The 121,896-nt window shown below is 45.0% G+C and overlaps 4 protein-coding genes across 10 annotated transcripts in view; 2 read left to right on the top strand and 2 right to left on the bottom strand.

Annotated features, from left to right (window-relative positions):
• Positions 1-9,029: 9,029 nt before the first annotated feature.
• Positions 9,030-15,486, bottom strand: POMK (protein O-mannose kinase). 2 transcript variants are annotated; one of them, XM_083709786.1, is made up of 3 exons: positions 15,388-15,486; positions 12,637-12,944; positions 9,030-9,811 (listed from the first exon to the last, which is right to left on the bottom strand). In XM_083709786.1, the coding sequence occupies exons 2-3, from the start codon at positions 12,916-12,918 to the stop codon at positions 9,041-9,043; spliced, it is 1,053 nt and encodes a 350-aa protein (XP_083565912.1). In that variant the 5' UTR covers positions 12,919-12,944; positions 15,388-15,486; the 3' UTR covers positions 9,030-9,040. The 2 variants fall into 2 exon arrangements, with proteins under 2 accessions (XP_083565912.1, XP_083565911.1); XM_083709785.1 differs by having other exon boundaries at positions 15,383-15,485.
• A 5,670-nt stretch (positions 15,487-21,156) lies between these two features.
• Positions 21,157-60,461, top strand: HGSNAT (heparan-alpha-glucosaminide N-acetyltransferase). Its single transcript, XM_083709405.1, has 18 exons — positions 21,157-21,557; positions 26,539-26,654; positions 28,810-28,940; positions 37,762-37,883; positions 39,050-39,119; positions 41,367-41,436; positions 42,477-42,586; positions 46,068-46,144; positions 47,729-47,759; positions 49,647-49,807; positions 50,766-50,881; positions 52,075-52,196; positions 52,976-53,102; positions 54,984-55,070; positions 55,856-55,933; positions 57,506-57,576; positions 57,661-57,773; positions 59,041-60,461. Exons 1-18 carry the CDS (start codon positions 21,446-21,448, stop codon positions 59,220-59,222), a joined length of 1,896 nt encoding a protein of 631 aa, XP_083565531.1. The 5' UTR covers positions 21,157-21,445; the 3' UTR covers positions 59,223-60,461.
• INTS10 (integrator complex subunit 10) lies at positions 59,563-85,268 on the bottom strand. Of its 3 annotated transcripts, none has more exons than XR_014557442.1 (18): positions 85,069-85,262; positions 82,730-82,797; positions 81,905-82,008; positions 81,286-81,425; positions 80,794-80,875; positions 78,718-78,858; positions 77,598-77,769; positions 76,960-77,129; positions 75,030-75,163; positions 73,241-73,394; positions 72,004-72,086; positions 71,180-71,332; positions 70,637-70,745; positions 70,170-70,249; positions 68,461-68,594; positions 67,804-67,897; positions 62,141-62,218; positions 59,563-60,401 (listed from the first exon to the last, which is right to left on the bottom strand). XR_014557442.1 is itself a non-coding variant. In XM_083709347.1 (18 exons), exons 1-18 carry the CDS (start codon positions 85,195-85,197, stop codon positions 60,245-60,247), a joined length of 2,211 nt encoding a protein of 736 aa, XP_083565473.1. In that variant the 5' UTR covers positions 85,198-85,258; the 3' UTR covers positions 59,563-60,244. The 3 variants fall into 3 exon arrangements, 2 of the variants coding, with proteins under 2 accessions (XP_083565473.1, XP_083565474.1); XM_083709347.1 differs by having other exon boundaries at positions 68,432-68,594; positions 85,069-85,258; XM_083709348.1 differs by lacking the exon at positions 62,141-62,218 and having other exon boundaries at positions 68,432-68,594; positions 85,069-85,268.
• Positions 85,269-90,052: 4,784 nt separating this feature from the next.
• Positions 90,053-121,896, top strand: part of CSGALNACT1 (chondroitin sulfate N-acetylgalactosaminyltransferase 1) — a 33,575-nt gene continuing 1,731 nt past the window's right edge. The window contains exons 1-7 of one of the 4 annotated variants that reach the window (XM_083709505.1): positions 90,053-90,964; positions 105,301-105,412; positions 105,849-106,757; positions 109,777-109,993; positions 112,744-112,845; positions 117,775-117,953; positions 119,017-119,111. In XM_083709505.1, the coding sequence (XP_083565631.1) occupies positions 106,127-106,757; positions 109,777-109,993; positions 112,744-112,845; positions 117,775-117,953; positions 119,017-119,111 (1,224 nt within the window). In that variant the 5' untranslated portion in view covers positions 90,053-90,964; positions 105,301-105,412; positions 105,849-106,126. The remainder of the gene's footprint in view (positions 90,965-105,300; positions 105,413-105,848; positions 106,758-109,776; positions 109,994-112,743; positions 112,846-117,774; positions 117,954-119,016; positions 119,112-121,896) is intronic. The other 3 variants (XM_083709506.1, XM_083709508.1, XM_083709507.1) reach the window with 3 other exon arrangements.

Here is a 121,896-nt window from a genome sequence, read left to right as displayed (position 1 = left end):
TTAAATCTTAACACAGTTCCACAATATATGTGCAAAGGTACCACTAGAGAAAAATAATTTTTCAAAAGCTGCTACATTTCTGGCCATATCCACCCTTCTCAACATTGTTTGTATATAATATTTTATTTGTAAAGTTGAAAGACTGAGTCATATTAGATCATGGGTAGGCAAACTAAGGCCCAGGGGCTGGATCCGGCCCATTCGCTTTCTAAATCCGGCCCGCAGACAGTCCAGAATCAGCATGTTTATACATGAGTAGAATGTGTGCTTTTATTTAAAATGCATCTCTGGGTTACTCTTTGGTATATCTGTACACCCAGATTACTATGGAATCCTCTATATGGCAATGGGACTCAGTACCAGATAAGTGTGTGCAGGTTTGCTGCCTGACATTTATGTTGTTATTACTGCTATATAGTATTTCCATTTAGATGGTAATAATAATAATAATAATAATAATAATAATAATAATAATAATAATAATAATTTATACCCCGCCCATCTGGCTGGGCTTCCCCAGCCACTCTGGGCAGCTTCCAACAAAATATTAAAATACAGTAATGCATCAAACATTAAAAGCTTCCCTAAACAGGGCTGCCTTCTGATGTCTTCTAAAGGTCTGGTAGTTGTTTTTCTCTTTGACATCTGGTGGGAGGGCGTTCCACAGGGCAGGTGCAACTACCGAGAAGGCCCTCTGCCTGGTTCCCTGTAACCTGGCTTCTCGCAGTGAGGGAACCGCCAGAAGGTCCTCGGCGCTGGACCTCAGTGTCTGAACAGAACGATGGGGGTGGAGACGCTCCTTCAGATATACTTTCCAATAGCTTCCAATTGTTGAAAAAATGTGAGGAAAACCTCTAATTCATACTTAAAAATAAGGACGCATCTGTCTTAGCTTTCCTTTCCCACTGTCTTCTCACTTTCCATCGGATGCCGAGTCTATAACCATAGGTTTTAATCAGAGCAGTAAATTCTGCTAAACAGTAATTGCAGCATCCTGAAGCAGCTGCTTCCACTGAATAAAGTGCGTGATAATAGTCTGCTTAATTTAAGATGCCAGAGGGAACCAGTTCCTAAGCTTTAACTATGTTATTTTTAATGGGGATGTTAACCCTTATAACTGCTGGTCCATTAGAGAACGAAACACAGGAACTCAACCCAATAAAATTATCTCACTTATGTCATTGAGAATGCAGTTCCCTGTTTCTGATTGAATTTGGGGGAAACAGGCTGTCTTCTGTTTGCTATAACTTCCATCTCCCAAGGATATAATGCCTGCTTCTGGCATTCATCCATAGCTTCATAAACCATGGTTTATGAAGCCACGGACAAGTGCTGTGGCTAATTATTCCCCTCTTTCATTTCATGCAGCAATAAGATAGGATGCAGTCGTGAGGCTTGGTGCTTCCACACACATCGTTCCTGTTACGTACTGAAGTTCTCATCCTGGGCCAGCAGGGGGATACTGTAGATAGTTATGCAAATGAAGGATCGAAAGTGACGTTCAGTGATTGGCTAGTTACAGAAAATGGTTACTGTTGCATTCTAGTGGAGCTCTATATAAGCAGGCTGACTGAGCTCCTCAGTTCAGTTCTGTTCCAGCTTACAAATAAAGAGCTGCTTTGGAAGAATCGCTGTGTCGTCTGATATGTTCGCCCACAACTTAACAGTTCCCCTTCTATACAGCCTGTTAAGTCTGCAATGCTGAATGGAGACCGCTCTGTACATTAACAATCAAATATTTGTTTTTCTCCCCACTGGATAATTACTAAAGAAGATGGTCAAAACAACCTGACCTAAAATGATGGAATACTTCCATGTTGCCGAACTAACAGGGAGGATAAGAGGAGATATGGTACCAAAGGTGAATAAGGAGTGGGCTATCTTTAAGGAATACATCAAAATTTATGTGGAAAAAGTAGAATTTCTGACAGATACTGAGTGAATCCAGAAAATGATTAGAGTGAAAGGAGAGTAAAGTTAAGAGAAAAGAAGAGATTAAAGAAATAATGAAATGTGTTTAAACTACAGTGGTACCTCAGGTTACATACGCTTCAGATTACAGACTCCGCTAAACCAGAAATAGTACCTTGGGTTAAGAACTTTGCTTCAGGATGAGAACAGAAATCGTGCTCCAGCGGCGCAGCAGCAGCAGCAGGCCCCATTAGCTAAAGCAGTGCTTCAGGTTAAGAACAGTTTCAAGTTAAGTACGGACCTCCGGAACGAATTAAGTACTTAACCTGAGGTACCACTGTAGTTGGAAAAATAAAGTAGCATAACAAGAACGGCTGGAAGTCAAGTCACTTGGTGGGTGTCCGTATGGAGTAGGTGTGTAGGTATGTATGTATAGTATAGGTAGGTATTATATAGAGTAATGTAGGTATGTTTTTCCTGCCAACCTAGCAGTTCGAAAGCACATCAAAGTGCAAGTAGATAAATAGGTACCGCTCCAGCGGGAAGGTAAACAGCGTTCCGTGTGCTGCTCTGGTTCGCCAGAAGCGGCTTAGTCATGCTGGCCACATGACCCGGAAGCTGTCTGCGGACAAACGCCAGCTCCCTCGGCCTATAGAGCGAGATGAGCACGCAACCCCAGAGTCGGTCACGACTGGACCTAATGGTCAGGGGTCCCTTTACCGTTACTAGGTATGATTTATGTTATGAAAATTAGGTAGTGTGTTGTGTACGTGTATTGTGTAAAAGTATATGTACTGGTATGTGTTTTATATGTTAATTAAAAAAACAACAACAACCTGACGGACGTGGTCTTCAGTTTTCCAACTAAACTCATGCCTTCTTGTTACTCATGATCCAGGAAAGTTCCACAGGCACCCTTTCAATTCAACCCAGCTCCCTTTATCCCTGAGGTTCTAGAAGCCTGGTGAAATTATTTGGCCATCCCCTTTACCCTTACACATCCTTAGGCAGGAGTGTGCAGCCATGGCACTAGACCATGGCTCCATAAACCATAGTTTATTAATATAAAGAGCATTAAGTCCTGTATCCCGTGGAATACGAGAGACGCGGGTGGCGCTGTGGTCTAAACCACTGAGCCTCTTGGGCTTGCCAATCAGAAGGTCGGCGGTTCGAATCCCCACGATGGGGTGAGCTCCTGTTGCAGTTCGAAAGCACGTCAAAGTGCAAGTAGATAAATAGGTACCGCTCTGGCGGGAAGGTAAATGGCGTTTCCATGCGCTGCTCTGGTTCGCCAGAAGCAGCTTAGTCATGCTGGCCACATGACCCAGAAGCTGTACATCGGCTCCCTCGGCCAATAAAGCGAGATGAGCACCGCAACCCCAGAGTCGGCCATGACTGGACCTAATGGTCAGGGGTCCCTTTACCTTTTCCTTATCCTGTGGAATAAGTTCACCCTGGGTAAGAAGAAAAAGCTAGACCTCAACACCCCACCTTAATAAAGCTGCATATGTCCTTATTGGCAGACAGAACCCCATGTTCTGAAATCTATGGGCAAAAGCAGTAGGAACCATTGGAGAGTTTCATGTGACGTATTCACTGTGGCCCTACAAAGGAACTTGCACCAAGACATGAGTTCCCCTTTTCAGATTCTGTGAAGTGAACCAACAGGTGGTTGGAAGGGTTTGTATGATTTGCTTTTTTCACCGTTTCACCTGGCTTTGAGGAATGGAAGTACAGTGGTACCTCAGGTTAAGTACTTAATTCATTCCGGAGGTCCATACTTAACCTGAAACTGTTCTTAACCTGAAGCACCACTTTAGCTAATGGGGCCTTCTGCTGCCACCGCGCCGCCAGAGCACGATTTCTGTTCTCATCCTGAAGCAAAGTTCTTAACCTGAAGCACTATTTCTGGGTTAGCGGAGTCTGTAACCTGAAGCGTATGTAACCTGAGGTACCACTGTATGGGGAAATGGTGTGTGTGTGTCCCTTTGAGTATCAGGGTTATGGCTGACGTTTTGTTTCCAAAACATACAGGGAGCCCCTATAGATACAAGATCTATCAATGACTATTCAAATAGCTAAAGTGAACTTCCTGAATGAGAGGCAGAAATCCTATGAAAACCAGTTGATGTGGGGCAAACAATGGGAAAGGGCCAGCATCTTCACACCATGCTTATTGGGTTTCCAGAGGCATCTAACTGGCCACTGCTGGAAGATGGTGGACTAGATAAAACCTTTGGGATGATCCAGAACTCTTCTCACTTTCTCTCCCTCTCTCAGCACACTGCTATTCTGTACACTGTGCCCCAGTGTCTGCAACACTAGGACCAAGCTACCGTTAAGGGATGCGGGTGGCGCTGTGGGTTAAACCACAGAGCCTAGGACTTGCCGATCAGAAAGTTGGCGGTTCAAATCCCCACGATGGGGTGAGCTCCCGTTGCTCCATAGCTGTCAACTTACAGATTTGAAAATAAGGGACCAGCAGCCTTGAAAATAAGGGACCTGCAGCCTCACCTGTTCCAGGCACTCCAGTCTTCCTGTCCTCCTGCAGTCTGGTCAGACTCATGCTGGTAGCTTCAAGAACACTGTCCAACCAACTTTGTAACCAGAGGTTCAACTGAATAGAATCTGAATCACATGCACCACAAGGCCTATGCAGCCTCAACTTAAGATGGCTCCCTGGCCTGGCTTTGCACTGCAAAGTTTGCAGCAGCACGTGCAACAAAATGGCGTCCAGTATTCAAAAGCCCCCTCAGCTTGCATTAACTAGCCACACACAAGGCATGCAAGCTCCACCCCCCAGTCGTTCTTAGACTTCTTTTTTTTTTCTTAGACTTCTTATTGGGTGAGCAACACAGCCAAGCAACACAGTTGGAGCCTCCCTCCTCCCTGGCCGGCAGGTAGGGAGGGAGAGGAACTGCTTCCTTTGAAATTTAAGGGACATCATTTAAGGGACATCCATCAATAAGGGACAGCAGCGGGACATGGCGCTGGAATAAGGGACTGTCCCTTCAAATAAGGGACACTTGACAGCTATGCATTGCTCAGCTCCTGCTCCTGCCCACCTAGCTGTTCAAAAGCACGTCAAAGTGCAAGTAGATAAATAGGTACCATTCCGGCGTGAAGGTAAACGGTGTTTCCGTACGTTACTCTGGTTCACCAGAAGCGGCTTAGTCATGCTGGCCACATGACCAGGAAGCTGTACACCAGCTCCCTCGGCCAATAAAGCGAGATGAGCACAGCAACCCCAGAGTCGTTTGCGACTGGGTCCCTTTACCTTTACCGTTAACAATATTTATCACTTACCCATGTGACCAGAGCCCTTCAATGACTTCTTTTTCCAGTAAGCCAACTTCACTGGTAACACTGGTGGGAAATGCTAGGTTTATTCTCTCAGCCACCAAACACATACAAACACACCTGCCTTTAAGCCATTGTTTGATAGTAAAGTCTATTTTGCAGTTTATGCTCTGTGACCACTGATGCCCTACTCATGTTCAGGTTTCGCTTCACCAAGAAATGGATAAAGTGATTTTGGAGCTAGAAACCACAGGAAGTTTGCATACGCTCTACTGTCTGCTGTCATCTAGTGTTCCTGCAGGGTATCTCAGGCAATTCTGTAAATCAGAACTAGGGCAACGTGTCTTCAGACAGCAAGTCATTTTGATAGGTTCATCTCATTGGGTTGCTGAAACATTAAGGTCCTCTGTGGGGCATACCAGGAGAGGCGGTCCCGTAAATACAAAGGCCCTAAACCAACAGCGGATGCCAAAAAGTTCAGTGTTTAAAAGCTGTAGTTTGGGACAGCTGTTCACAAGCTTTGAAGTTATTTAGGACTCAAAACTTTGCATTCCCATACCTAGAAACAATGGTCCCAGAAAAATGACATCTGACCTATTTTGTGTATGTCAAACTTCTAACATGTAGGTAACACCCCAGAGGGGGTCTAGGGGTTCAGCTGACAGTATGAAATAATGGAATTCTCGTGGCCTGTTGCTCCATCCAGATATTCCCATTTTGGGGGCCCAGACAGCTATAAAGGACCCTGCCTTTAGACCCAAAATTTGGCTCATTTCTTCCATTTGTATAAGGCGGAACTTTCTATCTTTCTGGCAAGCGTATGCATTTGTCTACAAGATGCCTCCAAACTTGCATTTGCTTCAAGGATGAAGAGGAAGTGCAGATATCTCTCAGATCAGCTGGTGGGGGGGTGCTTGCTTAACCTCGCTCACACCCACCAGTTCTCCCCCTGCAAATGGATTCCTCGCCCACGGCCCCCAGTGGGCTCATTTCAAGTTACAGAGCACAGTATGTACCGTATTTTTCGCCCTATAAGACGCACCTGACCATAAGACACACCTAGTTTTCAGAGGAGGAAGACAAGAAAAAAAATATTCTGAACGAAACAGTGGATGTATGATTTTTGTGGTTCATGCTGTAGCCAGAGACATGATATGTGATTTGATGGTGAGTTTGGGATAGCCCAATGCAAAAATGCTGAGAATCCATGTGGATCCATTCTTTGTAACGTTTTTGCGCCATTGTGGCATCACAAAACAGTGGATGCATGGTTTTTTTGGTGCAGGCTGTAGCCATGGACATGCTATGTGATCTGGTGGTGAATTTGGGGGTAGCCCAGTGCAAAAATCCTGAGGATCCATGTGCTTTTACCTCCCCCCTCCCAGGCAGCCTCCTTTATCACTAGGGTCCCTTATCTCCCTCCTGATCGCTTGCCAGTCAGCTGTTCAGCAGCTTCGTTTCAACACCCCCTTCCCTCGTTTGCCTTAGCGTCTTTTCCTTAGCTGGAGCAGTTTTTTGCTCCTCCTTTTCTTCTAGTTCCTCTCCTCATTGCTTGTTTTAGTATTCCTGTCTCCCTCCCAGGCAGCCTCCTTTATCACTAGCGTCCCCTATCTCCCTGTCGACCAGCTGCTCAGTGGCTTCGTTCCAACACCCCCTTCCCTCTTTCATTAAAAAGAAAGAAAGCACAACCTGCTTTTCACCCCTGGGCAATTTGGCTCCAGGGACCACGCAATCGCTCCATAAGACGCACAGACATTTCCCCTTACTTTTTAGGAGGAAAAAAGTACATCTTATGGAGTGGAAAATACGGTATTTGAAGGAGGGGGTCCTTTTCAAGAAAGCACAGCCAGAGAGGGAGCTGCATTTGTGCAGGATGGAACTGGTTTGCCTTTACAATTGCTTACTCCTACATTAGGGACTGGGAACCTGGTGTTTGCTTTGGAGCATCTAACATGCCTTCCCTGTGTGAACAGCACTGCTTGCTCGGGACACAGCAGTCATCTCTGAACCCATAATTTACTCCTGCACTAACCACAACTAGATACAAAAGTACAAGTTCGCCTCACTTCCTGATTCTGCTAGCTCTATATAATCTATTTGCCTATGTGTATTGATAACAAGAAACTGCAGAAGCTGTACTCAGGGCCACCTTAATGTTAGGTTGGATGGAATTAGGTTCCAAGGAGCAATTTTGTTATGATGGAGGTAAGGGTAAAGGTAAAGGTACCCCTGCCCGTACGGGCCAGTCGTGTCTGACTCTGGGGTTGCGTGCTCATCTCGCTCTAGAGGCCGTGAGCCGGCGCCGTCCGAAGACACTTCTGGGTCACGTGGCCAGCGTGACGAAGCTGCTCTGGCGAGCCAACACCAGCACAGCACACGGAAACGCCCTTTACCTTCCCGCTATAAAGTGGTCCCTATTTATCTACTTGCGCTTAAGAGTGCTTTCAAACTGCTAGGTGGGCAGGAGCTGGGACCGAAAGACGGGAGCTCACCCTGCCGTGGGGATTCGAACCGCCGACCATACGATTGGCAAGTCCTAGGCACTGAGGTTTTACCCACAGCGCCACCTGCGTCCCCTGTGGAGGAGATGGGGGTAAATAGGAGTTAAGAAATGCTGAAAGGGAGGGGAGAAGAAAAGCAAAGTAGGCAATAATTCGAAGAGAACAAGAACTGTTGGAAAATGCTCTGGGGTGCCCCTGCAGCCCCCGAATTCCTAGCGTCCTCCGATATGCGCAGCTCTGGAAAAGGCATTTCCCTTCTTCTCCAGTGTGCTTCAGTGACATATATCAAATGATATATGCACACTAATCTTCTAGCGTAACACAGCAAGAAGCGTGAGATCATAGAGCTAATCTATGTATTTATTTACACACTATGTACAGACAAAGGAGTCATGGCGACTTCTCTCTCCAGCTCCAAGAGAAGAACAGGAACAAATAAAAGCAAAAGTACAGAACAACAGTACATATAGCGGAAGAGATAAGACTGTCTTCCGTTCCCACACTCTTCCCAGACAGGCATGTGATTTATACAAATCTCATCTGGAGCATCGGAGGCGTGAAATACTAACACTTCTATTACATCTCCTGTCATATATACAGTGGTACCTCGGGTTAAGTACTTAATTCGTTCCGGAGGTCCGTTCTTAACCTGAAGCTGTTCTTAACCTGAAGCACCACTTTAGCTAATGGGGCCTCCTGCTGCCGCCGCACCACCAGAGCACGATTTCTATTCTCATCCTGAAGCAAAGTTCTTAACCCGAGGTACAATTTCTGGGTTAGCGGACTCTGTAACCTGAAGCGTATGTAACCTGAAGCGTATGTAACCCGAGGTATGTAACACTGCCTATGCCATCTTTATTTAGGAAGAAATACTCATTCAGATATTTACCACACACAACACATACTATCCCCCCCCCCCAATTTTCTCAACAATTTGTCACAGAAGGTGCAATCGGGAGTCATTTTTAAGAAGCCTTTTTGGATTTGATATCCCGCTTTATCACTACCTGAAGGAGTCTCAAAGCGGCTAACATTCTCCTTTCCCTTCCTCCCCCACAACAAACACTCTGTGAGGTGAGTGGGGCTGAGAGACTTCAGACTAGCCCAAGGTCACCCAGCAGCTGCATGTGGAGGAGCGGGGAAGCTAACCCGGTTCACCAGATTACGAATCCACCACTCTTAACCACTACACCACGCTGGCTCTTTTAGAGTTTTTCTAATTATCCTTATGTTTCCATGTACTTCTCAGATCAGGAAGAGTCAAATGTGCTAAATATGTACCAAGGCATGTCCATGAGGTGTTTTTTTTGTGTGTGTGTGTGTGTGTTTTATAACATGTCCCTTGTCCTTGGCATAACTGTTTCTCTGACAAGTGATGCTAGCACTTTCTTGTATGTGTCCAAAACTGTCTGAGCAGAGGGTCTTTCAGCTGGGCTCTTTTTGCATGCCCCGTGGATGTCAAAGAGGTGAAACCTGACCAGATCACTCCCATCGACATCCCCCAAGATAAAATTGGAAACATCGGGGATTTTCCATATATCTGTCATTTCATCATAAGGAGGCATGAGGCTGTCTTCAAAAGCCATTTCATTTCCACGAGGCCAGAGCTGTTCTGGAGCAACAAAGTCACCCTGAAGTTCCCGATGGCCACATTTGATCAGTTTGCCAGCATTCTTGTCTACAAGAGGCAAAGCATCCAAGTCATTCACAATAACATGGAAGCTGCTGGTCAGCAAGTACTGAGAAAGAACTTTATCCAAGTCGCTGGAGTCACACATCACAAGGGTGCCCAGGGGGCTGTTGTGCAAGTAATGGAGGATGCTCACATAATCGATGGCAAGCAGGAATCTGATGTGCCATGTGTTGAAACTCTTGTACTTTGGAAGGTTCAATATCTCGTTCAGATTCTTCAGAGAGCCGAATGGGTGGTACTCCGTAAGAACGGTGAACTCCTCCTCACAATATCCAATCAGCTTGACCACATGTCTGCTTTGTAGAGATTTCAGCATCTGTAAGCCATGAACGAAGTCCTCTTGAAGTTCCGGCACAGTTAACTGGGAAAGGGCCACTTTGTTTTCCTTCCACTCAGAAAGGAAGACCTAGAACAAGGAGAACAATGTTCAGACTTTGAGATCCAAACTCTGAAATGCAGTTTGTAAAAGCCAAGCTGTTTTTCAATATGGGGGACAACAGTTGAGTCTTGACAAATGCAAATTCAAACCTATGTGTTAAACACACACACAAGAACAAAACACATGAATAGATACAAGGTCTATGCCACAACAAAGCAAGTTATGTCACAGCAAATATCTGAAAATCGGTAATGTTTACAAATCCCAGAGTGTCTGGAAATAGAGAGGTGAATATGTACAGTCACTCAAACGTAACTGTGAGCATTCACTTGGTGTTGTGCTCCTACAACATGAGGAAATACAGTGGTACCTTGGTTTGCATACGTCTTACAAACACGTGAAACCCAGAAGTACGTGTCCCAGTTTGCAACCCTTTTTTGGATTACAACCCATTAACCTGATTTTAACCTTTAAAGCCCTATACGGCCTAGGACCCTCGTACCTACGGGACCGCCTCTCCTGGTATGCCCCACAGAGAAACCTACGGTCTGCAAATAATAACATCCTCAAGGTCCCAGGCCTCAGAGAGGTTAGGCTGGCCTCAACTAGAGCCAGGGCCTTCTCGGCTGCAGCTGCAATCTGGTGGAACGCTCTGTCACAAGAGACTAGGGCCCTGCGGGACCTGACATCTTTCCGCAGGGCCTGCAAGACAGAGTTGTTACACCAGGCCTTTGGTCAGGGCGCAGCCTGACTCCCTCCTCTGGCAACCTGCACAGAATTTTGCTTAATCGGTTGCCTTCAATTTGATTTTAATTAATTTTTATAATGAAATATTTTTATAATGTGTGTTTATTTGACTGTTTGATTATTTGATTGTTGTTAGCCGCCCTGAGCCCGGCTTCGGCTGGGGAGGGCGGGATATAAATAAAATTTATTATTATTATTATTATTATTATTATTATTATTATTATTATTTTGGATTATGAACAAAAAAATTTTGGAAGCACCATTGGCGGAAGCACGCCTTGGGTTACAACCTGTTTTGGTTTACAAACGGACCTCCGGAACAGATTATGGTTGTAAACCAAGGTACCACTGTAGATATATATTTCTAGATGTAGATTCATCTGGAATGTCAGCATCCACATATAAACAAGGACAAATTTAAGATTCACTGAAACATACATCAAAGCCACTCACATCCATCACCTTCCTTCCCTCAGTTGTTCATGGTAAGTTTCCCTTTTAAGACCCTCGTTACAGCTCTGAGTTAATTTGGTCAGGTGTCAAATTCTGGCAAGCAGGATATTTGACCAGTGACCATTCCCAAAGCTTGTCTTTCGTCAGAATCCACTGCAGGTAAGCAAGCGTCTCCTCTGGCCTCCTTCGGAAGATTTTGTTTGACATCTGAGGTGGCCCAGATCACGGGTGGAACGAACATACAGCATCCTCAGTTTAGAGGACTATACCCCCACTGGGTGTGTCAATGGAGTAGAGGAGACCTCTTAAATCATTTAAGTCCTCCCTCCCTTGTTACTCTGGAATTGTCCCCTCTTTGTGCCTTCCCCACCTTTCCAGTCCTTTCTCCCTTTGGACTCTCCTTTCCCTGTTATTCTGCTCTCTTTCTCTGTCCACCTTTCCTTCTCCGCCTCCTAGCCATTCTCATGGCATCAGCTGCAACGTGAACACCTTGCTCTTTCCCTACTTCTCAGCTGAGATGCAGTGTGCCTCTAAGCTACCGTATTTTTTGCTCTATAAGACACACTTTTCCCCCTTCAAAAATTAAGGGGAAATGTGTGTGCATCTTATGGAGCAAATGCAGGCTCCTTGGCTTCAGCGATAGCAACACGAAGCCTCTGAAGCACAGAGGGAGAGCTCCCCCCGCACTCCGGAGGCTTCGCGTTGCTTTCACTGAAGCTGCCTTAAGCCCCTGGAGCGCAGCACGAACTCCCGCTGCTCTCCAAGGGCTTTGGGCAGCTATCCGCAAGCCTTCAGAGAGCCAGTGTGGTGTAGTGGTTAAGAGCAGTGGACTCGTAATCTGGGGAACCGGGTTCAAGTCTCCGCTCCTCCACATGCAGCTGCTGGGTGATCTTGGGCCAGTCACACTTCTTTGAAGTCTCTCAGCCCTACTCACCTCACAGGGTGTTTGTTGTGGGGGAGGAAGGGAAAGGAGAATGTTAGCCGCTTTGAGACTCCTGAAGGGGAGTGAAAGGCGGGATATCAAATCCAAACTCTTCTTCTTCTTCTTCTTCTTCTTCTTCTTCTTCTTCTTCTTCTTCTTCAGAGTGCAGCAGGAGTTCCCGCTGCGCTCCGAAGGCTTGCGGATAGCCGCCTGAAGCCTGGAGAGCGAGAGGGGTTGGTGCACACCGATCCCTCTTGCTCTCCAGGCTTCACTTCACTGGAGAGGCGCTGCACAGTTTTCCCTCTCTGCGCAGCACCCCTTCAGCGAAGTGGGAGGAGAAATGGAAGGGGCTCTGTTTCTCCTGCCGCTTCGCTGAAGGGGCGCTGAGCAGAGAGGGGGAGAATTTTCCACTCCCTGTTCTCCCCCTTCTATGGTCCGGTGCGTCCAATGGTCCGGTGTGTCCTATAGAGCGAAAAATACGGTACTTTCTGCCTGGCATGCGAGCTCTGAACAGCTGCCTCCTCTTCAGGATCTCACAGCCAGCCAGAACCAGTCCGCTTGCCCCCACGGCTGGAGCCTGACAATCCTATCAGCCTTTCCCCCAGCTGACATTTAGAACTTTTTCTGAAGCGTATGTCAAGGCACCCCCCTCTGGTACGAAAAAAGGTGAATGGCAAATTTACAGAGCAACATTTTATATTATATTCAAGATTCATTATGATAAACCAACCCTTTTCACAGCTCCTTCACCAATGCGTTTCAGTTTGCGGACTTCTCTTTGCAGTGTTTCACAAGACAACCATGGTGAGCAGTTCTTCACTGTTCCTAATCTGAAGTAACCGTGCTGACAAGAGTCGTATTCAGTGTCGGCCTGTCCATAGGAAGGATATATGTAGCTGAAATATTGATAGAGCAGCAAGTTCACAAGCAGCACAGCCAAAATCAGATACAAGACGGGAGGGATCAGCTTTTGCGTAAGATCAGTTTTCGTATCACACGATTTTTTCTCCATGTTGTAACAGTCATCTTTCAGATTTTCTGCAAGACATTAGAGTTATAAATTGTTACTTTAATTTAGCAATTCTAGGGGAGGGACAGTTGAGATACACTTCTAGAGGGCGGGGGGAGATTCCAACACAGTCAAACTCTCCTAACTTTACATAGCAATACTAAAAACAGGCATTAAACATGAAACATGCTACTAGCAGATTCATAGCTCTGCTAACCATTGTGATGGCTTCCTACCATAGATTGAGATCCAGCAAACAGCTTAACAGACACAGAAAGAGAAAGCATGCAGTGGGCATCTCGCTTTATTGGCCGAGGGAGCTTCTGGGTCATGTGGCCAGCATGACTGAGCCACTTCTGGCAAACCAGAGCAGCGCACAGAAACACCATTTACCTTCCCGCTGGAGTGGTACCTATTTACCTACTTGCACTTTGATGTGCTTTCGAACTGCTAGGTTGGCAGGAGCAGGGACCAAGCAACAGGAGCTCACCCCGTCGCAGGGATTCAAACCGCTGACCTTCTGATCAGCAAGTCCTAGGCTCTGTGGTTTAACCCACAGCGCCACCTGCGTCCCATACTCATCATGGGTACCATTCATTAATTTCAGTGGGAGATCTCTATGGGGCAATCATATACCCGTAGGAATATGGAAGATCAATGGAGTTCAGCAGGCATTATTTCTAGTAAGTTTGTAGAGAACTGCAGCCTTAAGCCTGTAACTAACTCTCCCTCTGAAAATAAAGAGACTTAGAATTTTTTTAAATTGGTATACAGCAATTGTAGGGAAAACCTATAGGTGGAATGCAAAACATCTATAAAATGAACACCACATAGTATCTGTTTTTTACTATTATTATTATTAATTAATTTTTTATAACACCCTTCATCCAACATTCATAGGGCAATTCACAACTTAAAAATACAAAATGAGAACCCAAAATACATAATAAAAACAAAAAGAAACAAATAATTCTCATCCCACAAACACATTTAAAATTATACAGAATGTTACATCAGCCAACGACCTCGTTAAAGAGAAACATTTTCACCTGGCGCCTAAAGATATGTAATGAAGGCGCCAAGCGAGCCTCCCTGGGGAGAGAGCGTTCCACAAATGGGAAGCCCGTTCTCATGTTACTAGACTCTGGACCTCTTGTGGAGGTGGTACACGAAGAAGGACCTCAGATTATGATCACAGGGTCTGGGTTGGTTCATATAGAACTAAATGCCTCAGTTATGTTGAAGTATATTGTACTTTTTACTAACCAAGACCCCCCCAAAGATCTCTCTCACACACATAACTATATACACACACTAAAATTTTGCAATTAAAATGGGTGTATGGTTTTTCTTTATAGCTTTTACTTTAATCAACTTTTAAAAAGTCTAATACAGTATCTCATATTTAAACACAAGTAATGTATCATGTATGATAATCAATTTAATACAGAATAACTACTAAATAAGAAAGTATTTATAATATAATTTTAAAAATGAATATTAAAAAATTCCCCAGTACTCTTTTGATAAATTTCCTTTTTCCAAATCAAACTGTTTTGCTTTCTCCTTATTCTTCACTTATGTGTCATTCTTGATACTGAAATAACAAAATTAAAGGAGGCATAAATTAACTCCCACAATTATATCTTATGCTTTGTAATATTAGAAATAGCCTTGCACCTCAAAATGTGCGAGTGCATAAATCCTGAATTTATCCCAGAAGCCTAATAATTTGCCTGAGTGTTCTAGCTAGATTTTCAGCCATGTCACATGGCAAAAAGTCACAGCCTTAAACGAACAGAGACAGTAAAACACAAGGAATGTATTTTCAGATTTTCTAATTCAGTGTTTTAACAAGCTTTTGGGAACTGACACTTTTAATGAAAGAGCTTGTGCCATATTCGGTTTGTGTGTTTTTTTTGTAATTATCTGTATGCTTTTATATATAGTTTTTATTCTACCAGTGTTTAATTGTTTTTAATGATTCCCCCACTGCTTTTAACTGTTCTTAATTATATCTGTAAGCAGCCCTGAGTCCGTTAGGGGGAAAGGCGGGTTATAAATAAATGTATAACAACAACTGAACATTTGTTTAAAGTATTGCAGGCTTTTTTCATTCATGCCTTGATTATAGGAAGCCTGTCTTCTCGTAGATCGATAGGAAAACTCCAGCCCTCCAGATGTTTGAGACCACAATTCCCATCATCACTAGCTAACAGGACCAGTGGTCAGGGATAATGGGAATTGTAGTCCCAAAACATCTGGAGGGCCGGAGTTTGCCTATGCCTGGAATAAGGTTAAAATTTGGATACTTCCAAACAAAGAGGAAGCAGCAGATCCAGCCAGGAAAAAAAGACTGAAAATCGTTTCAAGATCTCAGCATCACCTCGCAATAATTTCTGCTATCCAGCAGCAATCTCGGTTGCGCCTAACTCTGCAGCTTGCTGCTCAAAGAAACGACGCTTACCTTACCCTGGGATATTGTGCATCACTCTCATCAGCTGGCAGCCGCCATGACAGTGCCAACACCACCTGACATGAGTCACGTGACGCGTTCCCTGTTTTGCACATAGAGATAATAGGGTAGAGTTGAATTTGGAATCGTCAGTTCACAGCCTCGGGAAAGGGCAAAGCTAAACAGATTGAGTTGAATGGGGAAGAAATTGTGCTTGCATTTAACAATTGCTGCTGGTGTTAGGGGGACAGTGAGGAAAATAACCAGGTTTACATTGGCTGCAACATGAGATGCGCTTTTAATTAAGCGTATTTTGCCTGATTTCTGAGGTGAGGAGGCTCCCGTTGCTCACTCCCTGCTCCTGCCAACCTAGCAGTTCGAAAGCACGTCAAAGTGCAAGTAGATAAATAGGTACCACTATGGCGGGAAGGTAAACGGCATTTCCGTGCGCTGCTCTGGTTCGCCAGAAGCGGCTTAGTCATGCTGGCCACATGACCCGGAAAAACTGTCTGCGGACAAACGTGAACTTCCTCGGCCAGTAAAGCTAGATGAGCGCCACAACCTCAGAGTCGTCTGCGACTGGACTTAACTGTCAGGGGCCCTTTACCTTTAGCTTTTTAAACATGTGAGCAGTGCAAGTGAAATGGATTTACTTGACATTCAACTGTGTTTTGTTTTATTGATAGTTTTCTGCAGGCTGCATAGTATTACAACCACAGAATCATACAACTTTAAAGTTGGAAGGGAAGAAGAAGAAGAGTTTGGATTTGATATCCTGCTTTATCACTACCCAAAGGAGTCTCAAATCTCCTTTCCCCTCCTCCCCCACAACAAACACTCCGTGAGGTGAGTGAGGCTGAGAGACTTCAGAGAAGTGTGACTGGCCCAAGGTCACCCAGCAGCTGCATATGGAGGAGCGGAAACACGAACCCGGTTCCCCAGATTACGAGACTACCGCTCTTAACCACTACACCACACTGGCTCTCAGGGACCCTGAGAGTCATCTAATCCAAACCTCTGCAATACAGGAATCCTGCCCACAGACATCCCTGGGTGTGATTGAACCATCAACCTTCTGGTTAGCAGCAAGGCATACTGATCCATTGCACCACAGTAGAAATGTGCATAAAGGTAAAGGTAAAGGGACCCCTGACCATTAGGTCCAGTCGTGGCCGACTCTGGGGTTGTGGCGCTCATCTCGCTTTATTGGCCGAGGGAGTCAGCGTACACCTTCTGGGTCATGTGGCCAGCATGACTAAGCCGCTTCTGGCGAACCAGAGCAGCGCACAGAAACGCCGTTTACCTTCCCGCTGGTAAAGGTAAAGGTAAAGGTACCCCTGCCCATACGGGCCAGTCTTGCCAGACTCTGGGGTTGTGCGCCCATCTCACTTAAGAGGCCAGGGGCCAGCGCTGTCCGAAGACACTTCCGGGTCACGTGGCCAGTGTGACATCGCTGCTCTGGCGAGCCAGAGCTGCACACGGAAACGCCGTTTACCTTCCCGCTAGAAAGCGGTCCCTATTTATCTACTTGCACCCGAGGGTGCTTTCGAACTGCTAGGTTGGCAGGCGCTGGGACCGAGCAACGGGAGCACACCCCGCCGCGGGGATTCGAACCGCCGACCTTTCGATCGGCAAGCCCTAGGCGCTGAGGCTTTTACCCACAGCGCCACCCGCGTCCCATCCTTCCCGCTGGAGTGGTACCTATTTATCTACTTGCACTTTGACGTGCTTTCGAACTGCTAGGTTGGCAGGATCTGGGACTGAGCAGCGGGAGCTCACCCCGTTGCGGGGATTCGAACCGCCGACCTTATGATCAGCAAGCCCTAGGCTCTGTGGTTTAGACCACAGCACCATCCGCGTCCCAGAAATGTGCATATGCAGCCCTTTATTTTGCCAATAAATATCAAATCAGTACACTTCCAGATACTAGCTTATTGAGAAATTGTTTCTGCTCATGCAAGTTTTTTGCAGCACTCACACGACAGCATCAAAATGCCTGTTCATACTTTTATAAATCTGCAGTCTCTGCTGCTGTGGAATCTTTTTGGTGCATTTCTTTATTTGGCAGGCAGTTTGTCATGTGTGGCGACATTCTGATAGATGTGGCTTCTTCCAGACTTCTACTTCAGCTTGCTCCTCACTTGAGCACAACTTTGGCATTTTGTTTCTGCCAGTGGCCCAGGTGATACAAGTGTCTATTTACACCAACTTTCAAAGGCATGTTGGAATCTCAGCAACTTGGAAATTCTAAATTCAGTACGTACATCTGACTCTGCGGGAAAAACAGAGACGTCTTATGCAAGACCTTTCTGTCAATCTTTCGCAAGCCTTACTCAGGCAAATATACAGTAACACTTGTGCAAGACCTCAGTATTTTTTTAAAAATGGAAATGAATAATGTCCCTGGACTTGCAAGAAGGAAGAAAGAATAAAAAACAAGCTTCTGTCTTGTCCGATGTAAACATGTACACTTCCTGGACATTTTTTTAAAAAGGAACACACAGAGAAATATCTGCATGCAATTTCCAGAAAAGCAAAAGACAGTGGAGAGTGTGGGAGTGTGAACAGCAAGCAGTGGATTAGCAATTCATAACCAGGACTAAAAAAAGGGGAATGTGTGGAAGCCAGTGTGCCAAACACACAAAGAGAGAAATAGGATCTGAATGGTTCATTCACAATATTATAATAACAACAACATCAACAATAATAAATTTGCTTTTTATACCTTGCCCATCTGCTTGGGTTTCTCCAGCCACTCTTGGCAGCTTACAGCACATATAAGGTCTCTGTCTGGAAGCATCCCATTGATTGTTCTTAAAAGACTTATATATTGCAAGTCTCAGACCCTGGCCACCCAAATATATAACACGGTGACAGTAACTTCAGTCTTACTGAAGTGAAACAGGGAATGGGGACAACACTGCCAAATTCACAGTGAATGATCCGGTCCTGATTTTCTTACATTTTGTCTTAAGCAGTCATCATTTTATCTTTCTAATACAAGTTATTCACACAGCATCCAACTGCCAAGTTTTCTAGTTTGCTTGAAGCAGGTTTGAGGGAAAAGGCATGAAACAGCGGTATTTGCCAAGGAAGTACAGGACTGACGCAAACATGTCAATGTGTCTACAAAAATTAGCAGAGGGTGAGCACTGGATGTAGACTAAGCAGTAATATGTGAATATAATCTCAATTCAAAAATGAGAGAGATTGCACGCTGGTTATGCCCCACCCAGGTGCTACAGGATTTCTTCACCTAAGAGTAAGGTGCAGCAATCGTTGTCTTGCAGGCTAAGGTACATTCCATGAGATTTCACTGACACCAATTACACTGCCAACAAAACTCTATGGAAAAAAGTACCGGTAAATCCAGTCCATTGAGTTGCTAAATGTACAGGCTTGATCAGTACAGATTTAGGATTTTTTGCAAATGTAGCATCTAGAGCACATTATCTGAAGCGAAATAAAAAAGAAAATGGCAAGTATTTAAACATTTTCCACGGTAAAAGATGAGCCACTGACTCAATACTGCCATCTCCACATGGACACAAGCCTTTTTCCAGCAGAATTTTTTGGAATCAAGTGCAGCCGAAGTCAGTATATTCCATCTTGCGAAAGCGCATTTGTACTTTGGAACTGTTACAATTTTGCAAACAGGGTGCCGATGTGTCAAAACGACTAGGTGGAAAATAACCACACCAGGGGCTAAATTTCCTTATTGCGACTAAATTATTCTGTCGCTCGATATCATAGAGGCGCCGTCCGATTAAATTATTTGCTTTACCGAAGCCCAGAGTTGATAACCGTTGTGGCGATAATAAACCAGGAAAAATAAAGCTTTTGGTCGACAATTTTAATTCGAGCGCTCTCGTGACAATCTTGCAATACTGTACTAAGGGCAATAGGGTTTAAAGTGAAGCCAGCAATTAAATGTCCTGTTCCAAATCTGTCATTCAACAGAGGGGAGGTTAGCCTTCAAGAGCAATGAAGAATTTGGAACACAGAATTTGGAATGGGGGAATTGCCTTAGGAACTTATAGATTGAACAGCTTCTGTCCAAATCTGAGCCCCATATAATGACCGTGCTGGGGGTTGAGCTTTAAACATTGATGGGATGTGGGTGCCACCCAGGGCCGGATTTAGGTTTGATGAGGCCCTAAACTATTTAAGGTAATGGGGCCATTTATATGTCCAGCTGTCCTTTGTCAACAACAAATTGCCGCTGTTTTTTGTGTTGAATATATGCTATATGGTAATTTATGGACCTAATAGGTATCTAAAGCCATTTGCACATGCAGAATATTAGCACCCTATATATAGAAATGAGCAAACCAGTTGATATTTTAGGGAGCAGGCTAGCAGGTGGGGCCCATTACTTACATCATAGGAGCCTACACAACACAAAACACTGTTGCTGTATGTAGGTTTAATCTTACTTGTTTTTTTGTCTTATATTTTGGAAATGTACACCCAGTTGTTTTTTTCCCTTTGGTTTTTTTGGAGGCCCCCAAGAGAGTTGGGGGACTGTTTTGGGACTAAAATTCCCATCATCCCAGACCACTGGTCCTGCTAGCCAGGGATAATGGGAGTTGTAGTCCCCAAACATCTGGAGGGCCAAGTTTGCCTGTGCCTGTCCTAAGCTATACCTCAGGCTTCCTCAATGGCCCTCCAGGTGTTTTTTTTTTGCCTACAACTCCCATGATCCCTAGCTAGCAGGACCAGTGGTCAGAGATGATGGGTATTGTAGTCTCAAAACAGCTGGAGGGCTGAGTTTGCCTGTGCCTGCCCTAAGCTATAGCTGAGGCTTCCTCAACAACCCTCCAGATGTTTTTGGCCTACAACTCCCATGATCCCTAGCTAGCAGCACCAGTGGTCAGGGATGATGGGAGTTGTAGTCCCAAAGCATCTGAAGGCCCAAGTCTGCCTGTGCCTGCCCTAAGCTATACCTCAGGCTTCCTCAATGGCCCTCCAGCTGTTTTCGGCCTACAACTCCCATGATCCCTAGCTAGCAGGACCAGTGGTCAGGGATGATGGGAATTGTAGTCTCAAAACAGCTGGAGGGCCGGGTTTGCCTATGCCTGCCCTAAGCTATACCTCAGGCTTCCTCAACCTTGGCCCTCCAGGTGTTTTTTTGGCCTACAACTCCCGTGATCCCTAGCTAGCAGGACCAGTGGTCAGGGATGATGGGAGTTGTAGTCCCAAAGCATCTGAAGGCCCAAGTCTGCCTGTGCCTGCCCTAAGCTATACCTCAGGCTTCCTCAATGGCCCTCCAGCTGTTTTCGGCCTACAACTCCCATGATCCCTAGCTAGCAGGACCAGTGGTCAGGGATGATGGGAATTGTAGTCTCAAAACAGCTGGAGGGCCGAGTTTGCCTATGCCTGCCCTAAGCTATACCTCAGGCTTCCTCAACCTTGGCCCTCCAGGTGTTTTTTTGGCCTACAACTCCCGTGATCCCTAGCTAACAGGACCAGCGGTCAGGGATGATGGGAGTTGTAGTCCCAAAGCATCTGAAGGCCCAAGTCTGCCTGTGCCTGCCCTAAGCTATACCTCAGGCTTCCTCAATGGCCCTCCAGCTGTTTTCGGCCTACAACTCCCATGATCCCTAGCTAGCAGGACCAGTGGTCAGGGATGATGGGAATTGTAGTCTCAAAACAGCTGGAGGGCCGAGTTTGCCTATGCCTGCCCTATAGCTCAGGCTTCCTCAACCTTGGCCCTCCAGGTGTTTTTTTTTTTGGCCTACAACTCCCATGATCCCTAGCCAGCAGGACCAGTGATCAGGGATGATGGGAGTTGTAGTCCCCAAACATCTGGAGGGCCGAGTTGGCCTACGCCTGCCCTAAACTATAATATCGCTTGTTTAGCTTATACTGTACTTTGCCTGGCTGAGGCAAACAGGACAGGCGGGGCGGCGATGGCCAACCGGCGGCGGCGGCCGTTTTCCTGAGGGGAAAAAGAGGAGGAGGAACCGGGAAGCCTCCGCCTCTCCTCCTGCTCCTCCTCCTCCTCCTCTAGGAGGGCGGCCGGCGCAGGGCCCGTCCCTCGTCGGCGGCCGTGCGGCTTCGACAGCGGCAGGGATGGCATCGCTGAGGCCGGGCGGCTGGGGCCAGCGGGCCTCGTCCCTCGGCGGGCCGCTCCTGGCGCTGCTCATGCTGGGCTTGGCGCAGCCCCACCACACGCAACACCACGGTAAGCGCCGCCGCCGCCGCCTTCCCTCAGTCCTCCGTCCCTCCAGCTCCTCTCTCGCTTCGGGTTTTTGTTTTCCTCAAACACCCCCCCCGTTTTTATTATGCATATTTCCATCTCGTATTTTTATTTTTATTATGCATGTTTCCATCTCGTATTTTTATTTTTATTATGCATGTTTCCATCTCGTATTTTTATCATGCATGTTTCCATCTCGTATTTTTATTTTTATTATGCATGTTTCCATCTCGTATTTTTATTTTTATTTGTTAATGCCACTGCTGAAGGGCTTGTTATGCAAAGTTAGTTAAAGGCACGGATTTTATTTGGGGGGGGTGAGGGAAGGAAAACGGGGTGGCGCCATTGAAAAGCTTTTCGCCTCCCCCGCTTTGCTCTCAGGGCGAAAGGTAGGTGGTCGGCGCTGCTTGTAGGTTTTTAAAATTGCATTTATATGCCACTTTTCCCCCTCCCAGGAGCTCAGGGGTGGTGTACGTGGTCCTGGGCGTGGCGGGGTGGTGGTTGAGGGGACAACTCAAGTAAATAAATAAAAATACTTCACTAAAAGTTAAGGAACTGGAGATTTTGGCAGGTTTTCCTGAGCCCTTGGGGTCAAAAGAGAGTGCTGTGTTTTCCCATGTATGAGACTATATTTTTTAACCAAAATTTTTAAGTTTGAAATTGAGGGTCGTCTTATACACGGAATGTTGAAAATATTTATTTCCTAATTTTGGGCTCAAAAAATAAGAGTCGTCTTATATATGGGGGCAGCTTATATAGTGATACCTCGAATTACGGTCACCTCCGGTTATGTATGCTTCGGGATACATACACGGCAAACCCAGAAGTATTTTCCCAGGTTTCGCCGCACGCGCAGAAGCGCTAAACCATGCGCAGAAGCGGCACCTCTGGTTGCAAATTCCTCAGGATCTGACCCAAGCACTGGAACGAATCCTGTGCCCAACTGGAGGTACCATTGTACAGTCATACCTCGGGTTGAATGTGCTTTGGGATGAGCGCGTTCAAGTTGCACTCCGTGGCAACCCGGAAGTAACGAAGCACGTTACTTGTGGGTTTCGCCGCTTGCGCATGCGCAGATGCTCAAAAATGACACCACGCGCATGCGCAGAAGCGGCTAAAAGCGATGTGCGCTTGCGCAGATGTGCCGCTGCTGCTTATGTTTGCTTCTAGATGCGAACAAGGCCCCGAACGGATCCCGTTCGCTTCTAGAGGTACCACTGTACACAGAAATATACGGTACGGTGGTACCTCAGTTTACGAACAGCCCTGCTTACGAACTATTCAGTTTATGAACACCACAAAATTGGAAGTAGTGTCCCGGTTTGCAAACTTTACCTCGGTCAACGAACAAATGGTGGAAGGGCACTGGCAGTGCGAGACCTCATTAGGGAAAGCGCGCCTCCGTTTAAGAAGGGTTTCGGTTTAAGAACGGACTTCCGGAACGGATTAAGTTCGTAAACCAAGGTACCACTGTAATTTAAAACAACGGTTGTTGAGACACATCCTTCCCAATCTGCTAGACAGAGCCAGGGGAACAGGTTGTTGGACTCAGCTGGCCTTTGCTGGAACGATTCAGCAAGGCTTAAAAAAAAGAAAATATTATTACAGTCTCATTTGTCTTCCATTTAACAACCACGGAAGTACAGCTCGCGAAAGACAAAACGGACCAGATTAAAATAAAAAGCTGCAAGCTCTAAGATATGCTTTAACCTAGCTTTTAAAACGGAAAGCTGCCACCGCCACCATCATCATCATTTTGTTCTGCCTGCCACCCTTTCCCACAGTTTCAAGGCGGCTCACAGATCTGCGTAACCACGAATGTGACAGAAGCCATAAATAATAAATAAAATTGCGTCAGCAAGAATGCAACCAAACGGAACAATTTGCACATGAATCATAGGAAGAGCGAAAAATAAAGATACCCAAAATTAATACTGTATCAGTGGTGGCAACAACATCGCCCCTCCCCTGACACAAACAAATCCCCAGCCCAAGACCCAGAACAATATTCCACCCAACCAAATAAGATACTTTGGGGTGTGTGAAGCTTTAAATATCATCATATTTAACCCACTTCCCCGTCCAATATTCCCACGCTACTTGGATTTCAAAAAGTTTTGCAATGTCTCCCTAGATTGACTCATCAGCCTTGCAGATGTTAAAAAATGATAATTTCTACCCTTTATTGAGCAAGGTGGTAGAGAGGGTGGTGGAAGAGCTACTGGATTATACGAATTGCCTGGATTGATTTCACGATCTGGATTCAGGCATGGTTCAGGGACTAAATCAGCCTTGGTCAACCTTATGGGTGACCTGTATCAGGAATAGGCCAGGGGATGTCACGGACCGTGGTATACACTTGTGGGATGGGTATTAGGGACAATCTTTCACAGTGCTTCCGCTCCTACCAAGAAGGTCATGTCTGGAAAGTAGCAATGGGAGACTGTTTCAACTGCATGGACTTTGTGCTGCAGTGTAAGGTAAAGGTAAAGGGACCCCTGACCATTAGGTCCAGTCGTGGCCGACTCTGGGGTTGCGGCGCTCATCTCGCTTTATTAGCCAAGGGAGCTGACGTACGTCTTCCGGGTCATGTGGCCAGCATGACTAAGCCGCTTCTGGCGAACCAGAGCAGCGCATGAAAATGCCGTTTACCTATGCGGTACCTATTTATCTACTTGCACTTTGACGTGCTTTCGAACTGCTAGGTTGGTAGGAGCAGGGACTGAGCAACGGGAGCTCACCCCGTTGCGGGGATTCAAACCGCTGACCTTCTGATCGGCAAGTCCTAGGCTCTGTGGTTTAACCCACAGCGCCACCTGCGTCCTCTGCTGCAGTGTACCACAAGGTAAAATTTCCTCCCCAGTCCTGGTTTTAAAAGCCTCTGGGTGCAGCCATTAGGAGTTTTGGGGCAGTTGCCTGTTCTGGATGGAGTTGCACTCCTTCCGAAATAACAAGTGCAGAGTTTAGGGGTGCTCCTGGATTCGTCTCTGTCTCTGGAAACCTCTGGTGGCCTCAGTGGCTTGGAGTGCCTTCTAACAGCTATGGCTGGTATGTCAGCTGCAGCTGTTCTTCAACAGTTATGGTCTAGTCCCAGTGATCCATGCATGGGTGACTTCAAGGCTCAAAGCCTTGCAGTGCTTATTGCAAAACTCTTCAACTAGACTGTTGATAGGAACATACTATCACTAGCACATAACTCCAGCGTCCAAAATTCTGTACTGACTGCACATGCGCTCCTAGGTTCAGGGGTCTTGTACTAATTTACAAGGCCCTTTACAGTTTGGGCCCAGGATACCTGAAAGACTGCCTAATCCTCTATAAACCTGCCTGATCACTGAGGTCATTTTCAGTGGTCTCCCATGGCTCGATACACAGCTCGTATCCCCCAAGAGTTATGCATTTAACATTGCAGGCTTAGTTCCTTTCTGAACTTCTGGCACATACTGAACACATTTTTATTCCAGCAGGCATTCTAATTGAAGTTTGGTTTTATAGTGATTTTCATTTTTCGTATTTTATCTTTGTAAACTGCTTAGAGGCTATTGCACTTAAGCGACATGGTTTAAAACCAACAAATCTGCCAGGGACCATCCCCACAAGTGTCTAGCTAGACAGGTTTCTCAATGGAAAAGCATTTTTTCACACTTTATTTATTCAAAAGGCTACACCCCATCCTTGTGCACATGCATTTCTCAAGGAAGCTTACAGCCATTAAAGGCTTTATAAAAAATACAAAATCGTAAAGGATTTGCTGAAATATATATATGAATTAGAATACAAAGAGGGGAGGTGTGAGGAGGTCAAGGAGACAAGTTAAGAAAGGGAGTTATATTAAGGCTTAACTTGTTCTTTGTTTTTCCTTTTTTTGTTTTTTGGATTGTGTCTTTTTATTTTTATTTTTTAGTTGTTTTTGCCTTTTCTATTTTTCTAGCTTTATCTTTCTCTTGGATATGTTTTGTTTTCATATATTGTGTTCGCTTTTGTAACCTTTTAAAACTTGAATAAATATTATTTAAAAATATATATATATAAAATATAAAATCGAAACAAGCTTAGCCAAATTCATTGTACAGAATAAAGGTATCTACCCAGCAAGACAAAAGTGTGCTGGAACAGAAACGTATTCACCAAACAGCAGAAGGCAACAAGGGATCATGGCCAATTGGCCATTAGTTTCTCTTTTAAAAAGATTAGCCCGTGCTTAGAGGCCCCTAGCTCAGAGGACATGACATAGCCCAGTGGTCAAGCATATGTTTTGCATTCATTAGCCTGTAGTCACAGTCCCTGGCATTGTGTTTGATTGTTGATGTAAAAATATATTTTTGGAGCATGATTATTTGAGTTTGTCATTTCTAAAGATTAGCCATTATAGTCTTCTACGATCAGCATTTTTACCTGTTTGGCAAATACATCAATTCCCAGAACAAAGGCAAGTCATGACCCACAGCCATGTTTGGGGGTGTCAGCGAGAAAGGCAAAAGCCAGTAGCAGTCCAATATCACACTCACTCCAGGATGTTCACAACAAAGCAACAAGACATACCAAAGAGCTGGAGTAAAGAAATTGTTCTAGTATCTCTGCAGTGACTGAATGCTTATGTGCAGCAGCCTTATAAGCCCCCCCGCTCCTAGGCACAGCTGTTGGACATATGAGCTAACCAAGGATTTGGGTCTACTTGTGAGGAAACTGCTGTGCTTGAGTAGCCCATTACTTCTGAGGACTAAGCCAGGCACTATGGTGTCTGGCCACAGCCTGGTACTGCACCTTCATGTGCTGACATCCTCTTGGGCTTGGAGGTGATTTGGCTTCTATTTCTGCCTCTGAGCCCATTTTGCAAAGGTGTTTGGGGTTTATATGATGCCTCCGAGTATGTAATCTGGAAGGGATCTGTCTTTGCAGAATTCCCAGTTCATCAGCAACACTGGCTAAACGGTGAAGCTTTCTCTCCATGCTTTATCTCTCACAGACATATCCAGAAGACAACCCTGGGATCTGAAAATTGACCAAGCTTTGCTACAAATTCATAATGAGTTGCTTGGTGAGAACTTAAACATCTCCTGGATCTCAGATTATTGCTACCAGGTAATTCATACTCATTGATGGGTAAGGGTAAAGGTACCCCTGCCCGTACGGGCCAGTCGTGTCCGACTCTAGGGTTGTGCGCCCATCTCACTTAAGAGGCTGGGGCCAGCGCTGTCCGCAGACACTTCCGGGTCACGTGGCCAGCATGACGAAGCTGCTCTGGCAAGCCGGCACCAGCTCAGCACACGGAAACGCCGTTTACCTTCCCGCTATAAAGCGGTACCTATTTATCTACTTGCACTTAGGGGTGCTTTCGAACTGCTAGGTGGGCAGGAGCTGGGACCGAAAGACGGGAGCTCACCCCGCCGTGGGGATTCGAACCGCCGACCATGCGATCGGCAAACCCTAGGCGCTGAGGTTTTACCCACAGTGCCACCCGCGTCCCTTCATTGATGGGTAGGTGGGAGTTATTGAATGCCACCCTAAAACTTTCACAGTTAGAAAAGCAATGATGCAGTATAGTTTAATACATCATTATTTTCCAGAATCTGACATTTCTCCCCTGGGAAAGGAGGACTGGGACTTAGGACCATGAAAATTAAGGGGGTCTGCCAGGACTCACGGGTGTGGAAGAGCACCCCTGTCATGTGCAATTTAACAAAATATCTTCACGGTAAAGGGAAGAAAGATACAGAAGAAGCCAGATTTTGGCATTATTGCCTATAGTTGGCTCATTATAGCCATTATAGTCATTATAGCCATGCAGAAGCCTAGTCTCAGCTCAGTAGTTAAAACCATGGAAGTATGGGTACTTTCCAGAATTTTTCTCCTGATTTGCAAAATAAAAACGGGGCATGGTTATAGGCTAGAATGGCATGGGAGGGTGCTTACTCAGGAAATTGACACCGAGAACTGAAATGGTTTAGTTTTCTATCCACTCCTGTGTCTGTGGCCTGCTAATGTGCTGGAGGTAGAGCGATGGGTAAAACCATGGTTTGTTGATTTAGAGGTTGTGACAAACCACAGTTAAGCTTTGTAAACCATGATCCATGTCTGAACTGAGCCTGCATGAATGCTGATATATTTTCAGTGGAGAAAATTAGTTCTAGACTCTAACCCCAAGATAATGTGCAAACAAACAAACAAGTGGTGCTAATGCACATTTTATTTCAGCTAGTATAACTCTTAACATAGGAAACAGATCATGTAGGAGTTTATCTGATAATCATTTCTTCTTTTTTCAGAACAAGCCACTACTTTCCTTTAGACCAGTGGTTCTCAACCTGTGGGTCCCCAGATGTTGTTGGACTTCAACTCCCATCATTCCTAGCCAGCATGATCAGTGGTCAGGGATGATGGGAGTTGTAGTCCAACAACCTCTGGGGACCCACAGGTTGAGAACAACTGCTTTAGACCCTTCTATTTGTGTTATACAGTGGTACCTCTAGTTGTGGACACGATCTGTTCCAGGGTGCCATTCACACCCCGAAAACTCTGCAACTAGAGTGGCGCTTCTGCGCAAGCGTGGAGGGCGATAGAGCGTTTCTGCGCATGTGCGAAGCACGCAGAATGCTAGAATGCTAGCCTCTAGTTGAGGCTGGACTCAACTAGAGCCAGAGCTTTTTCGGCTGTGGCTCCGATCTGGTGGAACGCTCTGTCACAAGAGACTAGGGCCCTGCGGGACTTGACATCTTTCCGCAGGGCCTGCAAGACAGAGCTGTTCCACCAGGCCATTGCCAGGACACAGCCTGACTCCCTCCTTCGGCAATCTTCGCGGAGCTCTGGCCCAATGGTTGCCATTGGTTTGATTTGAGTTAATTTTATAATGAATGATTTTAGAGTGTTGTGTTGTACTGTTTTATTGTTGTTACCCGCCCTGAGCCCGGCTTTGGCTGGGGAGGGCGGGATATAAATAATAATAATAATAATAATAATAATAATAATAATAATAATAATTATTATTATTATTATTATTATTATTATTATTATTATTATTTTGCACATGCACAAAGCGTGCAGAACGCTTCTGCATGTGCTTGCAGGGCAAAGCCCGGAAGTATATACTTCCAGGTTTGCCGCATTCGCAAGCTGAAAAGACGCAACATGAACCTAACGCAACATGAGGTATGACTGTACTTCAAAGACGGTCTTTTTATTGTGTCTAGTTTTGGTCACTTCTATATCTTATTTTTGTTCATTTTCTCTTATTTTCCAGTGCTTGCCTCAGGAACTGATTTCCATCAACAAAACATCTGAAGAGCCTAGTATAAGCATTGCTGCTGTGGATTCTCAGCATGCAGTCACCCTGCTGGTCAGTAACACGAAGGACAACAAAGAAATTTGCAGGTCAGAGCCTTATTTTAGTGTACTGCTCCTTGAAATAGTTCACAGTTGCCAGCGTCTGGAATGTCCCCATGACTCTGCTGTGGTTATTTATTTAGTGAAATGATAGGCTTTAATGAAAGTCCAGCAATATACTGTAATGTAAGCATAGTTCCATCAGTAACCATTATTGGAGAGTTTATGTAATTCTGCAGCAGCTGTAGCAGCAGAACTAGTATAAAGTAAGCAGCACATAAGCGGCACACAAAACACAAAAAAAACCATTCTACGTTCTAAATCTTAGGCTTAGTAAATGAATAAATGCTTAAGTCAAGAAAGAACTTAGCATATGAAGTTGAATGTATGTGTGATGGGATAGTGAGCTGCTTGTGCGTAAAAGCTTGATCCCTCTGGGGTTTGGCTGGTCATCCAAACCGAGGCACTAACGGAGCCCCCAAAGCATGACTCCGTCAGTCGCTGGTAGAATCTGACAGTGGGCGTCTACGGAATTTACGCCAACATAAAAGCTGTTTGACGGACATGCGCCTTCGTGACTCTCTGCGTGACAGTTTCCGGCGAAGGGTGGGAGTTCCTAACGGGGGTCTTGTTACCTCTTCACTATTCTCACTAGAAGTATCCCAGAGCCTCCCCTCCGCTGTGACTCCTGCACTCCCCCTGCTGGTTCCTTCCTCTGCTGCAGATTCTCTCCTATTCTCCTGGAGCCTGTCCACCACCTGTCCCTCCGATGGCAGTTCCCTGACATCCACCTCCCCCCCAGGGCCCCCTTCACCCCCTCCCGCCTCCTCTCCCACTGGCGGTGAGGGCGGAAAGCCCCTGAAGGAACTCTCCTCGTCGTCCGAGGATTCAAACACTTCTAGCCACGGCGTACCGTCTCTCTCCCCGTCTTCCTCTTCTTCGTCGGAGTCGGCTTCCTCACCCACCCCTGACTCTGGGAACCCTTCAAACTCTCCTTCCTCATCGGTGGTCCCAAAGTGTTCCCTTCTAAATCGTGCCACGGGTTGCGGTTTTCTTGGGAAACGCTGATGAAATGTTTCTATTAAGACCTCGTCATTGACTACCTCTGCTGGTACCCAAGTGTTTTCCGACTCTACTTCCCCCTCCCATTCTACCAGATATTCCACCTGATTCCCCTTCCACCTGGAATCAATGATTCCTGCCACGTTCATGTCGCGCTCTCTCTCTTCTATCACGGGCGTTTGGGTGGCCTCTCTCTCACGCTCCCCCCACTCACGTCCCTCTCGGTACGGCGACAGTAATGACCTGTGAAATACTGGGTGTAATTTCATGTGACTGGGCAGCCTGAGTTTGAATGCTACTGGGTTGACCTGCTGTATGACCTCAAAGGGTCCCAATCTTTTGGGTCTCAATTTCTTACTCCCGCCCTTGAACGGTAGTCCTTGGGTGGATAACCACACCCGGTCTCCCACCCTTATAGTTTCACCTTCCCTCCTATTTCTGTCTGCTTGCTTCTTATATTCTTCCTTGGCTTTCTCTAAGTTAAGTTGAAGCTGACGGTGGATCGCTTCCATCTCTTAAAAAAAAATATTCCGCCGCCGGCACGCTCCACCTCTCCCCTCCCTCTCCTGGGAATGCCCGGGGGTGACACCCATAATTTGCCAGAAAGGGACTCATCCCTGTGGACACGTTCTCCGCGTTGTTGTAGGCAAATTCTGCTAGAGGTAACTTATCCACCCAATCATTTTCTCTGTCTTTTACATAACACCTCAGGTATTGTTGTAAAATCCCGTTTGCCCTTTCCGCTTGCCCATTTGTTTCTGGGTGCCGGGCAGTTGAGAAATTGAGTTCTACGTGCAGTAAGCTCATAAGTTTCCTCCAGAACCTGGAAGTAAATTGTTTCCCTCTGTCGCTCAAAACCCTCAAGGGGGCGCCATGCAACCTAAAAATATGTTCTACAAACAACTTGGCGGTTTCCTCCGCTGTGACCACATGTGAACAAGCTATAAAATGACACATCTTGGTTAATAGATCTACCACCACCATGACAGCTGTTTTGCCTTTGGATTTTGGCAGGTCCGTCATAAAATCTATGGATACTGCCTCCCATGGCCTTTCTGGCGTGGGTAAGGGTTGTAATAGCCCCGCTGGCGCCACCCTCTCTCCTTTCGCTCGCTGGCACCTGTCGCAACCCCTGACATATTCCCGTACGTCCTCCCTCACCTTGGGCCACCAAAACTCCCTGGTAACCAACCACATGGTTTTGTGCTGTCCAAAATGTCCCGCTGTGGGGCTGTCATGCAACTGCTTGAGTACTCTGCCCCTCAGTTCCCCATCGGGTATGTACAGTGCCCCTTTGTAATACAACGCCCCGTTCTTTTCTTCAAACCCCCCTGTGTTCTCCTCTGTCCTCCTGAGCTCTCTGAGTTTCTCTTGGGCGTATTCATCGTTCTCAGTACCCTCTATCAGTTCCCTCTGCCCCACCAATGCCGCCCCACACACCCAGCGGTCTTCAGGGATTACATGCCTTGCCTCAGGCGCTCCCTCCCCCTCTAAGTACTCAGGTTTCCTGGAAAGAGCGTCCGCCCTCATGTTCTCGGAGCCGGGCACGTAACGAATCTCAAAGTGGAATTTGGAGAACTCCTGGGCCCATCGCACTTGTCTCTGGTTCAGCACTCGGGCTGTTCTCCAGTATTCCAGATTTTTGTGGTCAGTTCGGACTTGAACCTTGTGCTGCGCCCCAATCAGCAAGTGCCGCCATTTCCGGAATGCTTCATGAATGGCGAGCAGTTCTCGGTCGTATACTGTGTAGTTCCTCTCGGATTTGTTCAACTTCCGCGAGAAGAATGCACACGGTCTCCATTCAGACGTATCTTTTCCCGGCTGGAGAAGAACGGCCCCCACCGCTCGGTCTGACGCGTCAGTCTCCACTCTCATTGGTTGTTGTAGATCCACGTGCAAAAGTTGCTCTTCCGACGCAAACGCCTGCTTTAAACGTTCGAACGCCCGCTGCGCTTCTTCCGTCCAAACAAATTTCTTTTTGCTACTAAGACAATCCGTGATGGGCGCTGTTAAATGGGCAAAGTTTTTGATGAACTTCCTATAGAAGTTTCCGAATCCCAGGAACCTTTGCACGTCCTTCTTGGTCTTTGGTGTTTTCCATTCCAGTACCGCTTGAACCTTGCTGGGATCCATGGCCAATCCCTTGTCAGACAACCGGTACCCCAGGAATTCCACCTCCCTGGTATGAAACTGACACTTCTCCAGTTTCACCCACAGCCGGTTTTCTCGCAGCTTGCTCAGTACCTCTCTTACATCTCGCACATGCTGCTCCTCATTCTCTGAGTACACCAGGACGTCATCTAAGAACGCTACGCAGTTCTTGTAGAGCAGTGGCCCCAGGACGTGATTCATGAATGATTGAAAGCAGGCGGAGCCCGCTTGTAATCCGAAAGGCATAACCCGGTACTCAAAAGCCCCCAAGGGGGTGAACATAGTGGTCTTCCACTCATCCCCCTTTCTCACACGTATCAAGTTATATGCCCCCCTAAGGTCCAGCTTGGTAAAAATTTTCCCTTTTCTCACCCGTGTTAGAATGTCATCAATTCTAGGCATAGGGAAAGTCACTGGTTCTGACACTGCATTTAGGGCCCTGAAATCACATACAAGCCTGGGCTTGCCCGTGTTTTTTTTGTCCACAAAGAACACTGGGCTGCCCCCCACCGCTCGTGACTCTCTGATGAAACCTCGCTTGAGGTTCTTGTCAATGAACTCCCTTAACTCCTGCATCTCACTGTCTGACATTGCATACAGCTTGCCCACTGGCAATTGTGCTCCTGGGAGTAAGGTAATTTGACAGTCAAAGGGTCTGTGCGGGGGCAGTTTATCTGCTTCCTTTTCGCTAAAGACGTCAATCAAGTCAGCGTATTGTGGTGGCACCTTCCCCTTGTCCATCACTTCCATCCCTGCTAGAGTGGCCCTGGCCTCTGCCTGAGCCTCTCCCTCCTTGCAGTGTTCTAGGCAATGTGCTGATCCAAAGGAAACCACTCTCTGATGCCAGCCTACTAGCGGATCGTGTAGCGCCAGCCAGCTCATTCCCAAGATAATAGGAGCTCCTCCCAAGGTGGCTACGTTAAACGCTATCAGTTCTGTGTGTCTTGCCACCCTCATTATCATTGGTACAGTCTGTTGGCTCACTTCTCCTCCCAACAGCTCCCTCCCATCAATCGTGGTAACCTGCAAAGGCTTACTTAATGGGATAGTCTGTATCTGGTGTTCAGCTGCAAACTCCTTACTCATGAAATTACATGAGCTACCTGAATCCAATAGCGCTTTTATCTTCAGTGGGTGTCCGTTTGCCAATTCCAGCAACACCTCTATCACAAGCGCTGGTCTTGGAGGTTCTGGCGTGGGCACATTCACTACTCCCTGGCCTGGTTTCTGTGCCCTGATGTTGGCAACCAGGCGTTGGCTTTTACTTGCTCCGTGATTTCTTCTTCCTCCTTCCCCCCAACAGTTCCCGCCATCCCTTGCCATTCCTTCCTTTGCGGACAGACTCTGGCAAAGTGACCTGGCTGTTGGCAGAGATAGCATCTCTTGCCGCTCTTTCCCTCCTTCTTCCGCCCTTCACTGGTGTTTGAAACTGCGCGCGCGCGCGCTGTTCCAAGTTCCATCGGCTCTGCTGGCGGGAAAGGCTGCTCCGGAATCTCTGGAATGCGGAAGTCCTTCCAACGTTCCCCCTTTCCTTCCCGCTTTTCCATAGCTCTAGCCTCCTGGCGTGCTCCTATGGACAGCGCTGATTTAGTCAGCTGATCCATAGACTCCGCCCTAGGCGCCCGGGAAAGTTCATCTTTCACTGCCGGAGAGAGACCTTCTTCAAACAGCATTTGAATAGGTTCACTAGCAAGGTCCCACCCTAGTCTATGAATCAGCATGGTGAACTCAGTCCAGTACTCACGTACAGATCGGCTCCCCTGTTTACACGCCATTAACTGTCTGCGCACCACCCCCTGCTCGATCTCGCTGGAAAACATCAAGTCCATGGCGCGAAAAAACTTCATAGTGTCCTTTAAGATTTCATTATTGGCTGCCATCAGGGGCCGAACCCAGTCCTTCGCCCCTCCCTCTAGATGGCCAATCACGTACGCCACTCTAGAGTTCTCATCGGGGAAGTCATCAAATAGTAGATTGAGAGCATATTGCATCTCTGTCCTAAAGGCTTGATAGTTCCTGGGATCCCCCCCAAATTTCTGCACTAATCCAGGCACCCGTCTGGCAAGTGGGGTGGTTTTCCCTTTATCCGCATCTTGAGCCCTCCTCTCCTCGAGCCTCGCCGTTTGCAGCGCCAGCTGGACCTCCAACGCCCTGTACCTTTCTTCCAGGCTTGGACCTGCTCCAGCTCCAGCTCCTGCTCCTCCGGTTCCGGCTGGTTCGCTCATGATGCCCTCTGCTTGCACAAGCTGCTTTCAAAGACTGTCAGATTGCTGTGATGGGATAGTGAGCTGCTTGTGCGTAAAAGCTTGATCCCTCTGGGGTTTGGCTGGTCATCCAAACCGAGGCACTAACGGAGCCCCCAAAGCATGACTCCGTCAGTCGCTGGTAGAATCTGACAGTGGGCGTCTACGGAATTTACGCCAACATAAAAGCTGTTTGACGGACATGCGCCTTCGTGACTCTCTGCGTGACAGTTTCCGGCGAAGGGTGGGAGTTCCTAACGGGGGTCTTGTTACCTCTTCGCTATTCTCACTAGAAGTATCCCAGAGCCTCCCCTCCGCTGTGACTCCTGCACTCCCCCTGCTGGTTCCTTCCTCTGCTGCAGATTCTCTCCTATTCTCCTGGAGCCTGTCCACCACCTGTCCCTCCGATGGCAGTTCCCTGACAGTATGTAAATACACCAAAATCTTGAGGGAGAATTTCCTGAAGAAAGAAATTAAATATTATAGCTTAATCTAAGAAGAAATGTAACATATGGACTTGAATGTTTATAAATATATCAAAACCGTGAGAGAGAGTTTACTGAAGAAGCCTGAGACTCTTCATGGGCGAAACAGGTGACAAACGCCGACACCCTGTCTAACTCTTGTGCATAACATCACCAACACTTCGTTTGATCCAACTTACCTTTGTTGATATCTACAGGAGCCTGGCTAAAGGAACCTTTAAAGACTGAATCTTCCTTTTGGACATAATTTGAATGAGTTTTCTGTTTGTGGCTTCTGTAGTAGATCTAGTACATAGCTCTCTCGATTTTTGGATTATTAATATAAGATTTAGAACCTAGAATTTTTTTTAGTGTTTTGTGTGCTTCTTATGTGCTGCTTACTGTATACTAGTCTACTATGAGAATTGGCAGCATAAGAGTAAAACAAAAATAATAGGTAAAAATTTGGATCAGAAACTAACAGAAACAATTCAACAGCAAACGCAAATAGAAGTGGTTAAAAAAGTGAAATATCTTGGCATTTGGATAACACCTAGGAATATAGATCTGTTTAAGAATAACTATGAATCGACGTGGAGGGAAATAAGAAAAGATTTGGAAATTTGGGGAGGGCTGAAACTGTCGTTTTGGGGAAGGATTAACACAATTAAGATGAATGTGCTGCCGAGGTTGATTTTCTTATTTCAAACTATCCCTATAATTAAAGGAAGCCGAATCTTTAAAGAGTGGCAACGAGTGTTGTCGAGATACATATGGCAGGGAAAGAAACCTAGGATTCAGTTTAAACTATTAACAGACATAAAAGAAAGGGGGGGCTTCGCCTTGCCGGATGTGAAATTATATTATGAGGCGGTTTGCCTATGTTGGGTCAAAGATTGGGTAAGGCTAGAGAACAGGGAATTATTAGACTTGGAGGGTTACGATAACAACTTCGGCTGGCACGCCTACTTATGGCGGGATAAATGGAAGATACACAAGGGATTTGGGAATCATATTTTCAGAGGACCTTTAGTTGAAATATGGGATAAATATAAAAATCTGTTGGAATCAAAAACCCCACATTGGCTTTCACCTCTAGAAGTCATGTGTGCGAGGACTATTAATATGAGAAGTAAATGGGCAACATATAACCAGTTAATAATTAAAGAAGATGGGAAATGGATTGTACGACCATACGACCAGGTTAAAGAATATGTCCATGACTGGTTACACCATCTCCAGGTGAATCAAATGTTCAGGAAGGATCTTAAAGAAAGAGGCTATGCAGAGAAGGAATCTAAGTTTCAGACGGAGATTATAAACAAAGAAGAAAAAAATGTTTCGAAAATGTATAGGATACTGTTGGATTGGAGTTTAGGGGATGAGGAGGTTAAGTGTGTAATGATTCGCTGGGCAAAGGATGTAGGACATAATATACTATTTGAAGATTGGGAAAAACTCTGGAAGGAAGGACTAAATTTCACGGCGTGTGTAACGGTAAAGGAAAACATAATGAAGATGTTTTACAGATGGTATTTAACACCTATGAAATTATCGAAAATGTATAAGGTGGATAACAAGTGCTGGAAATGTAGGGTTAGTGAGGGTTCCTTCTATCACATGTGGTGGGAGTGTGGAAAAGTTAAACAGTTCTGGGAAAAAATCTATATAGAACTGAAGAAGATTTTAAAATATACGTTTCCAAAGAAAGCAGAATTTTTCCTACTAGGTATATTGGGTTATGAGATAAGAAAAGAAGATCATAGATTAGTATATTATGCAGTTACAGCAGCAAGAGTAATGCTGGCCCAGATGTGGAAAAAGCAGGAGACACCAACGGTGGAGGAATGGAGATTTAAGCTGTTGGATTATATGGAATTGGACAGACTTACAGGCAAAGTAAGATACATAAGAGACCAAAAGTTCACTGAGGATTGGGGAAAATATGTAGATTACTTGGAACTTATTAGTCAAGGGAAAATAACGCTAAAGGGATTTAGAGACGCACTGTGAAAGATTGTGAGTTATTGTTTAAAGAGAATAGGAGACTAAATAATATGTAAGGTCAATATACACTAAGAAACGTATATAAAAAGGTACAATGACAATATATACTAAGAAATGTGTAATTTAAAGTGTTACTTCGAATGATTTTCGGGAAAGCTAAAGGAAGTTTTGAAAATGAAGATTAAGAAATGTGACCAAAGTGAAAATTAAGTTTTTATATATTTCTCTTACTATTATCTCTTTCTTTATCTTTATTTGTCTGTGTAATACTTTTACTTTTGTATGTTTATATGTGTGTGTGTGTACGTATTCTTTACTTCCATGAAATAAAAATTTAATGAGGAAAAAAAGAATTGGCAGCATAGGTTCATTTCTTCAGAAGCAGCAGAACTAGCGAAGACAATCTGAATTCATAATGAGAGAAAAAGAAGTAGAAAATCAGCCTAGTGCTGAAGAACTTAGATGGGAGCATAGATAGAAGAGGCTGTAGAGGAGAAGAGTTGCATAATATCAGGAAAGTGAAGAGAGGTAAACAGAAAACAGAACTAAACCCAAAAGTTTTAGCAGATCCTCTAAGACTTTACCCTGCTGTCAGCTAAATGGGCACAGGTTCTAAACCGTTTGGTTTGTGTGTTCTGCAGGCCATGGGGTGGTGAGCACAGCAGGCATATTTAAAGCACTGTTTCTACACAACTTGTGATCATTGGATCAGCTGGCTTCAGGGTGTGGGGGGGTGCGTGCATCAAGTCATCACACAGCTACCTATAGCAGAGTGTTAGCACACCAGAAAACAGTGGGTCAGCTTTTAGGCCATGCTAACATGTAATTATTTAAATCCTGCTCTTCGAAGGTATCATACATACTGCATTGTGTCAGTGTGATTTCAGAGGTAGTTCTAATTTAAAAGTAACTTCCAGGATATTTTCCCTTTGCTGTTTGCAGGTTACATTATCATTTTGGAGAATTTGGAAACTATTCCCTAGTGGTTGGGAGTCTCCATGGCAGCATCCCGAAGATTTCATGCAATATAACTGTCAATCAGAGTCCTTCCAACAGCTACCTCCGTATGTTGCTTTATATGTTTATGCTTTTTTAAAAAAATTATTTAATCCCAAGTATCAAAACATACTAAAAAAATAAAAATTGTACATTCTAATTTATACAGTGGAACCTCATGTTACGGACGGGATCCGTTCCGGAGGCCCGTCCGTAACACGGAACTGATGCAAGCTGAAGCGCCACGTCTGCACATGCGCACGGTGCGATTTAGTGCTTCTGCACATGCGCAAAGCGCGATTTAGCAAGCGTGTGCGAGCGGCAAAACCCAGAAGTAACTCATTGCGGTACTTCCGGGTTGTTGCGGGATGCAACATGAAAACACGTAACCTGAAGCGGACGCAATATGAGGTATGACTGTATGGATGGATGCCTCTGGGCAAATTAAGGTTAAGGAAAGGGCCGTAGCACTCTGGTGGAACATCTAGTTTAAATGCAGAAGATTCTAGGTTCAATCCCTGGCGTCTCCAGGTAGGGCAGCGAACGTCTGCTGTCTGAAACACTTGAGAGCCCTTGCCAGTCAGTGTAGATCAGGGGTTCCAGAACCTTGGTCCACTGACAGTAGCTTCATTCAGGTAGTCCATGGCATGTCTGCAGAAACACAATTAAAAACCACACAGCATCTAGCACAGCACATTAAAATTGCTACAAGAGGCAGAAAAATCATTAAGTGGGCAATCCAGGACCCTGGATTAAAAAAACTAGGGCTCATCTAATATCAGTGCCCCTGTTTGTATGCATATTTTTTTTTTCCAATTCAGTTAATTCATTACAGCCTGGCTAACAAGTCACTCTCCCCTGCAATCTCTAACCAGGATCGTTTGCCCAGTTGTTGCTTTCCTGAGCAGATATTCCAGTCCCTGTTTGTGTTCCTGTGAGCTGTTTATTGCAGAAAACATCCTGAAAGAGGTGTAGCTGTAATATTGGATCATCACAGAGAGCTAGACAGTGTGAAAAAGAATCTAGCTGGAGATGCTTCTATGCTTGAGCATATCACACTTATCCTCCTCTGTGTTTTTATTATGTTTTGTTTACTGTCTTGAGATGTTAGCAAATGTTCCAATAAAAACTGGGCTGGGGGTGTTTTTAGTTTTCTGCAGATATGTGGAATTCTGGCCAAGGAATCTACTTTGCAATTTGGAGTAATTAAAACTCACTCTTTTCCTTTGTATAGCAATTTTTTTTGCGTTTCTCATCTACATGGGATTCTTCTCCATTCTGGCATTGGGGCAGGTTTGTGTGAAGTAAGTAAAATGTCTTAATAAGATATTCCTGTTGCTTCCTTTTGAATGTTTCTCCTGCTGGCTAATTGAGAACAGTTCATTTATGCAGTCTGGGAATGTGGCTTGTGGGGCGGTCCTCCGGTCTGTCTCAAAGAGCATTAGCTGAGAACCTGGTTCCCAAGTGCAAAATATATAATGAACAATCAAATTTCCCTGAAAAATAAAGAACAGAATATCTCTGTTTATTCCAAGCCTTCTTTGAACAATGTCGTGCTGCCATTGATGACTGTCTATGTGCAGCTTTCCCAACACTGCTTTTACTACTTGTCTGGTGGCAGCACTTACCGCAAGACCTTTCTTGATGTGTCCAGGCCTCCCTCTGCATCACTTGCTGGGACATTGTTACGAAAGTGTCCTGGGCGCTAGGGATCCGGGCACCTGGGATCCAGGGATTCCACTATGGAGAGCAAGATGACTGCCCTACATAATTAAAGGGTCCTCTCTGGTGTAATAATAATAATACTAATACTACTACTACTACTACTACTACTACTACTACTACTAATACTACTACTACTAATAATAATATAATATTTATACCCCCGCCCATCTGGCTGGGTTTCCCCAGCCACTCTGGGCGGCTTCCAACAGAACACTAAAATACAATAACCTATTAAACATTAAAAGCTTCCCTAAATAGGGCTGCCTTCAGATGTCTTCTAAAAGTTTGGTAGTTATTTTTCTCTTTGACATCTGGTGGGAGGACGTTCCACAGGGCGGGTGCCACTACCAAGAAGGCCCTCTGCCTGGTTCCCCTAACTTGGCTTCTCGTAGCGAGGGAACCGCCAGAAGGCCCTCGGCGCTGGATCACATTGCTCCCTCCAAAGAGTATGCATCATTGATCCTCATATCTTTTTGGACTGACATTCCAGAACAGGGATGGAGGGCACTGTAATCCAGTAGCTCTGTTTCTCTCTAGATGCAGGGATGTTGCCAGAAACTGCTTCTGGAAGACAAGTGCTCTACCCCATAGCACTTGAGCTCTGGTATTCCACAGTGCTTTCTTTTGGGGGGCTGGGGGAGTATGTGAAATGTACAAGTGGGGTTATTTGGAAATTTGGAGTGAGGTTGCCATCAGTAAGTTGGTGACACCCAGCTGGTGTCAACATTCTGAGGTGGCGCACTAGCTTTGACAACTTGCACAGAAATAACCTGATCACTGTTGCCAGTGCTCTGGTAACCTCCAGATTAGACTATAGTAATATGTGGCACATGGGTGATGCCTCTGAAGGCTGCTTAGGAGGTTCAGTTTGTCTAGAACACAGTGGTGGACAATAGACTGGGACTAGTCAAACAGATGGGATGCGGGTGGCACTGTGGGTTAAACCACATAGCCTAGGACTTGCCGATCAGAAGGCTGGCAGTTCGAATCCCCACAATGGGGTGAGCTCCCATTGCTCGGTCCCTGCTCCTGCCAACCTAGCAGTTCGAAAGCACGCCAAAGTGCAAATAGATAAATAGGTACCACTCCGGCGGGAAGGTAAACGGCATTTCCGTGCGCTACTCTGGTTCACCAGAAGCGGCTTAGTATGCTGGCCACATGACCCAGAAGCTGTATGCCGGCTCCCTTGGCCAATAAAGCAAGATGAGCGCCACAACCCCAGAGTCGGTCACAACTGGACCTAATGGTCAGGGTCCCTTTACCTTTAGTCAAACGGAACAATTGTCATAAGTGCTTAAATAACTTTGCTGACTGCTAGTCCACTTCAGAGCACAGTTCAAAGCTTTAGACCTCTATATTGCTTAAGACCCAATGACTTTCTAACCCTACATGAACTTGCCCAAACACAGAGGTTATATGCATATATTTTTCTATATATCTCCCCGCCTTCTGCTTTGAGGGTGGGTTGCAGGGAAAAGAACATTTTTGGTGGGGTGGGAGGGGTCCATCTTTTCCCAGAGATGCCTGACTTTTTTCCGGTTCAGTGTCTGGTGAAATCCTTTTTATTAATGAGACGTTTACATTTTTTTTCTTTACTTTTATTTTTCTCTTAAGCTTGCTAATACCACTGATACTTTTAGACTGTTTCTGTCTTGCATGATTTGTTTGGTTTTTACTCTTTTAGTCATCACTAAAATTTTCAGATTTTCATTGCAAAGTAAAGGACAGGTGATCAAATGCTTTAAGTGGCTAGCTAGCTAGATCAATCACTGAAGGTGTTCCTAGTAAAGGATAAAAGGGGACTTTTCTTTACTCTTAATTCACAGCATCGAACCAATCAGAAACTGGCTTTACAAGAAGATGAACCCTACAGAAACTGATCGACTAATTAATTCAGTAAGTTCTTGGAATAATTCAAATTGTCCATTAAAAAAAACACACACTATCAAGAATTTGCTGTGAAGTTTGAGGGGTACACACATAGGTCATGAAAACTTAATAACATTGTTTAATAATTTAGTTTTTTGCCTTGTAAATTTACTTAGTTAAGGCATGTTCACACATGTCTGTTGATTACTTGATGAGTGCAGCACCAAAGTTATTATTCCATGCTAGAAACCACTATCACAGATCAGCCATCACCCAGCATTACCTTAAATGCAGTCCTTTTTCAGGGTGGCAATGCAAGTTAAGTCAGACATCAAATGATTGTACATGTGTATGAATCAGGTCTCTTGGCTGAAAAAGAGTAGTGATTGCTTTTCTTTTCCTTTTTCTTTTTTTAAACATATTTTTTAATTAAAGATTTCTTGGTTTACAAAAGTATGTGCAATATCTCTTTTTTCAAGTTACATTTTCTACAGATCAGTTTCATTTCTTGAGACATTAGTGTTACATTAAGAGTACTGATTGCTTTTAAGGAGGTTTTTTGCCTGGTAAATGTATATATAGGATTGAAGCCTGAAACTATGCTGGCTACAAATCACTAATGTGACATTAATTTTGTTATAGCTTTGATAGGGGAGAGTATTTTACTGAAAGGCTATTTTTGTGTGTGTAAGGAATGGTTTTACCTTCCTCTAGTGTTTTTTTCTTTATACAGGAAGCAGGGTAAGACCCAACATCTGATCAATAGCCAGCCCAATGCGAATAATCATAGCATTAGTAGATTCATTGGAGTGCATGGCCCTGTTGTGTAGAGAAATGCTTTTGTAGGTGTGGTTCCTATCACCATGGAAGTAGCATGATGAGAAACTGCATTTTTGGGAAAGGCACTGGACCCATGTCTCATATCTGGAATTTGGTAACGCTAAAGAGGAACTCTCACAAAAGACGATAAATAAATAGATGCCGATAAACCTGTTCTAAGTGGCTTGGGCTTTATTCGAGACCATCCACCTCGTTGCTAATTTTCCCTTGTTTCCTTTCTATTCAAGGAGCTTGGATCCCCAAGCAGAGCAGATGCTGCTGGTGGCGATTTGCCGGCTGGGGTATGGAGTTCAGCTTCCTCCCTACAGAGGCTTCGGTCCCTGGACACGTTTAGAGGGTAACTTTCAGCTCTGAAGGATTTCATACCAGAAAGCTTCAAAGACGTTTCTGTAATGTGTTCGGGGAAATTAAAACCAGTTGCTTTCAGAGTTACCGTATTTTTTGCTCTATAGGAAGCACTTTCCCTCCTCCAAAAATTAAGGGGAAATATGTGCGCGTCCTATGGAGCGAATGCAGACTCCTTGGCTGCAGCGATAGCAACACGAAGCCTCCGAAGCGCAGAGGGAGCGCTCCCTCTGCACTCCGGAGGCTTCGCGTTGCTTTTGCTGAAGTCTGAGAAGAAAATTTCTAAATTATTATATATTTATTCAGTGCTTTTTTCTTAAAAAAATGTTTAGGGGTACTCTAATTTCGACTCAAGAAAATCGCCATTTTATAGTTCAAATCGGGGGAAAATAAATACAGTAAATGGACAAAAGTACAAAGATTCACAAAATGTTTAGGGGTATGCGTCCCCCCCCAGAAAACCCCCACTGTATTTATTTAATCCTACAAGGTATGATTCAGAGGCTTCTCTGATGTAACCTTATCTCCTTGTAAGGAGGCAAGTATCTAGTCCAACCCCATGTAATGGAGGAATTTATCACCCAGAGTGGGGCTCAAACCCCCAACCCTGAAATTAACAGTCTCACATGCTTCTGACTGAACTATATACTTTGTTAAGAGAAGACTATTTTGTTTCATTACTTCTACGGTGGTTGGTTTGCAGGTGATTGTAACTGACTTTAAGTTCTGAGACTCTAAATAAATCTATCACGGTTTTTTGGTCCCAGGTCTGTTACAAATGGGAGAATGGAACAAATCTGCATACGGAAGGCAGAAAGTGAGAGTTCCTACCTAATGCTCTTCTCCATCTGCCAAGAGAAGGTTATAATGCAGAGTTTGTGTTTTCCATTTTATTCCAGCATTTCCCTGGGCTTGCTATGTTTTGGGGGCTGCCCACAGTTAAGGGATGTGCGCACCGACCCCTCTTGCTCTCCCGGCTTCAGGGATAGCCGCCTGAAGCCTTTGGAGTGCAGCAGGAACTCGCGCTTCACTCCGAAGACTTCGGGTTCCTTTTGCTGAAGCCGGGAGAACAAGACTCTCCTGGCTTCAGCAGAGAGGGAGAGCTGTGCGGCGCCCCGTCAGCGAAACAGGAGGAGAAATGGAAGGGGCTCTGTTTCTCCTGCTGCTTCGTTGAAGGGGCGCTGAGCAGAGAGGGGGAGAATTATTTTTTTTCCTGTTCTCCCCTCTAAAACAAGGTGCGTCCTATGGTCGGGTGCGCCCTATAGAGCGAAAAATATGGTAATTCTCTTTTCTGTGGCAGTAGGGCTCATAGAGAGGAGAATCCATTTGTGCTAGATGCCATGAAAAATCCAGCAACCATACAAACAGAACACTGTCTGTTTCTTAAGGGATTCAACCCAGCCACAGATTACATGCTGCCCTTCCCCAGTTCCTCTCAGCTCCAGCACATGAAAGAAGGCATGATCTCTTGGTTCATTCTCTATCTCTTAACTGTAGGCAGTCCCCAAAATATAGCAGGCCCAGCGAAATGCTGGAATAAAATGGAAAGTACAAACTCTGCATTATAACATTCTCTTGGCAGATGGAGAAGAGCATTTGGTAGGAACTGTCACTTTCTGCCTTCCATATGCAGATTTGTTCCATTCTCCCATTTGCAACAGAACCGGGACCAATAAATAGATTAATTTAGAGTCTCAGAACGTAAAGTCAGTTACAGTCACCTGCAAACCAACCACTGTAGAAGTAATGAAATAAGGTAGCCTTCTCTTAACAAAGTACATAGTTCAGTTGGAAGCATGTGAGACTCTTAATCTCAAGGGTTGTGGGTTTGAGCCCCACTCTGGGTGACAAATTTCTCCATTACAGGGGGGTTGGACTAGATTTTTGCCTCCTCTCACAAGGAGATAAGGTTACATCAAGAGAGGCCTCTGAATCATACCTTGTAGGATTAAATACAGTGGGTTTTTTCTGGGGGGGACACATACCCCTAAACATTTTGTGAATCTTTGTACTTTTGTCCATTTGCTGTATTTTTCCCCATTTGAACCATAAAATGGTGTTTTTTCTTGAGTCAAAATTAGAGTACCGCAGGTGGCGCTGTGGGTTAAACCACAGAGCCTAGGACTTGCCAATCAGAAGGTTGGCGGATCAAATCCCCGTGACGGGGTGAGCTCCCATTGCTCAGTTCCTGCTCCTGCCCACCTAGCAGTTTGAAAGGGCATCAACGTGCAAGTAGATACAGTGGTGCCCCGCAAGACGAATGCCTCGCAAGACTGAAAACTCGCAAGACGAAAGGGTTTTCCATTTTTGAGTTGCTTCGCAAGACGATTTTCCCTATGGGCTTGCTTCGCAAGACGAAAATGTCTTGCAAGTTTGTTTCCCTTTTCTTAAAACTGTTAATACAGTTGTGACTTCGAGGAGCAACTCATAGCACGCGGTGTGCGTCTCCGTAGGGGCAAGAACGTGTGAAGGCGGGTTCTGAGGAAGAGGGAGCTTTGTTTCGGCGAAAAATAGCAAGGCGTGCACACTTCCCTCCCCACAACTCCCAGTTAGGGAGGCCAGGCTCCGGGGCTCTTCGGACAGGGCTCCTTCCTTCTCCCCCCCCAGTGCCCCAGCGGTGACAAGAGCGTCTGCCCGGGTCCTCCGGCGCTCGCCTTGCGAGGGGCGCCCCCTAACTGCATCTCCGCGCTTTCCAACCCCGCGACGTCAACGGCTGCGGCAAGTTTGCCTCTCGGTGTGTGTGTGTGCGCGCGAGTGTGTGTTCTCCTCGCCCCGCTCGAGTTAGTTCCGGCGCAGCGCAGGCAGCAGGTGAGTCTCCCTTTGGCAGCGCGGAAGGCGCCGGGCCAGGCAAGGTCAGCTTGGGAGCCACCGGGGACGCGCCCCCGCGCTTCTCTCCAACGGGCTGGATGCACCCCTCTCCGCTCGCGCGCTTTTGGCTGGCTGGCCGGCTGCAGCAGCAACAGGGGCAATAGGCATCCATCGTCGCTGACGCTCCCTCCCTCCCTCCTGCCCGCGGCAGGCAGACAACTTTTAAGCCGGTAGGAGTTTTGACTACCGACACCGTGCTTCGCAAGACGAAAAAAATCGCAAGACGAAAAAACTCGCAGAACGAATTCATTTCGTCTTGCGAGGCACCACTGTAAATAGGTACCGCTCCGGCGGGAAGGTAAATTGCGTTTCCATGCGCTGCTCTGGTTCACCAGAAGAAGCTTAGTCATGCTGGCCACATGACCCGGAAGCTGTACGCCGGCTCCCTCGGCCAGTAAAGCAAGATGAGCGCTGCAACCCCAGAGTCGGCCACGACTGGACCTAATGGTCAGGGGTCCTTTTACCTTTTAAACATTTTTTTTTAGAAAAAAGCACTGAATAAATATATAATAATTTAGAAATTTTCTTCTCAGACAGCGATAGTTAACCATTTTAATGGTGAAATATGTGAGGTATATAATCTTCCTTTGCTTTCCCCTTTGTAGGTTGGCCCTTGTAATTATGGTCTTCGTCAATTACGGTGGAGGAAAGTACTGGTTCTTCAAGCATCAGAGCTGGAATGGTAAATGTTGTTCTTGACTTTCACTTCATTCATAGAAATGGGTGTTGTTATTTAGTCGTTTAGTTGTGTCCAACTCTTCGTGACCCCATGGACCAGAGCACGCCAGGCACTCCTGTCTTCCACTGCCTCCCGCAGTTTGGTCAGACTCATGTTGGTAGCTTCGAAGACACTATCCAACCATTTCGTCCTCTGTCGTCCCCTTCTCCTTGTGCCCTCCATCTTTCCCAACATCAGGGTCTTTTCCAGGGAGTCTTCTCTTCTCATGAGGTGGCCAAAGTATTGGAGCCTCAGCTTCACGATCTGTCCTTCCCGTAAGCACTCAGGGCTGATTTCCTTCAGAATGGATAGAAATGGGTAGAGAGAGCCAAACATGCCTCATCTGCTTTCTGGGACCAGATACCAAATGCCTGCAAGAGAAGCTGAGTGTGTAGGTAACAAAGCCCACTCTAGGCCACACTTGCCGAGGCCTAACTATAGATTGCATGTAAATGCACATAGCTGAACCCCAACAACCTCCCTTTTCAGGAAAAGCTTCTTCAGGAGGGGGCAATTTGTAGTGGAAAAACAGTGGGAGGGGATATTTAAGTCGTTACCTATTTATGACTTAAGGTAAAGGGACCCCTGACCATTAGGTCCAGCCGTGACCGACTCTGGGTTTGCGGCGCTCATCTCGCTTAATTGGCCGAGGGAGCCGGCTTACATCTTCTGGGTCATTCTGGCGAACCAGAGCAGCGCACGGAAACGCCGTTTACCTTCCCGCCGGAGCGGTACCTATTTATCTACTTGCACTTTGACATGATTTCGAACTGCTAGGTTGGCAGGAGCAGGGACCAAGCAACGGGAGCTCACTCCATTGCGGGGATTAGAACCGCCGACCTTCTGATTGGCAAGGCCTAGCCTCTGTGGTTTAACCCACAGCGCCACCCGTGTCCCTATCACTTATTTGCTCTAAATTGCTCTTCTTGAAGTGTTTTTATCCTACGCTTGGAGGAAAACCACACATTCATAGCCCTGCGGGAAGAAAAGCAGTGGTGTGTGTGTGTGTGTGTGTGTGTGTGTGTGTGTGTGTGTGTGTGTTTGTGTGAATTAGAGCAGAGAATAAAAGGTTGGAATGAGTTAAGGCTCGCCTGCCCATACTACTTCTCCACTACAAAGTCCCTCTTCCTCTACTGGCTTGTCCTAAAAAGAAGAAAAGTGTTGTTTGAGCTTGGTTACACGCATTTTGCTTGTAACATTTAGTTAAACTCTCAGTTGCACATATTTTAGCAAGGGAAGAAAGTTGTTAATATGTTTTAGGTCTAAACATTTGGTGGACCCAGGGACAAAGAATTATGAAGCGTTAAAATCAAGATGTGGGAAATAATGGAAACGACGAGGAGAAGGAGGACTAAGATGTGGAGATATGCTTCAGAGATCCAGACCGTATTATGATTGGATATATTAATTGGATGTTTTTTTTATTGGAAAATCAATAAAAATGATTTAAATAAATAAATAAATAAACATTTGGTTTCTACCTAGAGACTAACTACTAGTTGACCCTTTATTATGAAGTTTAATTAATTTCTCATTTTCTCTTTATAGGACTAACCGTAGCAGACCTTGTCTTTCCATGGTAATTCATCCTGATTGTTATTATGACTTCACAGAAGTCAGGAAAGTTTATTCAGCAGAGACCCATATGGGGTTTTCTTTTACTGTATGTCAGTTGGATCAAACTTGTTTTGTCCTGGATTCTCAACAGGTTCAATCGTCACAATTGTTTTTTAGAATTACTGTAGTTTTTCTCACTCTTGTAATTTTAAAGTAAAAAAGCACAAATAGCAGCATGAAATCTTAAATATTTCTGAAACAGGGTGTCCAAAAATTGAATTAGCTGACGTTTAAGTTTACAAACCAGTTTTGAAATCCTGAAAAGAGACAGATTCCTGCCATACACCTATATACTGATTTTCACTTTACATCTTGTGCTTGTCTATAAATTCAATATATATCCCTTGGAACAGTTACCATGAAGAGACTGAGTTCTCATGTTTGAGGGTGTATGCTTGGAGCGATGTAGCTCTGTTTTGTTCATAAAATTTGGGGAGGCTAATTTTGCCTTTTTAGAGAAGGCAACTGTGCACAGCACCAATTGGCAGAACCGTAACATTATTTACGAACACCGATCACCTTTCCCAGTTTCTCAACATTAATAAAAACTGATTTGGTTTGGGCTTTTTAAAAAACAAATTTAGAACTGGAGTACAGAAGACAGACAGCCTGCCTGAAAATTGGGAGCTGCCATATATCCAACAGAATTCAGTTTGCTGTTTAATATGTATGCCAATAGGCAATGCATGAGTAGGTAAAAGTGAGCTCACCTTATATGAGAGAAAAACATTCAAAGTCCTGTTTTAAAGACTGCCCGCACCTTGAATATATTTTTAGTGCTTCTGCCTTCCTCAGTCATACCCCCCACCCCACGAAATAAAACCCTGAATTTTCCAGTGACAGTCTTCCCCAACTGTAGGTCCTCAGATGTTCCTGGACTACAACTCTCATCATCACCACCATCCAGCATGGCCTATGCTCAGGGGTGATGGGTGTTGTAGTCCAACAGTGGCTAGAGATAGCTGATCTATGACGTATGAAGGGCTCTTGGGGAAAATATTAGGATAGAAGTCCAGGCCCATGTCAGTAATAATAATAATAATTTTTATTTATACCCCGCCCTCCCCAGCCAAGGCCGGGCTCAGGGTGGCTAACAAGCAATAATAAAATTAAGTTGAATGAGTACAGCTTAAAAACAAAATTAAAATACAACATTAAAATATTGAAGCATTAAAATATTAAAATGTAGGAAAAGAAAAAAGAAAGAGGGTGAGGGAATCAAATTGGCTCCAAGCCAAAGGCCAGGCAGAACAATTCTGTCTTTACAGGCCCTGCGGAAAGAAATCAGATCCTGCAGGGCCCTGGTCTCATGAGACAGAGCGTTCCACCAGGCCGGAGCCAGTGTTGAAAAGGCCCTGGCTCTGGTTGAGGATAATCTAACTTCCTTAGGGCCCGGGACCTCTAGGGTGTTGCTATTTATGGACCTTGAGGCTCTCCGGGGGGCATACCGGGAGAGGCGGTCCCGTAGGTACGAGGGTCCTAGGCCGTGAAGGGCTTTAAAGGTTAAAACCAGCACCTTAAATCTGACCCTGTACTCCACCGGGAGCCAGTGCAGCTGGAAAAGCGCTGGGTGAATATGCTCCCATGGCAGAGACCCCGTGAGGAGCCTCGCTGCAGCATTCTGCACCCGCTGGAGTTTCTGGGACAGCTTCAAGGGCAGCCCCGTGTAGAGCGAATGAGGGTGGATACTCTACTACTTTTCAGTATTTGTGGATTCCTCTCCCACCATCGCCTTCACCACATCTGTTAGTGAAGGGCTCCCCAAATCCCCTGCTCTTTGGACGACATATGCTTGTTAGATCTGCCTTGAGCAGGCTTGATTCCCCCCCCCTTCCTCTTGCCTCTCTAGGTTTGTGTTCATCATGGGCACCTCCATTTCACTGTCGCTGAGTTCCATGTTGAGAAGGGGACGTTCCAAATGGCAGCTGCTGGGGAAAGTCCTGTGGAGAAGCATCCTCTTGTTTTTAATAGGCGTGATAGTGGTGAACCCAAATTACTGCTTCAGGCCATGTAAGTGTTGAGAGATTTGTTTATTTTCATGCTGACTACAAAATGTGCCGCTTCACTTTTACAGAGCTTCCCCTTGTATTGCTTGCTTCCGCCTTAATCTCTGTGGCAAATCCCATTAGAGTTGTGACGCTATCCATATATTAGATGGGGTAAAATGGTCCCAGAAGAAATGAAGCCTTCTCAAGACCCCACAGTGCAAAGGATAATTTTCTAGTCTGACTTCCTGAAAGGTAGCGCTGAAGACTAGGGGCCCTCAGACCTAAAGGATTGCAGAAACAAGAGAGTGAGGCCCTTTGTCTGAGTTTTTATTTAGTGAATAGAATTTCAGACTTTATAATAGTAGAATACAGTACAGTGGCACCTCGGGTTAAGTACTTAATTCGTTCCAGAGGTCCATTCTTAACCTGAAACTGTTCTTAACCTGAAGCACCACTTTAGCTAATGGGGCCTCCTGCTGCCGCCGCGCTGCTAGAGCACGATTTCTGTTCTCATCCTGAAGCAAAGTTCTTAACCTGAAGCACTATTTCTGGGTTAGCGGAGTATGTAACCTGAGGTACCACTGTACTGAAAAACCCAGCTTAACATATAGCAGTCCTCACAACTGCATGTTATTTAAGCGGATAGGCTAAATGGCAGAGAAGCCCCTTAAAAGGAATGTATTTTTCCAGAGTGCCCCTTGGCTGAGAGAAACCCAGACTGTGCATCTTAGTAGCATAAACCAGTACAGAACTGGGTTGTCCAGAGGTTATCATAGGATTGGACTCAGTCCCAGTTACTTCTGCAATAAATATTCTGAGCACAGTTAAGGCACTGATTAAAATAAGCAGCTGAAACATCTTAATATGAAACTACCATCTCCAATAGCATGTATTGTCTTCGCATCAGATCCAGATTTGAATCAGTTAGCTCTCTAATAATGCAGGACTTACTTTTACATTGCTTTTTCTGCCTTCTGCAGTGTCCTGGGACAACCTCCGAATTCCAGGTGTGCTTCAGAGACTAGGCTGCACATACCTTGTGGTTGCTGTGCTTGAGCTCCTCTTTGCCACACCTGTGCCTGAGAACAGTGCTCTGGTAAGTGAATGGCCAAACAGCTGGATCTGAACATGGGGAGTGAACAGAAGGCTGCTTTGGTCACCCTTGCCTGCAGCAGAGCAGTCGTAGTCTAATTGAGGAAAGCTGAAATGGCTCCAGAAGTAGAACCCTTGCTGTGCATTCGTTCTTCTTAATGATTGCTGTTAAAAACGTTACATGAAACACTGGACAATAAATAGAAGATAAGGTTCATAGGAACATAAAATAAGAAGCAGCAAGATGATACTAAAACCTAAATACAGTTCCCAATGAAATATAATGCTACCTATGTAAAACAGAAGGGACGTGGGTGGCGCTGTGGGTTAAACCACAGAGCCTAGGACTTGCCGATCAGAAGGTCGGCGGTTCAAATCCCCACGACAGGGTGAACTCCCGTTGCTCGGTCCCTGCTCCTGCCAACCTAGCAGTTCGAAAGCACATCAAAGTGCAAGTAGATAAATAGGTACAGCTCCAGCGGGAAGGTAAATGGCGTTTCCGTGCGCTGATCTGGTTCGCCAGCAGTGGCTTAGTCATGCTGGCCACATGACCCAGAAACTGTATGCTGGCTCCCTCGGCCAGTAAAACGAGATGAGCGCTGCAACCCCAGAGTCGTCCGTGACTGGACCTACTGGTCGGGGGTCCCTTTACCTTTTTATGTAAAACAGCAGCCATAAGAGATGTGGCATGTGGAAGGAAATGGTCTTTCAGCAATAGCAGAAATACGCTGCACCTTCATTCACTGCTCAGACAAAATTTGTGGTCCTATAAAGGTGGAAGGGCATTTAATTTTGTAACTTGTTCTCCCCCCCCTTTTTTTGCAACTTGTGCAGTGTCCCCTTTTTATTGTTGTATTTCTCTCCCACCCATAAATTAAAGCAAATAAACATAAAAGCAGCTATACTTTAATCAGTAGTGCCAACCAAGAAAAACAAAGCCTTTTGCTGACATTATGAGGTGGTGATCCACCTGCTTAAAGCCTAGATCCAATACCTAAAATAGAATAAAGAAAAATATCACAATTAAATTAGAACCTGTAGAAAATGCTGGGGCGGGGCGGGCACTTAACAAAGGCATAGGAAAAAACAAGCCAGGATGCTTTTAGATAGCCAAGCAGTTGTGATTAGTGGTGGTGCTTGTTGTTGTTCTGTTGGGTTACTCAGTCAAAATTTACTTTTTCTTCTCTGTTTCAACAGGAAGCTCCATACTCTGCTCTCCAAGATATTCTTCCATATTGGCCCCAGTGGCTTTTCATGATGACGCTTGAAGCAGTTTGGCTGTGCCTCACCTTCCTCTTAAACGTACCTGGGTGTCCAACGTCAGTCAAAGCTTAGATCTTTTTTCACTTTGTTTGCTTTTCTAAGTGTGGTCTTTTCCAGATATCTAGAGAACTGGTTTCATTAGGACTCCAGGCCACCCACATTTTGGTGTCTGACATTTGGAAATTCAGATGACACCTTCCTCCCCCCCCCCCCGCCCCCAATTGACTTGGAGGCAGAACTTGCTATGACATTTTCACCTGCAAGCCTGATTGAAATTAATAGAAGTTGTGCAGCAGCACTACTATGGCCTTGGGCAGCCTCTGCTGATTTCAGCAGGGCTTATGTAGGGGAATTTCCTGGTATGGGGTGGGGTAAATAGTGCCCACAGTTCAATTCCGCCTATCTCCAATTCTGCCAATCTTCATCTACTACCTGTGGCAGTTGCTTTATGGTCGCTGCTCTTCTGTCAGGACCTCTGTGTGGAAATGCTGAAGTTTGGTGGATAATCAACAGTAGTGGTTGCTGGCTCCAGGATTTGTGTCATCAGTGCCTTTCCCAAGGACCCACAAATCCTGGAGCCAGCGACCAGCTGAACGTCATGCTGCCTGTGACATTCTTGGGTGCTCCATGCAAAATGAGACTAGCAGCCAAGGTGGGTGGTGGACTGTTTTCCAGGTGTGGGGTCCCAGCAAACGCCTTGCCACTCTGATAACCTGACAACTCAGGATGCTGAGTTCCCCAGAGTGCTGAACAAAAGGAGATAACTGTCTCTTTTCCAATAACTCATCTCAGGCCACTTCCGACCATGTGGCTCACTTCCTTTTTTCCCTTTTAGAGGTTACCTTGGTCCTGGAGGCATTGGAGATTTTGGAATGTACCCCAACTGTACTGGAGGAGCAGCTGCTTATATTGATCGATTGCTTCTAGGAGAAAAACACATCTACCAACATCCATCTTCTAACGTAAGTGGTTGAAGCTTCACGTGCACCCATCGGCCATCTCCAAAATGAATGGATTATCAATGGCCTGCTTAATTTTTTTTATCATCTGCTTATTCTTAAGAACAAAGTTACATGGCAAAATGTGGTGTGTATTTTTTCAGTTCTTGAGCTCTTTAATGCAGCTACCAGCTATTTGGCGCTGCTTTACTTAGAATAGAGGTCAGGGGTCCCTTTACCTTTACTTAGAACAGATGCTGGATTTATAATTTACAGAAATGCAGTATTATTTTTAGTGGCAGAAGACATGGCATGAAAACACACATCTGACATCAGCTGCGGAGATAAGCTTCATTCTCAGCTCCATTCAGATATGGAATCATGTTCTATAAATGGTTGCTCAAACGAAATCAGCACCCTGTACTTTAATTGTAGTAGCTTTATAGCCGCACACTCCAGGATTAGTCTAATTTCACTCATGCCAAAAAGTTAGGCAAGGACCAGGAACAAATCTCACTAAGGTAGTTTATGCAGCCAAATCTTTACTGTAGTGATGCTAGATAGCTCAGGATGCACAAGTGAGGCTTCATAGCCAAGGAAATACTGTTCAATGGGTTGCTGCTATCACTACAGCAATACTGCAACCATATCAGTGGCTCCAGTGAACCAACTTTGGGTTTTTTCAGTTGCTATTCCATCTCTGAATTTCTGTGAATGAGATCAGGAAGGGGTGGGGGTGGGTTCTCAGTGCAAGTGTTACTTTCAAAGTGCAGAGAGTAAGCGCACAGGCCCCAGACTTTCCCCTAATCTCACAGAGGGATTTGGGGACAGAAGTAACATGCAAGCAGACAACATTTCTGAACAGTGATTCCAGTGCTAAACCCAAATTGGAACCGAGGAGAATAAATACCAGAATAGTATGTGGAAAAGGTAAGACAAAAAAGGAGACCCTAGCTTAAGCTGGCTTGTAAGTCTAGAATAACACGCACATACACACACGTAGCTGATAAATCATATTCTGATTAATTTTAAGGAAACTCAAGAGACACAAAATATGGGGACATAGAATTATCGGACTAGCATAGCTAAGAGCAGTTATGAACTCTCAACATACGCAGACAAGAAGAGAAACAACTGAATCTTCAGCAGGAAATATGCTTAAGTTACAGATTTCAGCAGGAAATGTGCTTAGATCAGGATATTTGGCATGCCAGTCTGAAAAACATCTAAATTAAGAAATGCGGAACCTAATGCAGGGAGCCTTTATACTGTGTTTGGAAACCACATTTGCTTAGCTTGTCTGGAACAAGCGAGGCAAGGAACTGGATGAGTAGGGCATGTCATTTTAGCGGGTCAAACTTAATTTTTGCAAATTTCTTCAGTGAGGCATCTTAAAAAAGCGTTTTTGGATGTGAGGAATTCAAATGTGCTATAATTTTTTGTGATTGAACATCATCTAGCTTGGTAGGTTTACATTTGATGAAGCAGCACATAAACTGTTTTGGGAAAACCAAAGAATTTTAATTTTTCCTTCTGAAAATGCCAGGTAATGCATAAAATTATAATAATATAACTGCAAGTACTTGGCGATCATTTTTAATGATTTCTATGCAATTGTACACACCTTTTACTTACCAAGCAAAACTAAATTATATTAACCAATAACTTTGTATGTGTTGCTTTTTATTTTATGTTTGTTCCAGTTGTACCTTAATAAAAACTAAAAATAATTCAAAATTCTCTATCACTGCTTAGTTCAGATGGTGAGGAAGGACTTCAGTAGACCCCAGGTACACACTTTGAAGCAGGGATACCACCACCTTGTTTAGAGAGTTGGGACCATGTTATAAAACACCTCGCAGAAAGTCTGCCAGCCTTTCATAGTGTGCACGTCTTCATTTATAGGTTCTTTACCTGACTACAGTAGCCTTTGACCCTGAAGGAATTTTGGGAACAATCAATTCTGTTGTCATGGCATTTTTCGGACTTCAGGTAGGATACCTTATTGTCCCATTTAGGCAGGAAAGCTGGATGGCATATTTCTGTAAAATGCAGGTGTTGTCGTGATGAGAACATAACAGCCCAAACCTATAAACTTGTAGGGCGTATAAATGGCTATCTCAGAACATCTCTCCATAATATAATCTTGGCATTGCAGATATGACGCAGTGTTCAGTACCAGGGATGACTGTCCCAGGATAGAAACAGAAAGAATCCATCTCAAAGAGGACAAACAAACAAGAAGGGGGGTTAGAGATGTTGCATACAGTGGTACCTCGCAAGACGAATGCGTCGCAAGATGAAAAACGCGCAAGACGAAAGAGTTTTCTGTTTTTTGAGTCGTTCCGCAAGACGAATTTCCCTATGGGCTTGCTCTTGCGAGTTCTTGCGAGTTTGTTTCTTTTTCTTAAAGCTGCTAAGCCGCTAAGCCGTTAATAGCTGCTAAGCCGTTAATAGCCGCTAAGCCGCTAATAGCCGTGCTTCGCAAGACGAAAAAACCGCAAGACGAAGAGACTTGCGGAACAGATTAATTTCGTCTTGCGAGGCACCACTGTAAACATTTTGAAGAAACATTATTATGTAAGATGTTGGGAGAATGTTTGCATCAATATCTTGGAAAATCTGCAGAATTACTGAGTTCTACTTTAGATTTTGGCTGTGGTGCTCTTGTCACCCCCCCCCCTCAAATTTCAGTTCGTTAGTCCCTTTCCCTATTAAACCTATTCTAGGCAAGGCCACTGTTCATGTTTCCAACATCTTTTTTTTTTACTTTTAAGGCAGGAAAAATCCTCATGTTCTACAAAGACCAGCACAGACAAATAATGCTCCGTTTCTGTGTGTGGAGTATAGTCCTGGTAAGTCTCAAATGCTGTATTAATACAATTCAAGTCACAAATACTGAATCAATTGAATTCAAAGTGTTTCCTCCCCAATCCTTTTAAAGCTTTTTGTCTTCTGCAGAATTTAGTTCAGAATAATCCTCTGTTGAGTATCTTTTTCTGTGAATACCTGTTTCAAAACCCATCAAACCTCATTTTTTATTGCTGCCTAATAAAAAATCAACACCTATAATTCAGTACAGAGTTAAGGCCTAAAAGCACCTAAATCTGTGTTGGACAATGGTCTACATATCAGTAGTTGGTTAAAGAGCAGGAATATATGGATGTTTCCCCCAGTGGAGGGGAGTAAGAAAAGGGGTTCCACGAGGATTTGTTTTGAGACTGGTGCTCTTTAACGTGCTCACAAATAACCTGGAGTTAGAGGTAAGCAGTTAGGGTGACCAAGTTTGCTGATAGCATCAATTTACTCACGGTAGATAAAACAATAATAAATTGTGAAGAATTCCAATCTCTCTGAACTGAATGTGTGACAAAATGACAACTATAGTGGAACCTCGTGTTACGGACGGGATCTGTTCTGGAGGCACGTCTGTAACACGGAACTGACACAAGCTGAAGTGCTGTGTCTGTGCATGGTGCGATTTAGTGCTTCGGCGCATGCACAAGCAGCAAAACCCAGCAGTAACCCATTCCGGTACAGTGGTACCTCGGGTTACATACGCTTCAGACTCCGCTAACCCAGAAATAGTACCTCGGGTTAAGAACTTTGCCTCAGGATGAGAACAGAAATTGTGCTGCAGTGGCAGTGGGAGGCGCCATTAGCTAAAGTGGCGCTTCAGGTTAAGAACAGTTTCAGGTTAAGAATGGACCTCCGGAACGAATTAAGTACTTAACCCGAGGTACCACTGTACTTCCGTGTTGCTGCAGGACGCAACACAAAAACACATAACCTGAAGTGGATGCAACATGAGGTATGACTATATGGTTCAATGTAAGTAAGTGTAGAATGGTGCACAATTGAAGCAAAAAAATCCTAAATTCGCATATACACGATTGGCGTCTTAGCTGGAGGGTCCAGCTGACTAAGTGGATAGCTCTGTAAAAATACTAACCCAGCATGTCATAGCTGTGAAAAAAGAAATATATGCTAGGGAGCATCAGGAAAGGGATTGAAAAATAAAACAGTCAATATCTGAATTCCTTGTACAGATTTACAAATACTGCGTTTTGTTCATTTGTTTTAAGTCACTATTAAAATGAAGGGTAGCAATTTCAGTACAGAATAGTTCTGAGTTTGGGATATGCTTTCTTTCATCCTTCTCTGTTAGATTGCTTTGGCTGCTTTTAGTGTCAGGATTCTTTTTTTACAGTTAATAAACCAAAAGATGCTCACTGTGTGTTTTTAGAGGTCTTTGCTACATCTTGGGGGGGGGGGGGGGGACCAAAGCATTTCACCAAGTTGCATGGCTTTTCCCTTGACATGAATGTGAAGAGCAGTTCTCAGAATACCATCCTCCATCCACAGATGAAACATTCCACGGTAATTCCACAAAATTCCTTTCTCACCGCAAATTACCTGTTTTTCAGGGTGTTATTTCTGCTGTATTGACCAAAGGCACAAAAGACCAAGGCTTTATTCCTGTCAACAAGAATTTATGGTGAGTAGAATAAAAAGTTGCTTCAATGCTGTACGGTAGCATTTGCTAGACATTTCCTGAATGGCTGTTTTGAAATTCCTGCAGGTCCATTTCATACGTGACAACACTGAGCTGTTTTGCCTTTGTGCTTCTGCTGTTAGTGTACTATCTTGTAGATGTGAAGAAGGTGTGGTCAGGTGCTCCCTTTTTCTATCCAGGTAAGTGTGCTTTAAAGGAAATTGTTCTTATTTGAACTAAGTAAATACAGAAATGGAAGGGGAACGCATGAATACCCTGTTGGATTTCTTTCTAAAACAGTGAGGATTCCGATTTATTCCATCTAAAATCCTTGCTTGGTTTCTAAACAATTCTGAATTAATTTTGGGATTCTGTGAAATCAGTTTTCTACCCAGATTTAGTATTTCGGATTGGACAGTTGCCATGGTTGCCACCCCTTCAATATGTAGTGGTTTGCTGGTTGCACCCAGCAGTCACTGAACACACTCACCACTGCCTCTAGCAGGGAGTAAGCCTAGCAGTTGCTAAGCAACTGGCTCATCTCCCTGAAATCAGCAAAGCATCCCTGTTCAGGCATGTGGTGGAAGCAGAAGTTCTTGGGGCAAGACCAACAACCAGAGTAACTCCCTGGGATGAAGACCAATCCAAATGATACACATTAGTAGGAAAGTCTGCTTAAGCCTCTCTGTTCCAATCATTCATTCCCTCAAAATCATCTTTCCTAGTCAGCTTCTCTAAGCTCTAAGCTTCTCTAAGGGGAGGGAAACAGAGCCATATTCATCCTCCTGTAGGATGAAAAAGCAGATGAAGTATGTGAGATTTTGAGCAGAAACTTGCTACTCTTCTACTCCCCGTCAAAGTTTACGATACTGCTTTTAAGTTTGCTTGGTTTAAAAAAAATGGTGGGAGATGGTTCACACAGCTGTCTAGTTTGACCCTGAATAAACTGACAAACCCAGAAAAATTAGGGAAAGGATAAAAATGTGAGTCTCGTGAAACCCTAATGGCAATCCTTTTGGGAGTCTCCTCCCATTTGCGAGATAAAAACGTAAGGATATTGGGGAGAGACAGGCAGGTGTTTGGATGCCAAATGGAAAATGTTTCATCCAATTGGGCCATGAGACTCAGTGGTGGCAGTGCAGTAAAGAGAAATGAGGGGAATCACAGAGCACAGACTGCAGGTTCAGGCAGCAGCCCAAAATTATTGTATGCGACACACTGATAAAACATTTCCCAGCCTTGTTTTGTCACTAAAACATGGCGTCAAGAGCAGAAGACTACACAGACATGCCCCTAAAGCATGTTGTTTTGCTCAACTCCACTCTTGAGTTTGGCAGCAACAGCCTACATCACTTTTATCTCAGGTCCAAAATGTCGGCAGTTGTGTTCTGTAGCTTAACAATTCCTGTCATGCAGTATGGCTGTAACATGCAATTTTTCTGATGGCATTCTTGGTCTCTTTCAAAGGTATGAACTCCATTCTCGTCTACGTTGGGCATGAAGTATTTGAAAACTACTTTCCTTTTAAGTGGAAGATGCAGAATACACAATCCCACAGCGAACACTTGGCTCAGAACCTAACTGCTACATCTTTATGGGTTATCATTGCATATATACTCTACAGGAAGAGAATATTCTGGAAAATCTAACTGAAGAAGCCAAAGATACTTGTGGCATAAGAATACTGGATTAATTACTCCCAGCATATTGATGTTACTTTTTTTTTTTTTTAAAAAAGGGATTGTGTGTTTTGTTTACATTCCAGGTCATCTCGAAGAGACTCACGTATTTAAAATTTGCTGACCGACTCGCCATTTAGCTGAATCAAGGCTTCTACATATTTAGTGTATCATTCCATTTCTAACTCGACACACTGAACAGCTTTTAAAACCTGAGCAATTTGAAAGGACTTTCACAAGCTGATAGTCACTCTGTTACATGCGTGGTTCACATGAAGACGCAGAAGAAAATAAAAAATATTTTTTAAGAAAGAGACTGTTACCATGCCAAACAACTGTGCCTGAGACTGGCAGAAGTCAACCAGGAACCTTTTCATCTGCATGCTGTTGCTGTTTGTGGGACATTACTCAATAAGCTCTTGAAGCTCCAGCATAGCTCCATCCCAAGATAGACCGGACTAGGCCAAACCAATGAGCTAAGAGACCTTGTCTCAGCCGTGCCTTTTTGACCCGCTAGCTTCCTTCATCCTGATCGCCTCAGAAAAAAATTGACCGTAATTCCACCCAGTTATAGATTCTTTGCTGCATGACACCTTGAGCTAATAACCATTCATTCTTCCCTCTTCCAAGACGCACAAATGGGGACTGTAGGATCGTAGAACTGTAGAGTTGGAAGGGGCCCTGAGAGTCTTAGAGTTTAAGGCTGAAACCCAGCACCTTTTATCAAAAACGTAACTTTCAAATGCATTTTTTTTAAAAAAAACCTTTTTATTTACAGTACACAACTCAAAGGTTTTACTGAATGGTGCTTGAAGTTTTGGTGGTATGAACCGCCCATTGAGACTTTAGTTAACCATGCTCAACCAGCACTCCTTCAGCAAGCTGAGCTATGGATTTCAGGGGAATTCCAGTCCGACATCAAGGCAACCACATGGCTCTCTACTCTGCTTGTCTATTCTTAGCAAGATGTTCCAGTAGAAAGTTCATGGCACTCAGGTCAGCGTCTGAAGGAGCAAGATCTTCTCGTTGATGCAGAATCTGTGCAACACGGTCATCAGATTTTCCCCACAGCGCGACACTTGGCGCTCCATTGCCAGGCGGAAATCCTCCTTTACGCCTTTGGTTATTCCCCTGGTAACTGTGTGATGCCTGCAATTATAATACACAAAATAATTAAAACGGCATGGAGCTACCATTTCCATTTAAATATTTTTGCATTCTGTGTGGGTTTTTGTGGAACCTAGCTTCCCAGCTTAGCCTTTCTAAGAACATTCATTAAGAAAAAAACCCCCCTGTTCTCCAGGAATGCCATAATTTTATCACAAAATTATACAACAAATCTCCGCCTGATTTTTAAACCTCTGGGCAACACCCTAGCAAGTGAGAGTCAAGGATTTTTCATGTATAAAAGAACAACTGCTATGAATGGTATTTTCATGTTGGTGTGTCAAATAGTGAAAGAACCAACACAAGCTGCTTTCTAGTGTAATTTCGCTCAAGGCAAGGTAAAAACAGATTAAGAAATGAGCATCATGCGACCGCAGAAAGTTGGAGATGTTAGCAACTAATCTGATCCCTGCCCGAAGACTAACTCAGAGAAATTTATTGGGTCTTGAAGCCCAGTAAGGCCAGAGAAATCAACAGTCCCATTATTATTGGTCATAACACTAAGCTTCTTTAACAAATAGTACTACAGGTCTGAGAGCTGCAAAACTGCCCCATCAGCATATGAGGATAATAGAATTTGCTCCCCCTGCTGCTGCAACTGACCCACTAATTTTCAGGCAGTTTGGGAGGGAAGGGGAAGATGTGCCTTCCAGGGCTCTTAAAACATGCAAAAAGGGTTCAATCCATGGATTGGGAATCAGGATGTCAATAAGAGAAAGGACTGTTAGGCTCTAACAGTTACACATCTACTAAACACTGCTACAGCATTCCTTGTGCTAAGTAGGACATTGCAGAGCTGCAATGCCCGGTTGCAGAGACTTCCAAAATAAGAATGGGACACAGGCAGCAGGCAGGACTCGTATACCACCTAATCTTATATGTTATTGTGACAATCTTTACCCAAAATCCAATACACACTACCCCACAACAAGTGGATATAAGTGTGTGCACCCCCTGAAAAAGATGGCTTCATTAAGTAAATGCATCTAACTAGATTGAAAATGACTTTTCCCCCTGCACACCTCGCAGCATAATCCTGACCATGTCTACTCAGAAGTAAGTCCTATTGAATGAGACTTGCTCCCCCCAAAACCTAGTATTTTAAACGGTATTATGCCCTGCTTTTTCAGTGCCTCCATCTTGCCCAAGCGACATTTTGAGAGGTGGGGAATAACTTCCTATTCCTGTGCAAACTGCAGACAGAAAACGGCCAACATATTTTTGCAGTGCTGAAGGATTATTAGCAGAAATGTGCATTGGATGGAATTTTTAACTGCTGATGGCCAAAAAAATCCAGATCTTAGACGCAAAGAAAACAGAAGCAAGCAAGTACAGGTGAGGGTAAAAGGCAAGAGAACCTAGCAGCATAATTAACATATTTAACAATTGGGGGGGAGGCTTCTTTACCCAAATTGGAGTATTTGAATAAAATAACAGACTGGACTGTCCACAAAAATCTATCTGGGGCACCATTCTTGTTTGATTGTAGAGAGACCCATTTAAAAATAGAGTAACATACATGTGCCGGTAACTTATGGAAAAACAACAAAAATGTTAACAACTGTAAAAAGATGGCTTTCCAAGTGATGTAAGGCACAAATGGAGAACGAAAGCATGGATAAAAACTACTGAGTTAACAAAGGGCTGATAACCATGGGCAGTAAAACATATTGACAAAAAAGACAGCACACTATGAGCAGGGAATTTCCCCTGCGTGGTACCTGTCAGCAGTCTGCATGCTGGGCTGTAGTAAAGGCATGAATTCCTGCTGCAGTAACCCCAGCGGAGGGCTAGAAGTCCTTTAAAAAACAGCAAACAGCAGCATTCAAATACTCACACCAACTTCCCCTGTGCTACAAAAATCAACGCTCCAGACACAGAAAAGAGGGAAGGGGCTGCAGACCAAGAGCCCAAATCCTAGTCCTGAAGGCACACAATGGATCTTTTGTTTGGGATTAGGAAAGCAAAATGAACTAAATCCAGTAGGTTTGGGGCTCCCAAATGCAGTATTGGAGAAGCCACTGCAAGTTAAAACAAACCCCAAAACCAACGGCATAATATGAACTACGTAATATGTTGTATTTACAAAGAATTGCGAACTGCGACGAAATAATTCCTGCATTATGTTCCTCAGCGGATGTAGAAACATTTTAGCCTGGAGTCCCAGCAAATACTTATTCACGTTAAAGTGAATAATGAAGTTCTGCTATCCCCTTCTTCTTTGCAAAGCTTCCCAGGGAGAACCAGAGAAGCCGCAGTGGGTGTTTATTCCTTTTGTTTGGCAGTCTGTTCTCCACACACAGGTCTGCAACTGTGGGGAGGGGAAGACGTGGTAGTTTTTTGGAGAAAATGGACGAACATAAATGGTTAAAAGATTTTTCTGGCTAGGGGAGAAGCATCCTTACAACTGCATTGCAGCATTTACTTTGGCCATGGGTCCATACACAACAAAGCAGCAATTGGTTTTGTTCTGCTATAAAGCCCCAGGGATCTCTTTCTGCAAACATATATTTAACTAGAGTACATACTCTGGGCGCATTAACTGTAACAGGATGCCACTTAAGTTTTGCTGTTCGTTTTGGTTTTCACAACTGTTAAGGTACAGAAGAGAGCTGCTCCCATATTTGGCCGGCTTCAGCCTTACTGAATCCTTTTTCAGCTTTAGTGTTAATGTTACAAAGCAAAAAGCTATACAGTGGTGCCTCGCAAGACGAAAATAATCCGTTCCGCGAGTCTCTTCGTCTAGCGGTTTTTTCGTCTTGCAAAGCAACCCTATTAGCGGCTTAGCGCTATTAGCGGTTTAGCGGCTATTAAAGGCTTAGTGGCTAAAAGGCTATAAGCGGCTTAGCAGCTTAGAAAAGGGGGGGAGCGCGAAAAAAATCGCAAGACTCGCAAGACGAAAACGTCTTGCGAAGCAAGCCCATAGGGAAATTCGTCTTGCGAAGCGCATCGAAAAACGGAAAACCCTTTCGTCTAGCGGGTTTTTCGTCTTGCGAGGCATTCGTCTTGCGGGGCACCACTGTAGTAACTTTAAGGAGAAGCAAGTCAAGCAGATAAAAGATTCAGAGATGCCTCAAACGGGGGAAAATTTGGCCCAAATGGTTGTGTTTGATGCATTTTAATCAAGAAGAAAATCTATTTCCCACAATCATTTAAACTAATGAAAGGGGAATTATCCAAAAGTCTCCAGAGAAGGGGCAATTAAGCTTTTTGTAAAGGCAGAGGAAATGGGGTGGGGAGTGCGCAGAGTGTTTCCCTGACAGAGGATGAGCTTGCAATTCTGGTGAGCCTCTTAAATCATCATCAGCAAACATGAATCAGAACCACAAGTTAGCCCGCTATCTTCATCTTTCAACATATAATTGGATTAAGTTGGTGGGACGTGCTTTGATAGACATTTCAGAATCTTTTCCATTCTGCTTCACTTCAGATGCGCTGCCAACCCCCAATAATTCATGCAAGATAAAAGAACAAAATCAGCTTTATTTCAACATAAATTGGACCTAAGGGGAATGCAGTTGCTATAGCCCTGCGGACAATCAGGAAATTAGACCCGCATGAAGTGCCCTTGTGGTCAGCAGACACACAAGGAATAACTTGTTTCAACTGAAGGGACAGCTGGCAGAATTTTATGCCCCTTCTGGAGAGGGGAACTCTGGTTCTCAGAATATAGCAGCAGGGCCACTTCCTCAAATCCAAATGCCTGGCACACAAGCTTCAACTAAAGATCAGATCCAGCCCGAGGTAACAGGCTGCAACTGAAAAGAGCAGAGGCAGAAGGAACTCAATGGAGTCAGAAACTGTCCTATTCTGGGGCAACTACTCGTGATCACGATCCACCTCAGAACATGGAACGGTGGGTTGGCCTACTAACCAGAAGGGAATCCATAGTAATCCCAATTTTCTATTATCAGTCAACAAGGGATTTGAAAAGCCATGCTGCAACCTCAGGTCAGGACAACTATACAGTGGTACCTCTGGTTACAAACTTAATTGGTTCCAGAGGTCCGTAATTAACCTGAAACTGTTCTTAACTAGAGGTGTGCTTTTGCTAATGGGGCCTCTTGCTGCCGCTGCGCCGCTGGCACACAATTTCCGTTCTCATCCTGGGGCAAAGTTCTCAACTCGAGGGAACTCCTCCAGGTTAGCGGAGTTTGTAACGTGAAGCGTTTGTAACTCGAGGTACCACTGTACATTGGCTACACAGAACCTGCTAGAGGACCTTCCTACTAAAAGGCAGCATCAGAGGCAAAGGCCAATAAAGTAAAGGTAAAGGGACCCCTGACCATTAGGTCCAGTCGTGACCGACTCTGGGGTTGTGGCGCTCATCTCGCTTTATTGGCTGAGGGAGCCGGCATACAGCTTCCAGGTCATGTGGCCAGCATGACTAAGCCGCTTCTGGCTAACCAGAGCAGCGCACGGAAACGGCGTTTACCTTACCGCCGGAGTGGTACCTTTTTATCTACTTGCACTTTGACGTGCTTTCGAACTGCTAGGTTGGCAGGAGCTGGGACCGAGCAACGGGAGCTCACCCCGTCGTGGGGATTCGAACCGCCAACCTTCTGTCCTAGGCTCTGTGGTTTAACCCACAGTGCCACCCACATCCCTAACACCCTTCCTTACCAGCCAATTAATCCTCCACCTGGTTAATCCGCCAGGCAGCTTCCAGAAGTAATAACCTCTAAGGCAGGCATAGGCGAACTCGGCCCTCCAGATGTTTTGGGACTACAACTCCCATCGTCCCTGACCCCTGGGTCCTGTTAGCTAGGGATGATGGGAGTTGTAGTCCCAAAACATATGGAGGGCCGAGTTTGCCTATGCCTACTCCAAGGCTTCAGGGGTGGGTGGGATCAGATGGTGAGGACCTCCTTTGGAGCAGACAAGTCTCGGACAGTTGACTAATCATAATATTGTGAGCAGATTCATACTCCTCTACCAGAATAACTCCTCCCCAGCCACTAGCAGTCATGTGGCTCTCAACTTGCTCTTTTCCTCCCCAGGCAGCTGGGGGAAGAGGCAATCTTGGCATGAACCACAGGCTGGACTTGCTGGGGGATGCAGGCATAGCTTGGCAGGAAGAGAGAACTGGCTCACGCAACAGAAGGAGAAAGCGGGGGATTGTTCATTTCTAACATTGCTGTCAGGTGTAGTCTGGGAGCAGCAAAAGGGTTCCTGCTCTCAAGCGGAAGGTGGAGAGTGTCTCCTTTCCCAAGTCTGCTAGCCATTCTTTCACAGCTAGAGGAATTACCCCTTTCCTGCCCTGATTCACTTATTGATAAGCAAAATGCTCTATAGTCCCATGCATTTCATTTCACTGCATATTGGGGTGGGGGGAAACAGGTGTGGAAGCAATATTCTTGATCAGCTGCCCTCATCAGCAAGTGGCTTCCATTACCTAATGGAAAGGAAAGATTGGTCCTGCCCATCTTTCGGGTAGCAGTGTGCTGTATCCCCTTTCCCCAAAAGCACGCATGTTCAGATGGGCTGGGTTGTGACCTCTTGCTCCAATGGGCACACTGGTGCCCCCCCCCCATCACTTCCTAAGAAGCTTCAGCATCAATTTTGACATCGGCAAGTGAAGTTCGTGGCATTGTGCCTACCATAAAGGTAAAGGGACCCCTGACCATTAGGTCCAGTCGTGGCCGACTCTGGGGTTGCGGCGCTCATCTCGCTTTATTGGCCGAGGGAGCCGGCGTACAGCTTCCGGGTCATGTGGCCAGCATGACCAAGCCGCTTCTGGCAAACCAGAGCAGTGCACGGAAACACCGTTTACCTTCCTGCCGGAGTGGTACCTATTTATCTACTTGCACTTTGATGTGCTTTTCAACTGCTAGGTTGGCAGGAGCAGGGACCAAGCAACGGGAGCTCACCCCGTCACGGGAATTCGAACCACCGACCTTCTGATCGGCAAGTCCTAGGCTCTGTGGTTTAACCCACAGCACCACCCGTGTCCCTGTATCTACCATACAAACTCATAATTCAGCATCCTGAGAATCTAAGCCACTTTAAAAAAAAATAGTGAGCTTCTGCCAGATCCTCTCTCCATTATTTCTTCCCTCCTCCGTCTTGATCATTTATCCAAATCTCTCAGAGATATGAACACCTATGAGGACTGACGCCTTGTGAGACTGTTGTCATCAGCCGAAGCATGCTATTAAGCTGTCACCCTTTTTCGGAGATTGCCTTGGTTCTCCCTTGTCAGAGACTAGTGGACTCATTGCTACCCCAATCTCCCCTCACCCTCATTCCCATGGGATGCTCCCTGTGTCCACCGTAGAGAACATTTTCCATGCTACCCTTTGACTGCCAATGTGCGGAGCCATTTCACGGCTGCCATGAATTCCTGAATATTTCTAGTCAAATGAATGGTCTCTTCCTCAAATTCACCCAGGCATGTGTCTGGTACTGACAAACATCAGCTGATGTACATTCAGGTATAGCAAAAAAAAAATCAAAAAATTGAGAGAAGTCACAATTGTGGCCGAAAGGAATATGAACAGGAGGCAAGGGAAAGAGACTGGACACAGGAAGATGTTTATCAGAGCTACCAGGGAACATGCCACTGGATTCGGTACCCCAAATATCATAGGACTCGCATAACCCACACCTGCCCAACTTGGGATACACCCTGAAACAGTCATCATACCCTTATAGAGCTAAAGAGGCAAAATAACTTTTCCATCATAGGAAAAGTTAAAAATGGATAAAAGCCATTCATTCAATAGCCTGAAATAATACAGCTGAGCTTATGGGGTTTTTTTGTGAGCTGCTTTGTGCAATCTATGGAAAGGGAATGTAGCAGTTTCCACTTATCAAAACACTTGCGGATTTCACTATGACAGAACTCTCATTTGAGATTCCTGGACTAACCAGCTGCTGACTTTGCAATTGTTTAAAATTATTTGTTACCTGCTCTTCATTGTTACAATCACGGAAGACTATATGCTTTTAGACAAAAGGTCTTGCGATTCTGCCCTCTGTATTAAATGGAGCAGTCTGCTTGACAATAATCTATGTGGCTATGACATACCATCTCCCTAGCATTGTGCCACAGTTGGAAACACTTTCCCCTCTAGGCCACTTAAGTTTTTACAGCCCTGCAGAGACTTAGCACTCACTGGCCAGGCTTCACACGGTCCCACTGCACTGAAGGGACTAGCTCACCCACAGCCGATTCCAATGCCAAAAATAAGTTTAAAATTCCCATTTCCCCATGATATTGTATGCATTTAGTTGCCTGCTTACCTGGAATTTTAAATGTATAACAGACACAGACCTATCAACTTAAGTTGGATGCTTTCCAGTACGTACACTGCTTTAACTAGCCACATCACATAAATTATATTCTCATCAACTCTAAAATTGGAAAAAATAGTCTTCTTACTTTATCAACATTCCCTGATTTGGCAACAATTCCAAGTGAATTTTTCCTCCTTCTTGTGTTCTTAAATAGGCAAATTCTTCCAGCATATCAATATCTGGAGCAATTGTTCAGGTCCAAAAAGGAAAGATTTGAACACAGAAAAAAAATATTACGATGTGTTTTGCAAGTGATCTTCAAAATCCTGTCCCTTGTTATTGTCCTAGTAAATCACTTTATGTTTCCCCTTTATTAACTGTATGCAAATAGATGGATTTAATTTATCTTTTGCTGTAACAAGCTAGTACAGTGTTGGCTGCGGCACACTGACCAGTCTTGCAATAGGAAGAGAACTTTTTACACTTAAAAGTATCCAGCAGTTAACACATGCCATAGTTCCTAGGAACACGTTATCCCACAAACAGAAGTGTCTGGCCCCCTGTGCCATCCTAAATGTATATTTGAGTCTCTCTCTTTCCTCCTGCTCCATTGCCCCTTTCATTTCCCAGCTATTATAGAGCTTAAATTCCATTCCATTAGACCTCTGCCCCACATTTTCTAAGATCAGACCCCTCTTCTCTTGGGAAATTCTGAAACTGTTAGCTTCCTGAATGCTTAAGCTGGTCCCAGGGCATTTTTGGGAAAAGGATACTTGTAACATAGTTGAAAAAATTTTCATACTGGAAGTTTCCTTGCAGGCAGATTTTGTTAATTGCTTTCAAGAACAGGTTTTCTCCCCTTGGCCACTCCTGCTGCAGCAACACAATCACGTGACCCAATGCCATATCGTCTCTGTTGTCTGTGAAAGCTCTCAGCTGCAAGGGAGAAAACGCAGAGACACTTAAGAGCAGTTGCTTCCCATTTTGCATGTGAATCTCATTTCCTGAGATTCTGCCAGGCTACAGATTACGACATTCATATCTATCCACAAAGGACTGGTCTAAGCAGCGTGTCAAGGTAGACGGCAGGCAGAACAGAAGCTACAAGTTCAAGGAACTGTTCCGAATCTCCAAAAATACTGGTTTGGCGTTTGGAATGAGGCTGAATCAGTTGCAAGCGGACTTTAGAGACTTGTGACACAGCACCACCACTTAGCATTCAAAGTAATTCGTGTCACCTCAATAATTCATAGAATTGTAGATTCAGAAATTTCTTCCTGATGTTTAGTCAGAATCTCCTTTCTTGTAAACTGAAACTGTTGGTTTGATTCCTACTCTCTGGAACAGGAGAAAACAAGCTTGCTCCACCCACAATGTAACAGCCTTTTACATATTTGAAGATTGTTATCAAATCTCCTCTCATCCAGGCTAGGTAAAGGGACCCCTGACCGTTAGGTCCAGTTGGGGCCGACTGTGGGGTTGTGGTGCTCATCTCGCTTTATTGGCTGAGGGAGCCGACGTACAGCTTCCAGGTCAAGTGGCCAGCATGACTAAGCCGCTTCTGGCGAAACCAGAGCAGCGCACGGAAACACTGTTTACCTTCCCACCAGAGCGGTACCTATTTATCTACTTCCACTTCGTGCTTTCGAACTGCTAGGTTGGCAGGAGCAGGGACTGAAAAACGGGAGCTCACCCCGTCGCGGGGATTCGAACTGCCGACCTTCTGATCGGCAAGTCCTAGGGTCTGTGGTTTAACCCACAGCACCACCCGCGTCCCTTAGGTTCCTTAGAGGTGTTAATAATGTAATAGGTTTAATTGCATGGCAGAACCTTATATAAAATACTTCAGTAGAATTTCTTCTGGTGTAGGGATGGGGAACCTAATCGGCAAGCCCTAGGCTCTGTGGTTTAACCCACAGCGCCACCCGCGCCCCTCATCCAGGCTAAACATACCCAATTCCCTCAACTGTTCCTCATAAGTTTCCAGACCCTTGATCATCTTGTTCACCCTCCTCTGCACACATTACAGCCTGTCAATATACTTTTTAAATTGTGCCCAGAACTGGGCACAACTGCAGCAACACTGTAAAGTAGACCACTATTATTATCATGATATTTCAGATGGGGTACTGTGGCTTGCCGTGGGCACCTGGTTGGGTTCATGGAGGATACAAGCTTTGAACCAGGGACTCCCTTAAGTTACAGCAAAGCCTCATAGTCACTATGCTAGTTCGTATAAAGCAGTAAAAAAAAATTCCTGTTTTTGAGGGAGGATTAATACAATAATTGGGAATGTTAATTTGGAGCAAACATAGTCAGAAAGTTTATTGCCAAATCTTGTAAACTCTTTCTGTGGATACAGGTAACCATTACCCACTGATGGTAAAAATCTTCCCTTCCAATTCTATGATTCTGCTTAACAGAATAATAGAAATGACCAAGTCTATCCACTCCAGAAACCAAGTGTTAACAAGGCATATTTTCTTCACGACAAATGGAATAACAGCTTACCTTAAAACAAGCTAACAGTAACCGTAGGCAATAGGGCATAATTGCTTTACTGGTACATGGCCAGAGCTTCAACTCCGTAGCTAAAGACAAATGACAGATTGATAATTGTTACAAAGTCTGCAACTTTGCTAAGAATCAAGTCGCAACAGTTAGCCATTAAAAATAATTCCCAATTTGCCAATGCCACCTCTTCTTCCCAACTCAATAACATCTGTAACAAGAACAGAGATCCAAATCATCATAATTTAACCCAGTGACTTATTGATTGATTGATTGATTGATTGATCAATTGATTGACTGGAGGGGGGAGGGGGACGTCAGGGAAAAGAAGTACTTATGCTTTTTTGAAAAGGTGTATTTTTAGGAGTTACTACAGACTTTTTCTGAACAGACTTAGGGGCTAGAGCACTAGGATTTTTAATTCAGAGTTTCCTTGTCTGCTATTCATAGATAAGGTCATCCAGTACCTTTCCTGAGTTTGGACTTCACTGTAGGCTGCTCTTCCGGAAGCTTAACCCCTTCTTGTATGGGAAGCACCATGTAGCACATCAAATCAAGTACCTTTTCACAGGTCAACTACAAGAAAAAAGAAGATCAACGATTTTAGAAGCGAACCCACACAAGCCAGCAAGCAGATTAGCCGCAATAATTAGACAGTTAAGATTGTCACTATCTTGTTAAGGGGTCGATTCAGGCTGCTTGTAGAAGCAAATGGTCCTTCTTGATTTCTGCAAACAGAACTGGTGTGTGAAGCATAGCCCATCTTCAGCAGGAGGCTCCCCAGTTTTGCTTGCAACATCCAAGCAATGATATAGAAGTTATGGGGGTAGCACCATCCCTTTTCTGAGCCAATGGGAGGAAAGACTTGAAGAGTTTTGGATGGCATCCCCAGCCCAGTTGAAAACCTTTCTGAGACCTGCACTCTGTCCCATAAATCCCACTCTTTGCAGCAGGTCAACAGCAAGAAAGGGAAGAGGCCAGCTAGATTAGGGAGGAGCACAGAGACTTACACGGTATTCTCCAAGGGCAAAGTGACAGGTTGCAAGCTGGATTAGGGATCGCTGGTTCTCTAAGGATCCTTGCCCCAGGATCTGCTGCGGAGAGTGAGATCCCTGCAGAGCCGATAAGTGATGCAAGCTGGCAATTGCTTTTTTATATTGACCCTTTCCAGAGGCAGAAACAAAAGACAGATCACTCTAATTTGACCATTTTCAGAAATCAGGGATCTCTAGGCAACAAAATACTACGCTTTCTATAAAGTTAAGTTTAAAAAACACCATGCTTTATATTAAGAATGGAGACAAGACGACAACTACTACTACTATTTACATGTGCACTCTCAGTAATTGTTACAGCAGCTTCTTAAGGAGGGTGAGCATTATTCCACCCATTTTGCAGAAGAAGAGCTGAAGGCTGAGAGAGCACAGCTTGCCTAAGAGCGCCTGGTGAATTCATGAAAGAGGTGAGATTCTCGATTCATGGCTCTTTGCTGCTAGTTACACCAGCACTATATTTACTGTATTTCAGCAACACTATCTGAGGGTTCAGAACACTTAAAGGACATTGCCTCAGCAATCCTCAGAGCAGCCCAACTTTTGATGGCTACTGCTGGGGACAGGGCTGAGTACTGCTGACACCCCAGCAGGAACCCTGAAGTCCAAACCTTGTATGCTTGAGCACAAGTACACAGAGTTGAGCTTCAGGTGCCCCCACTGACAGTCAGTTTGAGAGGCAATACGCAGCCATTTGTTTGTTTGGGCTGAGTTCCTACAGAAAAGAATTCTTGGCTAAGCATTACAGTAAAACGGAAGGAATCTGCACTTGCAGCTTTTACCTGATAGATGATCATATCTGTGAGGAAAATCCGCAGCCAGAGCCAAGTATCGGTCTTCCATGAGACACAGATTCTTGTGAATTCTGCAAAATAAAAGGGATTCCAGGCAAATATATCAGGGCAACTGCTTGCTTTAGCTCTCTCTGCAAGCCTTCAGGTAAAGACAGCACAGACAGACACTGGCATGAACTTGGCAGTGAACACTCTTCAGACATTGTTCTTAGGCCTAGACCCAAACTGTACTGCTAGACAACCTGGTTCTTCTAGAATAGAGATGGGGGAAATCTCTTGCAGCCCAAGGACTATATTCCCTTCTGGAAAGCCTTCAGGAGGGTGGAGGGAGGCTGGTTCAGATGTCAGTGGTGGGGGCCCAGGTCAGAGGCAAAAGAGGGTCAAGCAACGAACGAGTCAAATACACTTTTAAGCCAGTCAAAAACACTCAAGGAGGGTGCAAAGCAGGGTTGGGGAGAGTAGTTTGGGAGGGTGTGTGGTCTGGGGAGAGTTTCAAAGGTCAAATAAAGGTCCAGGGGGCTGCATCTGGTTCCTGGACCTGCTGTAGGAAGTCAAAATAATAGATGTGTATACTTGGGGTAAAGGTAAAGGTACCCCTGACCATTAGGTCCAGTCGTGACCGACTCTGGGGTTGCGGTGCTCATCTAGCTTTTTTGGATGAGGGAGCCGGCGTACAGCTTCCGGGTCATGTGGCCAGCATGACTAAGCCACTTCTGGCGAACCAGCGCAGGGAAACGCCGTTTATCTTCCCACTGGAGTGGTACCTATTTATCTACTTGCACTTTGACGTGCTTTCGAACTGCTAGGTGGGCAGGAGCAGGGACCGAGCAACGGGAGCTCACCCCGTCGTGGGGATTCAAACCGCCAACCTTCTGATCAGCAAGCCCTAGGCTTTGTGGTTTAACCCACAGCGCCACCCACGTCCCTATACTCGGGGAGAACCATATTAATAAAGGTTGGGAGCCCCTGCTCTAAAAAGAGGTCAACCACTCCCCATGTCAACAGTTCATTTGGGATCACCAGGCTGGCAAATGAAGAACCATTTGCTTCCACCAAGGCTTTCTGTGAGTCACATTAGAGCAAGGACTCAAAAGACAGTTGTCAGTTCCCAGCCAAAAGGCACAAGACCTGGATGGAACATGATGGAACTGTCACGTTCCAGAAGCATATATTTCCCATGCATACCAAGGCAGCATAAAGCTTGTCAGCACACCATCATACGTACCTTTATCCAAAGATTCAAGAGAATGGAGAAGTTCCCAGCTCTCCCTAGCCAGCCTAAAGCTTTCTTGTACTTCAATGGCGTTTGGAAGGTCTGCTGCATTTACTGTAATGTGCCTGCTTCTCCCCTTCCCAGAAGGATCCTCGTCATCAGAGCTCTGGTCAAAAGCCAATGCAAAATAAACTGTTTAGACTAAGCTTGTAAAGTGACTTAATGTTATACCGTAATAGTACTATAAAAGAAGTAATTACAGCAATAAATTATATGCAATGTAAATAAGCACTTAAATGACTCAAAGATGACAAGGGCTGGTAGAGGGGAGCCAAATGGGTGCGGAACTTCATCCTTTTTTCTTTCTTACCCTTTACTCTCTTTAGTTTTGGCGGTTAAGTGTGTGTACTTTATTGTTTGTTTCTTTGTTTGTAAATATGCTTAAGTAAAACATTTTAAATAATTAAAAAAAATAAACTGAGCAATAGGCTAACATAAATGTTGTATTTGAGTTAACTCTGTAAAAAACTGCCAGTCCACAGCATATGTTCATAGAACATTAGTTAGTCCCAGATTCCTGGTAGCAAACTCTTTAAAAAGTTGGCAATGTTTTTTTTTTAAAAAACCAAAATAACTTTACAGGCAGGATAGTAAAAATACTTATTTTCTGCCACTTCTAAAGTAACCCAATACACTTATTTAGGTATTCCAGAATCAAAAAGTGTTTGTTCCAAGAAAACTATCAAAAGTGCTTAAATATTCACTCAAACCAACAATAACCTGCCTTAGCTTCTGTGTCATGTAAGGTCTGCAATATCACATATTGCACTCATTTACTGCTTAACTTCCCTGCACCCCACAATTCATTGGACTCTGAGCCCCAATCTTCTTTCTCTGCAGGTTGAGACAATGCTTAAGTATCATGTCAAACTATATGCTTTAAATTCTAAACCCTTTGACTCTGACAAACAACTTCTTACAAATATCACCTTAAGCACCTCATGAAAGCTGCGTGATATAGTGTTGACTACAACTGAAGGAATTACTCTCACGAGTTCTCAGCCGGTTGCAACACATCAACAAACAAAGCAAAATCAAATTCTATTCACATTACAACTCTGAGGACCACCACCGAATGAAATCAATGACGCTAGACATTGCAAACCTGAAAGGTCAGTTCAGGTGTTCACTCATCACACAATGCTTGCAATGTAGGCTTCAAAACGAAAGATGTTTCTTCTTACTAAACCAAAATACATGCAAATTCTTGGAGAATTATTCTAATTACCTGTGAGATTTTTATTCTAAGCCAAGCCAAGTATGAATCTGGGAATTGGTTCTCTTTATATAATTTATAAAGACTTCCCACTCTCTCCTTATTTTCTCATTAGAATAATTTCCTATTAAACCTGTAAGTTTGGCCAAAAACTTAATCATTACAGACAACCAGTGATATGAGGAATAAAGATCCACATGGAGTTAGTTGGAAGTCAATTTCTTTTTTCCTTTTCCTTTTTTTCTTTTTGTGTGTGTTGTTTTTCGTACTTCTTTTTCCTTTTTTGGGAGAACATAATGTTTTGTATTTTTGATTGCAGATTATGTTATTATGTTTACATCCTTGCAATTTTGTTTTTGCACTTTTCCTGTTTCGTATTGTTCATTTTATTCAATGCTTGTTTGTGTGATGCGTAAGTATTAAAAAACACACACACATGCAAATTCCAGAAAGAATCATTGTAAACAAACCCACATCCTAAAACCCAAATTACATCCCATTTATGCCAAGAATGAAACACGTTACCATGGTTTTCTCTCTCCCTTCGGCAAGCTTCCGCTTTTTGTGCACATGTTTGCTCCGTTCAATGTCTGTATCGCCATAAACATTGGAAACATCCTCCACCAAAACCAGTGGAACCTGGTTTGGGGCATTTGGTCCTATGTTTAAAATGAAAACCACTTCAGCACAGTTGCAACTGAGAGACTGCCACTGGAATCTGCTTCTAGCTACCAGAATATTCACTTCAGCAGTATGGTGAAAGCATCTAGTTGTACTTTAAGCAACTTATTAAGCATATACTTCACAATACCACGCAAAAGTAAAATAATAATTTTATGGAGAAATCAACACCCATGCCAAATCCTCCTAAAAGTAATTAGGTATTTTGACACGAGGTCATACCCACAATTTATTTTTGAGCCAGCCATTTAAGGGCTAAATCTCTCTATCATCTATAAAATTGAGATAACAAAGGAGGTTCATCATCAATATATAAAGCCCACAAATATTATGCCAATTGTGGTACACTGAGCAAATCACAAACTCCTGGGGCTACTGTAGGAAGATCTAAAGCATGGGTAGGCAAACTAAGGCCCGGGGGCCAAATCCAGCCCAATCGCCTTCTCAATCCGGCCCGTGTTTTTAAATTAGTAGAATGTGCCCTTTTATTTAAAATGCATCTCTGGGTTATTTGTGGGGCATAGGAATTTGTTCATTTCCCCCCCTCAAAATACAGTCCGGCCCCCCACAAGGTCTGAGGGACAGTGGACCGGCCCCCTGCTGAAAAAGTTTGCTGACCCCTGATCTAAAGGGACCCTCTTAACTAAAGCAAAGAGGAATGAGCTGTATGAGAGCCAGCGTGGTGTAGTGGTTAAGAGCAGTAGACTCGTAAACTGGGGAACCGGGTTCGAGTCTCCGCTGCTCCACATGCAGCTGCTGGATGACCTTGGGCCAGTCACACTTCTGTGAAGTCTCTCAGCCCCCACTCATCTCACAGAGTGTTTGTTGTGGGGGAGGAAGGGAAAGGAGAATGTTAGCTGCTTTGAGACTCCTGAAGGGGAGTGAAAGGCGGGATATCAAATCCAAACTCTTCTTCTCTTCACCAGGACTCCTCTCCCCCCAATCTGTTATGGTCCTGATGAAAATCCCTCCTAGGTAATGCTATCGGCCCCCAAATCAATTTCTATTGGGGCCTAGCACAGATGGATTCTAATGATGAGTTTAGTGTCACATTGAGTATGGCCTTCAGACAGCTCACATCACATGCAGACAGGGCTATTTGTTCTACGGTCTTCCTCATGTTTCCCTTCAAGCCTGCGCTTGCTCACCACCCAAAACAGCAACACTCCATTGCTAGGGGAATATTCTACTCTTCCCCACAGCCAGTGCATTCATTATTATTGGGGGCGCCGTGTGGGATGCACATATGCATGGGCTCTTCTCAAGATGCTTGTTCATTTCTGACTTTTTCACTGAGGAGCCCCTGATATACAGTGGTACCTCGGGTTACATACGCTTCAGGTTACAGACTCCGCTAACCTAGAAATAATACCTCGGGTTAAGAACTTTGCTTCAGGATGAGAACAGAAATTGTGTGACGGCGGCGCAGCGGGAGGCCCCATTAGCTAAAGTGGAACCTCAGGTTAAGAACAGTTTCAGGTTAAGAACGGACCTTCAGAATGGATTAAATTCTTAACCAGAGGTACCACTGTATCTTCAAAGAATCCCAGGATTCTTGGTTTAAACGAAATAAAAACCTACAACCAAACAGGTTCATCTATGGGCTGAGCTAACCTATGGGCTTCCAGATGTTTTGGACTACAGATCCCATTATCCTTGACCATTAGCCATGTCAGTTGGGGGTCCAAATGGGAACCAAAGAGTCGAGCATCATCTGGAGGGCTGCAGGTGAACCTACCCTTGCTCTTAATGAAGTACTTGACCATGAACTAACCTTGGAAGAGAGAAGGTTGGATGCTGCTGACATACAGGAATGCGTTCTTGAAGAAGACCAGCATTGTGGAATAGACCACTTGGGTCTTGTATTTTGCGTGAGATTCATTATCATAGTTACTGATGTATCTGCAGACATCTTTCATTTTGAGCAATGTGTCACCAAAGCTTCTGAAGGCACAAGCATACAAAGTTAATAGGCTTTCTAATCCGGTAGTTTTAATATGCTATCTTTTTAATATGTTCACTGAAGGAAAGTGTGCCTTCTCCCAGCTGCACCCTTCAACAAGCATCGTGGATGGTCAAGGGCCCTCTTGAAGAAGATGGGACAGGACACTGGAAGAAATCACCCAAACTCGCACAGAGATCTGTCGTACTCACACGTCCCAGTCCCTATTTTTCAGGACCCATGCTTTTTGGAGAGACTTTTCAGGTGACTGCAAGGAGAAAAGGAAACTTTCCATCTCTGAACTTATTTTAGAATCAAAGCCATTCACCTTCAAGCCTGCAATCCTAGACACCCTTACATGCCATTAAGTGCTATTAAACGCAATGGGACTTGCTTCTGATGAAAAATAATAATAGTAAAAGTAATAAAACTAATAATAATAGGATTATACCATAATAATAACAACAAACCTTCTTGCCATGTCCATCTGCCATTCACACCTTACTCCCACTATGGAAAGTATCTTGAACACCCTTTCCCAAGGATCCGTAATTTGAGAAGATTTCTCAGTTAAGCCCTCTATTACGTATTTCTGAGAGCTTCGTTTACTGGGGGACACAAGATCAGATGTATCCTGTGTACCTAGAAACCAACAGAAGCATCACCAAAAATCAGTCCAACAGTCTTAACATCCTGCAGTCCATGCCTCTTACACTGTTTATATGCATGTGTGTGTGTACACACACACACCCATACACAAACAAACACACACACACACATATATTATAGTCCAAACTTGAATAAAAGGACAAATCTCAAAAACTGATCCTGGATCCTGCACAAGCTGCTCATATCTACCTTCAAAATCCTTCATGGACTAGTTCCCCTCTAATATTTTGACACATCCCATCTACCAACTTCAGCTGTCAGAAAGTCTTGGGCTCCATGAAAACCACTCTGTCCTTTCTGCCCCTTATGGAAGAAAGGCCCCTAAGAATGTTCTTCCTTTTTACTACCTCCATTTCCTTCCCTTCTTCTGTCGTTTTCTAGACTATATAAACCCATTAGGGTAGTGATGTCTCGCCAATTTCCTTCTGAATGGATCTATATGGTCATCTGCTGCTGCACTGCTGGACTACACAAAGTCTGATATTATCCGTTTGTGTGGGATTAGGTGACAAATACTTTTAAAGATGTTAGAAACTTTTTTATTGTCAGAATCATGGACTGTGGTTCTAACAAAGCGGGTGGTAGTTAAAATTTCCCATGGCATCTATTCAAAAGTAAAATCCTAAAATACAAGCAAAATCTGACTCGAACAAATATTCTAGAAATGGAACCCATGGGCATTTAAAAAAATTTTTTGGTCTTAAACCAAGCTACCTTCAAGTCAATTAGCTCAGCCTTCTTTAACATTTTGGGGAAGGTGTGGGGAGGAAATAAGAGATCTCTACAGCTAGACACAGATGAGCTCCGCAGCAATTCACAGTCCAACCCCCCCCCATCCCTCACAAAATCCCACATACTGTTTTGACATGCAGTAATCTCCATTCCTTAGTTTGCTAGTGCATTTGGCTCCAGTGCTTTTACCTTGGTATTGATTTTCAGTCTGCGCAGATCTCGTCACATAATTAATATAAAACTCTGCTGCTTTATTCAGATACTTATATAACAGGTTGGCCGGAAGACGCACATCAGGGTTGTTAATTATTAGGGGGAGGACGTCACAGACTAAAAAAGACCGAAAAACAGTATTTTAGGATTTCCAGTTGTCCTGACAATGCAATTTAATCAAGCAAAGTGAGTGACAAGCTGCATTGAGACTCCTCTAAAACAAGGCCCTGCTAACAACAGGTTAAACCAATAGCTTATTAAATTAGGCAATAGATTTCAAAGATACATGTCATCTTCTAAAAGCAGGTATGGGGAAACTGTGGCCCTCCAAATGTCGCTGAACTTCACAACTTCCATCAATTTCAACCAGCATGGCCAGTGGTCAAGGATGATGGGGGCAGCAGTCCAGTAAATAAACATTTCTCCCTAGTTGTTTTTATTTTAGAGATGAAAACTATTACCAAACTCCACTGAAAACATTCAAAAAGTCACTCCCCAAATAAATCAATGAAATACGCCCCCCCCCCCAAATGGGAGGAGGCAACAGGTTCCCCATCCCTACACCAGAAGAAACTCTACTGAAGTACTTTGTATAAGGTTCTGCCATGCAATTAAACCTATTCCATTATTAACACCTCCATGGAACCTAAGGGACGCAGGTGGCGCTGTGGGTTAAACCACAGAGCCTAGGACTTGCCGATCAGAAGGTCGGCGGTTCGAATCCCCGCCATGGGGTGAGCTCCTGTTGCTCAGTCCCTGCTCCTGCCAACCCAGCAGTTCGAAAGCACGTCAAAGTGGAAGTAGATAAATAGATACCACTCCGGCAGGAAGGTAAACAGCATTTCTGTGAGCTGCTCTGGTTGGACCAGAAGCGGCTTAGTCCTGCTGGCCACATGACCTGGAAGCTGTACACCGGCTCCCTTGGCCAATAAAGCGAGATGAACGCCGCAAACCCAGAGTCGGTCACGACTGGACTTAATGGTCAGGGGTCCCTTTACCTTTACGGAACCTAAATCAACAGTGGAGGTTTGACAGGCCTGACTTTTGAGAGGAGCTTTTACCTCTTGGTGCATTTTCAAACTCCAGGAAATCCCTTACAATTACAATGCTGTAGTTTCTCCCCATCCCCAAGAAATAATGTTCTTGCCAGTTTGTGGGGCAGCGAGGGACAGTTGCAGGCCTACTGTAGATTTGTCCCCTTTTATTGGATATTGGATCTCAGAGCCACAGTATGAACCAGAATACAACTTTTCTATTATACAGGTCGCTCACAACATTTAACTTGTGAGCATTCAACTTTATGCACTTGGCAGGTGCCAAGAAAAAAATACTTTGGCAATCCCACCTGGCATTGCACCCAATGTGTTTTGATTACCATATTTTTCGTTCTATAGGACGCACATTTTCCCCTCCAAAAATTAAGGGGAAATGTGTGTGCGTCCTATAGAGCAAATGCAGGCTGTGCCGCTAAGCCCAAAGCCAAAACAGGAAGACGGAGCACTGCGGAGCTCTCCGTCTCACTGCTCTAGCTCGGGGATGGCTGCGCGCAAAGCCTCTCCAGGGCAGCGGGGCGCTGCGCTCCAAAGGCTTCAGGGATCTTTGAGGCTGGCTTTGGGGGAAAGCAGCGCTTCCCCCCACCGCCAGCCCCACAAGCTCTGGTGAATGTACCTTGAACGCACCTTGTTTTAGAGGGGGAGAACAAGAATTTTTTTTTCCCTGTTCTCCCCCTCCTATGGTCCGGTGCGTCCAATGGAGCGAAAAATACGGTATATGGGATTTGGGATGTATTGCACTATCCCCAGGACATAACCCCCTCGTAAGTTTAGTCTCGCTTGCACATTTAATATTGCAAAAAGTGTAACGCAAGTCAGGTGGAGTCAGATAAACAGCAATAAAGCTCAAAGTTCCCCCCCCCCCAACAAGGATAATCTCCCAAGGATTTATCTAGTTTTTTGTTCTTAATATACGTGGGTTATGATGAGCAAGACAGTAAAAATATCCATTTATTAAAAATAGCATCAAGTCCTGTCATTTAAGTGCTATTTTACTTACCAAATAATTTTCTGAAACAATTGACAGGTGATTCTTGGTCTTCAATATTTTCTGCTTCTAATAATGTTTCCCCAAGGCCCACCTTTGCAAAGTTTAAATAAAATTTAAAATCTATTAGTTCAAGATTTTGTTCCCCAGAACCATATTGAACAATGAAAAGTAATTGCTTCCTGCCTCACCTCTTCCTGAACAATTTACTTCAGTACAAAGCTGAGAAACAGTGGGGGATTTTAAAACTCAAAATATTCATAAATCAACAAGTTTTGTATTTCTGAGTGTCTTAAATTAGCATTGGCAAAAGTTGTTCTTCTACACCCACGGACTGCTTTGCTATTCTGATTAATTTTAGCATGGATGTTGTAGCACAAAGATCACACAGTCCTCCAAAGAATGTCCTGCCACTTTTTTTTATTTCTACCAATCTGAAGTCAGGTATGAGAACGAAGAAGAACAAAAAGGTATTTGAAATACGAAGAAACACCACTCTCTTACCCCATGTTGAACCACAGTCTCAGGGAAACGTCGCAAAAGCAGAAGCAACATTTCTGCCCGTTCCAACGTATTAAAGCACTGCTCTGTGGCTTTCAGTAACATTTCACACTGAACTCGACCTGGAAGGGTTTCAAATAAACCTGTAGGAGGGAAGATAATAGCAATAATAATAAAAATATACCGTAATTTTATTTATATTCCGCCCTCCCCAGCCGAAGCCGGGTTCAGAGGGGCTAACAACAGTAAAATGATACAACATTCTAAAATCAGTTCATTATAAAATCAGTTCAAATCAGATTAATGGCAGCCATTGGGCTAGAGCTCTGTGAGGATTGCCAAAGGAGTGGGTCAGGCTGTGCCCTGGCCAAAGGCCTGGTGGAACAGGTCTGTCTTGCAGGCCCTGCAATGAAGCAAACAATCTGGGGTATGGCTAAGAAGAGAGAATTTAAAACAATAAAAAAGGTTTGAGTGGAAACTAGAAGCCAAGTAATTTGTTGGCTGGGAGAATTTGGAGAAAAGCTACTGGAGGAACGTTCCTCAAGAGCCTTCATATACATTGCAGCACTGATCATCATCAAGTCAACTGTTTTGCAAGGGATTCAGTGGAAGAAAGGCATACCTCTTAAAAACTGAGTTTGCTTGTCCTGCGAATCGTTCCTTAAGGCTGCTGTAATGACACTAATCTCCCGCCACACCACTGGTTGGTCTGGGAAATTAACAAACCTGAAATAAAGAATGGAAAAAAGTTTGGAATTATTTATATCTGTAATCAATCAAGAACAGAAATTTTACTAGGAAAGCCACACTACTTAAAGTGAAAATGTTTCTTGCTTCTTCTAGGAACTAAAGCAGGTCTCCTCTTTTCTGAATCTAACAATTGCCAGGTAAATGCTTCCAGGAAGACCAAAGACAAGGTAATATCCCTGCATAACTGTTTGCCCTCAAATGTGGTACACTAGCTTAGAAGCTAGAGGTTCTTTTTAGCTACTGTAGCTATAGACCTATGCGCTTCTGTGACTATATCTAAACCTTTTTATACCTACCACCATTTATTGAGGCAGCATTTCCATGTGAACAAGTATTCTTTTTTGCCCATCCTGATCAGTTTCACTGAGTGACCACAAGTTCCCGCATAGATTAACAAAATCTATCTACTTCATTCACACCATACATAATTTTATCAACCCCCAACTGAGGTTGTTTGTTTTCTGCAACTTTTCCTATCATGCCTTATAACTGGTGTTTCTCAAACTTGGCTCCCCAGATGCTGTTGGACTACAATTCCCACCATCCCTAGCTAGCAGGACCAGTGGTCAGGGATTGATGGGAGTTGTAGTCCAACAACAGCTGGAGACCCAGCTTTGAGAAACACTGCCATAAAGCAGTACAATTTTAAGTAGAGTGGTTTACAGACAATTAGAAAAAAAAATGGAAAGCATCTTACATGTCATATAGCAATCTGCCTGCTGATGCTGTACGTTCTGCATTCCGTTCAATAGTGTACATCTCATACTGAAAAAACAAGGGCAGAAGATGAGCCATACAGAACACCTTCCATCAAACTTCTCAGTATCACATCTTTCTACCTTACCACAGTAAAAAATGAGGAGGGCAGAAACATCCATGCACATGCACTCTCTCTCTCTCACACATGCATTTTTTAAAAGGCAGGCAGAGAAACAGGCAGAAAAAACCCTTTTCCTATTTGTTTGGGATCTCCATTTAGAACTCTGAGATGTATGAAAGCAAAGTGCCTGCGCATTTAATGTAGAGTAGAGAGTAATGTAGAGAGTAATTTAATGTAGAGATTGGAGAGTAGGGGTTGAAACCTAAGTTGATGGGAGTATTGCATCTAAATCTATCTTTACCAAAATGTGAAGTGTGTTTTGTTTGGAGCATGTTTACACCGCTGCCTGTTCTCAACATTGCAGTGTGATACTTTCAGGCAATTTAGACCAATGGGCACTAGAACATAAACAAATGAGTTCACTTGAGGTTATCTGTATATCCTACTATAGTACTGTACTACTTCCTACACTTTTGCAGTGGGGTATATTTAATAAGGTTACCAGACGTCCCCAGATTTACAAATCAGTCCCCTGACAAAATCCATCTATTTAGTAGGAAGTTGAAAAGTGTCCCCGGATTCATTGAAAAAAATCTGGTAACCTTAGCATATTAGGATCAACGAAAACATAAAGAAGCAAACAAGCATTCCAATCCATCAAAAACCTTTACCTGATGAAAGCCTTAAAACAAAGACAGCCCTTTGGCTAGTTAAAACAATCTATGGCCTTTTAGAAGAGGCTGGGGGTGTTTCTAATGTATTTTTAATGTATTTTTAATCTTTGTTGGAAGCCGCCCAGAGTGGCTGGGGAAACCCAGCCAGATGGGCGGGGTACAAATAATAAATTATTATTTTTAAATAATTATTCTAATGTATTTCTTCCCCAACCCATGGTTTTAAGGTATCTACGTGGCGGGGGAAGGGGGAGGTTGCTTCGCTGTGAGCCACTCTGGGCTGCCCAGGGCAGAATAAAGCAGTGAACAAATTCTAATAATAATAATAATAATAATAATAATAATAATAATTTATTATTTGTTCCCCAGCCACTCTGGGCGGCTTCCACAAAGACCAAAAATACACTAAGGTGTCACACATTAAAAACTTCCCTGAACAGGGCTGCCTTAAGATGTCTTCTAAATGTCAGGTAGTTTATCTCTTTGACATCTGGTGGGAGGGCGTACCACAGGGCGGGTGCCACTAGCGAGAAAGCCCTCTGCCTGGTTCCCTGTAGCTTTGCTTCTCGTAGTGAGGGAACCGCCAGAAGGCCCTTGGCGCTGGACCTCAGTGTCCTGGCAGAACGATGGAGGTGGAGACGCTCCTTCAGGTATACTGGACCGAGGCCGTTTAGGGCTTTAAAGGTCAGCACCAATACTTTGAATTGTGCTCGGAAACGTACTGGGAGCCAATGTAGGTCTTTCAAGACTGGTGTTATGTGGTCCCGGCAGCTGTTCCCAGTCACCAGTCTAGCTGCCGCATTCTGGATTAGTTGTAGTTTCCGAGTCACCTTCAAAGGTAGCCCCACTTAGAGCGCATTGCAGTAGTCCAAGCGGGAGATAACCAGAACATGCACCACTCTGGCGAGACAGTCCGCAGGCAGATAGGGTCTCAGCCTGCGTACCAGATGGAGCTGGTAGACAGCTGCCCTGGATACAGATTTGACCTGTGCCTCCATGGACAGCTGTGAGTCCAAAATGACTCCCAGGCTGCGCACCTGGTCCTTCAGGGGCACAGTTATCCCATTCAGGAGCAGGGAGTCCTCCACACCTGCCGGCCCCCTGTCCCCCCAAAACAGTACTTCTGTCTTGTCAGGATTCAACCTCAATCCATTAGCCGCCATCCATCCTCCAACCGCCTCCAGGCACGATAACTGCTATTGGCTTCTGCTACTGAGGGTGGGCACTCTTGCTACCCAACGACTCGTATGGCAGAAACCTGGATTTTTCCACCGCCTCCCAAGAGCAGCTTTCCCATCTTTTCAGCTCTTTAAACAAGCAGGCAAAAGAAAAAAAGTAGGGAAAAGAAAACATGGTAAGTCGGAAGCGCTGCCCCCAAATAGGTAAATGAACCGGGCGTGCTAAGCGTTCCTATCTCTATGGTGCTGAGACCGAAGAACAGCAGCGAAAAAAGGGAGCACGGGGCTTGCGGCGCGCAAAGCACTGTGGGAAAAAGGAGCCGTTGAGGGTAGGCCGCACGGAGCCTGGCGCGCCCTCACCGACCTGGATGTTGAAGTCGGCGGGGTAGAGGCTCCGCGCGGTGATAAGCCAGGCCTTGGCCGCCCACAGGTCCCCCTGGACCAGCTCCCGCGCCCGCTTCACCAGGAACTCGCAGTCCCCCTGCGCCGACATCTTTGCCGTTGCCGGGAGTCGCGCTCCCTCACGACCCGCACATGCGCAGACGAGCCTCGCAACGCCATCTTTCTAGGGCCGGTGACGTAGAGGAGGCGTTTTGCGCCTGCGCCGCAGTTACCATGGTTTCCCCACCACCACCACACTCGTGTTTCTAGTGTCATCATAGACTTATGAAAGTGGTAGACTGACAATACAATTTTCATAGGGCAGGACTTCCGGGTTGCTTTCTGACCCCTTTCCACCCACCCTACAAGGGACTGCTCCCCATAGGACGCAACGGGGACATTTAAAAAGGTTTTAGCATAGCTGGGCAGGGGCGGCTGCATTGTGTTCCATCCCAAAGACTGAAGGAGGAAATCAAATCACTGCAGCATCCCTGGTAGCCATCCAGCCTCTGTTGAAATGCCCACATCTGCAATCCGCTGATAGCTGTCAACGTTTTCCTTTTTTAAAGGGAAATTCCCTTATAGGATTCCTTGCAAGAAAAGGGAAAAGTTGACAGCTATGAATCCGCTGTCAAGGCTCTGGTGCTGTCATTATGTGGTCCAGTGCCAAGGGCCTTCTGGCGGTTCCCTCCCTGAGAGAAGGGAGGTTCAGGGAACCAGGCAGAAGGCCTTCTTGGTGGTGGCGCCTGCCCTGTGGAACGCCCTCCCACCAGATGTCAAGGAAATAAACAACTGTCTGACTTTTAGAAGACATCTGAAGACAGCCCTGTTTAGGGAAGATTTTAATGTTTAATGCTGTATTGTGTTTTTAATATTTGGCTGGAAGCTGCCCAGAGTGGCTGGGGAAACCCAGCCTGATGGATGGGGTATTAATAATAATAATATTGAGATGCTAACTCAGTTGGAGTGTTATGTCTTGTCCAGTGGGGGGCACAATTTAAGCACTGAGACCTGAGATGGATTTTGTGCTGGAGGTTTCTTGGGGGGTGGTGAAAATCCAAATTTGCAGTGCAATAAACTTCTACAATATAATACTTCTTCTTGTTGTTATACCACCCTTCATCCAAGGATCACAGGGCAGTTTTCAGTATAAAAGCACAAAAATGCAAAACATAATAACAAAATACAGTGGTACCTCGGGTTACATACACTTCAGGTTACATACACTTCAGGTTACAGACTCCGCTAACCCAGAAATAGTGCTTCAGGATGAGAACAGAAATCATGCTTTGGCGGCGTGGCAGCAACAAGAGGCCCCATTAGCTAAAGTGGTGCTTCAGGTTAAGAACAGTTTCAGGTTAAGAATGGACCTCCGGAACAAAATAAGTACTTAACCCGAGGTACCACTGTAATAACACCCCCCCACACACACACATTCACATTGCCTCCCGAAAATCATGACTCGCCCATATTTCAGTAAAATGTAGAATCCACACATTCAACTGAGGGAGGGGAACCAAATGGCTTCTCTTTAAAGTAAGTGTGTGTGTGTGTGTGTGTGTGTGTGTGTGTGTGTGTGTGTTTAGGTCAGGCTTTTACCAGCAACTGTGGACTGGCCCTATGTTAAAAATAGAGGGTGCAATCTACACTTCCTTGACCTCATTGGAACTTTCTTCTCAAGCACAGTATTCAGTTGCATGAGTTTTACTATGGTCACTTCCAGGCAACTTGTCCATTGAGCATTCACTCTGCTTTTCTTCTGGGAAAGAATGTAATCTAATTCAAATACTAGCAGTGGGAGCACCCTGGAGTTGGAGTAAATTATAATGTGTTCATGCACTCAGTCTCTCCATAGTAAAGGTAAAGGGACCCCTGATTATTAGGTCCAGTCGTGGCCGACTCTGGGGTTGCGGCGCTCATCTCGCTTTATTGACCGAGGGAGCCGGCTTACAGCTTCCGGGTCATGTGGTCAGCATGACTAAGCCGCTTGTGGCGAACCAGAGCAGCTTGTTGAAATGCTGTTTACCTTCCCGCCAGAGCAGTACCTATTTATCTACTTGCACTTTGATGTGCTTTCGAACTGCTAGTTTGGCAGGAGCAGGGACTGAGCAATGGGAGCTCACCCCGTCGCGGGGATTCGAACCATCGACCTTCTGATCGGCAAGTCCTAGGCTCTGTGGTTTAATGCACAGTGCCACCCGCGTCCCAACAGCCTCTCCATATCAATGATCAAAAGACCTTCAGGCTGCAATTGCTGTGGATAGCAAGAAACAGGGCCAGCCTGTCTATGAGGCAGCTTTGTTCCTAATGTGGGCAAACTGCCTCCGGTGCAACTCCATCCAGACCACAGAACACAAATTCATCTAGACGAGCAAAACTCCCAGCTAATAGCACTTCCATTTTGTCTGGCTGAAGCTTCTGCTAATTATCCTCATTCATTCCATAACTGCTATCCATTCATGTTGACAAGGTTCTAAGCAGCTGCAGTTTTTAATTAGTAACAAGAATAATTAATTTATTAGTTTATAACCCTGCACCTTCCCCAGAAGGAGCCCAGGAAAACATTTCAATAGGAATACAATTGAAACGTCTAAAAACAGTTTAAAACAACCTTCTAAAAAGATGGAAGGAGGGTGTACTTCAAAATCTTATCTACTGAAGTTAGTTAATTCAATTCAGCACTCTAAAAGAACTTGAGCATGTTATGGCTGGTCAAGCTATTGTGGTTACAGCAGGATTGTTTATTGTGACTTGCTGTCTTTAGCCTTATGCATATGGTTCTGACGAGGGCTGTTAATGAAGATGCATGAGAGTTCCAGCTCAACCATCAGAATTGCAGCCTTGAGCTGTTTTTCAGCAAAAAATATTTCTGGTCTCTCTATGGAAGATCCAAACAGGTGGCATTTCCAATTAGCTTATCATACTTTCTTTGCCTTTTAAAACCAGAGATTGGTCGGGCAGGGGGGGGGGGGTTCGAACTTTCATGCTAATGGAGGGATCTGTTATATGAGCCTTTGCATATTCTGTGTCTGCAGATGTTAAGTATCACCATCGTATAAAAGATGGCTCCCTCTTTAGATTCCCTCTTTGGACTGTACATCCGGCCATAACCTTAGCCCAGTCATCACAGTGGAAACTTGTTTGTGTCAGCTCTGGGGGAAAACGCTTCCACCTATTTGTTTTTTCTCCTGCCTGTGCTCTGTAAGAATGATATTGTGGATCTTTCGGTCTGTCTCAGGTCTGTAAGCATGTGCATGCATGTGTTTAGCCAGTTTCGCCCTAATGACTCAGGATATCATTTATCTCTGCATAAAGCCAGATTTATCAAACATAGTACTTTTTTTTAAGTTTCTCAAAGGCAGTTAAAGATCTCTCAATCTCTCTTTTAGGGATTCCTAAGGCGGGTGGCGCTGTGGTCTAAACTACTGAGCCTAGGGCTTGTCAATAAGAAGGTCGGTGGTTCGAATCCCCGCGACGGGGTGAGCTCCCGTTGCTAGTTCCCAGCTCCTGCCAACCTAGCAGTTTGAAAGCACGTCAAAGTGCAAGTAGATAAATAGGTACCGCTCCAGCGGGAAGGTAAACAGCGTTTCCGTGTGCTGCTCTGGTTCCCCAGAAGTGGCTTAGTCATGCTGGCCACATGACCCGGAAGCTGTACGCCAGCTCCCTCGGCCAATAAAGCGAGATGAGCGCCGCAACCCCAGAGTTGGCCATGACTGGACAACTGTCAGCGGTACCTTTACCTTTATCTAAAGGTGATTATTAAATAATACAAGTAATCTAAAGCTCAGAGGTTTAAGTGGCAGGATTCTCAAATGCAACAAAGAATCAGAGAATCTTAGAGCTGGAAGGGACCCCATCTTGTCTAACCCCCTGAAATGCAGAAATCTCAGCTAAAGCATCCATGACAGATAGCCATCCATTGTTGTTGTTTGGTCGTTTAGTTGTGTCCGACTCTTTGTGACCCCCTGGACCAGAGCACGCCAGGCACTCCTGTCTTCCACTGTCTCCTACAGTTTGGTCAAACTCATGCTGGTAGCTTCGAGAACACTGTCCAACCATCTCGTCCTCTGTCATCCCCTTCTCCTTGTGCCCTCCATCTTTCCCAACATCAGGGTCTTTTCCAGGGAATCTTCTCTTCTAATGAGGTGGCCAAAGTACTGGAGCCTCAGCTTCAAAAGCTCCAAGGAAGGAGAGTAGACAACCCCTGAGGGAGACTGTTCCAATGTAGAACAGTTCGTACTGTCAGTACTAACAGGGCGAGCCCTATGATTAGACACCTGCCTCAGGCAGCAGATGCGGAAGAGCAGGTTGTGGACTGTGCTATGAGTGCCATGTGGTCTGTCGTGTTCCCTCTATGCTAGCCTTCTGCCCTCCAGTAGAAGACACTATCCTTTCACGAGTATTGGAGTAAGCAAGGTTGGTTTCTGTATGTGCCTTAGGAGAGGGCACCACCTTGTCCTTCGCCTCAGGCAGCAAAATGTCTTGAGCTGGCCCTGAGTGCTAACTGAGTGTCGTGCTGCCCTCCTCCATTCCAGCACTTCCCAGATATTTTGGATTTGTAACTCTCACCGGCCTCAGCCAGCACATTAAATAAGTCCTTATTTTCATGAAATGTTAGTGCAAGAAAACTCAGGTGGCCTTAGGCAGTTTCTCATCAGCCCTCTACATCTGTAGCATGGTGATGATGTACCAGATTTCGACAGGATCATTGCAGAGACAGAGGCCAGAAACTGCCCCTGTCTTACCAGGATTCAATCTCAGCCTGATCTTACTGGGTGTCTGTGGAATTCTTAATCTGCCAGGAAGTATGAGCTGCATTTCCCCTCTTCAGTTTCCTGAGTGGGGGGGGGGGGGACCTGCCTCCCTATACTTCAGACAATTGTTCATCTAGCAAGTAGTGTCCATGTGGGAATTCTACAGAGATCATCTGTTTTTGTTTTGTTTTTTTTAAAGGATAAGGGGGGAGGGGGCAGGGGAAAAAAGCAAAGCCAGCCTCCAGCCAGCGGAAAATAGACTATGCCAAGAGCATATTGAAAAGCTGTCTTCAGCCAGGGCTGGCCAGTTTAACAACTCCATTCCCTGTTCCGATTTGCACACTAGGCTCTTTGACGCAACAGAAAACTGTTCTCTCCTGTGTGTGTGTCCACCCCCTGCCCCCATTTCCTCTTAAACCTGCCTGGACAATTTGGGTTTGTGATTTTTTTTTTTCTCTTCAGATGCAAGTTTATGTGAGGATATCTTCTTGACCAGTTCATTCCATGAGGCTGAGTTCTCTTTCCTCGCCTCCCAACACACACTCACCTTCCTGTTTTCTGTCAGGAAACTGGAAAGGAACACAAAGCTCTCCTTGCAGATCTGCGGCTGAACTCCTGACCATTTGACAGTCAAGCGCTGCCCTAGCAAGGGGTGTTTACAACTCGGTGGCAACTTAGCAATGCTCAGGAATTAAAAAACTGGTGAACCTTAAGTGTGGGTTTTCAAAAAATCTTTGCATTTTAAAGAAGTCTTCCGTGATCTCCAGTGAGTCTTATGCAAGATAATAAATTACCCTCATTTTGAAAGTTGGAACAAAGTTACATCTTGCACCTCACGGAAGACAGCAACGCCCAGCAGCATGGAAGGGTACATGTAGGATACAGTACTTGCTTACAATTTTGTAAGTAACAAAGAATTTTAGGTCAGTCAATTTTGGAAGATGTATACTTTTGAATTCCTCACCTGTCTAGGAATTTCCTTGTAACCTGTATTTGCATGGCACGGTAGACATTTATCTGAAATGCTTTGGCTTTTTTAAAAAAATTAATTGATCAAAACAGCAGTGCACTTTTTAAAGGAAAAGCAGCCTAAGAAAATACTCCTTTCTCTAATCTGTGACAGAGGTAAGTTCCTTGTTCTCTTCTCTCATATTAGAAAGCATATCTTGAAAAGACATGACTGTTCACAACTGGGCTGCATTTACAATGTTGTTCATTGCCATTTCTGCAAGCCAATTAAAATTAAATGGATGGGGAAAAACCCCAACACTATGGATTTCAACATCTTACTTGCAGCAAACTTGAGTGTTTAATAAGGCTTAGTCCCTATCTAGTTTGTGTGTTTAGGATGGTTGCATCAAAAACCCCAGATATTTATCAATTATAACAATGAAATTATATCAAATTGCTTAAAAATAATAATCTGTTGAGAAGACAGATCTCCTTCAGCATGGCAGCGGCAAATGGATTTTGTGTATGAGTTAGCAAATTTAGGATGTCAAAGAAGATAGACAAGCATAATGTAAAGTATTGCACCTTGTGGGGATTTTCCAGTAGTGTATGAACTTATTTTGTTTCAAAGCAGACCTTGTGCATTTCTTAAGGTTGAGGTAAAGGGACCCCTGACCATTAGGTCCAGTTGTGACCGACTCTGGGGTTGCGGCGCTCATCTCGCTTTATTGGCCGGGGGAGCTGGCGTACAGCTTCCGGGTCATGTGGCCAGCATGACTAAGCCGCTTCTGGCAAACCAGAGCAGCACACGGAAACGCCGTTTACCTTCCTGCTGGAGTGGTACCTATTTATCTACTTGCACTTTGATGTGCTTTTGAACTGCTAGGTTGGCAGGAGCTGGGACCGAGCAATGGGAGCTCACCCTGTCGCGGGGATTCAAACCGCCGACCTTCTGATTGGCAAGTCCTAGGTTCTGTGGTTTAACCCACAGCACCACCCGCGCCTGTGCATTTCTTATTTAATAGTTATTACCAGGGCTAGCCTCATGGGTGATGAGGCAACTGCCTCAGGTGACAGGATCCACAGAGGCACCAGATCCCAATCCTCACTTGTTCCCAATGTAAATCTTCACTCAGTCCTTCTCCCCTGGTGAGGAGGGAGGTGCCATTTTGCGGTTCACCTCAGGAACCAAAATGTCTTGGGCCAGCCCTGGTTATTACTTACAGAATAGAGATTTGCAAATATAATGACTCAGGGCTCCAGGAGAGAAGATCCCCCAAACTTCTCCTCCAATCCCACTGCTGTGAAGTAAACCAAGCCATGGTTTCGTTTAACATTAGGTCTCAAAATGGTTGCCCCTGTTTAACTCGCTCTGTGAGATTGCCACTCACAGTTTGCCTGGGGGAATTAACTTCAGGACTGGTTTGGGATGTAAAGCTAAGCCAAACCATGGCTTTTGAAGACTAGTGTAGACCAAATTACATCTTGAAGTCCCCTATCAGTTAAACAAGGGCTGGCCCGTTCAAGAGGCAGACTGAGGAAGCTGCCTCAGACAGCTGGATCTAAGGGGCATCTTATGTGATCTTCCAAAGACTCTGGTAAGCGAGGCTTCTGTGTGATCTTGCAGTGCTCTAGTGCAATCTATATGAAACCCAAAACCCAAAGCTGTGCCACTCCAAAAAGCAAAACAGTGGTACCTTGGTTCTCAAACGCCTTGGTACTTAAACAACTTGGAACCCAAACATTGCAAACCCAGAAGTAAGTTTTCCGGTTTGCAAACTTTTTCGGAAGCCGAACATGCTCAATTTTGAGTTTTACGCTTCCGATTTGAGTGTTATGCTGAGGTCTGTCTGTTTTTGCTATCTATTTTGTGTTTTTGTGGCTTTTTTGTTTCGTTTTTGTGACTATGTGGAACCCAGTTCAGCTACTGATTGATTCACTCTGTGACTGCAGTACATTGTTTGTTGCTTTCATTTTATGGATCAATGGTCTCATTGGATAGTAAAATTCATGTTAAATTGCTGTTTTAGGGGTTGTTTTTAAGAGTCTGGAACGGATTAATCCATTTTACATTACTTTCTATGGGAAAGCGCACCTCGGTTTTGGAACGCTTTGGTTTAGAAAGGACTTCTGCTTATTGATCAATTATCCTGATTTATTTGCCCAAAGTTTTCAGGGAGGTTAGACAACAACTGCTATTTATTGAGCATTCGTTTTGATTTCTGTGTCAAGCAATTGTTTTCCCATACTTTCCAGTACATTTTGCTGCCACCTTCCTTATAGCAAAAAGTCCAGTTGGGGGGAGAAGTGGGTTTATTGTGCAAGAGAAACAAATGAACTTAATCCTGCAACCTGAATTTCCTGGAATGTGATTGAATCTCACCCCAAAAGAGCAAGAGTACTCTATGTTGTTTTTACCTAAAAAAATATGTGTGGAAACAGGCCATCTTCCCATATTATTAACGGGATATTAATGCACACACAGCATACATTTGAAGAACATGCACCTCAAAGGTAATAATTATGGGAGCTGTAGTTCACTCTTTGCAGAACTACAGTTCCCACCATCCTTTACAAATAATAGTTCCCAGGATTATTGAGAGGCAGAGAATGTGTTTTAAATGTATGGTGAGTAGATAGCAGACATTAGTGCCAGATTAGAAGCACAGGACAAAGTCACTTAAATGAGCAGCTGTATTCTCCCTCCAACCCACCTATCTTCAATCAGTTGATTGCACTTATTGCTGTAATTCGATCATATTTTGTTACATGCTGTCAGAGAAAAACGACAGCACAATATATAAAGAAAATTAGATGGAGCATCTGGCTTTTCTAGTATTGTTAATCATGGAAGCAATCTTTGTCCTGGAAATAAATTGTAGGTTGCTAGGTAGGATGTTGGGACGCGGGTGGCGCTGTGGGTTAAACCACAGAGCCTAGGACTTGCTGATCAGAAGGTCAGTGGTTTGAATCCCCACGACGGGGTGAGCTCCCATTGCTCGGTCCCTGCTCCTGCCAACCTAGCAGTTCAAAAGCACACCAAAGTGCAAGTAGATAAATAGGTACTGCTCCAGTGGGAAGGTAAACGGCGTTTCCGTGTGCTGCTCTGGTTTGCCAGAAGCGGCTTAGTCATGCTGGCCACATGATCCAGAAGCTGTATGCTGGCTCCCTCGGCCAATAAAGCGAGATGAGCGCCGCAACCCCAGAGTCCGCCACGACTTTACCTTTAGGTAGGATGTTAAAAGCCAGGACCTCCAAGATAGCATTCTCTGAAATGTTATTGATTCCCTGTATGGGGCCAGCTAGACAGGCTCAGCTTTGTAGTCTCTATGTGTGGATGAGATGATGGTGTTTCCATTTGTTAGGCACACTGAGGAACAGTTTGGGACAACCTGGGCTTGTGCAAAAGAAACTGGCTCCAGTTGAACCGGGATGGAACCAGACAGTTGGTGCTTATAATCCAACAGGAGCCAATGGGAGCCGAGAGTCTGGCTCATAACAAATCTGGGATGAAGCTGAATAGAATCAATGGAAATTTAAGTGGGGGAGGCGTTGTGAGTGCAGGGGCACAAGACTGCAGTTCAGAGATGCCCAAGCACTGCAGACCAAAAGACAAGTGCGAAAGAGACTTGAAGAAGAGAAACACTGTATACAGTGGTACCTCAGGTTACAGATGCTTCAGGTTACAGACACTTCAAGTTACAGACTCCGCTAACCCAGAAATAGTACCTCGGCCAGTAAAGCGAGATGAGCGCCGCAACCCCAGAGTTGTCCCCGGCTGGACCTAATGGTCAGGGGTCCCTTTACCTTTACCTTTAGGGAGCCTCTCAGACTGGCAGGGGATGGGCTGGGTATAAGTAATAAATGTATTATTATTATTATTATTTATTATCATCATCATTATTAAATTGTAGCTAGTTTTTTTAAGAGAAACTACACTATCCAAACAAGAAAACAAATACTGTACAGTTTCAATGCTAAGTGTTAAACAAAACAAAAAACCCATCCATTTATTTATCCACCATGGCTTGATGCTGCAAACCTTAAACTACCACAAGATGTACCTCTAAAGTATTATCGCTTGTCAAAAATCGGAGTTTGAAAATCCCATTTTTATTACTCAGCAGTGGCGTAGCGTGGGGGGTGCAGGGGGGGCTGGCCGCACTGGGTGCAACATCTGGGGGTTAGGGTTAGGGGCGCAAATCCACGGGTTAGGGGGCACAAATCCACGGGTTAGGGGGTGCAAATTACTTGCCTTGCCCCGGGTGCTGACAACCCACGCTAAGCCACTGTTACTCAGGGTTCCCTCCCCCCCAATTTAAGTAGAAAAGAGGCAGTCTTACCTGTATCTTATCAGGTTGTTCTCATACCTTGTTGCACAAACCATTCCCAGAAGAGGTAAAGAGGTTGCAGGGGGAGAGCTCTTTCACACAGGATGACCTCCAGCGTCTGTTATAAGCAGATGGGGGGGACTACTCCCCTCCCTCAAACTTGCTGCTGTCTTTGCAGCGTAATTACCTGTGTTTTAAAGATTGCTTCAGTTCCCTAGGAGAACAGCAAACATTTACAGGAGCATGACCCCAGAGAAAACACTTGATCCAATTGGCTTCAGGCAATCTGGGGCTTGGTAAAGCTTGAACGTTAGTTTGTAGGACCAGCCACCAGTACCCTAAGGGACCATCGGCACTTTACATTTAAAGCAATATAGGATATCCCAGAGTCGGTCACGACTGGACCTAATGGTCAGGGGTCCCTTTACCTTTTACCTTTATGGGACGTGGGTGGCACTGTGGGTTAAACCACAGAGCCTAGGACTTGCCGATCAGAAGGTCGGCGGTTCGAATCAACGGGGTGAGCTCCCGTTGCTCGGTCCCTGCTCCTGCCCACCTAGCAGTTCGAAAGCACATCAGAATGCAAGTAGATAAATAGGTACCACTCCAGCGGGAAGGTAAACGGCGTTTCCGTGCGCTGCTCTGGTTCACCAGAAGCGGCTTAGTCATGCTGGCCACATGACCCGGAAGCTGTACGCCGGCTCCCTCGGCCAATAAAGTGAGATGAGTGCCGCAACACCAGAGTTGTCCCCGACTGGACCTAATGGTCAGGGGTACCTTTACCTTTACCATTACCTTTAGGGAGCCTCCCAGACTGGCAGGGGAGTCGGTTGCGATTGGACTTAAATGGTCAGGAGTCCCTTTACCTTTTACCTTTATATGCCACTTCAAACAGCTGTGACTTCCCCTCAAAGAATTCTGAGCACTGTAGTTTGTTAAATGTGCCGAGAGACCCCTATTCCCTTCAGAAAGCTACAATTCTCAAGAGTGGTTTAACCATCTTCCCAGGGAAGTCTGGGAACTGTAAAAGTAAAAGAGGGGTAAAAGGGGTCTCCTAAAACTCTCGGCACCATTAACAAACTACAGTTCCCAGGGTACTTTTGGGGAAGCCATGTCTATTTAAAGTGTTATGACAGCTATTCCTGGACAGGAATTCACGTTGGTCACCTTTCCATCAATCTTCCATCATCCAGATTACTGGAGGCATTTGATGTGCTGTATTTTTGCCGGTTAACACTGTGAAACATTATGAAATAATAAAATATTGTATGCCACCGAGTTGCCAGGACTCCTGAGATTCAGACCTTGAGGTAAAGTGGATTCTGATCGACAAGCCATTTTAACTTCTGCACTCAGAGTCCCTGAGTACCGGTATATGACCACCAAAATCTCAGAGACCTGGAAACTCTGAAGCATAAAAAGACCGTACTAGACCCTGTGCTAGGGAAGGAATATTTTAGAAATGGGCTCTTGGCTGCCAAGTTCCCATACCAAATATATTTACTTTCACCTGGGCAGTCTGCCATATCCCCAAAGCCTGGAGCGCATAGCAGTATTTATAAGGACAAAGAGAATGGTATGTTTTGAAGGTGACTTAATTTCTCAAAAGAAAGTGCAGTGTAGAAGTTTGAAAGTAACATAAAAATACAGGATTTTTTAATCAGGAGAGATATTGGCAACCAAGTAGGCAGTTTTAATTTTATTTTTTCTTGCATTTCGTGCATCTGATTTAGTGATATCTCTAGCCCACAAAAGCTTCTTCTATCATAAATTTGTTTGTCTTTAAGGTGAGGTACTCATGATTCAAATTTGAAGGAAGTGATGTATCAGGCTTTCCCAAACTTGAGTTACCAGCTGTTGTTGGACTACAACTCCCATCATCCCTAACTAGCAGAACCAGTGGTCAGGGATGATGGCAACTGTAGTCCGAAACCAGCTGGCGACCCAAGTTTAGGAAACCCTGAAAAAAGAAAGAGAGAGAGATAAGGGGGAGTAGCTCTGTCAGTCTGCTGCAGCATATGCATTTATTTAGTCTTTAAGATACTGCACGAGTCTGGGTTTTGTTGTTTTTGTAATTTCTATTACAGTGGTACCTCAGGTTACAGATGCTTCAGGTTACATACGCTTCAGGTTACAGACTCCGCTAACCCAGAAATAGTGCTTCAGGTTAAGAACAACTTTGCTTCAGGATGAGAACAGAAATCGCATGATGGCGGCACGACAGCAGCAGGAGGCCTCATTAGCTAAAGTGGTGCTTCAGGTTAAGAACAGACCTCCGAAACGTATTAAGTACTTAACCTGAGGTACCAATGTATTACTTTAGGAGACTGGTGTGCTGATTGACATGTGTGTTGTACGAAGCCTGGGGATACTGAAGTGAAGGATAACATGAATGTTTGCTTCGCAGCAGGGCTAACTAAACTAAATGAGAAAATGTTGCCAAATGCACGCCTTGAGTTGCGCATAAGTATACAGCCCACATGCAAAACCTGCCAGACTGGTGACACATGTTCAGATGACAACAACAGACCTGTGTCTTTCAAATCCAGCACAGTGGACGCTCAGGTTGCGAACGTGATCCGTGCGGGAGGCACGTTCGCAACCTGCAGCGGCACGTCTGCACACGTGCGGGTTGCGATTTGGCACTTCTGCGCATGTGCAAAGCGCGATTTAGCGCTTCTGCACATGCGCAACCACTGAAACCCGGAAGTAACCCATTCTGGTACTTCCGGGTTTCAGCGTGTCTGTAACCCGAAAAAACACAACCTGAAGCGTCTGTATGCCTGTATGTACAATCATGTATTAAAGCGCAGGACTGGGGTCTGAGTGAAGGGGCACACAGGCGCCAAACAAATAATGCATTTGGAATGCAAGGTGTGTTTACTCTCTGGGGCCCAGGGCCAACCTGAGACATTCTGACACCTGAGGCAAACCCCAAAATGGCAGCCCCCTCTATGCCAGGGTAGGAGGGGTGAAGGAAGATCTACATCAGGAACAAGGGCTAATAAATATTGGCATCGGGATCTGTTGCACCAGTGGATCCTGCCACCTGAGACGGTTGCCTCATCTTGCCTCACGGATGGGCCGGCCCTGCCTGGGCTCACAAGTACTGGCTTTCTTGGATTACTGAGGATCCCATGTTGTTGTTGTTTAGTTGCTTAGTCTTGTCTGACTCTTCGTGACCCCATCGACCAGAGCACGCCAGGCACTTCTGTCTTCCACTGCCTCCCGCTGTTTGGTCAAACTCATGCTGGTAGCTTCAAGAACACTATCCAACCATCTCGTCCTCTGTCGCCCCCTTCTCCTTGTGCCCTCCATCTTTCCCAGCATCAGGGTCTTTTCCAGGGAGTCTTCACTTCTCATGAGGTGGCCAAAGTATTGGAGCTTCAGCTTCAGGAACTGTCCTTCCAGTGAGCACTCAGGGCTGATTTCCTTCAGAATGGAGAGGTTTCATCTTCTTGCAGTCCATGGCACTCTCAAGATTCTCCTCCAGCACCATAATTCAAAAGCATCCATTCTTCAGTGATCAGTCTTCTTTATGGTCCAGCTCTCACTTCCATACATCACTACTGGGAAAACCATAGCTTTTACTATACGGACCTTTGTCGGCAAGGTGATGTCTCTGCTTTTTAAGATGCTGTCTAGGTTTACAGACATGCAAAACCAAGTCGCTTCCCTTTAAATGCAAATAGCAGCTTCAGAGGAGGCGGTTTTGTTTCAACAGTGGCAGGGAGAGAACTGCTCAGTCAGCTGGGCTTTGCTTATATTTCCTCTCAGTGCTCCTCACAGGTAGTTGCCATCATATCTACAACCGACACAACATACTTCTAACACTGAATTATGTATATTTGCTTCAGCATAGAAATTACTTTTGCACCAGGCTAAGTGCCAACTCAAGTAATTAAAAACGCTTATTACGGAAGATCTGGAATGTCACCAAGGAAGTCCAGGAACACTTGTCTGGCTTCTCATTCCAACAGGCCAATGTAAGTACCGTATTTTTCGCTCTATAAGACGCACCAGACCACAAGACGCACCTAGTTTTTGGAGGAGGAAAACAACAACAACAAAAAATTCTGAATCTCAGAAGCCAGAACTGCAAGAGGGATCGCTGCGCAGTGAAAGCAGCAATCCCTCTTGCTGTTCTGGCTTCTGGGATAGCTGCACAGCCTGCATTCGCTCCATAAGACGCACACACATTTCCCCTTACTTTTTAGGAGGGAAAAAGTGAGTCTTATAGAGCAAAAAATACGGTAAGTTCTTGTTTGTACAAACTTACCACAGTGAAATAGAGAACTTGTATTGCCTCTACTTTTACATCTGATATAGCCCAGGTTCACAGAACTGAAGACTTTTGTCTGGGATGGTCAGCAACAGATACAATCATGCCTGAAAGCAAAGCAGATGGTTTTAGGGATGGTGGTGATGAGCTTTGAGATGCTCTCAAGATGTGTACTGGTGTGTACTGGCATATTTTTAAAAGCAATTAGGAAGCCCATTGAAGGCGATAACTCTATCAATGGTTATTTATTAGCCACAATAGCTGCTGCAGTAAGGTAAAGGGATCCCTGACCATTAGGTCCAGTCGTGACCGACTCTGGGGTTGCGGCGCTCATCTCGCTTTATTGGCCGAGGGAGCCGGCATACAGCTTCTGGGTCGTGTGGCCAACATGACTAAACTGCTTCTGGCGAACCAGAGCAGCGCACGGAAACGCCATTTACCTTCCTGCTGGAGTGGTACCTATTTATCTACTTGCACTTTGACGTGCTTTCGAACTGCTAGGTTGGCAGGAGCAGGGACCGAGCAACGGGAGCTTACCCCATCACGGGGATTCGAACCACAGACCTTCTGATCGGCAAGCCCTAGGCTCTGTGGTTTAACCCACAGCGCCACCCGCGTCCCTGTCTGCTGTAGTAGTACTCTACAAAGTCTGCTGGAAAATGCACAGAGGTTTATTCTGGATGCAACTGAAGCTCTGTTTATACCTTTCGATGGAAGCTTTTGTCCAGGCTTGCGCACTCTTCAGTTTGTATTCGGATAAAAACAATGCAGCCTGGCCACAAAACTTGTTAATTAACTATATATACTGGGCCCTTTAAGTCTGATTGATTGAAATTATATCAAGCTTTGCTTCCTCATTTGTTGCTTTCCCCGTAAAGCAAAACCCAGAAGCTGTGGGTTTCCTTTAAACATCTGTAATAAACACTGTAGCAGATTCTCATCATCAAATGCTTCCTGTCTCGGAACAGCCTTATCTTCTGCGACAGACAATGAAGCCTTGATAAAGTTACAGCCCAATCGCCTTAATGGAAGTGGAATTAAGTTAGCAGCAGAAAATACTAAGGAGTGACTGGGAAAGTCTTCAGTTGTGATCTCATGGCTGGGAAAGGAAACTCGATCCATTATGCTGAATGCAAATCTAGCATGCTGTGTTCATGCAACCTCAATGAAAAAAGTCATTTCATTCAGAAAGCATAATGTGAAATGCTGTAATATAAATAGGGGGAGGAGGTGGGGTGGTGTGGTAGTCCTGGAAGTTACCTAAAGGAGTAGAATGATGTAATGGCCAGTGGGAGGAGGCAGAGTCCCTCAGCACTCAGAGTTCCCCCTGCCTTTGGACATTAGAAGAAAGTGCAAAACTGCCTGCTGAGAATTCCTTTTGCTGAAGGACCCTGCAAAGAAAGATTGAGGCGGACAGAATAACCTTCCCAGTAAGTTTTTCTCTTCTCTCTCTGAATGTTAGCATGTGTTATTTGGACTAAACTAAAAGCAACACTCGCCTTTGCCCGGGCCTCTCCTTTTCCTCCTCTCCTTTTCCTGCCGCCCTCGCTGTTGACATTATGATTGTAAGGTCTTTGGGACAGAGACTCATTTCTTTTTTTTTTTGGCCATTCCATTCATGTATACAGATGACGCTGTCTACGCAAAATAATAATATGCAGTGTTAAGCTGTTTAACAAAGCTTCCTAGAGTTTAAATTGAGAGCATGTTACCGGGCAGTGCAAAATGAACAATTTACACGGTACCTATTTACCTGGAAGTAAGCCCTATTGATTTCCAGGTACCTTGCTTTCAAGTAGAGGGATATAGTTGTGGGACACAAGTTTATGTCCTATATATGCACATGGAGACAGATGTTGTGCAACAGAGCTTCCAGTATATACAGTAGTACCTCAGGTTAAGTACTTGATTCGTTCCGGAGGTCCGTTCTTAACCTGAAACTGTTCTTAACCTGAAGCACCACTTTAGCTAATGGGGCCTCCTGCTGCCGCCATGCCGCAGGAGCCTGATTTCTGATCTTATCCTGAAGCAAAGTTCTTAACCTGAAGCACTATTTCTGGGTTAGCGAAGTGTGTAACCTGAAGCGTATGTAACCTGAGGTACCACTGTACCGTGACAGTTGAGATTCCTAATTATCTAGGAGTAGAACAACACTGTTTAAATTTTCGCAATGCAAAATTACCGACGTACTGGGAACTTTCTGCTCAGATGTTATAGTAGGTGTTTTTCCCCCAGTTCTTTCTGATCCTACACTTTCTCCAAGTACCTCAAGGCCATGGGCACAGCCTCTTCCCTCCTACCTGCAGCCCTACAATGTTATCCTTGTTAACAGCTGTTTAAATAAGATAAGGCTGCAATATAAAGATCTGGTTTAAGATAAGGCTGCAATATAACGATCTGGTTTGCAGATGAGATGCCAGTAAGCCAAACTACCGCTTAGCAGGACTGCAAAAACCTGCGGGATTGCAGAGACAGGAGAAAATCTACCTTAGCCAGTGGTTGAAGTGGGAATCAACGGTTGTCAGGCAGTGAGGGGCAGTGCCTCCTATTTGCCAAGAGGCTGTTGTAGAGGGAGCTTTTTGGGGGATGGAGTGCCAAGAAGGGAGCAGATCTGGCTTCAAAGGAATGTTCTGTAGCCCTCGAAACCCTGTCAGATGATAATGCATTCCTTGGAGGCTGAATCTGCTGCCCCTGTGGATCCTACCGCCTGGGCCGGTCCTGCTCCCTGGTCTTTTTTTGCTCCCATGTACACTGTGTTAGGGATGCGGGTGGTGCTGTGGGTTAAACCACAGAGCCTAGGACTCGCCGATCAGAAGGTCGGCGGTTCAAATCCCCGCAACGGGGTGAGCTCCCGTTGCTCGGTCCCTGCTCCTGCCAACCTAGCAGTTTGAAAGCACGTCAAAGTGCAAGTAGATAAATTGTTACCGCTCCGGCGGGAAGGTAAACGGCGTTTCCATGCGCTGCTCTGGTTTGCCAGAAGCGGCTTAGTCATGCTGGCCACATGACTCGGAAGCTGTACGCCGGCTCCCTCGGCCAATAAAGCGAGACGAGCGCCGCAACCCCAGAGTCGGCCACAACTGGGCCTAATGGTCAGGGGTCCCTTTACCTTTACCTTTACACTGTGTTAAGCCAATCTTTGGCTTAGTGTGCCATCAAGACTCCTCTCTGGGAGCTGGCACATTGGCACAATCCTTGTAAATCATAGTTTAGCTTATCTTGTCACACAAGCCAGGTCATCCAGCAAACATCATGGCTGATCAGGGAGTTGAATGTTGTGGAAGTCCAACATTTTAACTATTATACCACATTAGCTCTTCTGCTAACAGGCAGTAAATACATATTTCTTCCAATTACCAGCTTCATATATGCAGGGGGGCCTGTTGTGAACCACCCAGAGATCTATAGGTGAAGGACAGTATACAAATTGTAGTAATAATGATGATGATGATGATGATGATGATAATAACCTGTTCTGCTCCCCAAAATGAACTAGCATAATTTACTAAAACTGCCATGTCTACTACTTTGAACTATCTCTTCACCGTTGTGAGTGAAGAGATCAACTTAGGAGACAAAGGACAGAGCTACAGACAACTTTTTATTAAAGTGCTGTGAAGGATAATGAGCATTCAACAAACCATGAGTTAGATTTCTTTCCCCATGAGGTACCACCTCAGCCATGCTACCACCTCCTAACCAAAGAAACCAAACAGATTCATGCAAATTTAAGTAAGTGTACTACCTAAATACCAAAGATTTACAAAGCAGGTAGAATTTCAACAATTTGCCTCTTTAGTGTCCTTTGGCTTATATTCCCGTCTCCTAAACAAACAGGAAAAACAGGATTGTCTTATATGAGAATGAGTAGCCCATAACATTGAATTTTGTGAAATGCCTTTGGATGATAACATCAAAGTTTTTGCCTTTTAGGGGTCATAAGACTCTTTGCTCTTTTTTTTCCAACCACCTAACTCTGGCTACCCCTCTGGAAATTTAGATAACAAATAACACATGAGATAACGGGGTTTATTTTGGAAAAAGATGCAACTCACCTGAGAAAAGCTATAGACAGTATCCTGGGGCCCGTGTAGTCATTAGGGATGGATTCTTTATTTGCAGTACTTTTACTTTGTTGTGTACTTTTACCTAAATGTGTAGTTACAAGAAAACAAATTAGCATATGGAAATTGTATGCAAATTTATGCCATGGACCTTTTAAGAATCCAGCAACATCCCTGCCATTGAATGTCCCCTGACCTTTCCTTAAATATCCCCTCCCAAAATAAGTAACGGGGGGGGGGGGGGGAACGACTGGTGCAGTAGGGAAGGATCTCTGAATAAGGGCCTGTATATTTAAGAAAGTATCGCTCTTGAGAACTTTTTGACAGTTGCTGTTTGAAGAGCTCTCTGACCAAAGTCTTGAATGTTGCTGCTGCTTTGAGAAATAAACAGGAGTATTCATCTAAATTGGTAAGGTGTAATTTTAGTTTATACTGTTAGCACACAACTAATCCTTTCACGGCTTCTATCACTGCTGTCAAAGGCGTAATTGTGCAAAATGAAGTGTAGGGACACAGCTGCATTTCATACGGCCTTGTGGACCTCCTTCGATGAATAGCTATCTGTCAGAAGCTACTTTGCACTTCGAGACTGGAGGGTATAGGCGTTTGGGAAATGCCTAAAAGAGGGGAAAGGTGTTAAGCTGTTGACACTGATTTGGGAAGAATGGAGGGAGAGGCAGGCCTCAGCCTGGTGCTAAAACTCAGTAGCTTGTATTTTGATTAAGAATGCCCAATGCATTCCAACCATAGGCAGTCCTCAGGGCCAAGCAAATGACATATGCTTAAAAATGGATGTTCAAACGAATATAAATAGCCATAAGGAATATGAAGTAAAGATGATGTAATACTGCAAGAACGACTTAAACAGATTTTCCAGTCAACATCCACACAGTGCATTTGTAAATGCTAACAAACCCGGAGGGATGAACATATGAAGGTGCTGTATGCCGAGCTTACGCTGGCTGGCAGTGGTTCTTTAGGCTCAGGAAGAGGGTCATCTGCTATATGAATGGCATCCCATGAAACTGTTAGCAGACCTTGCAGCTTGGGTGAACTAGATTAGAACAAGCACTTACAGTTTGTAGAGTTCAAAGGCTTTATTCATGCAGGAACTATTTATAGGATGAGTGGTGAGTGGAGACAGAAGGGAGGGCAATAGCAGACATCTTGTCTGGAGACAACAGCAACATGTCTCAGCTCTTTAGGGTGAAGTTAACTTAGACATAGAGGCTTACAAACAAGTGCTGGCTGGGTTGCTAGATGAACAGTGCTCACTGGTGGTTCAAAGTAACATATGCATTAACTGTGAACTATGGCCTTCTCGGTAGTGGTGCCCTCCCTGTGGAACACCCTCCCTTCAGATGTCAAGGAAATAAACAACTATCTGACTTTTAGAAGACATCTGAAGGCAGCCCTGTATTGGAAAGTTTTTAATGTTTGATGCTTTATTATGTTTTATATATTCTGTAAGCTGCCCAGAGTGGCTGGGGGAACCCAGCCATATGGATGGGGTGTAAATAATAAAATTATCACCAAGATAAGGAAATGTATTGGCTTCCCGTCAGCAGAAACATCCCCAAACACTCAACAATAAAACAATTGCAAACCCAAAGAAATACAGGCTGAGATAAGAATCTCCACTTGAAAGTCTGGCTGAAAAAAGGAGGTCTTCAGCAAACACCAAAGAGAGAATAGAGACAGCACTTATCTGATATGTAATGGGAACGAATTCCAGAGGGTGGACTGATTCCTGCATCACATAGAATGGACCTCCTGTTAAGAAGATGCAGAGTATAGTAATAGGCTTGGTATGTAATCTGTGATATGGTCTTTTAGGGCACTACCTGATTTTTTAACTGGATGTGTCAAGGAACTTGGGCCTTTCAGAGGTTGCTGAGCCATGCTCACCCGCTGCACCCCCAAGGATGAAGAATAAGAATTTTACAAGGTAAGGACCATGTCCATGATATCAATGTAAATTATTTGCCGCCTTGTGAAATGAACACTGGAATTAAAAAATCTTTCAAGCATCCGTATTGTGAAAACCTAATTTGACTTGGGTAAAACATTCAAAAATTAGGTGCTAAGCTTGAACAGGGCATGGAGGTGGGGGAAAACACTTGCACAGCACGTTGCTAAAGTGGTACCTCAGGTTAAGAACAGTTCCAGGTTAAGAACGGACCTCCAGAACCCATTAAGTTCTTAACCCGAGGTACCATTGTAACGCACCTCTAAAGGAAGCTATTAAACACTAGGCCCTAGCAAACTGTTGATCAGGTTTCATTTCCAAAGATCATATCTTGCAATGAGTCAGACATGAGTAAAACGGCCCCTTTTGAAGATGAATTTCCTCACACAGTGTATTCATCTAATTTGCCTTTCAGATCGCTCTCCATTGCTTCCAGCCAACAAGACTGAAACACCATCAGCTGATGCCATTGAGTTGCCTCACAGTGTTGGCTTTTGTGCTTGCATTTTGATGTATGCAATGCTTTCCTGTTCCCTCCACGTTGCCTGCATGCCACTAAGAGAGCATTCGTCAACAAATCCAGGTGTGCCCATGCAGGCAGCTTGCAAACTGGGTCCTGGGAAAAGCTGCTGCAAACCTTAGACCTGGCACCGGAGGAATATGTGGGCGCTGCCACCAGATGCTTAGCAGAACATGGTTCGTCGAGGGATTGTGGCATGGCTCCCTCGGGTGGCCGTTCTGCTGGTGGTCCTCTGTTGTGCGGTGTCTGTGCTCTACATGCTGGCCTGCACCCCGCGAAGTGACAACCAGCAGCTTGCCTTGCCCAGAGCCAACAGCCCAACGGGGAAAGAGGAGTACCAGGCGATCTTGCAGGAAAGGGAAGAACACCACTGGGACTACATCAGCAGTCTGAAGAGGCAGATTGCAGAGCTGAAGGATGAGCTCCAGGAAAGGAGCCAGCAGCTGAAGAACATCCAAGGCCACAGCACGGACTCTTTGGGAGTGGGGATAGACCGGAGGGACCCCGAGAAGCCCCAGAAGGCCCTCTTGCAGTTCCTGCATTCCCAGGTGGACAAAGCAGAGGTGCACACAGGAATGAAGCTGCCCAATGAGTATGCCGCCGTGCCCTTTGAGAGCTTCACCCTTCACAGAGTGTACCAGCTAGAGATGGGCTTGACGCGTCACCCAGAGGAGAAGCCGGTGCGGAAGGACAAGCGAGATGAGTTGGCGGAGGCTGTTGAGCTGGGCTTGGAGACTTTGAACAGCCCAGAGAGGAACAGCAACACAAACCGCCGGGCGTATTCCCCCTCTGACTTCATAGAAGGTGTGTATTCTTGGGAGTCACTCAGGGATTGGTGAGGTTGTTTCTTGAAGGAGATTCCTTAGACAAGGTGGGAGACTCCTTTTCTGTCCTCAGGTAGAAGCTGAGCTAGGCTTGGATGGGATTAAAAGTGCTAGTGTTCCAATGTCCCTTTGGTAAAGCTCAGTAGCAAAATACAGAAAGACTCTAGAAATTGAACGGTAAACAAAGGGCCTATTCTACCTGGTGCCAATCTCTCTGATTACTTTCCCCAGATAATCTGTATCTGTGTTTAATTCACAAATCATATTTTGGGGGTGTATTCTTCCCAAACATCTTAGGTAAATACCTAAAAGACTTAATGTCTGGAATGGGTTTTAGTGAAAATGAAACCAGAACACTTATACAAACACTCTGATGACAGAAGAAGGCCTGTTTGAGGCAAATTTTGCTTTTAAAATAAATTTATTACATTTGTGTCCCCTCTTTCCTCCAAGGCAGTGGTTCTCAACCTGTGGGTCCCCAGATGTCGTTGGACTACAACCCCCATCATCCCTGAGCTAGCTAGGGGTAATGGGAGTTGTAGTTCAACAACATCTAGGGACCCACAGGTTGAGAAAGGCTGCTCCAAGGAGCTCAAGGTGGCATATCTAGTTCCCTTCCTCCCCACTTTTTAACCTGACAACAACCCTGTGAGGTAGGTTAGGCTGAGAGACTGCGATTGGCCCAAGGACACCTAGTGGGATTCGTGGCTGAGCAGCAAGTTCAACACTGGACTCCCCCATCCTAGTCCAGCCTTCTAACCACCACACAACATATAACAATAACACATAAAATGGGAATGCAGTATCTGTTTTTGCTTTAGCAAAATTCCCACCCGCTACCCCCGTCCACTACTTAACAACCCCCCCAGCCAACCCCAGATGTTTTCTCCCAGGTAGTATTCTTTCAGATATTGGAACCCAGCTTAGCCCAGGGCAGGATGACAACGAAAATGAAGCTTTGGGGGAGAAAGCCACAGCCACAGGTTTAAACCAAAGGGCCTACAGTCATCATTTAAGGCTTGTTAAAGGTAAAGGGACCCCTGACCATTAGGTCCAGTCGTGGACGACTCTGGGGTTGGGGTGCTCATCTCACTTTATTGGCTGAGGGAGCCGGCGTACAGCTTCCGGGTCATGTGGCCAGCATGATTAAGCCGCTTCTGGTGAACCAGAGCAGCGCATGGAAACGCCGTTTACCTTCCCGCTGGAGCGGTACCTATTTATCTACTTGCACTTTGACGTGCTTTCGAGCTGCTAGGTTGGCAGGAGCAGGGACCGAGCAACAGGAGCTCACTCCATCGCGGGGATTCGAACCGCTGACCTTCTGATCGGCAAGCCCTAGGCTCTGTGGTTTAACCCACAGCGCCACCCGCGTCCCACTGAGCCTTGTTAGGTATATCTAATTTCTGCTAAGTGCAGCAACCAGTTTTTGTGTTTCATTTTTTATACTTGCAATAAAATTTAAAAATACAGGCAAGGAAAAGTAAGTATATAAAATATAGCCAGGTTGATATTTTGGAGAAAAATGAAAGCGAATGGGAAACTGAGGAGGGAAGTAACTGTTGACAAAGTTTGGGTGTGTAAATTATTTAGCTGAATCACGAGGGGAAATGAGCATCTATATTTGCTTGGAATGTGATCAGAAACTTGGAAGACTTCTATATACAAGAAAAAAGTGAAATCATGGCATCTTTAACAGCTTTTTTAAATAAAACAATGGAAGGCCCTCATTTCTGCAGTTGCTGAGTAAGTTTGTATATAATCACTACATCCCAAATTTGATCAATCCACTGCTGTTTGGAAAGTTGTTTGGGAGATGTCTAGCACGACTTCACCCTTCTCTGCTGCACACAGTTGCTTAAGTAGCAATTTTGACTGATTTTCCTTCCACTCAGCACTCAGAGGCAGCCTTCTTTAGAAAAAGCAAAGCAAAGGGTAGACTCTCCTGGCTTGCATATCAATAGCAAAACTGCTTAATCGTCTCCTGAAAGTCTAGCAGAGCACATTCATCTCATCTGATGCAACTCCTCTAGCTGCAGAGTCATCTTCATTCCTACAGAATAGAATAACAACACAGCTTCAAAGTTAGTCCATTTCTTAACTCTTTCAGTGGCAGTTCCTTGCTTCAGGATTAGGACTTTGACTCATGAGAAGGGGAATCATTAAGGAAACACACCAGTTGCTGCAATGGCTTTGTTGAAACATGTTTTTAAAAGTATGCAGCTTTCCTAGTAAAGGTAAAGGTAAAGGGACCCCTGACCATTAGGTCCAGTCGCAGAGGACTCTGGGGTTGCGGCGCACATCTGGCTTTATTGGCTGAGGGAGCCGGCGTTTGTCCGCAGACAGCTTCTGGGTCAAGTGGCCAGCATGACTAAGCCGCTTCTGGAGAACCAGAGCAGTGCACGGAAACGCCGTTTAACTTCCCGCTGGAGAGGTACCTATTTATCTACTTGCACTTTGACGTGCTTTCAAACTGCTAGGTGGGCAGGAGCAGGAGCAGGGACCGAGCAACGGGAGCTCACCCCATCGTGGGGATTCGAACCGCCAACCTTCCACTTGGCAAGCCCTTGGCAAGCAGCCTGCATCACAAATATTTAATAACCAGCCAATTTCTCTCTTAATTAACTGCCTACTTTATGTGAATCAAATGAAATAGGAAGAGCCGTTGGGGCTGAAGAGAAGAGTATTTGAAAAAGCAAAACAGGACTTTGATTAACTCTTCCCTTAAACATCATATTTTCCCACATTCTCAGTAGCTTGAACTTCAGCTCATCTTCCTAGGAGATTCACAAGAAAACAATTTTTAAAAGAAAATAACTTCAAGCTGAGGAGGAGATGAAAACCTTCCCTACAAAATCAAGGGAATGCAAAATGAGTCTTGCAGCAAGCCCCAAGTGCTACATTTTCTCTCCACATGTGCAGAAAAAAAACCAAAGTATAAATCTGCACTCACTTCTGAAATTCCTAGCTAACTGCTGCTTTGCCCTTTGTTTCCCTGACAGGCCTTCGTCGGATAGAAAGAGATAGAGGCACCCTGTACGAGTTGATATTCAAGGGAGGCAAAGCATACGAATTTGAGCGAATTGTCCTATTCAGACCATTTGGCCCCATCATGAAAGTTAAGAATGAAAACCTCAATATGGCCGACACCCTTATCAATGTGATAGTCCCGCTGGCTAAAAGAGCCAGCAAGTTCCGGCAATTCATGCAGAATTTCAGGTTAGTAAAGCTGCATGCTCTCACTGCCCTCCCCACAGCTGTGTCCCAATACTTCTTTGGTAATAATAGCTTTTCTTACAAATATAGTCATGGGTAAAGGTAAAGGTACCCCTGACCATTAGGTCCAGTCGTGACTGACTCTGGGGTTGCAGCGCTCATCTTGCTTTATTGGCCGAGGGAGCCGGCGTACAGCTTCCGGGTCATGTGGCCAGCATGACTAAGCCACTTCTAGCGAACCAGAGCAGTGCATGGAAACGTCATTCACCTTCCTGCTGGAGCGGTACCTATTTATCTTCTTGAACTTTGACGTGCTTTCAAACTGCTATGGAGCAGCGGGAGCTCATCCCGTCGCGGGGATTCGAACCGCCGACCTTCTGATCGGCAAGTCCTAGGCTCTGTGGTTTAGACCACAGCACCACCCGCATCCCAATACAGTCATACCTTGGGATAAATACACTTCAGGATAAGTACAGTATTTTCGAGTTGCGCTCCGTGGCGACCTGGAAGTAATGGAGCGTGTTACTTCCAGCTTTCGGCGCTTGCGCATGTACAAACAGTAAAAAATGACTTCACACACATGCGCAGAAGCAGTGAAACGTGAACCGCCCATGAGCAGTTGCGCCTTACATTCTGCTCAGGATGCGAACGGGCTCCGGAGCGGATCCCGTTCGCATCCTGAGGTACCACTGTATGCCAGCAGAGTATTAAGTAGTAGGTTGACAAAGCAGACGACACAGAGATTTCTCCAAGTAGTTCTTTATAAGTAAGCTGGAACTGAACTGAACTGAACACAGCTCAGCCAGCCTGCTTTTATAGGCAGCCGGCTGTCAACGTTGTAACAACAACACCCCAGGGTTTCCCGCCTAAATTAACTGACGTGGACCTGAGTGAAAACTATATACAGTGGTACCTCGGGTTAAGTACTTAATTCGTTCCGGAGGTCTGTACTTAACCTGAAACTGTTCTTAACCTGAAGCACCACTTTAGCTAATGGGGCCTCCTGCTGCTGCTGTGCCGCCGGAGCACAATTTCTGCTCTCATCCTGAAGCAAAGTTCTTAACCTGAAGCACTATTTCTGGGTTAGCGGAGTCTGTAACCTGAAGCGTATGTAACCCGAGGTACCACTGTACACAATACCCCTGGTGGCCAGGGTGAGAACTTCAATACATAACACAGAGCATCAGCGCAGGCAAGGCTGTGTATTTAGTTCCACTTTAATTATTTACAATTTCATTAAGTTTCTTTTAGGTTTTACCTTACCCTTATCCCCTAGCTCAGTGGAAGAGTACAGTCAAACCTCGGTCTCTGAATGCCTCCATTTTATAATTTTTCGGCCAGGGGCGTAGCTAGCTGCTCCGACACCCGGAGCGGCGGGGTATGGGGTGATCCGCCTAGGGGGGTGGCAAAGCGAGCTGCCCATGGAGTCTGCCTGGCGGACACAAGCCCCATGCTGCCATTTCAGGCAGTGCGGTTCCCCGAGCTACATCACTCCCAGGAGAGACGTGTGGCTCGGGTGCGCTGCAGGCCAGGCCCCGCGGTAAGTGCCGCCCCCGCGGTGTGCCATTTTGTCACCCCCTCAGGGGTAACACCCGGGGCGGACTGCACGTCCCACACCCCTTCCTACACCCATGTTTTTGGCTTCCAAACGCTGAAAACCCAGAAGTCAGTGTTCCAGTTTTCGAACGTTTTTCGGAAGCCGAACGTTTGACGCGGCTTCCGCTTGAGTGCAGGAAGATCCTGCAGCCAACCGGAAGCTACGCCTCGGTTTATGTTCGACAACTGAGGTTTGACTGTACATGCTTTTCATGCCAAAGGACCCAGTTTCATTCCTTGGCATCTTGTGGCCGGAACTTTGTACAGGATGAAAACAGAGCAAACCATGTGGGGTCTCTAATAGTAAAATAATAATAATAATAATAATAATAATAATAATAATAATAATAATAATAATAATAATTTTTATTTATACCCCACCCTCCCCAGCCAAGGCTGGGCTCACGGCGGCTAACAAGCAATAATAAAAACAAGTTGAATGAATACAACTTAAAAACAAAATTAAAATACAGCATTAAAATATTGAAACATTAAAATATTAAAATGTAGGAGGAGAAAGGAAAAGAAAAAAGAAAAAGGGGGAGGGAATCAAATTGGCTCCAAGCCAAAGGCCAGGCAGAACAACTCTTTCTTACAGGCCCTGCAGAAAGAAATCAGATCAGGCAGGGCCCTGGTCTCATGAGGCAGAGCGTTCCAGCTACTGCGGAAAAATCTGAGTCCCAAAATCCAGTTTTAACCATTCGTATCCAGGAAGGTGCATGCACATAAATGCACACAGAGCATCCCTGCCCTTCCATCCCCCCATCATATAACACATGATATAACATACTCAAGCTGAAACTATGAAAACCATACAAGTTACAGGGAACCAGGCAGAGGGGCTTCTCGGTAGTGGCACCCTCCCTGTGGAACGCCCTCCCACCAGATGTCAAAGAGAACAACAACTACCAGACTTTTAGAAGACATCTGAAGGCAGCCCTGTTTAGGGAAGCTTTTAATGTCTGATGTATTACGGTATTTTAATATTTTGTTGGAAGCTGCCCAGAGTGGCTGGGGAAGCCCAGCCAGATGCGTGGGGTATAAATAATAAATTATTATTGTTGTTATGATAAAACCAGTAGCAGAACTAAGGTGTGCATCACTGTGGCCAGATCATGCATAATGGAAGGAAGCTTACACATTTACTTCTGTTCCAGGGAGATGGGTATACAGCAGGACAGGAGAATTCACCTGACTATCGTTTACTTTGGGAAAGAACAAATGAGCGAGGTCAAAGGAATCCTTGAAAACACCTCCAGGTGAGTACAACCACAGATGCCGTTCTTTCGTCAGAAATCAAAGGGCAAACGCTTGTTGGGCTGCCCTTCCTGTTAAGTTGTGGGTGAACATATCAGATGACACAGCGATTCTCCAAACAGCTCTTGTTTATTCACAGGCCAGAACAGAACTGAACTCAGTCAGCCTGCTTATATAGAGCTCCACTACAACGTAACTGTAACAATTTTCTAAAACTATCCAATCACTGAACGTCACTTTCGATCCCTTATTTGCATAACTATCTACAGTATCCCCCTGCTGGCCCAGGGTGAGAACTTCAGTACATAACACATCTCATCTCATTAGTGGTAAAGCCATGTTTTCATTTGGGTTGAAAGGCCTGTTTTGTACCAGCAATGTTGTATGACCCGGCTGTGGTTTTTCAGTGGAAAGAGGAAACCGCTTCGTTGTGTCTACATGCTCAGAGGAGCATCTTATCACATGTTACCCTAACAATAGTTTCTGAAACTGGATACCTGGGCCAGACAGAGTGGGAGGGAGCAGGAGAGCTTAATGGCCTTGGCTCTAAGCTCAAATGGGGCATCAGATTTAGACACTTTTAATGCTTCCCAGACTAAAATGTGACAAACACTGTCATCTTAGAGCTGCCGCTTTAAGCAACTAAAAGATGTGATTTGGCAAAAGACTTTTTTTAAAGGTTTTGTTTTGTTAACCACTTTAGTTTCTGTCATATGAAGGAGTTAGAAATGTTCATAAATATCAGTAAAGAGAGCCAGTGTGGTGTAGTGGTTAAGAGCGGTAGTCTTGTAATCTGGTGAACTGGGTTCGATTCCCCGCTCCTCCACCTGCAGCTGCTGGGTGGGCTAGTCACACTTCTTTGAAGTCTCTCAGCCCCACTCACCTCACAGAGTGTTTGTTGTGGGGGGAGGAAGGAAAGGAGAATGTTAGCCGCTTTGAGACTCCTTAAAAGGGAGTGAAAGGCGGGATATCAAATCCATATATATATATATATATATATTTGCTTACGTAGATTTTCACGGGTACAGGAATGCAGGTTTTGGTGTCCTCGGGTGTCTTCCCGTGTAAAAGTTGGGGTGTCTAGGCGACGTTTCGACGAGGTCTCACTCGTCATCTTCAGGCTGGTGCTTTCGGCTTCTTGTTACTGGAACAGAGCGGGATCTCAATGTTTGAGTTCCTATAAATACTGTAGAGGGGGTGTGGTGTCTAGCCTCCAATGTTCTGGGCAGAGAGGAAGTTCCCAGGCTAGTGTGCCTTTTCTTCTTTTGTTCCTTAATTACTTGAGAGATACCTTGAGTGATTTCTTGAGTGATATCCTGAGTACCACTTAGGTGGGTCATTAGGTGTGGATTAGTTGCTAAAGTCTTTGTGTCTTGACCTCTTGAACTTTGTGAAGAGTTTTCCTGAGAAGATGGCTGTATTGCACTTAGTTGTGCTTTGGCTTGGCTTCGTGTATAGGGGCGAGCTGTGGTTTTGTGGCTTGTGTCAGCCAGATCTGTGTAGGGATTGCAGGGGGGTGCAGCATCCGGAGGTGCCACCATGGATTGGCTACTGGATGGTGTCAGTAATTCATCTGTGGAGAGGGTCTGGGTTTGGGTCTGGTGTGGTTGATTGGTGTTGGCGTTCTGTGTGCCTCTGGATCTGGTGTCAGTTTTTGTGGGGAGGGCTAATTTCCAGATGTCTGGCAAGCGGGATGTGTCGTCACGCTTGTTCATGTTGTGAGGGTGTTTCTCTATCTCGATGGCTTCCATGATTATTCTCTTGTGGTGATGTTCCGTGTTAAAGAGCAATTTGGAATCTGCAAAATTAATTTCGTGTCCTGTTTCTTTCATGTGTTGGAAAAGAGAGGAAGTTTTTTCTTCTTTTTTGACGGCATTCTTGTGTTCTGCGATACGTGCATTTATTCGTCTGTTTGTTTGTCCAATGTACGTGGCTGGGCAGACTTTGCAGGGTATTTCATAGATCCCTTGGTTTTCCAACTGGATTTTTATATATATATCTGCTCTAATGGCAGTAGCTCAGGAGCCTCAAAAGCTGGAAGTTTCAAAAGCCTTTCTAGACCTGAAAGATGGTCAGCTGCATACTTGGATCAAACTCAGCTCCCTGTTAAGAAGAGAAATTCCAGTTAATATTATTATTACTATCCACAGGGGTAGCCAACTCTCAAGAGACTGCAATCTACTTTCAGAATTAAAAACTGGCAGTGATCTACCCCCATTTTTTAGGGGTTCAAATTTTAGGGGTTGTCGAGCTTTTTTGGGGAGGAAGGAAGCCCCATTTCTGTTTTTTTGGGTGGGGGGGACATGGGTGGCGCTGTGAGTTAGACCACAGAGCATAGGAATTGCCAATCAGAAGGTCGGCGGTTCGAATCCCCGTGATGGGGTGAGCTCCCGTTGCTCGGTCCCAGCTTCTGCCGACCTAGCAGTTCGAAAGCACGTCAAAGTGCAAGTAGATAAATAGGTACCACTCCGGCGGGAAGGTAAACGACATTTCCCTGCGCTGCTCTGGTTCGCCAGAAGCGGCTTAGTCATGCTGGCCACATGACCCAGAAGCTGTCTGCGGACAAATGCCGGCTCCCTCGGCCAGTAAAGCGAGATGAGTGCCGCAACCGCAGAGTCGTCTGCGACTGGACCTAATAGTCAGGGGTCCCTTTACCTTTACCTTTTAAAGGGTAAAGTCACTCACAAAAAGATCACTATGGATGAAAACATCAGCACAGAGAAAGCTCTGTCTTCCCTTCCAGAGATCAAACAACAATGGAGGGCAGGGTGAGGCGGCGTGGCAGGAGTCAGTTTTAGCGACGCTAAGGAAAGGGAGCCAGAGATCGGCCGCGATCTACCAAAACATCTGGGGATCTACCAGTAGATCGCAATCAAGCTGTTGGACATTCCTGCACTAGATAAACTCATTTCAGAATTTGTCCTGCACCCCCCCCCCCCATCCTGCAAGATCTGTCAAATGTAGTTGACCCTTCTAGGGTGTGGAATTGTGAATAGTGGGAGTGGAATCATTTCCCTCTGAGCTTGAGCAAGTGCCAACATTTATGACACTTCAGTGTCTATTAAAAACACATTTGTGCTCTCAAGCCTTGGCTGGTGCTTGACTCCGGCAAGATAAAGGGAACCCTGACTATTAGGTCCAGTCGTGGCCGACTCTGGGGTTGCGGCGCTCATCTCGCTTTATTGGCCGAGGGAGCCGGCGTACAGCTTCCAGGTCATGTGGCCAGCATGACTAAGCTGCTTCTGACGAACCAGAGCAGCGCACAGAAACTCCATTTAGCTTCCCGCTGGAGTGGTACCTATTTATCTACTTGCACTTTGATGTGCTTTCAAATTGCTAGGTTGGCAGGAGCAGGGACCGAGCAACGGGAGCTCACCACGTCATGGGGATTCGAACCACCGACCTTCTGATCGGGAAGTCCTAGGCTCTGTGGTTTAACCCACAGCACCACCCACATCCCTCTCCGTCAAGATACTATACTCTTTAAAGCTGCCCTGGTTTACCAGCTGCTTTCAGTCTTTTGTGATGCTGCTGTGTATTTTAAGATTGTCATTCACCAGCTCGAGACTGATGTGAAGGGCAGTCAAAAAAAGTTTTAATTTAAATAAAGAAATACTCTACTATATTTCCCAAAGCACATTTTGTGATGTGGTCTCTCATCAAGGCCAGAAACCGGCAAAATCCAGATCAGCCAACTTAGCATTCAGGACTCAAGGCCATTCCAGCAGCCGCCACAACAAGTCTGTTTGTCATTAAGGTGCCACAAGACTCTCTTCACTTGTGACAAATGCTCCTGTTCGGTGCACAATTCATACCTCTTCTTTGCTTTTTGGTTCCTTTTATTTCCCCAATGTATTATTTAGTAATGCAAAAAAGACATTATATTGTCTTATCAGCAGAAAGGACTTTGCAGATAACACTATTACATTAAACTTAACAAAAAAATAAGGAGTAAGGTCAAATGCCTTCCCCAAATCTTTGATTCCAAAAGGCAATAAAAACCACCCATATTTCAGTAACTCTATTTAAATATCTTGTTACGTTTTCTCACGCATGATTATAGTTGTAAGATATGCTTATGTAGCAATGATTATTGGATCTTTCAGCAATATCCCACGACTTCCTGAATATTGCCCAGAATTAGGCACCATTTTAAAAACATGATGACATTACCAAAAGCTCTGCACTTAATTGCCCCATAATCTCCAGCATTAATCATCAGGCATCCTTTATAAGTGCTTCAATTTGTGGGTAATTAAATACAATAAATACCCCATTTTTAAAAATTACCGTATTTTTCACCCTATAGGACGCACTTTTTCCCCTCCAAAAATGAAGGGGAAATCTGTGTGCGTCCTATGGGGCGAATGCAGGCTTTCGCTGAAGCTTGGAGAGCAAGAGGGGTCGGTGCGCACTGACCCCTCTCGCTCTCCAGGCTTTAGGAAGCTATCTGCAAGCCTGGGGAGCCCGCGGGAGTTCCCGCAGGGCTCCCTAGGCTGCGGATAGCAGCCTGCTGCCCGGAGTGCGGGGCGCACTGAAGCAGAACGCCCCGCGCTTCGGAAACATATCCTTTTCTCCTCTAAAAACTACTGTAGATGCATTTTTAAAAGCTCGGGCTTCCCCCGCAGCTGGGGGGGGATAATTTTTTTTCTTTATTCCCCCCCCCCAAAAAAAAACTAGGTGCGTCCTACGGGCCGGTGCGTCCTATAGGGCTAAAAAAATATTATGTATCAAATTTACTGATATCCGAGTTTTACATATTTTATTTCCTATTCAGTTCTAGGTATTCTCCTGTATATTAATTCCTAGCTCTTTCCCCTATTTGGGGGGAATTTTGTTATTGCTGTTGCTGCTGCTTCTGCTTCTTATTTTGTCTTCCTAAAAACAAAAGAGGCCAAATAATGCTTATGTTGCCATTCCTTCTTGTATAGATCAGCCAACTTCAAGAATTATACTTTCATCCAGCTGAACGAAGAGTTCTCAAGAGGGAAAGGCCTGGACGTGGGTGCACGGTTTTGGAAAGGAAACAATGTTGTCCTCTTCTTCTGCGACGTAGATATATACTTCACAGCAGAATTCCTCAACACGTGTAGACTGAACACACAACCAGGTATAGCTGTCCTTAGATTTAGACCTTGGTCTGTTTCGCCAACAAGGAGCGTTCATCCATGCTTGTCCCGTGCCGAGAAAGCATGGGTTGAAGTGTTTTGCCTTTGCCCTGCTGCTTTCCCCTGGAAAACCTACTCTTTAGTGCTAAATTGGAACAAACAGCAATCAGCAGGAAACACGACTGCTCCCCCCACTCCGCCAATCATAGCTGTCAACCGTCCTTTATTTGGCAGGAAAGTCCCTTATCCCAGCGCTGTGTCCCACTGCTGTCCCTTATTGATGGTGTTCCTTAAATTTCCCGGGTTCCAAAGGAAGCAGCTCCTCTTCCTCCCTGCATGCCGGCCAGGGAGGAGGGAGGCTCCAACTGTGTTGCTTCGCTGCATTGCTCACCCAATAAGGAGTGTAAGAACGACTGGGGGGTGGAGCTTGCATGCCTTGTGCCAATCAAATTGGCCGTGTTGCCTGGGGACTCGCCTTTGCTCAGCGCTTCCCAGCAGAGAGGTGACGGTGGTTTTCCTTGCTGCATCCCCTTTGCCGGGTTGCTGCACTGTGGGAACCACAACTTGAGGCTTTGTTTGGCTGCTGGCTGGGCTTTCTGTCTTTGGCTCAGAGGGGCTCAGAAGTTGAACATACCTGTGCTTGGAAATCCCTTATTTTGGCTGCTGATCCCTTATTTTCGAGGCTGCTGGTCCTTTATTTTCAAATCTGTAAGTTGACAGCTATGCCACCAATTCAGCGCTAAAATATGGGCTTCCCCAGGGGGAAATGGTGGGGCACATGGAACTTTGGATGAGCCTTAGGTTAGAGCCCCTGTGACACAAGTGCAGGATAGCTGGATCCCATGAACTCGACAGCAAAGTTGCTATCAGAATGATACCACTTTAATCAACAGAACAAAGCAACTCCAAAAAGTTGGATTCTTTTTCTACAAAAGGCTACAAATCCCCCAAGGGCACTTAAATTTAAGGCTATGAACATAAAGGTCAACACATTCCAGGATAAAAAAACATATATGCAAACTTAGCACAAATAACCCAGTTTTTTCAACACACTCTCATTTTTAGGGAAGAAGGTGTTTTACCCAGTTCTTTTCAGCCAGTATAACCCAGGCCTAATTTATGGACACCACGATTCCATTCCACCTGTAGAACAGCAGTTGGTAAGTAAATGGGTTAAATGGCTTTAAATGATGTTCTAAATCCATATATACTAAAAAAAAGGGGGGGCACACTTAAACGTTATCCTGCCTAAAATATGGAACCGTTTCGGCTAAAAATCTTTTTTAAATTGTGGTTTATGAATATGCTGAGAAAGGGCAGCAAGGGAACTTTCGGACTGGTCTCTATTTTCAGGTGAGATTCGATCACCAGCAAATTCATGTTGTGCAATTATAGTTCATTGGGAGCTCTTGTGCAACAAACCTGTTCCCCCCCAAAAAACTGGACTTTTTGCAATAAGGGGGCGATGCAGAAATGCATTGGGAAGTTTGGATAAGGCTCGCTTCGATGCAGGATCAGCTAACACCCCCAGATAAATCAGAATAAATGCTCATTAAAGAGGCAACATCATCTAATCTCCCTGCAAACAAATCAGGATGAACACGCAGTAATGATGTCATCTGAAAGCGGCTTTAGTATTCAAATCCCAAACCTCAGCTGAAATCAGCAAAACTATGAATTGTGTGTTCAGTCCCAGAAACTTCCCCTCTAAATAAATTCACACATGACTCAAATTTTGGTTTTGGTTTTTGGCAGAATTTAGGTCACAACTTTATTGATTACAGAAAGTGACTGGTTGCATAGGTTCTGGTTCGACTAGCTCCCTGCAGCGTTGCAGGTAGCGCTGAGCCACGGTTCCAGCATAGGTCAGCCAAGGGTGAACACCTGGATAAGCGGAAAGCCGGGAACGGGCTAACTCCGCCACCCAAATGTCCCCCTGGACTCAGGCATGGGCACAACTCCCTCTCAAATCATCGAGTCCCTGGATTCCTTTAACGGAATACCCTTCACATAGGGATGGCGAGAGTGTTCTCCAATCCCTATAACCTGAACCAGAGCCTATCTGAAACCTTACAAGTTGTGATGAATTGCTACGCAGCAGACAAAACCCAAATGGCAACAGCCAATCAGCCAAGTGGGGAAAATTTCTGTCGTGCCCCTGTCTCAAAGACAGACGACAGACGACGGCATAGCAAGGTCAAGCGCAAAGCCCTAAAAGTAGGGAGAGGTGGGCGGGTGTTCTGAATGCACGCGCCGAAAGAGGAAGCTCTGGGTCACATGCATGGGTATATATAGGTCCCTTGAACTGTTTGGACTGTGTCCCATTGGCCAGATTGAATCCAGCTTCGAGGAACCTACCAATTGGGTATTGTGGCTGACTAATAGTACCCACCCACAACACAGGGTGTCGGTTTTCCAGGTCTCACTGCAATACGTGCCCTCCTTAAGGGTAAAAGGTAAAAAGGTGAAGGGACCCCTGACCATTAGGTCCAATCGTGGCCGACTCTGGGGTTGCGGCGCTCATCTCGCTTTATTGGCCGAGGGAGCCGGCGTACAGCTGGTCATGTGGCCAGCATGACTAAGCCGCTTCTGGTGAACCAGAGCAGTGCACGGAAATGCCGTTTACCTTCCCGCCGGAGCGGTACCTATTTATCTACTTGCACTTCGTGCTTTCGAACTGCTAGGTTGGCAGGAGCAGGGACCGAGCAATGGGAGCTCACCCCGTCGTGGGGATTCAAACCGCCAACCTTCTGATCGGCAAGTCCTAGGCTCTGGGGTTTAACCCACAGCGCCACTCTCGTCCTCTTTAAGGGAGGACCCGATTAATGGACTATTACATTCCAGGGCTATCATGAGACAGTCTTTCTCTGTAGCCTCCCCAGGCTGCAGGGTGGGGATAATAACAATGGTCTGCATTTGTATTAGCGGGGGAAATTTAAAAATGTTTTAAAACTCCTCAAGTCCACATTTTTTCATACAAAATAAAAGTCTAGAGTCCAGGAGTCTTTGCTTCTACTTTGTTTGGTGGGGCTGGTGACTGCTGCCCAATACTGGATTTCTCCATGATTTCAAACATCACTAACAAGCCTTGTCTCCAGATGATGGAAGTGTCAGCCTACTTTTTTAAAATATGTCTATAGCAGCATGGCAGTTTCAAGTGGCAGATTTATTTGGTATGGATATAGCTAAAAACAAAGACTGTGTAGGGACCTCATACACTAGGTGGACCATCTGAAGACATGCTAAGTCCTTCTTGTGTATCTGATTCTAACATGTGTGATGTAGCTCTTAGAATATGAAGGAATGGCAAAGGTGAGAGATCCCTGCCATGCAGGTAGCGCTGACCCAGGGTTCCAGCATAGGTCGTAGCACACGTAGGCCGCCGGCGTACCTCGAGGACTATGAATGCGACCTCCCGGACAGGACTGGAACTTAGAGGGGAGGGGTGTTATGTACTGAGAACAATAGGATCCAAAATGCTGCAGTCTGATTGGTCCTAGAACAATGCAGCAGTATGATTGGTCAGCAGGAGCCACCCAATCCAGCTCCAGATAGAAGTGAATCCACAACCTGATTGGCCTACAGGAGAATTCCAGAATTAGCCAATCACGTGCAGCCCATTGTGTAAATAATGTATATAAAGCAGATACTTTGAGGGGACTTTCATTCCCTCCTCACCACTATGAGCTGAATAAAGAGCATGAAATCACTTTGCGACTCTGAGTATATTTCAGTATGGATATAGCTAAAAACAAAGACTGTGTAGGGACCTCACACACTAGGTGGACCATCTGAAGACATGCTAAGTCTTTGTTGTGTATCTGATTCTAGCATGTGCGATGTAGCTCTTAGAATATGAAAGAACGGCAAAGGTGAGTGATAAGGGAGTGTTAACTGACTGCAGCTGGAAGTAGCCACCGCACAGGGATAAATGATCTTTATGTG

Source organism: Podarcis gaigeae, assembly GCF_964106915.1.
Source record: "Podarcis gaigeae genome assembly, chromosome: 13".
NCBI classification, from domain to species: domain Eukaryota; kingdom Metazoa; phylum Chordata; class Lepidosauria; order Squamata; family Lacertidae; genus Podarcis; species Podarcis gaigeae.
The sequence above is the reverse complement of the archived record's forward strand: the minus strand, read 5'-3'. Positions and strand labels throughout refer to the sequence as shown.

What these genes read in the sequence shown, in the direction of transcription:
- POMK (XM_083709786.1), bottom strand. Translation starts at nt 12,918, where the DNA reads ATGGAGAAAAAATCGTGTGATACGAAAACTGATCTTACGCAAAAGCTG. An exon ending in GTGAAGGAGCTGTGAAAAGG is followed by an intron (nt 9,812 to 12,636) that starts GTTGGTTTATCA and finishes TCCTTGTTCTAG; the next exon opens with GTCTTCCTTTCTGAGTGGAA.
- HGSNAT (XM_083709405.1), top strand. Translation starts at nt 21,446, where the DNA reads ATGGCATCGCTGAGGCCGGGCGGCTGGGGCCAGCGGGCCTCGTCCCTC. An exon ending in CCACCACACGCAACACCACG is followed by an intron (nt 21,558 to 26,538) that starts GTAAGCGCCGCC and finishes TATCTCTCACAG; the next exon opens with ACATATCCAGAAGACAACCC. An exon ending in CCTGTCAACAAGAATTTATG is followed by an intron (nt 57,577 to 57,660) that starts GTGAGTAGAATA and finishes AAATTCCTGCAG; the next exon opens with GTCCATTTCATACGTGACAA.
- INTS10 (XM_083709347.1), bottom strand. Translation starts at nt 85,197, where the DNA reads ATGTCGGCGCAGGGGGACTGCGAGTTCCTGGTGAAGCGGGCGCGGGAG. An exon ending in CCGCCGACTTCAACATCCAG is followed by an intron (nt 82,798 to 85,068) that starts GTCGGTGAGGGC and finishes TTGTTTTTTCAG; the next exon opens with TATGAGATGTACACTATTGA. An exon ending in AAGGGAGAGAGAAAACCATG is followed by an intron (nt 73,395 to 75,029) that starts GTAACGTGTTTC and finishes GCTTTTGACCAG; the next exon opens with AGCTCTGATGACGAGGATCC.